The following is a 144,179-nucleotide window of genomic DNA, read 5'->3' as shown; positions in this document are numbered from 1 at the left end:
CTTGCAGCTCAGAGAAGCCACGTATTTAAAGTAAAAGGTCACCTAGGAGGCCCCAGTGATCCCATAATTCACTGTGGCACATCCTGAACCTTTATTTCCAGAGGCACAGCAGCAACTACAGGAGCAAAAACTTGGTTCACAAAGAAAAAAAAAAAAAATGGTAGGCTGACAGCCATCCAGTTAGGTGTAAAAATAATAAATGTACACTTCCATATTTGATAAAATAAAGGGCATATGGATTTTTAGTTTTATACTCTTGGAATGTGGATGTCAGAGAAATACTTGAGAGATGCAGTCTTGGCCTTGGGAGTCAGGAAGCTGGGTTGTAATCCCAACTCAACTACTGACAATGTGGCCGTACACAAATCACCCAGCCTCTCCAGGACTCCTGCTAATGGAGTCCATAGTACCAACTTTCCTGGCTGTTAGGAGGAGTGGAGAAGATTAATGTAAAAACAAGTTTTCAATACAGTAAGTGTTCAATGCGTAATGTTAATACCAATATTGCTCAATGGTGTCTTGACCACTGTTTGGCTAAACATCAATTTCAAGAACATTCCGTTTTTTAATAGAATGGTGTGTGGGTTGGAACTTTCATGGAGAGAAACTCCATACCGAATTTAAGGTTTATGATAACACAAATACAAAATCCATGTTTATGAAAAACTCATGCAGATCGCCTCTGTGAGGTCTTTCTGAGTCCCTGCGATAGTTGCCACAAGTTAGCTGTTTGTAGTCAGATGCTTTCAAAGTCCCCAGTGAGGCTCCAACAACCTTCAGGAGGTTCCCTAGGTTTCCACGGAGCCCTGAAATTCCTCACCTGTCCAAGAAAATAATTTTCCTTTGCCCCTCCCTTCTCCAGTCTTTCCGTGAAAATGTCCTCTTCATCGTCTCAAGATTGCCAAACCATCTCCTGTGCTTACTTTTCAGCCAAATCATAGCTTTGCTCCTTTTTCCCACCAAAACAGAAACTGGGAAAATGCAGTCTATTAAGAAAAGCTGATAGATAGTGGGTACTGGAGGCCTCAATGCTGGCAGTTGCGACGGGTTGCCTGTGTCTTTCATAAGTATTTAAGTTTTGAAATGAATTATGCAAATTCACATTCTCTCTGGCAGATAAAATTTTCAGGGGAAGCAAGGATGACAATGACAGTGCTGTTGCTGGAGAGCCAATACAGTTGAATCTTGTTAAAGTGAAGTTAGTTTATTCAACATGGCATGTAATTCAAAGAAGTGGTAATAATCCACCCCCCTTCTAGGCAAACCTGGTTAATTTTCATCCCATAATTTTTTTTTTTTTTTAGTCCTTCACTTCAAGTCAATCGAGTGGCACTCTGCTTTGGTAATGAGTAGAGTTAATGTACATCGGAATGGTGGAAAGAGTGTATTTATGCAATTAAAAAAAAAAAAACCCAAACCCATTGCTGTCAAGTCGATTCCGACTCGTAGCAACCCTATAGGACAGAGTAGAACTGTCCCATAGAGTTTCCAAGGAGCTCCTGATGGATTCAAACTGCCGACCTTTTGGTTAGCAGCTTCAGCTCTTAGCTACGAGGCCACCAGGGTTTCCAATTATGCATCTGGAACAATTTAATTCTGAGGTTATTTTACAAGCAAATTATTCAGACTGTGGCACTGGGTTTTTACCCGAACTCTTAACTGCCTGCACCAGGGGTTTGGGAAAGGCAGGAAGACTTGTGCATGTGGAGTACAGCTGGATGGAACCCTGCTGGGGAGGCCTGGGCCCCACTTCCTTTGCCTAACCTGCCCCAGCAGCCCACACATTACAGAGGTTCCTTCAGGGGCTCCACTTAGACAATTGCTCTTGAGGAAGAGTTTTGGGGAAGTCTCTTTCTACCTCTCATCTAAAGAGCTATTTCTAAAGAGAGAATGATGAAAATAAAAGCATGAAAGTCAAAGAGAAAAGTCATTTACCTCAGGTGAATGAGTCCAGAGTGGGAGACCTCGGGAGCGAGGAGCAGACTTCCACTTTTTACAATATGAATTTTTGGGGTGTCTGAATTATTTAAAATAATACAAGGAAGCAGATGAACATATGAGGTATGTGCTGACATGGAAAAATCTTCAAGTTATATTATTTTAAGCAAGTTGCACAAAAATAAATACAGCTTGATACCATTTATAAAATTAAAAAATTACAAACAAAACACAAACTCAAACTGTATTTCCATACATGTATATATGTACATATATGTAAAATATGTGTATATGTAAATGCATAGGAAGAGGCTTGTGAAACCCGTCAAACTGACAACAGTGCTGATTGCTTGTGAGGGGAGTGGGAAGTGGAAGAGGGAAGCAGAATATTACCTTAATCTGTATTGCTTAAGTCTATACAACAATCAAGTTTAATATATTATCCTTATAGTTAATTTAAAAATGAGTCAAATTTGAAAAATAAAGCATGTACTACTTTCAGTTGAGAAAAGTCTTTTTAACAGAAAGAAACCTCAACAAAGCAATCACAGGTAAAACTAAATAAATGAACAGAGAAAAAATTCTCAAGGGAATAATAATAGCTTTTGGATATGAGGGTCTTTTGTGTGCTCGGCATTTTAGAGTCAATATCATTTAATCCACATAACAGGCTTACGAAGCGGTTGCTGAATAAACCCGCTGCATTTGAGTCGATCCTGACACATAGCAACCCTACAAGACAGAGTAGAACTGCCCCATAGGCTTTCAAAGGAGTGCCTGTTGAACTTGAACTGCCAACCTTTTGGTTAGCAGCTGTAGCTTTTAACAACTGTGACTCCAGGGTTCCTGGTTACTAAATAGAAGGGGAAAATCAGGCTCAGAAGAGGGAAATAATTTGCCACAGGATCACACTGAGCTCCGTAGGCCTAAAATTCAAACCTAGGGCCACACTCTGGCTCTTTCCAGAATATCCTGTCACCTCATGTTAGGTTCTTCAAATCCCTGCTGGGACTGCTTTTCACAGTGCTTTGGAAAAACATTAACCAACAACCCAGTGCCATCGAAAAACATTAGAACTACTAAAATTAAGCATTATGTCCTCCCTTGTTTGGAGATGGAAACCCTGGTAGTGTAGTGGTTAAGTGCTACGGCTGCTAACCAAAGTGTCAGCAGTTCGAGTTCACCAGGCGATCCTTGGAAACTCTATGGGGCAGTTCTACTCTGTCATATAGGGTCGCTATGAGTCGGAATCGACTCGACGGCACTGGGTTCGGTTTTGGGGTTTTTGTCTGGAGGGAAAATAGTTGCGTATGTGCTGAATGAAATTAAGTCTAAGTGAAGAAAAATATTGAAAGAATGAAAAATAGCAAAAAGGTTTCAGGAATTTTCTCCATTTCCTTAGTTTCTGCATAAGATTTTGCAACAATGTCCTCTGTCTTAGGCATCCAGTGCTGCTATAACAGAAATGCCACAAGTATATGGCTTTAACAAGGAAAAATTTATTCTCATTGCCTGGGAGGTAGAAGTCCAAATTCATGGTGCCAGCTCCACAGGAAGGCTTTCTCTCTGTCTGCTCTGTGGAAAGGTCCTTGTCATCAGTCTTCCCTGGTCAAGAAGCTTCTCAGCACAGGGACCTCAGGTCCAAAGAATGGGCTATTCTCTTGGCTCTTGTTTCTTGGTGGTATGAGTTCCCCAAGTCTCTCTGTTCACTTCTGTCTTTTATACCTCAAAAGAGATTGGCTTAAGACACTATCATCTTGTAGATTGAGTCCTGCCACATCAATATAACTGCCTCTAATCCCACCTCATTAACATCATAGAGGTAGGATTTACAACACAGAGGAAAATCACATCAGATGACAAAATGTAGAGCAACCACACAATACTGGAATCACGGCCTAGCCGATTTGACACATATTTTGGGGGGACACAATACAATCCATGACATCCACCAAATCACCCTTGACCAAGGCACCAATTGATACTTGAGCAGCCGAAGCAAGCACAAACTTCCTTGTTTGGTTGTTTTTTAAAAATAATAAAACATTTGCCAATTCAACGATTTTTCATGAATAATTCAGTGACATTGATTATGTTCATCATGTTGTGCAACAATCATCACTGTCCTTTTCCAAAGAACTCTACCACCATTAACAGAAACTTGGGGCTCTCTAAGCAACAGCACCCATTTTACCCCTCCCTCCCACCTCTAGTAAACGCTAACAAGCTTTGGTCTCTATTGTTTGTCTTTTGTAGATATTTTATGTAACTGAGATGATACACTAGTTGCCCTTTTATGACTAACTTCACTCAGCATGATGTTTTCAAGGTCCTTCCATTTTGGGGCTTGTATCAGGACTTCCCCGCACCTATCTGTCAGTTTATGAAGAAGAACAGGGCATCAGGATTGGAGGAAGACTCATTAACAACCTGAATTTTGCAGATGACACAACCTGGCTCCCTGAATGTGAAGAAGACTTGAAGTACTTAATGATGACGATCAAGACCATCCTTCAGTACGGATTACACTTCAACTTAAAGAAAACAAAAGTCCTCACAACAGGACCAATAAGCAACATCATGATAAATGGAAAAAAGATTGAAGTTGTCAAGGATTTCATTTTACTTGGATCCACGATCAACACCCATGGAAGCATCAGTCAAGAAATCAAAAGATAGAGGTGGGACCAAAAGGACAGAGAAGTCAGATGCTTCTGGTGATCCCTCTCCCAACAAAGACCTGAAAAAAACAAGTGAAATGATTATGTATATGACAAGCTAGGGCCCTGAACAAAGGCAAGATTAGAAAGTGGACTGAACGGCAGGGAGAGGGAGAGTCAGTTCAGAAGCGGAGAGGAGTTGCCGGACCTGAATTGCTGGGAACACTCAGGAAGCATTCCTTGGAGCAGCTGGGAAAGGGCTGGTGGTAGCATCCCGGAGGCAGTTTCCCCAGGGAGAGACAGCGAGCTGCACAGCCTGCTCACATCTCCAGAACTGGAGAAGAATGGCGCTCTCAGCAAAAACTAAGTACTTGCTTTTATTTCACTGTGCCTCCAACCCTCAGGTGTGATTCAGTGGTTGTCGATTTCCCTAGGACTGAGATAGGCCCTGCTGTGTGTCCTGAGCCATTCTCCCGGCCTTGGAGAAGGAATAAACTCACAACTGGAGGAAAAGATAATCTGCCAGCTCCACTAAGCTGGGGAGCTCAGGACAGAAGTGGCTCCTGTCCAGGTATAAATGGTCTGTGGACTTTGAATATGTTTTACCCCTGCATGGACATGTGTGGGCCCTGTTGGCAGACTGCAACTGCTTCAGCTGTGCTGTGGAGAAGTGGGTGTTTGATGTTTGACATTGCTTTTTCCTATTAAACAGAGTCCTCACCTACCCACATGAGGGGCCTAAGAACTGATGGCTCCACCCATGTCACCTAGCCAATCCATTACAGGGGTCCAGTCCTTACAACCAAAAGCACTGAGTGCCCATGGTCGATCTGCAGAACCCGCCCACCTGTGTGCTTGAGGGAACAGGGATATCCTTTCCTCACAGACACTCAGGGGATGGTTGTCAGCCCCCTGCCTTGTTCAGAGCATGACCCCCTGCTGCAACCAGATACCTGTACCTACACCAATCATCCCTGCCCCTCTAAGACTGTAGGACAGAGCCTGTAACACACACTTGATGACCAAATACTTGGACACCTGAGCTGAATCTATACAAGAAAAGTGAATGGACTCCTAGGCTCATATACATGGTAACAACTCTAGCCATCTGGTGACAGGCCGTTAGAGCTTCAAAGGTGAAAATAATCAAGCTAGCTCACTCAAGCAGCCTATTTGGGCATATCAAAAGAAAACAAGTCAAGAGGCTAGGATACAGTAAGCAAATATAAAATAAACTAATACAATAATTGATAGATTATTGTATAAATTATTCGGAGACAATAGTCAATATCAAATCACATAAAGAAACAGACTGTGATCACTTCAACAAGCTCTCAAAACAAAGAATCAAGGGATCTTCTGTATGAAGGTGCATCCCTGTAATTACTGGATGCAGAATACAGGAGATTAATATACACAACTCTTCAAGACATCAGGAACGAGATCAGGAAGGAGGTCAGGCAATACGCAGAACAAGCCAAGGAACACACAGATAAAACAGTTGAAGAAATTAAAAAGGTTATTGAAGAATATAATGAAAAATTCAATAAGCTGCAAGAACCCACAGAGAGACAGCAATCAGAAATTCAGAAGATTACCAATAAAATTACAGAATTAGAAAACTCAGTAGAAAGTCAGAGGAGCAGAACTGAAAAAGTGAAAAGCAGGATTAGTGAGACTGAAGATAAAACACTTGGCACCAATATATTCAAAGAAAAATCAGATAAAAGAATTAAAAAAAATGAAGAAACTCTAAGAATCATGTGGGACTCTATCAAGAGAAATAACCTACAACTGATTGGAGTGCCAGAACAGGGAGGATAACGGAAAATACAGAGAAAATTGTTGAAGATTTATTGGCAGAAAACATCCCTGACGTGGTGAAAGATGAGAAGATATCTATCCAAAATACTCATCAAAATTCACACAAGGTAGATCTCAAAAGAAAGCCACCAAGATATATTATAATCAAACTTTCCAAAACCAAAGATAAAGAGAAAATTTTAAGAGCAGCTAGGGATAAACGAAAAGTCAACCATAAAGGAGAGTCAATAAGAGTAAGCTCGGACTACTTGGCAGAAACCATGCAGGCAAGAAGGCAATGGAATGACTTCTATAAAGCATTGAAGGAAAAAAATTGCCAGCCAAGAATCATATATCCAGCAAAACTCTTTCTCAAATATAAAAGTGAAATTAGAACATTTTCAGATAAACAGAAGTCAAGGAATTTGTAAAAACCAAATGAAAACTACAAGAAATACTAAAGGAAGTTCTCTGATTAGAAAATCAATAATATCAGCTATCAACCCAAGACTAGAACACAAGACAGAGCAACCAGATGTCAACTCAGACAGGGAAATCACAAAAATAAATCAAGATTAAAAAAAGCTCAAAACAGGGAAACAGCTATGTTATTATGTAAAAGAAGACAATATTAAAACAATAAAGAGGGACTAAGAAATGTAGTCATAGATATTTCATATGGAGAGGAAGTCAAGGTGATAAAAAGAAATAAAAGATAGGTTTAAACTTAGAAAAATAGGGGCAAATATTAAGGTAACCACAAAGGAGACTAACGATCCTACTCATCAAAATAAAATACAAGAGAAAAATAAAAACTCAGCAAAAACAAAATAAACAGTAGCGGAAAAGACAACATATAAAGATAAGCTCCTCAGCACAAAAAATTAAGTGGGAAAAAGAAACTGTCAACAGCACACAAAAAACAGCATCAAAATGACAGCACGAAACTCATACCTATCCATAATTACCCTGAATGTAAATGGACTAAATGCACCAATAAAGAGACAGAGAGTAGCAGAATGGATTAAAAAAACACAATCCGTCTATATGCTGCCTACAAGAGACACACCTTAGGCTTAGAGACACAAACTAAAACTCAAAGGATGGAAAAAAATATATCAAGCAAACAGCAATCAGAAAAGAGCAGATGTGGCATTATTAATTTCTGACAAGATAGACTTTAAAGTTAAATCCACCACAGATGATAAGGAAGGACACTATATAATGATTAAAGGGATAACACACTAGAAGTATACGACCATATTAAATATTTATGCACCCAGTGACAAGGCTGCAAGATACATAAAACAAACTCTATCAGCATTGAAAAGTGAGATAGACAGCTCCACAATAATAGTAGGAGACTTCAACACACCACTTTCGGTAAAGGACAGGACATCCAGAAAGAAGCTCAATAAAGACACGGAAGACCTAAATGCCACAATCAACCAACTTAACCTCATAGACATATACAGAACACTCCACCCAACGGCAACCAACTATACTTTCTTTTCTAATGCACATGGAACATTCTCTAGAATAGGCCACATATTAGGTCATAAAGCAAGCCTTAGCAGAATCCAAAACATTGAAATATTAGAAAGCATCTTCTCTGGCCATAAGGCCATAAAAGTGGAAATCAATAACAGGAAAAGCAGGGAAAAGAAATCAAACACTTGGAAACTGAACAATACCCTGCTCAAAAAAGACTGGATTATAGAAGGCATCAAGGATGGACTAAAGAAATTCAGAGAATCCAATGAGAATGAAAACACTTCCTATCAGAACCTTTGGGACACAGCTAAAGCAGAGCTCAGAGGTCAATTTATATCAATAAATGCACACATACAAAAAGAAGAAAGAGCCAAAATTAAATAATTATCCCTACAACTTGAAAAAATAGAAAGAGAGCAACAAAAGAAGCCCTGAGGCACCAGAAGAAATCAAATTATAAAAATTAGAGCAGAATTAAATGAAATAGAAAACAGAAAAACAATTAAAAGAATTAACAAGACCAAAAGCTGATTCTTTGAAAAAATTAACAAAATTGATAAACCATTGGCCAAACTGACAAAAGAAAAACAGGAGAAGAAGCAAATAACCCAAATAAGAAATGAGATGGGTGATATCACAATATACCCAAATGAAATTAAAATAATCATATCAGACTACTACGAAAAATTGTACTCTAACAAATTTGAAAACCTAGAAGAAATGGATGAATTCCTAGAAACACACTACCTACCTAAACTAACACAGACAAAGGTAGAACAACTAAATAGACCCATAACAAAAGAAGAGGTTGAAAAGGTAACTAAAAAATTCCCAAAAAAAAAAATCCCTGGTCCAGATGACTTCACTGGAGAGTTACATGAAACTTTCAGAGAAGAGTTAACACCACTACTACTAAAGGTATTTCAGAGCATAGAAAAGGATGGAATACTCCCAAACTCATTCTATGAAGCCAGCATATCCCTGATACCAAAACCAGGTAAAGACACCACAAAAAAAGAAAATTACAGACCTATATCCCTCTTCAATGTACATACAAAAATCCTCAACAAAATTCTAGCTGATAGAATTCAACAACATATCAAAAAAATAATTCACCATGACAAAGTGGGATTCATACCAGGTATGCAGGGATGGCTCAACATTAGAAAAACAATTAATGTAATCCATCACATAAATAAAACAAAAGATAAGAACCACATGATTTTATCAATTGATGCAGAAAAGGCATTTGACAAAGTCCAACAACCATTCATGATAAAAACTCTCAGCAAAATAGGACTAGAAGGAAAATTCCTCGACATAATAAAGAGCATTTATACAAAGCCAACAGCCAACATCATCCTAAGTGGAGAGTCTGAAACCTTTGAGAATGGGAACCAAACAAGGATGCCCTTTATCACCACTGTAATTCAGTATTGTCCTGGAGGTCCTAGCCAAAGCAATTAGGCTCGATAAAGAAACAGAGGGCATCCAGGTTGGTTAGGAAGAAGTAAAACTATCCCTATTTGCAGATGACATGATCTTATACACAGAAAATCCTAAAGAATCCTCAGGAAAACTACTGAAACTAATAGAGTGCAGCAGAGTATCAGGATACAAGATAAACACACAAAAATCAGCCGGATTCCTCTATACCAACAAAGGGAACATCGAAGAGGAAATTGCCAAATCAATACCATTTACAGTAGCCCCCAGGAAGATGAAATACTTAGGAATAAATCTTACCAGAGACATAAAAGACCTATAGAAAGAAAACTATAAGACACTACTGCAAGAATCCAAGAGACCTATGTGAATGGAAAAATTTACCTTGCTCGTGGATAGGAAGGCTTAACATTGTAAAAATGTCTATTCTACCAAAAGCGATCTATAGATACAACATATTTCTGATCCAAATTCCAACAACACTTTTTAATGAGATGGAAAAACAAATCACCAACTTCATATGGAAGGGAAAGAGGCCCCAGATAAGTAAAGCATTACTGAAAACGAAGAACAAAGTGGGAGACCTCACTCTACCTGATTTTAGAACCTATTATACTACCATGGTAGTCAAAACAGCCTGGTACTGGTACAACAACAGATACATAAACCGATGGAACAGAATTGAGAATACAGACATAAATCCACCCACATATGAGCAGCTGATATTTGACAAAGGCCCAAAGTGCATTAAATGTGGAAAAGACAGTCTCTTTAACAAATGGTGCTGGCATAACTGGATATCCATCTGCAAAAAAAAAGAAACAAGACCCATACCTCACACCATGCACAAAAATGAACTCAAAATGGATCAAAGGCAGAAATGTAAAATCTAAAACAAAAAAGTTTGTGGATGAAAAAATAGAGACAGTGCTAGGAGACCCAATACATGGCATGAAAAGTACACAAAACATTACTACCAACGCACAAACACCAGAAGAGAAACTAGATAACTGGGAGCTCCTAAAAATCAAACACCTATGCTCACCCAAAGACGTCACCAAAAGAGTAAAAAGACTACCTACAGACTGGGAAAAAGTTTTTAGCTATGACATTTCCGATCAACACCTGATCTCTAAAATCTGCATAATACTGCAAAAACTCAACTACAAATGACAACCCAATTAAAAAATGGGCAAAGGACATGAACATTCAGGTAGCTAACAGATACGTGAGGAAATGCTCACGATCATCAGACGTTAAAGAAATGCAAATCAAAACTACAATGAGATTTCATCTCACTCAAACAAGGCTAGCATGAATCCGAAAAACACAAAATAATAAATGTTGGAGAGGTTGTGGGGAGACTGGAACACTTATACACTGCTGATGGGAATGTAAAATGGCACAGCCACTTTGGAAACCAATTCGATGCTTCCATAAAAAGCTAGCAATAGAACTACCTATGATCCAGCAATCCCATTCCTTGGAATATATCATAGAGAAATAAGAGCCTTTACACGAACAGATATATGCATACCCATGTTCATTGAAGCACTGTTTATAATAGCAAAAAGATGGAAGCAACCAAGGTGCCCATCAATGGATGAATGGATAAATAAATTATGGTATATTCACACAATGGAATACTACACATTGATAAAGAACAATGACGAATCCGTGAAACATTTCATAACATGGAGAAACCTGGAAAGCATTCTGCTGAGTGAAATTAGTCAGTTGCAAAAGGACAAATATAGTTTGAGACCACTATTATAAGAACCCAAGAGATAGTTTAAATACATAAGAAAATACCCTTTGATGGTTACGAGAGTGGGGAGCTAGGAAGGGTGGGAGAGGGATATTCACTAATTAGATAGTAGAGAAGATCTATTTTAGGTGAACGGAAAGACAACACACAATACGGGAGAGGTCAGCACAACTGAACTAAACCAACAGCAAAGAAGTTTCCTGAATAAACCAAACGCTTAGAAGGCTAGCGTAGCAGGGGCAGAGGTTTGGGGACCGTGGTTTCAGGGGACATCTAGATCAACTGGCATAATAAAATCTATTAAGAAAACATTCTGCATCCCGCTTTGGAGAGTGGCGTCTGGCGTCTTAAATGCTAGCAAGCAGCCATCTAAGATGCATCAATTGGTCTCGACCCACCTGCATCAAAGGAGAATGAAGAACACCAAAGACACAAGGTAATTATGAGCCCAGGAGACAGAAAGGGCCACATGAACCACAGACTACATCAGCCTGAGACCAGAAGAACTAGATGGCGCCTGGCTACAACTGATGACTGCCCTGACAGGGAACACAAGAGAGAACCCATGAGGGAGCAGGACAGCAGTGAGATGCAGACCTCAAATTCTCATAAAAAGACCAGACTTAATGGTCTGACTGAGACTATAAGAGTCCCCGGAGGTCATGGTCCCCAGACCTTCTGTTAGCCCAAGACAGGAACCATTCCCAAAGCCAACTCTTCAGACAGGGTTTGGACTGGACTATAGGATAGAAAATGATACAGATGAGGAGTGAGCTTCTTGGATCAAGTAGACACATGAGACTATGGGGGCAGCTCCTGTCTGGAGGGATGATGAGATGGTAAAGGGGGACAGAAGCTGGCTGAATGGATGCAGAAATTGAGGGTGGAGAGGAGTGTGCTGTCTCATTAGGGGGAGAGCAACTAGGAGCATGTAGCAAGGTATATATAAATTTTTGTGTGAGAGACTAACTTGATTTGTAAGCTTTCACTTAAAGCACAATAAAAATTAAAAAAAATCAAAAGACACATTGCATTGGGCAAATAGGCTGCAAACGACCTCTTTAAAGTGCTGAAAAGCAAAGATGTCACCTTGAAGACTACGTTGTGCCTGACCGAAGCCATAGTATTTTCAGCTGCCTCATATGCCTGTGAAAGCTGGACAATGAATAAAGACCAATGAAGAACTGATGCCTTTGAATTGTGGCGTTGACAAAGAATAGTGAATATATCAGAATGCTCCTTAAAAGCAAGAATGGAAAGACTATGTCTCATTTAGTTTGGAAATGTTATCAGGAGGGATCAGTCCCTGGAGAAGGACATCATGCTTGCTAAAGTAGAGGGTCAGTGAAAAAGACGAAGACTTTCAACGAGATGAACTGACAACAGTGGCTGCAACGATGGACTCAAGCATAATAACGATTGTGAGGGTGGTGCAGGACTGGGCAGTGTATTGTTCTGTTGTACATAGGGTTGCTGTGAGCCAGACTGACTCAACGGCACCTAACGCCAGCAACAATCAGGACTTCATTTTTTTTTTTTATGGCTGAGTAATATTCCACAGTATGAATGTACAACTCTTGGGTTGTTTCTACATTTTGGCTATTGTGAATAATGCTGCATTGAACATTGGTGTATCTGTGTTCCTGCTTTCAATTCTTTGGGGTATATACCTAGGATTGGGATTGCTGGGTCATATGATAGTTCTATGTTTAACTTTTTGAGAAACAGCTAAAATGTTTTTTCCACAGCAGCTGCCATCATTTTGCACCAGACTTTACAGTGTGGGAATGGTTGTTGGAGAGGGCCTGTCTGGGAGGGAGAAGGGAGGCCTCCTTGCTTCCTTCTTTGGTGAGAGTCACCAGACCACCACAGAGACATCTCACTGGACGCCGTTCCCCTCACACCTTCCCCTACGCACTCTCCCACGTGCATTTTCTTCTTGTATGAATGTCTTCTCCCCTTTCCTGTTATAATCTGCCTCTTCTCTCCAAGGACACCCTCTGTGACCTCCTCCCAAATAACCGCCCTGGGGCCCACATTCCCACTGTTTTCTGTCCTCTTACTCTCCATCAAGAGAGGCTCCTCTTATTCATGTTTTTTGACTTTTAGTCTTATAGGTCATTTCCCAAACCCAGTGCCCTCGAGTCGATTCCGACTCATGGCGACCCTATAAGATGGAGTAGGACTGCCCCATTGAGTTTCCAAGGAGCGCCTGGTGGATTAGGGAAAATATTTTGGCAGTGGTCAAGGTGGTTTAGAGGACCCTGGAAGCTCAGTGGTAGAATTCTTGATTCCATGAGGGAGACCTGGTTTCAATTTCCAGCTGGTGCCCCTCATGTGCAGCCACTACCCATCTGTCAGTGGAGGCTTGAGCATTGCTATGATGCCAAACAGGATTCAGTGGAGCTTCCAGACTAAGACAGACTAGTAAGAAAGGCCTGGAAATCTACTTCTGAAAATCAGCCAATGAACATTCTATGGATTACAACTATCGGATCTGCAACTGATCATTGGGATGGTACAGAACCAGGAAATGTTTTGTTCCATTGTGCATGGGGTCACCATGAGTCAGGGGCACACTTGAAGACAGCTAACAGAAAGATGGTTTGGTCAGAAAGAGGCTACCTAATGTAAGGCCATTTCGTCTAGTGATCAACTGATCTAATGCACAGTTCAATCCTTTTTGGGAGTACATGTTATTGTATCCATTCCAGATCCTGTCTGGATCAAGATATACTCTAAAGCTACAATAATTAAAACAGCAAAGTATGGACGTGGGATAGACAAAGAGATCAATGGAATAGAAGAGAATCTGGAAATGTTAGGTGCCATTGAGTCAGTTCTGACTCATAACGACCCTATGTACAATAGAATGAAACATGGCGTGGTCTTGCACCATCCTCACAATTGTTGCTATGTCTGAGCCCATCATTGCAGCCTCTGTGTCAATCCATCTCTTTGAGGGTCTTCCTCCCTTTTGTTGACCTTCCACTTTACCAAGTGTGATGTCCTTCTTGAAGAATTGTTCCCTCCTGATAAAATGTCCAAGTACATGAAACGCTCCATCCTTGCTTCTCAAGAGCATTCTGGCTGTACTTCTTCCAAGATAGATTTGTTCGTTCTTCTGGAAGTCCATGGTATATTCAATATTCTTCACCAACACTGTAATTCAAAGGCATCAATTCTTCTTCGGTATCCTTATTCATTGCACAGTTACTGCATGTATATAAGGAGAATGAAAATACCATGGCTTGGGTCAGGCACACCTTAATGCTCACAGTGACATCTTTGCTTCTTAATGTTTTCAAGAGGTCTTTTGCAGCAGATTTGCCCAATGCAATGCATCGTTTGATTTCTTGACTGCTGGCAGTTGATTGTATATCCAAGTAAAGTGAAATCCTTGACAACTTCAGTCCTTTCTCTGTTTATTATGATGTTGTTTATTGGTTCAGTTATGAGGACTTTTGTTTCTGTTGAGGTCTAATCCACACTGAAGGCTGTGGTCTTTGATCTTCATCAATAAGTGTTTCAAGTTCCCTTCACTTTCCCCAAGCAAAGGTTGTGTGACCTGCATATCACACAGATTGTTAATGAGTCTTTCTCCAATCCTGATGCCACATTCTTCTTCATATAGTCCAGCTTCTCAGATTATTTGCTCAGCAGGCAGATTGAATAAGTATGGTGAAAGGATACAACCCTGATGCACACCTTTCCTGATTTTAAGCCACGCAGAATCCCCTCGTTTGGTTCGAAAGACTGCCTCTTGGTCTATGTATAGCTTCTTTATGAGCACAAATAAGTGTTTTGGAATTACCATTCTTTGCAATAATTTCCATAATTTGTTATGATCCACAGTCAGATGCCTTTTCATAGCCAATAAAACACAGGTAAACATCTTTCTGGTATTCTCCACTTTCATACAAGATCCTTCTGCTATAAGCAATGATATCCCTTGTTGCATGTCTTCTTCTGAATCCTGATTGAATTTCTAGTAGTTCCCTATCCATGTACTGCTGCAGCCGCTTTTGAAAGATCTTTGGCAAAATTTTACTTGCATGTGATATTAATGATGTTGTTGTTGTTAGGTGCCATCGAGTCGACTCTGACCCATAGCAACCCCATGCACAACAGAATGAAACACTGCCTGGTTCTGAGCCATCCTTACAATCGTTGTTATGTTTGAGCTCATTGTTGCAGCCACTGTGTCAATCCACCTTGTTGAGGGTCTTCCTCTTTTCCGCTGACCCTGTACTCTGCCAAGCATGATGTCCTTCTCCAGGGACTGATCCCGCCTCACAACATGTCCAAAGTATGTAAGACACAGTCTTGCCATCCTAGCTTTTCTAAGGAGCATTCTGGTTGTACTTCTTCTAAGATAGGTTTGTTCGTTTTTTTGGCAGTCCATGGTATATTCAATATTCTTCGCCAACATCACAATTCAAAGGCGTCAATTCTTCTTCGGTCTTCCTTATTCATTGTCCAGCTTTCACATACATATGATGTGATTGAAGATACCACGGCTTGAGTCAGGTGCACCTTAGTCTTCAAGGTGACATCTTTGTTCTTCAACACTTTGAAGAGGTCCTTTGCAGCAGAATTGCTCAATGCAATGCGTCTTTTGATTTCTCGACTGCTGCTTCCATGGGAGTTGATTGTGGATCCAAGTAAAATGAAATCCTTGGCAACTTCAATCTTTTCTCCATTTATCATGATGTTGCTCATTGGTCCAGTTGTGAGGATTTTTGTTTTCTTTATATTGAGGTGCAATCCATACTGAAGGCTGTGGCCTTTGATCTTCATTAGTAAGTGCTTCAAGTCCTCTTCACCTTCAGCAAGCAAGGTTGTGTCATCTGCATGATGCAGGTTGTTAACGAGTCTCCCTCCAATCCTAATGCCCCATTCTTCTTCATATAGTCCAGCTTTTTAGATTATTTGCTCAGCATACAGATTGAATAGGCATGGTGAAAGAAAACAACCCTGACACACACCTTTCCTGATTTTAGACCAATCAGTATCCCCTTGTTCTGTCCAAACAACTGCCTCTTGATCTATGTAAATGTTCCTCAAAAGCACAATTAAGTGTTCTGGAATTCCCATTCTTCGCAATGTTATCCATAATTTGTTATGCTCCACACAGTCGAATGCCTTTGCATAGTCAATAAAACACAGGTAAACATCCTTCTGGTATTCTTTGCTTTCAGCCAGGATCCATCTGACATCAGCAATGATATCCCTGGTTCCACGTCCTCTTCTGAAACCGGCCTGAACTTCTGGCAGTTCCCTGTCAATATACTGCTGTAGCCATTTTTGAATAATCTTCAGCAAAATTTTGCTTATGTGTGATATTAATGATATTGTTCTATAATTGCCACATTCGGTTGGATCACCTTTCTTGGGAATAAGCATAAATATGGATCTTCTCCAGTCAGTTGGCCAGGAAGCTGTCTTCCATATCTCTTGGCATAGATGAGTGAGCACCTCCAGCACTGCATCTGTTTGTTGAAATATCTCAATTGATATTCCATCAATTCCTGGGGCCTTGTTTTTCGCCAATGCCTTCAAAGCAGCTTGGACTTCTTCCTTCAGTACCATCGGTTCCTGATCGTATGCCACCTGTTGAAGTGGTTGAACATCGACTAATTCTTTTTGAAATAATGACTCTGTGTATTCCTTCCATCTTCTTTTGATGCTTCCTGCGTCGTTTAATATTTTCTCCATAGAATCCTTCACTATTGCAACTCGAGGCTTGAATTTTTTCTTCAGTTCTTTCAGCTTGAGAAACGCCGAGAGTGTTCTTTCCTTTTGGTTTTCCATCTCCAGCTCTTCGCACATGTCATTGTAATACTTTACTTTGTCTTCTCGAGACGCCCTTTGAAATCTTCAGTTCTTTTACTTCTTGAATTCTTCCTTTTCCTTTAGCTGCTTGACGTTCGAGAGCAAGTTTCAGAGTCTCCTCTGACATCCGTCTTGGTCTTTTCTTTCTTTCCTGTCTTTTCAATGACCTCTTGCTTTCTTCATGGATGGTGTCATTCCACAACTCATGTGGTCTTCGGTCACTAGTGTTCAATGCGTCAAATCTATTCTTTGGATGGTCTCTAAATTCAGGTGGGATGTACTCGAGGTCATATTTTGGCTCTCATGAACTTGCTCTGATTTTCTTCAGTTTCATCTTGAACTTGCATATGAGCAATTGATGGTCTGTTCCACAGTCGGGCCCTGGCCTTTTTCTGGCTGATGATATTGAGCTTTTCCATCGTCTCTTTCACAGATGTCATCAATTTGATTTCTGTGTGCTCTATCTGGCGAGGTCCATGTGTATAGTCGCCGTTTGTGTTGGTGAAAGAAGGTATTTGCAATGAAGAAGTTGTTGGTCTTGCAAAATTCTATCATTTGATCTCCAGCATTGTTTCTATCATGAAGGCCATATTTTCCAACTACTGATCCTTCTTCTTTGTTTCCAACTTTTGCATTCCAATCACCTGTAATTATCAATGCATCTTGATTGCATGTCTGATCAATTTCAGGCTGCAGCAGCTGATAAAAATCTATTTCTTCACATTTGGCCCTGGTGGTTGGTGCGTAAATTTGAATAATAGTCATATTAAGTGGTCTTCCTTGTAGGCATATGGATATTATCCTATCACTGACAGCGTTGTAATTCAGGATAGATGTTGAAATGTTCTTTTTGACGATGAATGTAACACCATTCCTCTTCAAGTTGTAATTCCCAACATAATAGACTATATGATTGTCTGATTCAAAATGGCCAATACCAGTCCATTTCAGCTCACTAATGCCTAGAATTTTGATGATTATGCATTCCATTTCATTTTTGATGATTTCCAATTTTCCTAGATTCATACTTTGTACATTCCAGGTTCCAATTATTAATGGATGTTTGCAGCTGTTTCTTCTCATTTTGAGTCATGCCACATCAGCAAATGAAGGTCCCGAAAGCTTTACTCCATCCACATCATTAAGGAAAACTCTACTTTGAGGAGGCAGTTCTTCCCAGTCATCTTTTGAGTGCCTTCCAACCCGGGGGGCTCATCTTCCAGCAGTATATCAATGTTCCGCTGCTATTCATAAGGTTTTCACTGGCTAACACTTTTCAGAAGTAGGCTGCCAGGTCCTTCTTCCGAGTCTTTTTTAGTCTGGAAGCTCAGCTGAAACCTGTCCTCCATGGGTGACCGTGCTGGTATCTGAATACTGGTGGCATAGCTTCTAGCATCACAGCAACATGCAAGCTCCCAGAGTACGACAAACTAACAGACACATGGGGGGTACTAATGATATTGTTCAATAATTTCTACATTCAGTTGGATCACCTTTCTTTGGAACAGGCATGAATATGGATCTCTTCCAGATGGTTGGCCAGGTGGCAGTCTTCCAAATTTCTTGGCATAGATGAGTGAGCAGTTCTAGTGTTGCATGTTTGTTGAAACATCTCAATTGATACTCTGTCACTTCCTGGAGCCATGTTTTTTGCCATTGTCTACAGTTCACCTTCGACTTCTTCCTTCAGTACCATCAGTTCTTGATAATATGCTATTCCCCAGAATGGTTGAACATTGACCAGTTTTTTTGGTTCAGTGCCTCTGTGTATTCTTTCCATCTTCTTTTGATACTTCTTGTATCATTCAACTCTTTGCCTACAGAATCTTTCTGTATTGCAACTCAAGGCTTGAATTTTTTCTTCAGATCTTTCGGCTTGAGAAATGCTGAGTGTGTTCTTCCCTTTTGGTTTTCTAACTCCAGGTCTTTGCACATTTCACAGTAACACTTTACTTTGTCTTCCCAAGCCACCCTTTGAAATCTTCTATTCAGTTCATTTACTTCATCATTTCCTCCTTTCACTTTAGCTACTCTATGTTCAAGAGCAAGTTTCAGAGTCTCTTCTGACATCCATTTTGGTCTTTTTTTTTCTTTCCTGTCTTTTTAATGACCTTTTGTTTTCGTCATGTATGATGTCTTGATGTCATCCCACAACTCATCTGGTCTTTGATTGTTAATGTCCTATGTGTCAAATCTATTCTTGAGATGGTCTCTAAATTCAGATGGGATATACTCAGGATCGTATTTTGGATCTCGTGGACTTTTTAAAATTTCCTTCAGCTTCTGCTTGAACTTCCATATGAGCAATTGATGGTCCTTGGCCTTGCTCTGACTAATGATATTGAGCTTCTCCATTGTCTCTTTCCACAGATGCAGGCAATTTGATTCCCATGTATTCCATCTGGCAATGTCCACATATTGTTGTTGTTTTTGTTAGGTGCCGTCGAGTCAGTTCCAACTCATAGCGACCCTATGCACAACAGAATGAAACACTGCCTGGTCCTGTGCCAGCCTTACAGTTGTTGTTATGCTTGAGCCTGCTGTTGCAGCCACTGTGTCAATCCACCTCATTGAGGGTCTTCCTCTTTTCCGCTGACCCTGTACTTTGCCAAGCATGATGTCCTTCTCCAGAGACTGATCTCTCCTGACAACATGTCCAAAGTATGTAAGACACAGTCTCGCCATCCTTGCTTCTAAGGAGCATTCTGGTTGTACTTCTTCCAAGACAGATTTATTCATTCTTCTGGCAGTCCATGGTATATTCAATATTCTTCGCCAACAATCAATTCAAAGCATCAATTCTTCTTTGGTCATTTATGTTGTTGAAAAAAGATATTTCCAATGAACACGTTGTTTGTCTTGCAAAATTCTATCATGCGATCTCTGGCATTGTTTCTATCATCAAGGCCATATTTTCCACCTACCAATCGTTCTTCTTTTTCCCAACTGTCGCATTCTAATCACCAGTAATTATCAATGCATCTTAAATGCATGTTTGATCAATTTCAGACTGGAGAAGTTGGTAAAAATCTTCAGTTTCTTCATTTTTAGCATTAGTGGTTGGTGCATAAATTTGAATAATAGTCGTATTAACTGGTATTCCTTGTAAAGGCAGATGGATATTATCCCATCATTGATAGGTTGTACTTTAGGATAGATCTTGAAAATGTTCTTTTTGACAATGAATGTGACTCCATTTCTCTTCAATTTATCATTCGCAGCATAATAGACCATATGATTATCTGATGCAGAATGACCAATACCAGTAAGCATTTCAGCTCACTAATGCCCAGGATATTGTATCTTCGGTCATTTCACTTCATTTTTGATGACTTCCAATTTTCCTATATTCGTACTTCGTACATTCCACGTTTTGATTATTAATGGATGTTTGCAGCTGTTTCTTCTCATTTTGAGCAGTGCTACATCAGCAAATGAAGGCCCTGAAAGCTTGACTGTATCCACGTCATTAAGGTCCGCTCTACTTGGGTTTTTTTTTTTTTTCTACTTTATGGAGGCAGCTTTCTCAGTCATATTTTGAGTGCCTTCCAAGTTGAAGGGCTCATCTTCCAGCACTATATCAGACAACGTTCTACTGGTATTCATAAAGGTTTCAGTAGCCAATGTTTTCAGAATTAGATAGCCAGGTCCTTCTTTCTAGTCTCTCTTAGTCTGAAGCTCAGCTGAAACCTGTTCCCCATGGGTGGTTCTGATGGTATTTGATATGCCAGTGGCAGAGCTTCCAGCATCACAGCAACACACAAGCCACCACACTGTGACAAACTGACATAAATAGATCCACATTTGTACGGGTAAGTGATTTTCAATTAAGATGCCAATGCAAGTCAATGGAAAAAGCAAAGTCTTATCCACAAATGTGGTAGTACAGCTGAATAGATTTATTAACAGTAATGATAACCTTGACCTCTACCTCACACCACACACAAAAAATTAATTTGAGATGGATCATAGACCTAAGCATTAAAGTAAAGATATGCAGATTTTAGAAGAAAGCATAAGAGAATATCTTTGCAAGCTTGTGTAGGCAAAGTTTTCTTGGACAAAACATAAAAGAAAAAAGATATATTGAAATTCACTATGATTAAAAACTTTTGCCCGTTAAAGTACAGTTAAGAAAATGAAAAGGCAAGCCCCAGACTGGGAGCAAATGTCAATAATACATAAATATATGACAAAATTGCATCTTGAGTGATACCTACAACTTCATCCAGTTGGAGCAATTGGAGCCTTTATTCTTTTTGGCCATCTGGAGGGCTGGTGGGGATCCCTGGTGGTGCAGTGGTTAAGAGCTCAGTTGCTAACCAAAAGATGGGCAGTTCAAATCCACCAGTCTCTTCTTGGATACCCCGTGGGGCAGCGCTACTCTGTCCTATATGGTCACTATGAGTTGGAATCAACTCAACAGCCGTTTGTTTGGTTTTTTTGGGGTTTTTTTTGCGGGGGGGCGTCTAGTGGAGATGTAATCTGTTAATGGGAATACCTCATCTTAGATCTAGGGTTGGAGAGGCATAGGAGACCCTGGAAACTAAGTCTGATCCCCTCTTAAGCAAGCAGCGAGCTGAAGGCTCTGACCTGTACTTCCTGGAGATTGGCTTAGGATAGGAGGCATCCAGGAAGAGGCTGGCCTATGATTTCAGGGCAGTATCATAGCTGGGAACCAAAGGGATAGATCCACGAACTACCAACATAAAAGAAATTTAGCAGAGTGGAGGAAAACAAGTTCAAGACAGAGCCACTGGGTTCTGGATAGCAGGCATTGCCCATGACCAGGAAGGGAGCTGCTTAGGGCACTGGGGGTGTAAGGACTCAGTGGCTCAGTATATACAAAGTTATAAAAAGAAAGGCTGAAGATCGTCTCTCCTCTATTCAATCATCATTTTTGGTAACGTTCACTGAAAGTATTTGGCCTATAACGATTTCAAGTCTTCCCTGATCCCTGGGACAGAGTTACAGGCCCCTTCTCTATGTACCTACAGCACTCTGTCCATGTGTTACACTGGCACTTATCGCACTGAATTGTCACTTCCTGTTTGCAGGTTAGCCTCCACCAGAGCATGAGTACCTCAAGGACGGGGACCCACCTACCCTCTTTATATCCCTGGCAACTACCAGTGCTGGCACACTTGATCACTCACTGATGTTTGATGAATATGTGGATGGGTGGATGAAATTGTAGCTGCTACTCAAGATGCAGAGTTATAAATGTAATGATTAATTCTTGGGGGTGGTAGATAGAGAGGTCTGTATTACAATGACTCAAAGAATCAGACTGTCACGTGGCCTACCTTGACAAACATTTAACACATCATTAGAACTGCAACAGATGGTTTCTTAAAGCCTGTCGAGGTCAAACATCTAACTTACCCAGGGAGGGTCTTGGGTACCACAGACAATGAGACTTTACACTAATTGATCTGGAAAGCATGAAAACAATGTTTTCCCTTTTTTCAGAATTGGAATTCCATTTTGTCCAGGTTCAAAGGAGAGACACCAAATATTCTTTGCTGAATTTTTTATTTAGACAAGTGTTAGCTGGCACCTTAGTATTAGTATTAACAACTACAAGGGGATATTTCTGCACAGCCTTTTTGAGTTATAATACTAAATTTTGCTTCTGTTTATTTTCAGGATTCCAAAGGCAATTGTAGGAAAGTGTAGCTTATATATTCTTCATATTTTATTTATTTTAGTTTTTTACATTTTTCAACTTGTTTTATGAGTCTAGCAAAACTTGTGAAAGATCTGGCAACAAAATAAAATTACAGACTGTAGAGGCCATAGAGGCAATAATTCTTACCAATTATTAGAAATTCAAGTCCAGAAATTTATAAAATAGGTAACATATCATGACCAAGTGGGGTTTATCCCAGGAACACAAGATTGGCTTAACATTCACAAATAAATGTAACTCTCTACATTAACAGGATATGGGGGGAAAAAACAGAATCGTCAATAGAGTGAGGGATATACGTGACAAAATTCAAAGTCATTCACATAAAAACTCTCCAAAAACTAGGAATAGAAAGAAACTTTCACATTTTGATAAAAAGGTATCCATAAAATACTTACAACTAGCATCATACTTAATAGTGATTCCCTTAAAACTGGAAACAAGACAAAAATGTCACTGTCTTAGTTTGGGTTCTCTGGAGAAGCAAAACCTGTGAAGCATATAAATATATGTAGAGAGATTTATATCAAGGAAATGGCTTACCCAGTTGTAGAGGCTGGAAAGTCCCAAGTCTGTTGGTCAGGCTGAAGGCTCCTCCTGACTCACATAGCTGCAGGGGCTGGCAAACCAAGATTGGCAGATCAGATAACAGGCCTCTGGCTCACAGGCTGCAGAGGCCGAGGAATCCCAAGATCAGCAGGTAAAATGTCAGGCTGTTGGCCCACAGGCTGCGGAGGCTGATGAATCTCAAGATCGGCAGGTAAGCTGCTAGCTCAGGTCCCAAGAACCAATGGTCAGATGAACAGGAGCCAGCTGCAGGATCCAGAGCTAACAAAGCCAGTGAGCTTGGCCAGGAAGTCCACCTATATTGGATGCAGGACATAACCCTAACAAAACTCCCTTCCAACTGATTGGCTGCTTATAAGAGATCTAATCATGAAGGGATTACATTATATCAGATCTTATAATGGAGGTAATTACATAATCACGTAGCTTCCAAACTGTATCATAACTGTCAAACCACTGAAAATCCTGGCTCAGCCAAGTTGACACACAACCTTAACTGTCACACTCACCTCTTTTTTTTCCAACCTTGTATTTATTTATTTATTTATTTTTAATGTGCATCAGGAGAAAGTTTACAGAGAAAATTAGTTTCCCACTTGATAGTTTGTACACAAAGTGTTCCATGACATTGGTTCCATTCCCCACAATGTACCTGCCCTCCCCTTATTTCCATCCTAGGTTCCCTGTTTCCTTTCCTCCTGAATTGCTACCCCTTCCTGCCTTCTCATCTTTGCTTTTGGGCAAATATTGACCTTTTGATCTAATATAATAGGTTGTTCTAAGGAACACATTCCTCCCTGGTGGTGGTGTTTATTTTATGGACCTGTCTATGGTTTGGCTTAAATGTGGTCTCCATTAATGGCTTCAGTTCCAGTTCAGAAGGGTGTCTTAGGGCCATAATCTTGGGGGTTCCATCAGTCTCTACCAGATCAGTAAGTCTGGTCTTTTTTGTGGATTTGATTTTATGTTCTCCAATTTTTCTCCCACTTTATGCAGGACCTTCTGCTGTGATCCCAGTGATTGGTAGTGGTAGCTGGGCACATCAGGTTCTTCTGGTCTCGGGGTCATGTAGGCTGTGCTTCATGTGGTTCAATAGTCCTCGGGATTAATTGCTCCCTGTGTCTTTGGTTTTCTTAATTCTCTTTCGCTCTGTATGATAAGAGACCAATAGTTGTATCTTAGATGGCTTCTCCCAAGCTATTAAAAGCTCAGGCGATACTCACCAAACTAGGATGCAGAACTTTGTCTTTATGTACTATGTTGTGACAATTGACATAGGTGTCACCTGAGTCTATGGTCCTTCGCCTTTGAGCCTAGGAATTTCATCCCATAAGGTATTTGGCTATGTCTAAGAAGTCATCCTGACTGTGGCCCTTGTGTGCTCTATTGTCTATACTGATATGTAAACATCACCTGTAGTTATATATATGTAGGAATATCCACCACCACACGTATATCTGCGAATGGGTATGTTCCCTCATACCCTCCCACACCTCTCGTCATCTCCACCTAGCTATGTATCCATTTGTAAATTAGTGTTTGTTAATACTATTGTTCCAGGATTGTCTATGCTATAGAAATTACCACTGTTGTCCTTTGTTCTGTGTTCCTTTCAGTGTCCTCCCATGTCTTGGTCATGTTTTGCCGACTTCCCCCATATTTTACATTGCTTTTCCCTTAACCAAAATTAACACGTGTCTTCTACCTATTTGGTAATTGTCTCTCCCCCGACTCCATTCCTGGTAACCTTCAAAGAGAAAAAAAATTTTTTTCCATGTGTAAACTTTTCCTTGTTTATTTGTAATAGTGGTCTCATACAATATTTGTCCTTTTGTGATTGACTTATTTCACTCAGCATAATGTCCTCCAAGTTCATCCATGTTATGAGATGTTTCACAGATTAGTCATCACTTTTTATTGCTGTGTAGTATTCCATTGTATGTATGTACCATAATTTCTTTATACGTTTATGTCTTGTTGGGCATGTCTTAGTTATCTAGTGCTGCTATGACAAAAATACCACAAGTGGATGGCTTTAACAAAGAGAAATCTATTCTGTCATAGTCTAGGAGGCTAGAAGTCCAAACTCCGTGTGCCAGCTCCAGGGGAAGGTCCTTGTCACCAATCTTCTCTGGTTGAGGCACTTCTCAGTGCAGGGACCAGGTCCAAAGGAGGCACTATTCTCCTGGCTTTTGTTTGTTGGTGGTATGAAGTCCCCCTGTCTTTCTGCTCACTACTCTTTTATATCTCCAAAGAGATTAACTTAAAACACAACCTAATCTTGTAGATTGAGTCCTGCCTCATTAACATAACTGTCTCTAATCCTGCCTCATTAACATCATAGAGGTAGGATTCACAACACATAGGAAAATCACATCAGATTACAAAATGGGGGGCAATGACACAATACTGGGAATCATGGCCTAGCCAAGTTGACACACATTTTTGGGGGACACAATTCAATCCATAACATGGCGCTTAGGTTGTTTCCACCTTTAGCTATTGTGAATAATGTTACCATGGGTGTGCACATGTCTATTGCTGCCACAGCTCTCATTTCTTTCGGGTGTATACCTAGGAATGGGATTGCTGGGTCTTATGGTATTTCTAGCTTTTTGAGGAAGCACCACACCATTTTCCATAGTGGTTTTACCATTTTACAATCCCACCAGCAGTGTACAAGAGTTCCAATCTCCCCACAACCTCTCAGGCATTTGTTTTCTAGTTTTTTTTTTTTTAATCAGTGCACTTGAAATCCATCAGCCACTCCTTGGAAACCCTATGGGGCAGTTCTCGTTTGTCCTATAGTGTTGCTATGAGTCGGGATTGACTCATCAGCCAAGGTTTGGTGTTGGTTTTAGTGGCTAATTATCATAAACATCTCTTCACATGATTGTTACCCGTACAAGTGTCTTCTTTGGTGAAGTGTCTGTTCATATACTTTGCCCATTTTATAATTGGGTTGTGTGTCTTTCTGTTGTTGAGGCTTCAAAGATTTCTATAGATTTCAGAGATTAGACCCTTGTTTGATATGTTGTAGCCAAAAATTTTGTCCCAGTCTGTATGCTCTCTTCTTACTCTTTTTGTGAAGTCAACACTGGCAGTGTAGGGGTTAAGAGCTACAGCTGCCAACCAAAAGTCAGCAGTTCTAATTGACCAGGTGCTTCTTGGGGCAATTCTACTCTGACCTATAGAGTCGGTATGAGTGGGAATCAACTTGACGGGCAATGGATTTGTTTCTTTTTTTGGTTTGATAAGTATAAATGTTTAATTTTTAGGAAGTCCCATTTATCCAGCTCATTTTCTGCTGTTTGTGCATTGTTAGTTATGTGTGGTATTCTATTTATACCATATATGAAACCCTGGTGGCATAGTGGTTAAGAGCTACAGCTGATAACCAAAAGGTCCGCAGTTCGAATCCACCAGGCATTGCTTGGAAACCCTATGGAGCAGTTCTATTCTGTCCTCTAGGGTCGCTATGAGTCCAAATCAACTCAGTGGCAATGGATTTGGTTTGGTTTTTTATAGTTGTCCCTATTTTTTCTTCCACGATCTATATCGTTTTAGATTTTCTATTTAGGTCTTTGATTCATTTTGAGTTGGTTTTTGTGTATAGTGTGAGGTATGGGTCCTGTTTCATTTTTTTACAGATGGACATCCAGTTTTTCTAGCACCATTTGTTAAAGAGACTGCTTTGTCCCCAATTAATGGACTTTGGGCCTTTGTTAAAGATCAGCTGCCCATAAGCAGATGGATTTTACATCTGGCTTTCAATTCTGTTCCATTGGTCTATGTGTCTGTCACTGTATCAGTACCAAGCTGTTTTGACTACCTTGGTTGTATAGTAGGTTCTTAGATCTGGTAGTGTGAAACCTCCTATTTTGTTCATCTTCTTCAATAATGCTTTACTTATCCAGGACCTTTTTCCTCTCCATATAAAGTTGGTGATTAGGTTTTCCATTTTGTTAAAGAATGCTCTTGTTATTTGGATCGGGATTGCATTATATCTGTAGATCACTGGGTAGAACTGAAATTTTCACAATGTTGAGTCTTCCTATCCGTGAGCATGGTATGTTTTTACATTTATCTAGGTCTCTTTTCATTTCTTGCAATAGTATTTCGTAGTTTTCTTTGTATAGGTCTTTTACATCCCTGGTTAGATTTATTCCTAAGTATTTCATCTTTTGATTGCCGGGGGCAGGTGAGGGGGGGAAGGCTATTGCAGATGGTATAGTTTCCTTGATTTCCTTTTCAAAGTTCTTTTTGTTGGTGTAAAGAAATCCAAATAATTTTTGTACGCTGAGCTTGTATCCTGCTACTTTGCTAAATCCTTCTATTAGTTTCAGTAGCTTCTTGTGAAATTGTTGGGGTTTTCTATGTATAGGATCATATCATCAGTGAATAGGGATAGTTTTACTTCTTCCTTACCAAAATGGACAACTTTTATTTCTTTTTCTTGCTTTATTGCTTTAGCAAGGACTTTTAGTGCAATGTTGAATAAGAGTGGTGATAAAGGGCATCCTGTCTAGTTCTCATTCTCAAGGGGAATGCTTTCGGCCTTTCTCCATTGAGAATAATGTTGGCTGTTGGTTTTGTATAAATGCCTTTGTAATGCAAAGAGTTTCCCTTCTATTCCTATTTTTCTGGAAGTTTTTTAAATCAGAAATGGGTGTTGGATTTTGTCAAATGCCTTTTCTGTGTTGATTGAGATGATCATGTGAATCTTTTGTTTTATTTATGTGGTGATTACACTGATGATTTTCTAATGTTGAACCAGCCTTGCATACCTGGTATGAACCCCACTTGGTCATGACATATCATTTTTTTTATATGCTGTTGAATTCTATTGGCTAGAAATTTTTTGACAGCTTTTGCATTTGTATTCATGAGGGATATTGGTATGTAATTTTCTTTTTTTTTTATGGCGTCTTTACCTGGCTTTGGTATCAGGGTTATGTTGGCTTCATAGAATGAATTCAGGAGGATTCCTTCCTTTTCTATGCTCTGAAATAGTTTGAGTAGTATTGGAGTGAGCTCTTCTATGAATGCTTTTTTGCTGTTATTGTTGGGAGTTTTTTTTTTTTTTTTAATTATTATTACCTCTTCAATTTCTTCTTTTCTTTCAAGTCTCTTTAGTTTTTCTACCTTTGTTTGTGTTAGATTAAGCAAGTAGTGTGTTTCTAGAAATTTGTCCATTTCCCCTAGGTTTTCAAATTGCTTGGAGTATAATTTTTCATAATATTCTGTTATGATCCTTTTTATATCAGTTCGTTCTGTTGTGATATCACCCTTCTCATTTCTTAGTTGGGTTATTTGCTTCCTTTCCTGTTTTTCTTTTGTCAATTTGGCTAATGGTTTGTTGATTTTGTTGATCCTTTCAAAGAACCAATTTCTGGTCTCGCTGATTCTGTCTTTTGTTTTTCTGTTCTCTATTTCATTTATTTCTGTTTTAATCTTTTTTTTTTTTTCTCTTCTGGTGACTGTGTGCTTCTTCTGGTGTTCTCTTTCTATTTGTTTGCATTATAGGGCTAATGTATTGATTTTGGCCCTTTCTTCTTTTTCATGTGTGCTTTTATTGCTATAATTTGACCTTTAAGTACTGCTTTTGCTGTGTCCCAAAACTTTTGCTAAGATGTGTTTTCATTCTCATTAGATTTCAGGAATTCTTTGATTCCATCTTTGATTTCTTCTATTACCCAATGGTTTTTAAGCAAGATATTATTTATTTTCCAAGTATTTGCTTTTTTCCCCCACCTTGCTTTCCCTGTTACTGATTTCTACTTCTATGGTGTTGTAATCAGAGAGGACACTTGGTATTATTTTGATGTTTCAGATTTTGTTAAGGCTTGGTTTGTAGCCTAAAATGTGGTCTATTCTGGAGAATGTTTCATGTGCACTGGAAAAGAACGTATACTTGGCTGCTGTTGAGTGGAACGTTCTATATATGTCTATGAGGTCAAGTTGGTTGATTGTAGCATTTAGACGTTCTGTATCTTTGTTGAGTTTCTCTCTAGAATTCTGCTCTCAGAAGTCTGTCTTTGGCAAGTTTGATTATGATATGTCTTGGTGAGTTTCTTTTAGGGTCTATCCTGTATGGGGTTCATTGAGCTTCTTGGGTGGATATCTTCTTGTCTTTCATGATATTAGGGATGTTTTCTGTACTTCACTGAAAGTGGTGTGTTGAAGTCTTCTACTATTATTGTAGAGCTGTCTATTTCTATTTTCAATGCCGTTAGGAGTTATTTTTATTTATTTTGGAGGCCTAGCATTGGGTCCGTACATATTTATTGTCGTTATGGCCTTCTGGCTGATAGGCACTTCATCATTATATAGTGTTCTTCCTTGTCTTTTGTGGTGGATTTTGCTTTCAAGTCTATTTTATCAGGGATTTATATTGCCACTCCTGCTATTTTTTTGTTAATTGTTTACTTGGTGTATTACTTCCATCCTTTGATTTTTAGTTTGTTTATGTTTTTGTGTCTAAGGTGTGTCTTTTGTAAACAGCATATTGATGGATCACATTTTTTAATCCATTCTGCAGCTCTCTGTCTCTTTACTGGTACATTTAATCCATTTACATGCAGTGTAATTATCAATAGATATGAGTTTACTGCTACCGTTTGGTTGTACTTCTTTTTGTAGTGTTGATAGTTTCTTCGTTCCACTCAATTTTCTGTGCTGAGTTCTTTTTGTTTGTGGATTTTCTTTTCATTTCTTTCATTATTGTTGATTTTGTGTTTACTAAGTCTTTATGTTTTTCTTCTTTTTTATTTTGATGGGTAGATTTGTTAACTTTCTTCATAGCTACTTTGAAATTTAGCTTTATCTTCCTAAGTTTAAAGTAGTCTTTTATTTCTCGGTATTCCCTTGACTTCCTCTCCATGTGAAAGTTCTATAAATATGTCATTTATTTCTTTTTTTGTTTTGACGTTGTCATCGTTTACATATTGACATATCTGGTTCCCTGTTTTCAGACTTTTAACTTTGTTTTATTTTTGAGAATTCTTTAGCTGTGTTGGTACCTGAGTGGTCTGTCCTGTGTCCTAATCACAGATTGCTGTCTAATGTTATTCATTCTCTATCCAAAGGACTCCCTTTACTATTTCATGTAAGTTTGTACGTTGAGCTTCATTTCTCTTAATTACTGTTTGTCTGGATATGTCCTAATTTTGCTGTCATATTTGAGAGACAATTTTTTTGGATATATAATTCTTAGCTGACAGTTTTTTGTTTGTTTGTTCTTTGTTTTTCAAAGTTTTATGTATATCATCCCATTGCCTTCTTGCCTGACAGTTTCTGCTGAATAATCAGAGGTTAGTCTTACTGGTTTCCCTTTGTAGGTGATTTTTTGCTTTTTCCCTAGCTGCTCTCAGAATTTCTTTCTTTGTCTTTGGCAAGTTTGATTATGATATGTCTTGGTGAGTTTCTTTTAGGGTCTATCCTGTATGGGGTTTGTTGAGCTTCTTGGATGGATATCTTCTCATCTTTCATGATATTAGGGATGTTTTCTGCCAGCAATTCTTCAACAATTCTCTCTGTGTTGTCCATCGTCTGACCCCACTCTCACCACCCCACCCCCCCCATTCTGGAACTCTGATCACAGACAAGCTTTTCCTCTTGATAGTCTCCCACTTAATTCTTAGGTTTTCTTAATTTTTCTTCATTCTTTTTTCTTAAACAAACTGGTGTCAAGAGACTTGTCTTCAATTTTGCTAACTCTGTCTGCCCTTGTTTCAATTTTGCTCCTATATCCTTTTATTGAGTTTTCTATTTCTGAAATTTTATTGTTAATCTTTTGGATTTCTAGTTGCTGTTTTTGTATGGTTTCTAGTTGTCTATTTATTTTGTTGTTTTGTTCTTGTATTGTTTTCCTGAATTTTTCTATTGCTTTGTCTGTGCTTTCCTTGGTTTTGTCTGTGTTTTTCTTGAACTCTTTCTTGATCTCTTAGAGGGCCTTACGTATTAGTCTTTGAATTCTTTGTCAGGTACTTCCATTGCTGTTTCTCCCTCCAGGAGGTTTTCTGGTTCTTTATTTCGATCACTTGCTGGTGCCATCTTGTTCTTCTTCTTTATGTGATTTCATATTTTCTATTGTCTCCAAGGCATCAAGAAGTTATTATATTTATTTATTTATTGTATATTTGTTGCTGCATCCTGAATTTTTGTTTTCTTTTGATATGTGTGAGTAGGTTGGGCCTGTGTGTTACTTTGGTCACTAGTCTGGCTGCTTTGAAGCTCTCACTTCCTGTCTCCAGGTGGATGGAGCAGTGACTAGGTGTGTGAGCTCGGGTCTCTTTTCACTGGTCTTGTGGGGCTGCTGAGGATGAAGGTGGTGTTTCTGTTGAGGTAGTGTATTTGTCCGGGTCACCTGGCTATGAGTGCAGGGGACATTCTCCCTGGTTGCTGGGTTCGGTGTTGTGTGTGCACTCTGTGAAATGTCAGGTGGTCGGGGACGAGGGTGCCCAGGTCGTCAGTCACTGGGTGGGTGGCGCAGAAACTTTCACTGATAGTCCTGGGCAGGAAGAGCTACATGTGGGTGCTTGGAGTAGACACAAGCTCTTTGTTGCAGGATGAAGGGCAATGAGGCAGGAGAAGTCACCTGTCCACGGGTGCCCAGTTGGAGGGTGTACTCCTGTCCATTAGAGCACTTTGTGGGAGAGTATGTGAAACCCAGTCCTCAGACCTGCAGTGCAGGTGGTCCTCTGGACCTTGGCACAGGTGACTGGCTCTGGCCATGAGTGCAGAGTCTCTCCTGCTTGGCTGCACCAGGTGATGGGAGTTTTGACTGGGAACGCTGCTTGGTTTGTCTCATTATGACCACACTGTGTAGACTCAGCTAGCAGGATACCCGCGTGGGTGACTGGAGGGGGCAGAAGGCAGTGCAAGACCATGTACTTCCAGTACAAAAGGGCTAGGTGAAGGAGCAGGTGCCTCCAGACCATGGGCTCCCAGCTTAGGTGGCTGGGCGGTGGTGAGAGCCACCAAACTGCACTTGAGAGCAGGGAGGGAGGGTGGGTGAGGAGGTTGGAGATACCCCTCAAACCCACATGCCTCCTGCATGAGTGGCTGGGGTACGCGCAGTGAGTGGGGTGTGTGTCCCTGATTTTTACAGAGCGGGAAGCACTCCTGCTTCACTCTGGTCATGAGTGTATAGTCACTCCTACTTGGCCATGCCAGCTGATGGGGATTGTGGCTGGGAATACTGCTTGCTTTATCTCAATAGGGCCACGTGCGCAGGCTCAGCTAGCAGGGCACCGGTATGGGTGACCAGAGGGGACAGAAGGCAGTGCAGGATCATGGGCCCCCAGTGCAAGTAGCTGAGCAAAGGGACAGTATCTCCAGACCATGGGTTCCTGGCTTAGGAGGCAGGGCAGTGGTGAGAGCTACTGGGCTATGATTGCAAGTGAGGAGGGGGCATGGACAAGAACAGTAGGAGCATCCCACAGGTCTGCATACCTCCGGCACAGGGAGCTGGGGTGGGTACGGCGAGTGGGGTGCATGCACTTAACTTTCAGAGTGGGAAACAGTCTGGTCTGACTTCGACTTGTGTGTAGAGTCGCTTTCTGTTTGACTGCACCAGATGATGGAAGTTCCAGCTGAGAATGCTGCTTACTTTGTCTCAATATGTTCACACTGTTCAGGTTCAGCTAGCAAGACATCAGCAATCCGTAATTCTCCATTACCTATGTTTTTGTATTGCCTCCCCTTCCCCTTGGTGCTCAGTCTGATTCTTCAGGCTTGTCTTTGATGCTTAGCGTTCCTAAGTTTTCATCTATATCCAATTCACTTGTTTTTTTCAGGTCTTTGTTGTAAGAGGGATGTTATGAAGCATCTGACTACTCTACCATCTTAGACTGCCTCCTGTTCTTCATATTTTAAATGCGATTCATTTGTTCAATAAATATGTATTGAGCACTTTCTGTATTCTGTTTTTCTAGGCACTGTGCTAGACCTTGGAGTTACAGCACAAAACAGGACCCAGCCCTTGCTCTCAACATGTTTATGGTCAAATGTGCAATTGTTGTTAAAGGTGTAGAATTCAGAGCTTTAGTCTACAACTTGGAGACCTGAGTAGAAACCTTCTCAGTGGCACCTTATGGAACTTTATTTCTGCTGGCTCCTAGCACTGTACTTGGTGTTGCCTAAGGTTTCACTCAGCATTTGTTGAATTGTTAAACTGGGTTCTATTCTTGACTTTTCAACTTGCTATTCTATCCATTGGCTCCTAGTGACCACTGGTCAACCCAACATTTTTAGACAGAGAAAGCATTGTGGATGCCCAGCAGGACCATCACAGCCTAAAAATAATAAATATCCTTATTTCAGTTCTAAGGCTTTCACTTTCCCCCCACATTTTAACATCTCTAAAATTGGGATGCATCTTACAATCAGTGGAGTCATATTTATATCAGGAGTATTTTTTCTTTCTTAGTATCATAAGGCAACTTACGACCGATGGTGTCTTAGATATGATACACTGTGTTAGCTTCCAACCCCATGCCAACTCTGACCTATTGACAGTGTCTACGTGGAGGATTGGATTAAGACTGCATCTGGGCCACAGGAGAAAGCACCCTGATTAATTAGCCAGGTAAGCCTTGAGCAATGAGATGGAAGGTGTGGCTCAGAGTTGTTATTCCCACCATCCCTTCCTTAGGCCTAGGAGGGCGAACTTTTGGTAGGAAGAAGGAAGGGCTCATCAGAATCAAATCCTCTCTTTCTTACACTCACACAAAAAATCAGCCAGGTGAGGCCTCTTTAGGAAGGAGGCAGCATTGTGCTTCAACAGATATTCAAAGTTCAGCACGATGGAACTCCAGAAAGGGAGTCACAGGGCTTGCTTTAAGAGGGAGTAAAGAGAGTAGGACCTGGAAACAGAAGCCCCAGCCGGAATAAGTAGTAGGAATTTTCCAAGAAAATGTCTTCTCTCTCAGGAACTAAACAACTAGGGTAAGAAGCTGAAGAAGGCTGTAATTTGGGAAAGGTAGGAACTCAAACAACTAATGCTCTTTGCGAGTAACTTAGCCTTTCAAACTCTTGGTTCCTTTTTATAAAACAGGGATAATAATAATACTACCTGACTCTTGCCTCTGGGCTTCTGTGAGGATTCCAGAGAGTGAATCTAAAAGTGCTTTGCAAACTCTAAGTCAGTATAAAAAAAAAAATTTTTTTTATACGCATGTGAAAATATGCATGTGAGATAGTGTTATTTAAGTAAACTATGGGTTTTAGAACTGAAGTGCCAAAATGAGCAGTCAACTTCCCATTTGCCAATCAGCGAAGGAAACTGGTCTTTTCACAAACACACATACATACACACACACCGGCCTGAGGAAAAAATTAGTGTAATCTCAGGCTGCCCCCAAGCTTGGCTCCCTGGGTTCTGTCCTAGGCCAGCCAGTGCCTGGAATTCCAGCATTAGTCACGGCTTCCTGTGGAGGCTTCCATAAATGATAGAAAGGTCACCTGGGAGAGATTTACCACTGAGCTATAAATACATGAGCTGAGCTGTATTTATCTTATTAACCTTGGGATCAGAGGCATATGGGTCAGAAGAGGCTCTTGCTGAGCCAGGGTCAAGCATGATGGAACAGGGTCCTTGGCTGTGGACAGTTGAAGGCACTAGGCTTAACCACCTGCCTGTTGCCTGACCTTCTCTGAGTACAGGTGATCCTAACCGGGCTTTAGGTTACTTTCATAACGCCAAGAAAAAATGTCAGGTCACACCAATTATATGTACTTCCCCTCAAGCTGTCAAATACTCTGTTCAGTGATTCTTTCTCTTGATTAAAAAAGTTAATAAATCCCAAAATGTGCCCAGCACTGCACATGAGTCATTTCCTTCACTCACCTGAAGTCAGCCGAGTGAGGCCTTTTTAGGTAAGAGGCAACATTGTGCTTTAGCAGGTCTTCCAGGCTCAGCTTGATGGAATCCCAGAAAGGGAGCTGAAGGGGATCACTCCCCAGGCTGTGTTCTGGTTTAGGATCCAAGGAGGGTAAAGGGGGTAGGAACCTCTTGAGACTTTAGCCTGTAACATAACTCACCTCGGCAGGAATTGGAGAGGGGAACAGCAGAAGATGAAGCAGCATCTCTGTCTTCAGAACCCCTAGTCTAATGCAGGTACCACAGGAGCAGGGAAAGGATCATAGTTTTAGGTGTTAGAAGACCTGGGCAGAGCTTCTCAAGAACAGAGGGGCATCTTAGGTATTTTGTATTTCCAGTAACAAGCCCAGTGCCCAGTCACTGCCTTGGATTCACCAGGTGAATATGCATAAAAGAATCTGAAGCTCTAAGGCCACCTGGAAACTTATGGAAGGACCAATTTCCCCAAAGTTCTCCCTCCTGTGCCTCACACAGTTCAGATGTCCATATGTGGCTATCTTGTTTTGAAATGCAAGTGCCTCCATTGTCAGGCTAATTATTGTTCTGCTGGTCCTAAAGAATGGGTCATAGGGATTGATTTGGAGCCTGGGAGGGCCACCCTAGGGTTGGGGTCCATGAAGGGGACATTGACGGGATGGTGAGCCTCGGTCAAATAGAAACCTGGTTACCTGAAAATTTGACTCGGGCTCTCTCTGAAGCTTAGGTACAGTTTGGACTTCGGTCGTGTTTCTGAGAAAAATACGTGGAAAGCAAATATATGTTTACCAGGTCATGTTATCCTTGATGATACTCTTGGGCCTGGTAGCTGTCCTTGTCCAGGTCTCAGCACCTTGGACAGCAGTCCAGCAGCAGGGGGGCCCGTCTCTGCTACCTGGTGGACTGAAGAGTTGAGGAGAGCCGGCTTAGGACACACCCAACCTGCAAGCAGCGGAAGGGTCCTAGGTGGCCTCTCCAGGAGGGCTGGACCAGTGCACATTTACTGATTCAGTAGCCTCAATGTTTCTGAATCAGCTTTGATCCTCTTTCCTGAATGTTGGAAATTCTGCTTTTGTCCTTCTTCAGGGAAGGGAACCAAACCTGTTGCCTTCCAGTTGACTTTAACTCCTGGCGACCCCACATGTGCCAGGGTAGAACTGTGTTCCACAGAGTTTTCGTTGGCTAGTTTTTCCGAAGTGCTCTATGGAAGAATCCTGATCAAAAGGGGAAAAATGAGGAGAAAAGTTCCAAATTCTCATGGAATCCAAATTTTCTGGAACAGAGGTTACATGAACCCCCAAAACTATTGCCTTAAGATAATCTTTAAACCTTGAACCAAAATATCCCCTGAAGTCTTTTTGAAACCAAACAATAGTTTAACTTAACTAGTACAGAATGTCTGCTTTGAGAATTGTGCTCTTTTAAGAGATATTTTTATATGGGTGGGTTGGGTATATGGGATCAAAGTGCCAAGAGCAGCTAGAAAGATTAGATAGGAACCTTATGGGGCAGTTCATGGAGAGGGACAACTCAGAAAACCCAAATCCATTGCCGTCGAGTCGATTCCGACTCATAGCAACCCTATAGGACAGAGTAGAACTGCCCCATAGAGTTTCCAAGGAGCGCCTGGTGGATTCGAGCTGCCGACCATTTGGTTAGCAAAAGGACCTCGAATATAATCAGTGTCACTGAAATGTACATGTAGAAACTTAAATTGGTGTGTTTTTCACTGTGTCTATTCTCAACAACAAAAATAAAATAAAATATTAAAAAAAAGAAGAAGAAGAAAGAAAGAAAACCCAAGGAGCACAGCTCTACTCTGACACACATAGGGTCTCCATGAGTCAGAATCCACTTGATGACAACTGGTTTGGTCTTGACAGGGCTTTGTTACAGGTACTTAGGTTGATGATGAAAAAGGAAAACAAGAACAGGAAAGTGTGTGTGGGGGGGTGCGGGGTAGTTAATGGTAGTCAAGTCCAGGAAAAAACATGTTTTGTGGTCTGAGGTTTATCAAGAAAACGGGTATTTTAGGCCCAACTTGCAAGTCTTAACATTGTTGTTGTTAGTTGCTGTTTGTCATAGATCAAATTATGTACCCCCAAAAATGTGTTTATCAACTTGGTTAGGCTATGATTCCCAGTATTGTGTGGTTGTCCTCCATTTTGTGATTGTAATTTTATGTTGAGGGGATTAGGGTGGGATTGTAACACTATCCTTACTCAGGTCACCTCCCTGATCCAAGGTAAAGGGAGTTTCCCTGGGGCGTGGCCCGCACCACCTTTTGTCTCTCAAGAGATAAAAGGAAAGGGAAGCAAGCAAAGAGTTGGGGACCTCATACCACCAAGAAAGCAGCACCAGGAGCAGAGCGCATCCTTTGGACCCAGGGTCTCTGCGCCTGAGAAGCTCCTAGGCCTATTTGTATGAGAGTCATATTTTTAACATTTTGAAAAGTGTACTTTGACTGTCCTTACACAATACCTGGCTGATAACAATCACTCAACAAATATTTGCTATGTTGTTGTTGTCCTGGGCCTTCAAGTCAATTCTGACTCATAGAGGCCCTAAATCACAGATTAGTACTGCCCATTAGGGATTCCTAGGTTTCGATCTTTACGAAAGCAGATTGCCTGGTCTTTTCTCCCTTGGAGCCGCTGGTGGGTTCGAACTGCCAGCCTCTTGGTTAGCAGCCGAGCGGTTAACCGTTGAATCACCTATAGTATTTGTAATTCCAGTGGACTAGGAAAGCGGTGGCACGTTCCTCAATGAAATGAATCTCACTCTTTCTGTTTTCTATCTTAAAGGAAATCCTTGTATTATTACTGAAGATAAGAATGGTGACCTATGTACCACAATTTGCATAGGTTCCCTGCCCCGCACCCCATTATACCAAAACATTTCCCTGTACCTATTTGTAATCTGTTTTCTATAATAGTTTTGCCTTTTCTGGATTGCCATGTAACTAGGATCGTACAGTCTGAGTCTGGCTTTTTTCCAGTTTGTTCTCGTTCGAACCCCTGCTGAGAATTTGTGTTTCCACCCCAGATATACTGAATCAGAATCTACATTTTAACAAGATTCCCAGGTGCTTCTTAAAGAGATTCTTTGTTAGAAATGCAAACTCTCAGCAGAAAACTTAGAAGTGCAAGTTTTCAGCAGGGGTTCAAACCCAAAGAACCAGTTCAAAGCCCTGCTTTTTTCACTTAGCATAATGAACTGGAGTTCACTCAAATTGTTGCATGTATCAACAGTTCATTCCTTTTTTATTGCTTAGTACCCGTTGCCACTGAGTAGATTCCGACTCATAGCGACTCCACAGGACAGAACAGAACTGCCCCATGGGGTTTCCAAGGCTGTAATCTTACATAAGCAGACTGACACATCTTTCTTCTGTAGAACTGCTGGTGGGTTCAGACTGCTGACCTTTCAGTTGGTAGCCAAGCGCTTAACCACTGTGCCACCAGGGCTCATTATTGCTTAGCAGTTATTCCATGGTATGGCTGTAACATAATTTGTTTAATCCTCCTACAGTTGAGGGACGTTTGGATAGTCTCTACATTTTTGCCATCATGAATAAAGCTACTACAAACATTTTCATATAGGCTTTCTTGAGAACATAGTCTCCATTTCATTTGGGAAAAATATCTAGAACTGAAATTGCTAGGTCATATGATAAATGTATGCCCACTCTTACAAGAAACTGTCCAGATGTTTTTCAGAGTGTACATACCATTTTCATTCCGATCAGAAATGTTTGAGAATTCCAGTTGCTCTGCATCCTTTCAGCACTTGATATTGTCAGTTGTTTTTGTTTTTGCCTTTCTAATAAGTGTGTGTGTGTCTGTATGTGGTGATATCTCTTATGGTGTTATTTATTTATTTTTTTAACATTTTATTGAGTTTTAGGTAAAAGTTTACGTAGCAAATCAGGTTCCCATTTAACAATTTTTGTACAAATCATTCCATGACATTGGTTACAATTTTGCAACTGTCAGCATTTTCATTATTTCCATTCTGTTTGTTCTGTTTCCATTATTCAGTGCAGCACAGTGAATTACTCTATATGGCTCTTCTAGCCATAAAAAACAGTCTTTGTAATTCCCACACAATGATTGGGTGGGACTATGCACGTAAGATGCTCGTGGGCCACCAAGGAGATTGGACAGCTTACTACTAATGCAAATAAGGTGCATGGCATCCTTGTGGGGGGCAGGGACCATGCAAATAAGGTATACAGAACCCTAACGAGGGGATTGTTCAGTTTTGCCATACCACTAGTCTTAAAACAAAGCCAATCCCCGAGCAGAGAGGGCACCTCACTACCACCAAGGAAGAAGAGGCAGAAGTGGAGCACATCCTTTGGATCCTGGGTCCCTGTGCTAAGAAACTCCTAGACTTAGGAACCAGAGCTATAACACTGGAGACAGAAGCAGAGGCAGAGAAACAGTGGTAGTAGAACCAATGGTCCAATCTGCAATTGATCGTGGAGATAGTGCAGGACCAGGCAGTCTTTCATTTCATTGTGCTTGGGGTCACCACGACTCGGGAGCTGACTCAACACCAGCTAACAACTGTCTACTTATACCCTTCCCCCCAGGCCTCTGTTGGTTGGTGGGGATTAGAGCAGTATTTTCTACATAGTGTTGGGGGCTTTATTCTATCCCTTACACACACACACACACACACACAAACAGTTGCTGTTGAGCCCAACTCATGGAGACTCCATTTAGTGAACAGCTCTCCAATCCTATCTTCCAAGGCGCCTCTGGGTTTGTTCAAACTGCCAGCCTTTCTGTTAGTAGTCCGCCCTTGACAGCTTGCACCACCCAGGGACTCCAGGCAAGGACATTTTTGAGGGGTTACTAATAGTTCCTTCCTCTACCCCTTACTGACTCCTCCCCGTGTGGGAATAAGGGATTGATTTGAGGGGTGAGACTGAAGAGGGCAGGGGTGCTGAGTGGGCATTGCTGAGTGCGCCTGCAGGGCAATCTCTGGATTTCTGTGACGCCCTGTCCCAGGGCACACACATTCTCCCCTCCTCCAGGCAGTGAGCACTACGGAACCGTGGGTGACAGCCCCAGGGCAAGGAGCCTGTGGTTACCCAACCTCTCTTCAGGCTCACATGCCTATTTCAGCCTTGAGTCCAAGTTTCATCCTCCAGCCTAAATTTCTTACTAGTGAAGTCCCTAATTCCTGCGACTTTTTCCCAGTGGTTCAGAATTCTGAGCCCAGAGGGGGGTAATTCATTAGCACCTACAAACCCTAAGCGTTGCGCCCCTTTGGCAGCCCCCTATTTCACGGGGTGCAAAAGCCTAGTTAATTACCTGCAGCGGAGAAGAAAATGTAAGAAACTTCATGGAAATGCATTGAAACTAGGGCTCAGATTCCTGTGGCGAAATTCTTTAGGGTAAACCACTGGCTCCCCCCGGGGAGAAAAGCCGCCTGTCTGGCAGCTCCGGGAGTGTGGGTGGAGGCGCAGAGCAGACAGAGCCCGTCTGGACAGCCCATTAGTCCTACTTGGAAGCTAATGGCTGTCTTGGTCCTCAAGTTTCAGGATGCAGCAGACATGGGATGACGAGGTTTCACGTCAATTGCCTGGCAGCTAATGTGTGACCAGCAGCTGCGGCAGCGTCGCTGGGGAAACCTGCCGCAAAGCCATCTCTGCTTGTGTCGAGCCTTGGCCCTCACCGCCACAAGCCTGGCACTTACATCATTTCTATAATGGACCCGTGATAACCCCTTTTTGATCTTCTGATATTCATGCAACCCTTTTCTGCACGGGCTCAGCAGAGCTCGCTTCCCCTGAGAATCAGAGACATACATGGGAAGAGGTGATGGGAAAGGAATGCTACGGAGGCTGTAGAAAAAGACGTCCCAGTTTCCCTGGGGCTGGTGCCAGACACCATATTTTGCCTGCTTGATATTATGAGATGATCCTTATTTGGATGCCCCTTCTGCCCATTTTCCTGATGAGGAAACTGAGGGGTAGAGAGATGAAGGAACTTGCTCAAGGTCACACAGGCAAAGGGCAGGGGCAGGTTTCCAAATCAAGTCAATCTTTTAGCTGTTTCCCCTGAGAGACCTCAGAAAGACCAGACTGCCACTCCAAGCCCTGCCGGACCACAAATCAAAGCCCCCCTGGGCATGACACCTCCATGCCAGGCTTCTAGGATCTGAGACACCTTTTCTCCAGTGTGTATTTTAATGGCTCTCACCTAGACATCATTTGTTTTTATCACCGTGCTGTCTAGCGAGTTTATATTTTTATCTGCTCAGAGAGGTTACATATTTTCTTTGTGGTTCCTGCTGAAAGGTTTTCCTGGAATCCAATGCTTACTATCTCTCTGTCCACATCCCCAGGCGATTTGGTGGAGTACAATTTCTCAGGGTGTAATCCTAGGGCTCTGGGAAACATATGAGGCTCCTCGTCCTGACTTCGCCCTCCCCCTCCGGCCACACTTCCTGGGCCATCTTCTTCCTAAGGTGTGGCCGTGAGAGTGGGGTGACATAGAGGTGACTCTTCCAACCCAGACAATGTGCAGTGAACGAGCATGAGCGTGGAGCTTGGGCAGACAGGCGTAGGTGCGAAACCTCTGTCAATTGTTTACAATGTGATCCTGGGCCTCCTTTATCTCTCTGTGTCTTCATTTCCTTACCTGTGAAATGGAGGCAAGATGACTACCTGGAACAGGTGATTGCTCCAAACATGCAAAGGTGCTAACACATAGTTGGTTTTCATTTACTCTGTTTAAAGTAATGAGGAAATAGATAAGATGATTTACAAGGTGATTTAATTACCTAGACATTGATATTTATTATCAGCTGGTCCCATACTATCACAGTAATCCCATATGCTATATTGTTGTTGTTAGGTGTCGTTGAGTTGGTTCTGACTCATAGCTACCCTATGTACAACAGAATGAAACACTCCCTGGTCCTGCACTATTCCTATTTTACAGATGAGGAAACTGAGGCTCAAGGAAGTTAAATAATGTAGCCAAATTTTTACATTGAGACGTGTGAACTTTGGAAATTCCTTCAAAGGGGTATTTTTAAAAAGTGTTTCACATTTATTTAGAAGTAACTGAGTTCTCAGTGAGCTATATACATTGCTGCACAATAAAGCGGTTCAAATTTAGTGCCTCAAAACAAAACCAATTATACTGATCGCCATCCTGCAGTTTGGGCAGGAGTCAGAGGTGACAGCTTGTTGCTGCTCCGCACAGTGTCAGCTGAGCAGCCTACCTGGGGCTGTGTGGTATGGTCCAAGATGGCTCCTCACCTGAGTCAGCACGGAGCTCAGCCAGGGCGGTTGCCAAGGACCACAGCTCCTCTCCAGTGAGACTCTCCCTGGGCCTTCTCTGGTGCCTCCGTAGCAAGGTGCTGGATTTCAGGAACGTCCCAAAGGGATGGGCAGGGGATGCAAGGCTTTTCTTTTTTTTAGGGAAGGAAGGTTATTTATTTTTGTCGTTTTATTGAGGCAAATTTATATCACGGAACGTTTGCCAATTCAACATTTTTACTTGTACAATTCAGAGATGTCCATTAAGTCCATCATGTTGTGAAGCTGTCACCAGTATCTTGCTCCAAATTATTCCATCACCATTAATAGAAACTCAGTGCCCTCTAAGTAATGACTGCCCCTTTCTCCCTCCCTCCCCCAAGTGATAATCCACCAATAAACTCTGGTCACTACATGTTCGCCTATTTCATAGAAGTGAGACTATACAGTGTTTGTCCTTTCGTGACTGACTTCACTCAACATGATGTTTTCAGGGTTCATCCATGTAGTAGAATGTATCGGGACTTCGTTTCTCTTTATGGCTGAGTGATATTCCACTGTGTGGATATACCACATTGTGTTTATCCATTCATCTCCTGATGGACATTTAGGTTGTTTATGCCTTTTTGTTTTTGTGAAGAGTGTTACAGTGAATATTGATGTACAAGTTTCTGTTTGTGTTCCTGCTTTCAATTCTTTTGTGTATATACCTAGGATTTGGATTGCTGGGTTATATGGTAGTTCTATTGGAGTCCCTGGGTGGTGTAAATGGTTAAGCACTTGGCTGCTAACCGAAGGGTTGATGGTTTGAGTTTACCCACAGGTGCCTTGGAAGAGAGTCCTGGTGACCTACTTCTGAGATATCAGCCATCAAAAACCCTGTGAAGAACAGCTCTACTCTGACACACATGGAGTCGCCATGAGTTGGAATTGACTTTACAGCAACTGGTTTTTGGTATGTTGCTGTTGTCAGGTGCCATTGAGTTGATTCTGACTCATGGCAATCCTATGCACAACAGAATGAAACATGGCCCGGTCCTGAGCCATCTTCACAATTGTTGCTCTGCTTGAGCCCATTGTTGCAGTCACTATGTCAATCCATCTCGTTGAGGGTCCTCCTCTTTTTCATTGACCCTCTATTTTACTAAGCATGATGTCCTTCTCCAGTGACTGATCCCTCCTGATAACGTGTCCAAAGTATGTGAGACGTAGTCTGGCCATCCTTGCTTCTAAGGAGCATTCTCGTTGTACTTCTTCCAAGACAGATTTATTTGTTCTTTTGGTATATTCAGTATTCTTCACCAACACCATAATTCAAAGGCATCAATTCTTCTTCAGTCTTCTTTATTTATTGTCCAGCTTTCGCATGCATATGAGGCAATTGAAAACACCATGGCTTGGTTCAGGCTCACCTTAGTCCTCAAGGTGACATCTTTGCCTTTCAACACTTTAAAGAGGCCTTTTGCAGCCGATTTGCCCAATGCAAAGTGTCTTTTGATTTCTTGATTGCTGCTTCCATGAGTGTTAATTGTAACACATTGGGGTCGCCATGAGTCTGAATTGATTTGATGGCAACCAACAAGAACAACAACCCTACAAGGTCAAAGAGTAAAGGGGCTAGGAAGGATTTAGTCGAGTCAGAAATCAGACGTAGTGGGGGCTTACAGGAACAATCAACAATATCCATTTCTTCCTCTCCCAACTTTAGAACCAATAGAGAGATGGTTCCACGGACTGGTCAGATACTGATAAAAATCTTTAGCTTCATTACTTATAAAAGCTGGATTAGAAGATTTACCTTTAGTGCTTGCTCATACTTTGTCTCTGAATTTGAACAACTCTCCAGATCAGCTGCCATATGTGCCCTCAGCTTTATCACAGGTGAGTGACCTGAAGGCATGTGTCCAGTAGGGAGGTGGAACCAAGCCCGTGCAGTATCCACTCCTGGGCTCAGTGACTGCCAAGCCATTTCAGCTAACAGAGGATGAGGAGTAAGGCTTGGGGAGAGGTGTGAGGTCCTGAGTCCACAGAAACAGACATAGAAAACTGAGTGGGTGAGAGGGGAATACATATTTCTCCTTAATGAGACTGACCCCTTCAGAGAAAATAAGATCTATTTTTTAATTACTTTTTTTCCCCTAGTTTCAAATATGCCAGGCACTGCATATTTGGAAGCACAGAAAAGTGCACATATGTCCTCATGTGTGCACACACACATACACAACCCCTTAAAATCGACCTTTATAATTTCTACCCAGATGCACAGCTTACATCTTTTATATGAATAAGTACACATGATGCTTTTTTTTTTTTTGTCAATCCTACAGTTGTGCATGCAACTTTTTAAGTAATAGACTTTATTTTTAGAACGGTGTCTTTGGCTGGGTTCTCTAGAGAAGCTAAACCAGAGTAGTGTATAAATATGTATAGAGAGATATTTATGTCAAGGAAATGGCTCACACGGTTGTACAGGCTGCAAAGTCCAAAGTCTGTGGGTCGGGCTGGAGGCTTCTCTTGACTAATATAGCTGGAGGGGCTGGCGAATCCAAGGTGAGAAGGTCAGACAGCAGGCATCTGGCTCACAGGCTGTGGAGGCTGACAAATCCCAAGATCAGCAGGAAACACAGCAGGTAAGCTGCTAGCTCAAGTTCCAAGACTCAGAGGTCAGATGAAGAGGAGCCCAATGCAGGATCCAGAGCGAGCAAAAGCCCAAGGGTCTTGCCTAGAAAGTCCACATATATTGGATGCAGGCTACACCCCCAAGGAAACTCCCTTTGTACCGATTGGTTACTCACAGCAGATCCTATCATGGAGGTGATCACAGTATATCAGATCTCATCATGGAAGTGGTTACATCATTATAAGTCAGACAAACTACTTCATAACTGCCACACCACTGAAAACACAGCCCAGCAAATTTGACACAACCTTAATCATCACAAACCACTTTAGGTTTACAGAAAAATTATGCAAAAAATACAGAGTTCCCATGTACTTCTCTTTCCCTGCACAGTTTCTCCTATTATTAGCATCTTGCAGTGGTGTGGCCCAATTGTTACAACTGATGAACCAATATTGATACATTATTATAACTAAGTCCATAGTTTACATTAGGATTCACTCTTTGTGCTGTATACTTATATATATATAAAAAATACTTATATAGGTTTTGACAAATGCATGGTATGTGTCCACCATTACTGTATGATACAGAGGAGTTTCGCTGTGCTCCATCTGTTCATCTCACCCCCCCGGCCCTGACTCCCTGGCAACCACTGATCTTTTTATTCTCTACAGTTTTACCTTTTCCAGAATGTCATATAGTTGGAATTACACAATATGTAGCTTTTCCAAAAGACTGGCCAACTGAATGGAAGAGATCCATATCTGTGCCCCTTCTAAATAAAGGTGATCCAACAGAATGTGGAAATTATTGAGCGATAGCATTAATACCACACACAAGTAAAATTTTGAAGATAATTAAAAAATGGTTGCAGAAGTGCATCAAGAGGGAACTTCCAGAAATTCCTGCCAAATTCAGAAAAGGACATAGAATGAGGGATATCATTGTTAATGAGACAAATCTTGGCTGAAAGCAGAGAATACCAGAAAGATGTTTACCTGTGTTTTATTTACTATGCAAAGGCATTCGACTGTGTGGATCATATGAATTATGGATAACATTGCAAAGAATGGGAATTCCAGAACACCTAATTGTATTCATGAAGAACTTGTACATAGATCAAGAGGCAGTTGTTCAAATAGAACAAGGGGATACTGCCTAGTTTAAAGTCAGGAAAGGTGTGTATCACAGTTTTATATCCTTATTCAATCTGCAAGCTAAGCAAATAATTCGAGAAGCTGAACTGTATGAAGAATGTGGCATCAGAATTGCAGGAAGACTTATTAACAATCTGTGACATGCAGATGGCACAACCTTGCTTGCTGAAAGCAAAGAGGATTTGAAGCACTTAATGATGAAGATCAAAGACCACAGCCTTTAGCACGGATTACGCCTCAACATAAAGAAAACAAAAGTCCTCGCAGCTGGACGAAGAAACAACATCAGGATAAACGGAGAGAGACTGAAGTTGTCAAGGATTTCATTTTACTTGGATCCAAAATCAACACTCGTGGAAGCAGTAGTCATGAAATCAAAAGATGCATTGCATTGGGCAAATTGGCAGCAAAAGACCTCTTTAAAGTGTTGAAAGGCAAAGATGTCACCTTGAGGACTAAGGTGCTCCTGACCCAAGCCATGGTATGTTCAATCGCCTCACATGCATGTAAAAGCTGGACAATGAATAAGCAAGACTGAAGAAGAATTGATGCTTTTGAATTACGGTGTTGGCAAAGAACATTGAACATAGCACGGACTGCCAGAAGAACGAACAAATCTGTCTTTATAGAAGTACAGCCAGAATCCTCCTTAGAAGTAAGGATGTTAAGACTTTGTCTCATGTTCTTTGGGCATGTTATCAGGAGGGACAAGTCCCTGGAGAAGGACATCATGTTTGGGAAAGTAGAGGGTCAATAAAAGAGAGGAAGACTCTCCACCAGTTGGACTGATACTGTGGCTGCAACGATAGGCTCAACGATTGTGAGGATGGCACAGTGTTTCATTCTGTTGTACATAGAGTCACTGTGAGTCAGAACCAACTCGACAGCACCTAACAACAACAACTTTTCCAGACTGGCTTCTTTCACTTAGCAATATGCATTTAAGTCTCCTCCATTCTTTTTCATACTCTTGTAAATAGGGAAAGTTTAATCAGTAAGCACAGCACGCACATGGGTGAAATGGTGCACTACAGATTAGTATGTGTCTTAATTATCTAGTGCTGCTGTAACAGAAACACCACAAGTGGATGGCTTTAACAAAGAGAAATTTATTTTCTCACAGTCTAGTAGGCCAGAAGTCCAAATACAGGGCATCAGCTCCAGGGGAAGGCTTTCTCTCTCTGTCGGCTCTAGAGGAAGGTCCTTGTTATCACTCTTCCCCTGTACTAGTTGCTTCTCTGTGCAGGAACCCCCAGTCCAAAGGACTCCCTCTGCTCCCAGAGCTGCTTTCTTGGGAATATGAGGTCCCCCACTTTCTGCTCACTTCCTTTTTCTTTTATTTCTTGTAATATAAAAGGTGGTCCAGGCCACACCATAGGGAAACTCCCTTTACATTGGATTGAGGATGTGACCTGAGCGAGGGTGTTACATCCCACCCTAATCCTCTTCAACGTAATTCAATCTTGCCTTATTAACCACAGGCAGAGATCAGGATTTACAACATATAGGAAAATTACATCGATCAGAAATTGGAGGATGACCACACAATACTAGGAATAATGGCCTAACCAAGTTGACACATAATTTGGGGGGACATAGTTCAATCTATGACAGTATGTAAACACAATTGGTGAAACCCATGTGAAATGGTACACCACAGAGTAGTAAGAAAACACAATTAATCCCCTGCATACTTTGCTTATTGGGTAACTCATACCTGCTTGCAAGTAACAAATATCCTTTACCAAGCTGGCAAGCTGTGTCTTGTAACTCTGAACGCTTGGCCAGCCGAGGACTGTTCATTCCAGGGCTTCCTACTGGCTCGTTCCCTGCTGCTGCGAAGTTACATTTGCAACACAGATGTACTGAAACAGAATCCGCATTTTAGCAAAATCCCCAAGGTATCTTGTTGAAATGTAGGTTCTGCTTCCCTCTTGGGGATTTTGTAAAAACATAGGCTCTGTACTAGGAAGATCCCTAATTCATGGCATAAACAGTATACAAAACATTATTAACAACGCACAAACACAGAAGAGAAACTAGATAACTGGGAGCTCCTAAAAATCAAACTCTTATGCTCATCAAAAGATGACCTAAAGACTGGGGAAAAAAATTTGGCTACGACGAATCCGATCGCTGTCTAATCTCTAAAATCTATAAGATACTGCAAAACCTCAACAACAAAAAGACAAATAACTCAATTAAAAAATGGGCAAAGGATATGAATACGCACTTCTAAAGATGACATTCAGGCAGCGAACAAATCCATGAGGAAACGTCCACAATCATTAGCCATAAGAGAAATGCAAATCAAAACTACAGTGAGATTCCATCTCACCCCAACAAAAAAAAAAACTTTTTTTTTTTTTTTCCGCAACAGGCTGGCATTAATCCAAAAAACACAAAATAATAAATGTTGGAGAGATTGTGGAGAGACTGGAACACTTATGCATTGCTGGTGGGAATGTAAAATGGCACAACAACTTTGGAAATTGATTTGGCTCTTCCTTAAAAAGCTAGAAATAGAACTACTATATGCTCCAGCAATCCCACTCCTTGGAATATATCCTAGAGTAATAAGAGCCTTTACACGAGCAGATATATGCACACCCATGTTCACTGCAGCACAGTTCACAATAGCTAAAAGATGAAAACAACCTAGGTGCCCATCAAAGAATGAATGGTAAACAAATTCTGGTATATTCACATAATAGAATACGACACAACAGTAAAGAACAACGATGAATCTGAGAAACACTGCATTACATGGATGAATCTGGAAGGCATTATGCTGAGTGAAATTAGTCAGTCCCAAAAGGACAAATATTGTACGAGACCACTATTATAAGAACTCAAGAAAAGGTTTAAACACAGAAGAAAACATTTCTTTGATGGTTACGATGGAGGGGAGATAGGGAGAGGGGTATTCATTAGCTAGATAGTAGATAAGAATTACCTTAGGTGAAGGGAGGGACAACACACAATACAGGGGAAGTCACCACAACTGGACTAAACCAAAAGCTAAGAAGTTTCCTGAACACAACCAAACACTTCGAGGGACAGAGTAGCAGGGGCAGGGGTCTGGGACCATGGTTTCGGGGGGCATCTAGGTCAATAGGTATAACAAAGTTTCTTAAGAAAATGTTCTGCATCCCACTTTGGTGAGTGGCATCTGGGGTCTTAAAAGCTAGCAAGTGGCCATCTAAGGTGCATCAATTGTTCCCAACCCGTCTGGAGCAAAAGAGAATGAAGAACACCAAAGACACAAGGTAATTATGAGCTCGAGAGACAGAAAGGGCCACATAAACCAGAGACTTCATCAGCCTGAGACCAGAAGAGCTAGATGGTGCCTGGCTACCATCAATGATCACCGTAACAGGGAACACAACAGAGAATCCCTGATGGAGCTGGAGAAAAGTGTGGTGCAGAACTCAAATTCACGTAAAAAGACCAGACTTAATGGTCTGACTGAGACTAGAGGAACCCCAGAAGACAAGAGCCCCCAGGCTCCCTGTTAACCCAGAACTAAAACCATTCCCAAAGCCAACTCTTCAGACAAAGGTTAGACTGGACCATAAGACAAAAAATGATACTTGTGAAGAGTGGGCTCCTTAGCTCAAGTAGATACATGAGACCAAACAGGTAGCTCCTGTCTGGGGGTGAAATGAGAAGGCGGAAAGGGACAGGAGCTGGTTGAATGGACACAGGAAATACAGGGTGGAACGGAGTATGCTGTCATATCACAGGGAGAGCAACTAGGGTCACATAACAATGTGGGTATAAATTTTTGTATGAGAAATTAACTTGAGCAGTAAGCTTTCACTTAAAGCACAATAAAAAAGTGTAGACTCTGATTCAGTGTATCTGGGGTAGAAACGCAAATTCTTAGCAGGGTTTCAAACTGTAATAAACTGGTTCGAAGCCCTGGTTCACTCCCCGGCCCTTTCTTGTTTTACTCTCTAACTACTAATCAAATATCTAGAATGGGAATGTAATACAGCATTGCATTTACCCAGTTAGGTGTAGATGTTGAGTTTGTATTTGGGAGATCTAGAAATGAGGCAAAAAGAGTTACGGCGCAGGGGTTATTAAGACTCGGCTGCTAACCGAAAAGCAGTTCAAACCCATCAGCCACTCCAAGGGAGAAAGATGTGACAGTCTGCTTCTGTAAAGATTACAGCCTTGGAAACCCTGCGAGGCAGTTCCACTCTGTCCTATAGGGTTACTACAAGTTGGAATCGATTCAATGGCACTCAACAACAGCACAAAGTCATGTGGGGTCTGTGGGTGGTGCAAACGCTTAATACACTTGGCTGCTAACTGAAAGGTTAGAGGTTTGAGTCCACCCAGAGGTACCTAGGAAGAAAGGCCTGGTGATCTGCTTCCTAAAGATCAGTCATTGAAAACCCCATGGGGCATAGTTCTACCCTGACACACATGGGGTCAGAATTAACTTGAAGGCAACTGGTTCGTTTTTGTTTTGGTCATTGTCTTAGTCATCTAGTACTGCTATATATGATAGAAATACCACAAATGGATGGCTTTAACAAAGACAAATTTATTTTCTCACAGTAAAAACCCAAACCCATTGCTGTCGAGTCGATTCCGAATCACAGCGACACTATAGGAAAGAGAACTGCCCAATAGAATTTCCACAGAGCCTCTGGCGGATTCAAACTGCCAACCTCTTGGTTAGCAGCCATAGCACTTAACCACTACGCCACGAGGGTTTCCAATTAAGGTAGGCTAAAAGTCCAAATTCAGGGTGTCGGCTCCAGGGGAAGGTTTTCTCTCTCTCTCGGCCTTCTCATCAATCTTCCCCCAGACTAGGAGCTTCTCTGAACAGGGGCCTGGGTCCAAAAGACATGCTCTGCTCCTAGCACTGCCTTCTTGGTGGAATGAGGTCCCCTGTCTCTCTGCTCCCTTTTCTTTTATATCTCATGAGATTGCCTCAAGACACAGTCCAATCTTGTAGGCTGAGTCCTTTCTCTCTAACACATCTGCTGCCTGTCCGCCCTCGTTAACATCATAAAGGCAGGATTTACAACATGTAGGAAAATCACGCAACACCAGGAATCATGGCCCAGCCCAATTGAAACACTTTTTGGGAGGACATAATTCAATCCATGACAGTCATGTAGCTGGAGGTCAGCAATGAAACTCAAACCCTAATCCTCCAAGCCAATCCTAGGTTCTTCGAAGCAGGCTTGTCTCTAAAGTCAACAAGTTCTAGAGTGTCACCTGAAATCACTGACAATAGTTTTTACATTTAGAAAGGAATATATCTAGCTGTAACCTGAATCCTAAACTTTACCCACCCATGGATGAAAAAGAAATCATATGTGATGACACCACTCGTGCCTATAGCACCTTTGTGCAAATTAGCCAAAGATGCCCCTTTCTCCAGGTTCACACAGCTCTGCTCTGGGCACCCTGCCTGGCAAGCAAAGTGTAGCTCTATTTCAGCCCTACTGACCCGTTGCCTAAGCCCTGGTGGTGCCACGGTTAAGAACTACAGCTGCTGACCAAAAAACTAGCAGTTCAAATCTACCAGCCCTTCCTTGGAAGCCCCATGGGGCAGTTCTACTCTGTGCCATAGGGTCTCTATGAGTGGAAATCGACTCAACGGCAAAGGGTTTGGTTTGGTTTTTGGGCCCCTTGCCAGATGCCTGTGTGCAGGGCAGGGCTGACCCAGGCATACACATCAGCCTGGTGACATTTACACGAATAATCTAATTTTGCCAACATGTTGGCTATGATCTTCTTCCACAGTACCAGGCGCTCCCTCTGAGGGACGCTGATGTCTTTCCAGAGAGTATCTCACCTGTATTCAAGCGCCTGCATATTCCTGCCTCCCAGCTGCCTTGAGTAAACCCAACTCTGCTGGCATCATCTCTTTTAGATAACACACTGCAAATATTTAAAAATGAAATAATTTACCATCTGGGATTTTTTTTTAATAACTCAATTAAAAAATAGGCAGAAACTTTGAATAAGCATTTCACCAAAGAAGGTACACAACCAGTTAATAAATATATGAAAAGATGTTCAACATCATGAGTCATTAGAGAAATGCAAATTAAAACCACAATAAGATAGCATTTCACATCCACTAGAATGGCTATAATCAAAAAGACAGACAATACAAATATTGGCCAGGATGTGGAGAAATAGGAACCCTTGTATATTGCTGGTAGGAATGTAAAATGGTGCAGCTGCTTTGGAAAACAGTTTGGCAGCGTCTTAAAAAGTTAAACAAATTTACCATGTTGTTGTTAGCTGCTATTTCATCCTTAGGTATCTGCCCAAGAGAAATGAAAACACATGTCCACACAAAAACTTGCAGGAAAATGTTCATAGCAGCATTATTCATAATAGCCAAGATGCAGAAATAACTCACATGCCCATCAACTCATAAATGGATAAACAAAATGTGGTATACCATATGGTGGAATACTAGTCAACCATGAAAAGACTGAAGTACTGATACATGCTACGACATGGACCAATTTACCTCAAAAACATTATGCTAATGAAAGAAGTCAAGCACAAAAGACCACATACTGTATGATTGCATTTGTATGAGATATCCAGAGAAAGCAAATACGTGGAGAAAGTAGATCATTGATGGCCTGGAGCTAAGGGTAGAAACTGGATTGACCGCAAATGGTCATGAGGATATTTTTTTGGACCACGGAAATCTTCTAAAACTGAATTGTGGTGATAGTTACACAACTCAGTCAACCTACTAGTAATCACTGAATTATATACTTAAAATGGGTGAATTTTATAATATCTAAATTATACCTCAATAAAGTTAATTAGAAGAAGGAAGAGGGAGGAGTAGGGGGAGGCAAGAGGAAGAGAAAAAAAAAGAAAGAAAGTATGGTGGGCAGCAGAATAAATGAAACAAAATAAACCAGATTGGCCATGTGTTGATAAACCTGATAATGGATACATTGTGGTTTATTATTCTCTTCTCTCAACTTTGATGTTATGCTTAACATTTTCCATAATAAAAAGCTAAACACACACATGCACACCATTTAGGGCCAGATGTAGGACATTAACCAACCCATCTTACTGCTCTCTCTAAAGGCTGTGCACCAACCTCCTTCTTACTCACCCCCCATCCCCCTAATACACACACAGAAACATGCAAATTAATGCATATCTATGCAAAACACTCTGGGGTCTACTGGCTCCATCTGTCCTCCTTTCCTTGAACTCAGCAGAAGTCAATTTACTTTGAAGCTTAATCTTCAGGGCCGCTCATCTACTGGCCTTCCAGACTCTGGAGGGGCCCTAGCAGGGTGCTCATATGGGAATATGCTTTCGTAAAACTAGGACTAGTGTCTCTTTTCCTGTTGACTTCTGTTGCATTTCTCCTCACAATGGGAGGCATTGGAGTGCTCTTATTTTGGAGATCCAGCCAAAGGGAAGTTTAGTCTATGATATATCTCACTCAAGTTTAGTGGAATATATTTAGGTGGTTAGAGGTGGTGTAAACAGCTTCCAGAAGGACGAACAAGTCTGTCCTGGAAGAAGTGCAACCGGAATGCTCCTTAGAACGAGGATGGCGAGACTACGTCTTACATACCGTGGACATGTTATGAGGAGCCATCAGTCCCTGGGGAAGGACACCATGCTTGGTAAAGTAAATGGTCAGTGAAAAAGAGGAAGACCCTCAATGAGATGGGTTGACACAGTGGCTGCAACAATGGGCTCAAGTGTAATGATTGTGAGGATGGTGCAGGACGAGGCAGTGTTTTGTTCTGTTGTACATGGGGTCACTGTGAGTAGGAACTGACTCGAAAGCACCTAACAACAACAACTAACCAAAAGGTTGGTGGTTTAGGCCCACCCAGCAGTACCCTGGAAGAAAACCCTGGTGATCTGCTTCCATGAAAGATTACAGCCAAGAAAATCTACAGAGCCGTTCTACTATGTAACACATGGGGTCACCACGAGTTGGAATTGACTCAAAGCCAATGGGTTTGGTTTTAGCGTTTAGGTGTTTTGCTGGCACTTCCACACATGGTTAAATTTGTTGGCTGTTCTCCTGTAGGAGCAGTTTGGTGACGTAAAGGCCCAGGTTCACAGGTGCTACAGCAACAGGAGTGAATCCTATGAGCCCAGCAGTAGACATCTGTGGATAGAGGAGGGGAAACAAGGCTTAGATGTAGGAAGCCAGGAGCTCCCTTGTTGAGATTTGTACAAAAGATTGTGGATGTGAATGAATTCATGTTAATAGTGGAGGAACAGTTTGGAAAAGGAGGGTGAGAACTGTGCAACTTGAAGAATGTAATCAATGTCGCTGAATTGTACATGTAGAAATTGTTGAATGTTCTGCTGTGTATGTTCTCAACAACAGCAAAAGAATAAAATAAATTTTAAAAAATAAAGTGAGGTGGTTGCTTCCTTGAGAAAGATGTGACCAGTATCCTTTGATAAAATTTCAAGGGCCAAATAAATGCTTTCTAAGAGATTGAAAAAAGAACATTGATGCAAATAGCTGTGTCTGTGTAGACACACCACAAAGAGCAGTTTGTCAAGTTGCATGTTTTATGGTTCCCAGAGTCTGCGGGCATTTTATCATGATGCTGCTAATAAGCTAGTTGTGAAATTGACAGAATCAGCCATGCTACAGAAAGGACTTATGTTTCTGTCTTCTCTATAGAAAATATTACAAAAGTAAACTATAGAGTTGTATTTGTCAGAGTTCTCCAGAAAAACAGACCATACATACAGTTCCAAACAGGGTCATGGGTGCATATGTTACGGATTGAATTGTACCCCCCCAAAATATATGCCAAAGTCCTAATATGTTATGGATTGAACTGTGTCCCCCCAAAATATATGTTGAAGTCCTAACCACTGTACCTGTGACCCTGTTTGGAAATAAGGGTTTTATTTGATTATATTAATGAGGATCTATGGAGCAAGGTGGATCCCAAACCCAATCACTCCTGAGTGGTGTCTTATAGAAAGAGATGAATAAACACAGTGGTATTCACAGGAGGAGACCATGTGAGAAATCATCTATAAGCCACGGGACACCAAGGAATGCCTGGGGCTACCAACATGGAGAGACCCTCCCCTAGAGCCAGTGCCCTGATTTGGACTTCTAGGCTCCAAATCTGTAAGACAGTAAGTTTCTGATCTTTAAACCACCCACTTGTGGTATTTTTTTGTTATGGTAGTACTAGCAAACTAAGACTATATACATATATACACACACGTATCTTTTTTTTTTTTGGAACTGACTCACATGATTGTGGGAACTGGCAAGTCCAAAATCTGTAAGTCAGGTAGACTAGAGAGTCCAGTAGGATGTCTTTGTCGCAGTCTTGAGGCAAAATCCTTCTTCTTTACGAAATCTAAGTCATTGCTCTTAAAGGTCTTCAACTGATTGAATGAGGCCCATCCATATTAACTCGATTAATCTCTTTTACTTAGAGTCAACTGATTGTAAATGTTAATCACGTTTACAAAATACTTTCATAGCTACATCTAGACTAGTGTTTGACCAAACAAGTATATACCATAGCCTAGCCAAGTTGACACATAAAATTGTGAGATTATAAAGTCTTTTTCTTCTTAGAGAATACATATGGCACCAGCAACAGAATGTTGCTAGAAATGTAGACATTAACATGCTTCTGGTGAGGCCTTAAAAGAAAATGATAAACATGTGATTGCACAATGGAGGAAGGGTGATGATTTTATGCAGTGGCAAAGAACTTGTCTGAATTATGTTCAAATGTTTGGTGGAAGGTAGAACTGATAAGTAATGAACTTGGTTGATGAGATTTCTAAGCAAGGTCTTAAAGGGGCCCCATGGTTTCTCCTTGCTGCTTATAGTTAAATGCAAGGGGAAAGAGATGGAAGAAGAGAAATGCCAAGCCACCGGAAGATCACCCAGAAGCAGAAGCTCAAAGAGACAAGGATCGTCCTCCAGAGCCAACAGAGAGAGAAAGCCTTCTCCTAGAGCCAGTGTCCTGAATTTGACTTCTACCCTCCTAAACTGTGAGAAAATAAATTTCTCTTTGTTAAAGCCACCCACTTGTGGTATTTCTGTTATAGCAGCACTAGATAACGAAGAAAAAAAAAAAAAAGATAACCAAGACAGGTAGTTAATTCATAGAAATGGTATATTATTTTTCTAGATTTTGTGATATTGTGGAATTTTTCAAATTTGTAGATTGCTGTGTTGTTTTATTATAAATATTCACTTTTCTACCTAACTTTGTATTCATATGCTTGTATTCTTTTTCTTAAAAAGCTACTCCCACAAATTTAATAAGCTTTAGGCCCCCAAATACTGCATCCACTCCTTGGGTTCCAGTTAGAACCACCCTTTATAAAACAGCCCTTTCCCAGTTTCACATTCCTGAGGCTCTCCCAAAAAACCTGCTGGCAATACCAATTAATCAGCATTTAAGACATACTATCTTATGGTCCACTACCTGTCTGTCAGTTTGTAATACTATTCTGGTTTTTACGTTGTTATGATGCTGGAAGCTACACCACGAGTATTTCAAATACCAGTAGGGTCACACACAGTGGTGTCAAAAATAAACTCAGAACACCATTAACAGATTGCTCTGCAGGTGTAAGGAGCACTTGTGGTGAAGCCATTAAGAGCTTGGCTGCTTACCAAAAGGTCAGCAGCTGGAATCCACTAGCCACTCCTTGGAAACTTTGTGGGGCAGTTCTACTCTGTCCTGTAGGGTCACTATGAGCTGGAATTGACTCGATGGCAATGGGTTTGGTTTTTGGGTTTATGCAGGTTTAACAGGCAATTTTAAAGTTGGGCATCACATCATTATCAAGTAAATCAGTGCTCCAATTAAATAGATTTTCAAGGTACTTATATGTAATTTCATCAGGAACATTGAACAAAAAATTATGATTGGTTGACAATTATGTCAGAATACATGAATCTTGTAAGACAGCAGTATGTTTTCAAACACTATAAAGAACAGAAAAATAGAAACCTTGCTAAGACAATCACAAGATCAGTAAGCCATGAACATAAGACCTCTGCAGTCTTGGAAACAGGACATCTTCATTACTCTTCCATTGTTTTCTGAAAGAATAAATTTCAAGTGTTTCAGTGAGCCTGATCACCTAAATATGACGGTAAGTCAAAAAGTATTGGTATTGGGGTTCCAGTTCATACATGCACAGGTTTATTCCAAACAAAACATGTTTAAACATGTCTCTGTGATCAGTGGATGGCTGCAGAAAAGTTCTCTCAGTAATACACAAACTCGTTAGGGTGCCTTCAAAAAAAAAAGAATACTTTTTGTGCCATGGGAAAAACATGATTTTGAGGTCAGGGCTAATATCAAATTTTTAACAAAACCGAAGCGGACATCTTCCCAAATCACTGAAGCTTTGCACCAAGTTTATTGGAATGCTGCCCCCCATAAAACAAAAGATTTTAGATGGATCAAGCATTTTAAGGAAGGCCAGGAAGACCTCAAACATAGAGCCAAGAGAGGGAAGATCACTCAGAAGGTTATGGAGACAGTTTTTTGAATTCCAAAGGTGTAATCTTGATTAATCTTGATAGATTTTCTCAAAGGACACAGGATGATTCTGGGCTTATTATGAAGAAGTTATAAGAAGAGTGAAAACTGCATTAGTGAGAAAAAGGCCAGGAAAGTTGCATTGACGAATTTTTTCCATCATGACAATGCACCTGCTCATTCTTTGAGGGTAGCAAGTGCTGTCCTATGAGAATTTCATTGGGAAACCTTACCCCATTCATTCTACAGCCCTGATCTTGCCCCTTCAGACTTCGGTTTATTCCCCAAACTCAAAGAACATTTAAAAACAACGTGATTTGAGTCCCTTGAGGGTGCCAAAACTGCCGTTTTGACATGGTGTGAATCAAGGAGCGTAGCATTCTTTGAGGAAGGGTTAGAGAGATGCAAACACTGCCTTCAGAAGTGTATAGACCTAGAAGGAGGACATGTTGAGAAACAATAGCTTCACATTTTGATATTTTTGTTTAATAAAGCTTTCTATATGTTATAGCAATACTTTTTGACTTACCCTTGTACAATTATGTGAAACTAGACAAGCTGCTTCTAAAAGTTACAGTTTAAGGCCTAACTATAAAATTATCTATATATGATTATACAACACATAGGTTTCTAATATTTAATACGATGACCTTTAGTGTCATAGGCAAGAGAACTCTGTTTTCATAAAGCAAAACTTATCATTTTATTTCACAGTGGACAGTTTCAATGGAGCTTGCAGATGAAGACAGACTAGGAAGAAAGGGCAATCTACTTCCAAAAATTAGCCAATGAAAACCTTATGGATCACAAGAGAACGCTGTCCAACTTGCTTGCTTTGAACATGTCATCAGAAGCGATCAGTGGCTGGAGAACATCGTGTTTGGTGAAGTAGCGGGCCATACAGCATGAGGAAGACCCTCGGTGAGATGGATATTGACACAACAGCCTTAGTGGTAGACTTGAACATCCCAGTGATCATGAGGATGATGCAGAACCGAGACTATTTTGTTCTGTTGTACATAAGGTTGCCATGAGTCAGAGTCGACTAACATATCACTTTTATTTACATATTATGTTTCTATCTACCTAGTAGACTGCATACTCCATGAAGGTACCCACTGGTTCAGTCATCCACACATTAAAGAAACTTGCCCTTAGTCCTTCAAGTCTTATACTTCCTGGTATTCTCAGGTAGGCTCAGACTTCCAGAGTCCAAGGTCACTTGTTGCCTAGGAGATACCTGCTATTGATAATGATAACAATGACACCCATCCTACCCATCAAAGAAAGGCTCCCCAAGAATTCACTCCCGATGTCTCAAACTCTGCTCTGGGGCTTTGATCCAGGCCGGGGGTGATTATCTCTCCTTTCCCATGCCTGCTGGGATGTTCTAAAGATCAGGGAAATTCGTCTAGAAAATTGTTGAAATCAAGAAGCTGTTGCTAGGGAAATGTGAGTCAGAGTCAGAAATTGTTTCTTCACTTGAAATTTTCTATCCCTCCCAAAGAGCAGTTCTTCTGGCACAGAAAAACCCACAGGAAGTGTTGTTTCTCTAGTCTTTCAGTCTTTGGGAGTCAGTGGTCTGTGTAACTTCTCTGCCCGGGGTGTGCTCAGAGAGAGTGGGAGCCCTCTAGGACACAGCCTGAACCGAGGAAGCCTTTGGAGGCAGTTCTGTGCCTCAGCAGGGCAGTCAGATGTGTCTTGTAAGCAGCCCACGTACAGATACAACAGAGGGGCCTCTCCAGCCATCATGGAACACTACCCCACTGCACAGGAAATTGGAGATACAGGCCTGTCAAAAAAGAACCCAGTAACAATGTCCAAGACTTGTTTAGTGAAAAATCAGTTTACATAGTGTGCTACAATTTATATGTGTGTTTTTTTGAGGGACAGAGTGAGAACAGAATTCACTGTCACCCACCGTTGGACACGTAAGTAACTAAACACCAGTTGCCTGTGTGGCAATCAGGAGAAACTGGGTGGGTGGGGGACAGGGTGGGTGATTGTCTTAGTTACCTAGTGCTACTGTAAGAAATATCACAAAGGTATTTGCTGTTGTTGTTAGGCTCCGTCAAGTCAGTTCCGACTCATAGTGACCCTATGCACAACAGGACGAAACACTGTCCCATCCTGAGCCATCCTTAAAATTATTGTTATACTTGAGCTCATTGTTGCAGCCACTGTGTCAATCCACCTCGTTGAGGGTCTTCCTCTTTTCCGTTGACCCTGTACTCTGCCAAGCATGATGTCCTTCTCCAGGGACTGATCCCTTCTGACAACATGTCCAAAGTATGTAAGATGCAGACTCACCATCCTTGCCTCTAAGGAGCCTTCTGGCTGTACTTCTTCTAAGACAGATTTGTTCATTCTTTTCGCAGTCCATGGTATATTCATATTCGGCACCAACATCACAATTCAAAGGCATCAATTCTTCTTCGGTCTTCCTTATTCACTGTCCAGCTTTCACATGCATATGATGTAATTGAAAATACCATGGCTTGGGTCAGATGCACCTTAGTCTTCAGGGTGACATCTTTGCTCTTCACAACTTTGAAGAGGTCCTTTGCAGCAGATTTACCCAATGCAATGCGTCTTTGGATTTCTTGACTGCTGCTTCCATGGCTGTTGATTGTGGATCCAAGTAAAATGAAATCCTTGACAACTTCAATCTTCAACAGTGTCAGTGATAGGGTAATATCCATATGCCTACAAGGAAGACCAAAGGCATTTAAAGGACAGAAATTGATTTTCTCACAGTTCAGGAGGCTGGAAGTCTGAATTCAGGGCACTGCCTCTCTCTCTCTCTGTCAGCTCTGGGGGAAGATTCTTGTTTCTTTCAGCTTCTGTAACTGTTACCAGTTGCCAATCTGACACAAAGGGTCGTTGTCTTTTCCTGGGTAAGAATACACGTGAAAGACAAACTTTATCTTCAGCACGCTTTATTTTGCTTGAGTCAAGCAAAAGGAGTCAGCGGGGATCTTAGCCTCTCCAAAAGACTAACTTGAAAAGGGAAGCAAGATTAGGTCTTATATGGGGTCGGTGGAGACAATAATGAATATTTAGTGGGCTTCTTTCAAGGGCCGGGTACTTCTCAGAATGGTGGTGTATATTAATTAGGTTGCACACGCATCTGGAATCTAAGATGGAAGCTGCTGATATTCAAGATGGAGTCCTTTCAGCAGCCCTTGGCATCACTTATCATGGGATATAGCGCACGCTATATCGCCATCTTCGGAGAGCTAAGGAAGGTCAAACAGCAGTCACACTCTGCTCCTCTGGGCATACAGAGCCTGCTAAAGGAGGAGGGGACTAGAAAGACGCTAAGAAGGAGATAGTAATTCATGGGCTGCCCCAGTCCTATCTCATGTTGACAGAGTGGGTTCCTGTTTACCCAATTTCTAAATGATAATCTTTTACAAACTCTTTTGTTCGGCCACCAGCACAGTTAACCCTGTCTGTCTCATAGCCTCAGGCTTTCCTCAGTTCCTGGGCAACCTTCACGTGGCATCTATCTTCCCCATCTGTGCTTGCTCATCTCTGTGTCTATGCCAGTCGTAGAACTCAGGAGAGATTAGGTTTAGGACGCACCGATATGGCCTCGTTAACATAACATAGAAAATCCTGTTTCCAAATGACAGTACACTCCCAGGTATAGGGGTTAGGATTTATGACACATATTTTGGAAGGACACAATTCAATCCATAATAGAGGTTTTTCGCTCCCCGCCTTTTTCTATGTTTTATTTCTGAACTTGGAAGCTGAATTGAGGAGGCAGCTTCAATACTTTGATGTAACATTTAAATAGGGCCACAGCTTCTTCGTTACCCCAGAAAAGCAGTTCCTGTTCCTAGAAGCCCAGAGAAGCAGTGCAGCCTACAGACAGGAGTGACTAGAGAATTTGCGGGTCAGTTAATTAGCACAAAATGTCCCGTGCCTGGACAGAGGAAGACTACAGGGGGCCCAGTGGAGCTCTCCTGCAACCCGACTGCCCACCCACTTCCTGTGGGACACAGAAAAGCAGCAAGCCCTAAGGCCACCATCTTTGTGTAAATGCTGATTTCATTTTTTAAGTCCTCAGCTTTTTTTTTTCTTCAGCTGTCAAACTTCTTATACAAGTCCACTCCGGAGTATTCCTTTCCTCTCCCTTCCTCAGGAATTAGTCCCTCATTAAGCAACCTGGCCACCCTCACTCTTGCCTGCTTGCCAAGCCTGTTTCATTAATTGCTTTTCCCACACCAGTTTCTAGCCCACATCCAAGGTAGCTAGGTCAAGATATCTGCTCTTGGGTGGCAAATATACTCCTGGCCCCTTCCTCCAATCCTGACCCAGCCCCCAACTGAAGGAGAATAGTGGGCCCTGCAGCTCATGGGGGCTGCCCTTCCCTGTCCTTGTTCACCCAGGTATTCGACATGTCTGTCCACTCAACTTGGGTCTGTCTGGTCCTTCCACTGATGTCAAAGCCTTCCTTCTAGAATCTTCTTTCTACTCCCTTTGCTCAAGGGTGAAATCCTCAGGTTTCTAATCTAGTCTTCTTTTTTTCTTATTAATTGTGGTGAAATATATATAACATAAAATTTGCCATTTTAACCATTTTAAGTATACAGTTCGGTGGCATTAATTGTGTTCACGTTGTACAAACTTCACCACTATTTATTTCCAAAACTTGTTCATTGATCCAAACAGAAACTCTGTGAGGACAAGTGTTTCTTATCTATTGCCCTGTGCAAAGCAGCTGGTGATTTTTTTTTTTTAATTTTATTGTGTTTTACGTGGAAATTTACAGCACAAATTAGTTTCTCATTCAAAAATTTATGCACAAATTATTATGTGACATTGGTTGCAATCCCCACGTGTCAGGATTCTCCCTCGTTCCCTTTCCACTCCAAGTTCTCTGTATTTGTCCATTTGTCCAGTTTTCCTGTCCCTTCCTGCCTTCTCGTCTTTGCTTTTGGGCAGCTGTTGCCCACTTGGTCTCGTATACTTGAACTAAGAAGCACATTCCTCACGTGTGTTATTGTTTTATAGGCCTGTCTAATCTTTGGCTGAAAGGTGGACTTCAGGAGTGGCTTCAGCTCTGAGTTAGCAGAATGTCCAGGGGGCTGTAGTCTCAGGGGTACCTCCAGTCTGTCAGACCAGCAAGTCTGGTCTTTTTCTGTGAATTTGAATTTTGTTCTACTTTTTTCTCCTGCTCTGTCCGAAACCCTCTATTGTGATCCCTGTCAGAGTGGTCGGTAGTGGTAGCAGGGCACCATCTAGTTCTTCTGGGCTCAGGCTGGTGGACGCTGTGGTTCATGTGGTCCGTCAGTCCTTTGGACTAATATTTTCCTTGTGTCTTTGGTTTTCTTCATTCTCATTTGCCCCGAACATGATGGGACCAATAGATTTATCTTAGATGGCTACTCGTAAGCTTTTAAGACCCCAGATGCTACTCAGCAGCTGGCGATTTTAGAAAATCTGAGAAAAATAATTGGTCCCCTTCTATTTAATGGTCTCTGAGGAGCCCAGAAGCCTGAAATATTGTCCCTCATTCTATAAATTGATGAAAGTTAGCTCTCCTCCTCATCACGGCACAGACACCATCACTTTAAAAAGCGATCCCATTGTTGGGCGGGCAGCGGACAGAAGGCAGCTCTGTCGCCAGTTGTAGTTCCCAGCGCTCGGGTAAGCCTTTGGCGCCACCAGCTGGCAAGAATGAGAAAGGGCCTGGCATAGAACAGCTAAAACACCCTTCCCAAACGAACTCTGCCCTCCAGTCAATTCCGACTCACGGCGACGTTACAGGACAGAGTAAAATGCTATGAGTCGGAATCCACTCGACGGCATTGGGTTTTTTGGGTAGAACTGCCCCACAAAGCTTCCAAGGAGCACATGGTGGACTTGAACTGACAACCTTTACCACTACACCACCAGGGTTTCCAACTTACTTTTAGTGGATTCCAACTCATGGAGGAGACCCCATGTGCGTCAGAGTAGAATTGTGCTCCATAGGGTTTTCAGTGGCTGATTTTTAAGAAGCGGTTGCCAGGGCTTTCTTTCAAGGTGCCACTGGGTGGGCTCAAATCTCCAAATTTTCGGTTAGCAGCCAAGTGCCTTAACCACTGGCACCACCCAGGAACTCCCTGGAATGACTGCTTACGCTAGGAAGTTCATGGGGGTTCTTGGCTTGGGATCTTTGTTTCCAGCCGTAATTTCCATACAGGGCACAGCCGTGTGAAGAAATCTGCCCGTGGACAGGGAGGGAGGTGGTTGCCAGTTGCTAAGTATCCCAGGACTTTGGCAGTCTCCAGAAGTGAACAGACACTTTCAGACATTCTCACTCTCCTGCAGCCTCAGCCTCGTTTGGGGTGTCTGCATTCTTGCCTGACCTTCTCCACTCCTACCTCACTCCTAGCCTGAGCTTTCTGACTCCCAAGAAGAAGAAGAAAAAAAATTACTGCCAAAGCCCAAGTTCCAACCTCCTGACATCTGATCAAAACTCTTTCGCCTTAATCCTGCGTATTTCTTTTTAAATTCTCCCCATAGCAACTCCCTGAATAACATTTCCATTTAGAGCCAGTCCTCTTGATCAAGAGTTAAGTCCCTTCCACAGAGAGGAGGAAACCCCTTGTTATACAGGCCGGTGGGTTGGACAGTCGGAGGACTACCATTTATATCTCGGCCACATTCTCCCAGGGCACAGCCCTCTTTCAGCCTTCAGCCTGGAGACAGAGGCCTGGGCTCCTCCCCCCATACCTTCTTTTCATGATAGAAGATCTACTCATGGTCCTTCTCGCTCCAAATCCTCCTGCAAGGACCCTGGAGATCATCTGGTCCTACCCCATCTTGTAAAGTGAGAAAACAGAACCCCCAGAAATCTTACTAAGGTTACATATTGTTTTGTGATATTAGTTGCCAACTCTGCAATGTGTCAAAACTCTCCCCTTCTCAACCTTGTGTTCCCCATTTCCATTCATCCAGGTTTCCTGTCCCCTCCTGCCATCTTATCCGTGTCCCTGGGCTGGTGTGCCCATTTAGTCTCATATACGTGGTTGAACTATGAGTTTGTTTTATAGGCCTGGGTAATCTTTAGCTGAAGGGTGAACCTCAGGAGTGACTTCAGTACTGAGTTAAAAGAGTGTCCATGGGCCATACTCTTAGGGTTTCTCCAGTCTCCGTCAGACCAGTAAGTCTGGTCTTGGTGAGTTTGAATTTTGTTCTGCATTTTTCTCCAGCTCTGTCCAGGACCCTCTATTGTGATCCCCATCAGAGCAGATGTGGTGATAGCCAGGCACCATCTGGTTGTGCTGGACTCTGTCTGGTGGAGGCTGTGGTAGTTGTGGTCCATTAGTCTTTTGGACTAATCTTTCCTTTGTGTCTTTGGTTTTCTTCATTCTTCCTTGCTCCAGACAGGGTGTGACCAGTAAACATATCTCAGATGGTGGCCTCTCACAGGCTTAAGACCCCAGGTGCTATTCACCAAAGTAAGATGTAGAACTATGTTATGCCAGTTGAACTAGATGTCTCCCAAGACCATGGTCCCCAGCCCTCAGCCCAGCAACTCAACCCCTATGGGAGTTTGGATATATCTAAGAAGCTTCTATGACTTTGCCTTGGTCAAGTTGTGCTGGCTTCCCCAGTATTCACAATATCCATTTTTGTTGGCCCCACCCAGTGGCCGCTTCCTTCTCCCACCCCCACATCCCACACAGAAGTGTCCTCTTCCCCAGCTGAAGTTCTCACAGGACACCGTCCTTTCCTGCTGGTGCCAGTGTCTCTCCATGCGCCATCCATGGGCATCCTGAGGCCAGCCGGGTCTTATTCACCTCAATCCTCCAGAGCACATACCACCAGCACACACATTGTATACGTTCTTTAAATGTTCATTGAATATCAACTACTGATAAGAAAACCAGAAACAGTTAACAGGGAAATTTCCAAGTGTGTCCTGTGTGCCCTTGTGCAGTTTCCAGGCCATTATATTTCAGGGAAAAGTCTAGCAATCTACTTCCAAAAATCAGCCACTGAAAACCCTAGAGAGCACAGTTCTACTCCGATACACATGGGGTCACCCTGAGTGGGAAGCAACTCACTGTTTTGTTTTTTAATGATACAACGGAGTCTATACTTTCTGCCTGGACTCCAGCAGGGCATGGGGATAAGAGCAAAGCCCTGTGGTCTGAAATGCCTGAACTCACTCTTGGCCCTTCCACTCAGAACAGGGGTTAGTAAATGTTTTCTGTAAAGGGCCAAATCCAAATCAAACCCATGGGCGTTGAGTCCATTCCAACTCACAGTGACTCCATAGGACTGAGTAGAACCACCCATAGGGTTTCCAAGGCTGAGATCTTTGCGGAAGCAGACAGCCACAGCTTTCTCATGGCTGGTGGGTTTGAACCTCTGATGTTTTGGTTAGCAGCCCAGTGCTTAACCACTACACCACCAGGGCTCCTTTGTAAAGGTCCAGATGGTAAATATTTTGATTATGCAAGCCACAAGGTCTCTGTCCCCATGACTCCACTTACTGCCATTGTTGTGTAAAAGCAGATAGGGACAATACATAAATGAATGGACTTGGCTCTGTGCCAATAAAACTTGCTACAAACAGGCAGTGGGTCAGACTTGGCCTAGAGGTCTACTATAGTTTTAGTAATCCCTGGCTCAGAAGGTGAGGGAGCCTGGCTATGCTGCTGAAATTCCATATCTCAGCTTGTGTATTTAAAAAGGTGCATGAAAATAGTGCTGATTCACATGGCCTATGTGGGGGTTGTGAAAAGTAAATTGAATAGAATATTAAAACCTAGCATCAGACCTGGAGCATATTGCTTGCTTAATGAACGGTAATTAGTATTACAATTTTTTAATAAAAAACAGCAAAAGAGACTTTCTAATGTTTCTTAGTACCTCATTCTCATTCCACAATTTTTTTTTTTAATCTGGGTTTAGAAAAGCCAACTGGAATTGCCAGAACAGAATTTAAGGCACCTGGATCTGTTAAACCCAGTGGCAGCGCTGGCCTCTGGCCTGGCTGGACACAGGGATTTTTCACATGCTGTTCCCTCTGCCTGGAATGTTTTCCTCCCCCACTTCCTCCACCTGCAACTGCTTCAGTTCCTTCCCAGCCTTCAGGTTTCAGGGTACTTCTTTAGGGAAGTCTTCCTGGCCTAGGAAAGCTCTTCCTAATACAAGCTTTTTTTTTTTTTTATTATTTTGGCAAAATGTAAATAACATAAAACTTCCTGTTTGAACAGTTTCTAAGTGTACAACTCGGTGGCATTATTTCCATTCACAATTTACCATTATTTCCCAAATTTTATCATTGCCCCAAACAGAAACTGTGCCCCTTAAGCAAACAGTTCCCCCATTATCCCCTCACCCTGGTAACCCCTAACTACTTTGTTTCTATGCACTTGCCTATTCTAGATATTTCATGTCAGTCAATCACAGAATATTTGTCCTTCTGTGTCTGGTTATTTCACTCAACGTGTTTTCAGAGTTCACCTCTGTTGTCGCATGTATTAGAACTTCATTTTTTAAAAAATCTTCATAGTGCTTTAAGTGAAAGTTTACAAAGCAAGTCAGTCTGCCACACAAAAACTTATATACACCTTGCTACATACTCCCAATTCCTCTCCCCCTAATGAGACAGCCTGCTCCCTCCCTCCACTCTTTTTGTGTCCATTTCGCCAGCTTCTAACCCCCTCCACCCTCTCATCTCCCCTCCAGGCAGGAGATGCCAACAAAGTCTCAAGTGTCCACCTGATCCAAGAAGTTCACTCCTCACCAGCATCCCTCTCCAACCCACTGTCCAGTCCTATCCCTGTCTGAAGAGTTGGCTTTGGGAATGGTTCCTGTCCTGGGCTAACAGAAGGTCTGGGGGCCATGACTACCGGGGTCCTTCCAGTCTCACTCAGACCACTAAGCCTGGTCTTTTTACGAGAATTTGGGGTCTGCATCTCACTGCTCTCCTGCTCCCTCAGGAGTTCTCTGTTGTGTTCCATGTCAGGGGAGACATCAGTTATAGCTGGGCACCATCTAGTTCTTCTGGTCTCAGGGTGATGTAGTCTCTGGTTCATGTGGCCCCTTCTGTCTCTTGGGCTTGTAATTACCTTGTGTCCTTGGTGTTCTCCATTCTCCTTTGATTCTCATTTCTCTTTTTTGGCTGAATAAGTTTCCCGTGTGTGGATATCCCACATTTTATGGTATACCATCTCTGGATAGACACTTTGGGTTGCTTCCACCTTTGGGCTATTTCCAAGTGCAAACTTTTAAAATACTCTTTGTTGTATTCCTCACAGTTGCACTTATTATATTTGAGTAACACCTTTCAAGAGATTTTGATGTACATATGAATCACCTGGTGTTCTTCTTAAAACACAGATTCTGATTCAGCAGGACTGGAGTGGGCCTCAGAATTTCTCACACAGGACTCCCAGTCCAGGCCAATGTAGGGGCTGCTGGTCAGCATAGCATGCTTTGAGTATCAGGGTTTAGCTTGCTTGGGCCTCTTATTCCTTTCTCCTTTCTTGCTTAAATTTCTGTTTATTACTTTTGCAGAAAGACTTGTCTGTTTCCTTTCAACCCCTCATCCTCAGTCCCCTATGCTTCCCCTCCTGAGTCAGTCTCCTTCCCTATCCTTCCATCTCCAGTACTACCACCACCATTGGGCTGGCTTATCAGGGGTCTATCCAAGAGAAGCTCCTCCTGAGGAACTCTAGAGTCACCTACTACAATATTCTCCTCTTTTTTCATCTGATTCCTTCAGGCAGAGGACAAGCTTTACTGTAGGAATTTTAGGGGGCCGATAAGTAACACTGCTTCCCCCCCCTTCCAATTTTGGGGATAGATTATAGATACAAGTGAAAGAGAGAGACAAAGTCAAAAAAAAAAAAAAAAGTCAGTTTTATTGTTAAAGCTGACTGGGGAACATGGCTGGGATCTGCGGCCAAATGTTTGCTAATCTGCCCTCTCTTAGAGTAACTTATTTGTCTTAGTCATCTAGTGCAGCTATAACAGAAACGCCACAAGTGGATGGCTTTAGCAAAGAGAAATTTATTCTCTCAGTCCAGTAGGCTAGAAATCTAAATTCAGGGCACCAGCTCTAGGGGAAGGTTTTCTCGCTCTGTTGGGTCTGGATGAAGGTCCTTGTCATCAATCTTCCCTTGGTCTGGGAGCATCTCAGAGCAGGAGCCTCAGGTCCAAAGGACGTGCTGCTCCCAGTACTGCTTTCTTGCTGTTGTGAGGTTCCCAACTCTCTGCTCCTTTCCTTTTCTCTTGTAAGATAAAAGGTGGTGCCACATCCCAGGGAAACTTCCTTTACCCAGGATCAGGGATGTGACCTTAGTAAGGTTGTTAAAATCCTACCCTAATCCTCTTTAACATAACATAAAATTACAACCACTAAATGGAGGAAAACCACACAATACTGATCATCATGGCCTAACCAAGTTGACAGATACTTTTGGGGGACACAATTCAATCCATGACATTATTCTTCACAGCTGCAGAGGAAGAGCCTGCTGCCCCCCATCACTCACCCCCCATCACCCACACATGGACCACCTAAGGATGAGTCAGTCCAGAGGGAGGGTGGCTGCACCACCTGTGCTCAGCCCCTTTTGCAGTTTTACCGTTAGGAGGTCACTCCTGCCACAGGGAGGCGGGGGTGAGGGCAGGGCCTGGGGACATGAGGCCCTGCATGGAGCCCCAGCACTCAGGAGTTTTTGGGCAATAAGATAGAAGCTTCTTTTCTCCAACTTGGACAGCAAACTGAATCTGGAAACCTCAGACCTCAAATCGCCCTTTTCTCGCTGTGGGCCTCCAAGAAAGTCAAGAGAGCCTCAGGCAGGGGAGAAACGGAAGCTACAGCCTGTGGGCACTTTGAACACAAGGCTGAAGGATACTCCGGCTGGCTCTTTTACTTCTGTGACTCTGGAGGGGAAGTTTTGATGGGGTTTGGGAGATGAGCATGGCCTTCAAAGGGGCATTTAGGGAAGGCCATCATGGGGTGTGGGGGAGGGCTGTGCTCTAGCAGCCCCAAAGGAAGACAAGGCCAGTTGAAAAGAAAAGGCATCATCCCCCTGGGCTCTCTTTCCTCCATGTCTTTCCCTCTCTCTATCTGCAATTCCTACCAATTAGTAAAACCAGTGGGTGTTTTCATTTTCTTTCTCCTGGCCAAACACAAAATAAGCTGAGAGTAGTTATCAATAGCAAGTAGTAATCACATGGTCCACTCCTAGCCCATTATCAAATAGGGGCAGTATTTTTGAGACAGCAGTTATCAAATGGGAGAGGCTATCGTATTGCATCTTAATCATCAAATAGTTGATGAATACTTACCTTGTGCTAGAAGCTGCAGAGCATACAGAAACAGACACATCACCCCCTGGCCCCAAGGAGCGTATGGCAGGGCTAATGAAACAAGAGTAAAAGAACAAATGCCAAACCAGTTGCCTTCGTCGATTCCAACTCAGAGCGATGCCAAGTATGTCAGAATAGGACTGTGGTCCGTAAGGTTTTTAACGGCTGTGATCATCTGGAAGTAGATCACCAGGCCTTTCTTACGAGGTGCCCCTGGGTGAACTGTGGTCAGTAGCTGAGCACATTGACAGTTTGCACTACCCAGGGACTCCGTAAAAATAAGATACCAATTGACTGGTACTTATAATTTACAAGGCATATAAGAGAATAACCTTAAGGATCTTTTCCCTTTTTAGAATTATTTTGATTTTCAGATTTTAAATTAACATACTTCCCTGCTTTACCTTGAGGTACTATGGGATGGAATATTAGAAACAGAGGTAGAAACTAGGGTTTGCTTCCATGACTGACCTCACAGCTTCTGAAATGGTTAAACATCACAGCAGCAACGGGAAGCAGGTAAAAACCATGAGGGGAACAGTTACTGGAGCAAGAAATCTAACACCAGCTCCTGTGAAAAAGCAATAGGGCCACCAGTGAAATGCAGCAGCGGCTTCCTGAGGCTCAGCTCTGCCTCCAGGTCAGAGGGGTCCACTCAGCACAGCAGCTCCTCCACAAAGGCCAAGGGCTGCAGTCAAACACCTCCACTGTTGTGGGGTGATGAGGTGGAGTGGAACGGATAAGCATTGGAGCAAGATGCTGAAGACTGGGAAAGGAACCAGACCTACCAGAAAAATAAATGCCTGTGAAAACACAGAGAAGGAAGAGCTTAATACTAATTTGGAGGACTGGGCAAGGCTCCTTTCAAGAAAATGACTTTGACTTGGGTCTGAAAGGAGCAGGCAGAGAAGCAGAGAAGAGAGGTGTGCAGGAAATGGAAGCCATTCCAAAGGGCCAGGGGCCAGCAGAAAAGGCATGGAGGTGCTAGAGAACAGAGTGTGCCCAAGGAAGGACATTTGAGACTGGAATTCTAGTACTTTTCATTTTTAGCTAGTTTTCTATTGAATGATATTGGTTCCACCAGATAGGATATCTAATAAACTGTGGGATCCTCAACAACTATATTCTTCTTACATTTCCCCATTTGTAGTTTGAGACCATATGTTATTATTTGACTCCTAATACCTAAAGTAATACCTAAAGTAATATAATCAAAGTGTTTTTATTGTAAATAAATAAATAAGGGAATAGAAAAAAAAAAAAAAAAAAACCTCCACCTCCACTGGCTCTCCCCCGGATAGCTGCCTCCTCCTTGCTCTCACATCTTGTCTCCTCCAGGTAGCCTTCTGCATGCTAGATGGAAATTAGAAATCTGACCAGCCACTCCCCTGTTAAATAATAGCCTTCCGAGGCTACACACTGCCTAGTAAATACAACCCCAGCCCCTCCTCCTGGCTTACAGATTTCCCTGAGACTCCCATGACAGACACCATGCTCCAGCAACCTTGGAGCACTCAGTGTTCCCCGCACCCTCAGCAGCTGTTCCTCCCTTCCTTTGCTGGGGCCAGGTGGGCCCTCCCCTGACCTTTGCCTGGCTTGCTCCTAGTCATCATGAAGGTACAGTTTTGAAGTCCTCCCTGAACCCCTTTCCAGTGGCCAGGTGCTAAGCCAGGTAGGTCTGCTAGACCTACCACACTATAATGACCAGTTTGTGAGACTGGTTCCCTTTTGACATAGGGAGCTTCCTAAGGATAGTGACTACATCTTGTCTTACCATTTTTTAGAATTGTCAGCACCTAGCAGAGTTGCCCACTTAAAATTTGTGGGGGAAAATAAAATTCCTTAAAGCAGGAAAGAGCGAGCTTCGAGGCAGTGTTTGCAGTGGTTCAGAGCATGGGTGGGATTTAAAATCTGGTTTTGTTTACTATGTATATGGGTGACCTCCAGCAAGGTTTTCTAATATCCTGAACAAAACCAGCAGGGTCAAGCCTATCTCATAGGGCTGTTGTTAGCTGCTGCCAGGTCAGCCCCTGATTCACAGTGACCCCATGCACAGTGGAACTCAACACTGTTGGTCCTGTGCCATCCCCATGATCAGTTGTGGATCAGGCTGTTGTGATCCATAGGGTTTTCAATGGTTAATTTTCAGAAGTAGACTGCCAGGCCTTTCTTCCTAGTCTTAGTCTGAATGCTCCACTGAAACCTGTTCAGCATCATAGCAACACACAAGCCTCCACTGGTAGACAGGTGGTGGCTTCCCACGAGGTGCCCTGGCCAGGAATCAAACCTAGGTCTCCTCCGTGGAAGACATGAATTCTACCACTGAACCACCAATGTTCCCCTCAGAGAGTTGTAGGGAAAAGTAAATGAAACCAGGCAAATGAGGCATCCAACTCAGCTCACCCAAGGTTAGCTACTTCCTAGTCACCACTGCACACGCCCCCATCCCCAAATATTACCCCCACACATAGCTTGTGACCATAAGCAAATTCTGTTCACCCAAGAGAATGTGTTTAATTATCAGAATAAAGATAAAGATCAGGTCTTGATATAACAAAGCTCTGGCCCCGTGTCGGAAGTGCCAAGGGCTCCCCGTCATCTTACTTCTTTGGGCGGCAGTGTTTCTGGATCTCCTCGGCAAGCCCCAGGCAGTGCAGGATACGCTTCTTCTCTGCAGCCAGCTCTTTCTCAGAGAACTGGCCCAAGAGTTTTTTGACAAATATATTTTGATCTTTCAGGAAAATGTTCTTATTGACTCCTACATTGGGCACATTCTCCAGGGACCCAGATTTGAAATGGAAGCTCAGGTATCTGTTGCGCTTTAGGCCAGGCCCTTTCTCCTCAGTCCATGTCAGTGGGCTGCAAGGACAGAGAAATCAGATGTTAGTGGTCACACAGGAGCAAGCACAGAGGGACACTGGCGGGCCCCTGCCCACTACAGCAGGTGCCCACTTCCTGCCTGTCCTCCCTGCGGCTGGCGGTCAATGTGGTCTCACGGCATCCTAACCTCCACCAGCCTTGGAAAGTTCTCATCGGTCACGGGTGACCGTGTTTCTACTTTTGCCATCAACCTCTCCTTTATTTAATTATGCCATCAAACAGGAGACGTCACCCAATGATTTTGCACGAACACCAGTTTTTATTCAGGAGCTTTACTCTGAGTCTCATGAATAGCTCTCAGGGATCGAGATATGGGTAAGGCAGTCCACAAACCACCTGGAAGTGTTTCCTCGGGGATATGCATTTTCACGGAAGAGAGTTCTCAGCTTTCATCAGCTTCTCAATGAAGTCTATGACCCCAAACACATCACAGAAAATACTAGCCTTCCACTGCTGGTTAACAAACTACCTCCAATTCCACTTCAAACTTCTTCCCCAGGCTCATGTCAGTACTCACAGACATCTAAAATCCAACCAGGACACACTTCACTTTTCTAAACCTTCTTCTTTCTCTGGGTTAGTCTTTTCTCTCTTCATATCAGACAAAAATCCACTCTTGTCGAGTTCATTCAGACTCATAGTGACCCTACAGGACAGTGTAAAACTGTCCCATAGGGTTTCCAAGGAGCGGCTGTTGGATTCAAACTGCCCACCTTTTGGTTAACAGCCCAGCTCTTAACCACTGTGCCACTAGGGCTCCTTAGCAGACGAAGGCCCTGCTATCTGCTTAATGGAAAACAGAGAAACCCTCTTCCAAATACACTTTGACCTAGAGAGAGAACCTTCATTGGCTCATATGACCGGAAAAGAATATAAAATCTGCTTTTTTAGAGTCTAAAAACAAGACAGCATTGATTTAAGGACTTTTTAAATTAGAAAAAAAAAATCTATAATTTTCCCACCTAAATACAAGTATTTTCAGTTTGAGAAAATCCTTTGAAATATCTGCTGATACATATATATGGCATGTAAGTTTTACGTAATTGTAAATTATAAAGTATAATTTTTACTGTGCTTCCTTTGTGGGTTTTACTTTAAATATTTTTATGCTCCTATAAATATCGTTATTGTAATTATATTTGTCTGCGTATCATGTACAGTTGGTTATGTAATTTGTTTAACCTCTCATTATTGCCAAATATTCAAAGCTCTTTCCAATTTTTTAGTTAATGTAACTTGCATTCAACATTTTCAGAGGCTAATACAATGCGTGTGTGTGTGTGTGTGTTTCCCCACCTTCTTCTTCTTAGAACAAAGTCCCAGGAGAGATGTGACTTGGGGTTGGCCTCTGGATGCTCCCTTTTTACTTCCCCATCCCTTTACTTCTCCCGCAGCAATGAGCCAGGATCAAGGGCACGGCATTTTGTTGGACAGCGGTGCCAAGAAAGGCGTTAAACACTAAGCATGCAAAAGGGCCGCGGGCCTTCCTGCTTCTCCTGGGCACCAGCTCTGGGGCTTCCTCTCTCCCTTCCGCTTGGCTGTAGGTCAGCCTGGTGTGGGCAGGTTAGACCAGCGCTGCTAAGGAATGAACAGAAAACTGCCTTTGTCCTCTTTTGGTTTTGGGCTTGTCATTTTTGCCTCTAGGGTGGTGAGCCATAATACAGCTTAATATTTTGGTGTGGGGTTGCAGGGAAAGGGCCCAAGGCCCTCATGCTGTTTCTGGTGTTGTGGGAAGCTCAGGTCTGCCTCCAGCTTGGGTAACGAGGGCCTCCCCTGGGCTAGTCCAGCTTACCATGGCCTACACTGGAGGGGTCCATGACATACCTGTATGTGCAGGAAGATGGCAGGAGAGACGCTGACAGAGTAACCTGCTGGTCCCTTTTATGGCTATTTCTAAAAACGTGAAAGGTCTGTTTCCTAATCATGGATTTAAGTGAGGATATCAAAAAAAAATTTTTTTTTTTTTATCAGCTGTCAGCACTTTCCTGCCAAGTGGCTGGAGTAAAGCTGAGGGGACCTGGGCCACAGGTGGATGTTCCCCATTTGGATTTGGGCAGCACATGGCTGCAGACACCGGGACCAACAAGCCTGACAGCTTCACAGACGCTCCTTCTGCGGGTATTCCCATGACAACTGCCTTTGGCAAATATTAGCATTCAAAGCAAATCAATCTTACCAACCTGGGCACTGACTACCTGCAAAAGTAGAAGAGGAGCTGCTTCTCACAGCCCAGTGTCAGTATCTGCCTGAGGTGGAAGTGCCCAACAGTGGCTTTGGCACCACTCCCGCCAGCTGGACTCCATGGGAGAGTAAACACCTGTGCTGCTTTATATACTGGGTAGCCATGTAAGAGTTGGGTGGAAGAAAGGGTCCTAATGCTTATTTTAAAAAAATCTTGAGTCTAGGGTCTTAAAAGCTTGTGAGTGGTCATCTAAGATAATCCACCGGTCTCATACCACATGGAACAAGGGAGAATGAAGAAAACCAAACACACAGGGAAAGACTAGTTCAAAGGACTAATGGACCACGACTACCACAGTCTCTACCACACTGACTCCAGCACAACTAGACAGTACCCAGTTACCACTACCGACTGCTCTGACAGGGATCACAATAGAGGGTCCTGGACAGAGCTGGAGAAAAATGTAGAACAAAATTCAAACTCACAAAAAAACAAAAGATCAGACTTACTGGTCTGATGGAGACTGGAGAAACCCTGAGAGTACAGTCCCTTGACACCCTTTAAACTCAGTACTGAAGTCACTCCTGAGGTACATCCTTCAGCCAAAGACGAGACAGACCCATAAAACAAAATAAGACTAAATGTGCACGCCAGCCCAAGGGCAAGGGCAAAAAGGCAGGAGGGGATAGGAAAGCTGGTAATATGGAACCCAAGGTCGAGAAGGGGAGAGTGCTGACATGGGGTTGGCAACCAAAGACACAAAATATATGTATTAACTGTTTAGTGAGAAACTAATTTGCTTTGTAAACCTTCATCTAAAGTACAAAGAAAAAATTTTTTAAAAGCTTGAAAACGTCTGGTAAAATGGAAAGAACATGGGTTTGAGAGTCAGTTTCCTGGCTAACTCTGGGATGTGGGGCTAATATCTACCCCACTGATGTGTGAGGACTGTGACAAGGTACAGACAGGGTCTGGTGTGTTTTCCGTGATACTCCCTTCCCACTGCTGGGGAGAAGGCGTGGCAGCTTGGGGTTTGGAGACAGGCTGCCTGAGTTTGAATTCTACATCACCATTCATTAGCTCTGTGTCCTTGGGCAAGTTTCTTAACCTTTCTGAGCCTCAGTTTCCTAGGTGATAATACAATATTTCAGACAGCTAGTGTAAAGATTAAACAAGTAAATCCTTGTAAAAGGCCTAGGCCTTGTGCTGGCATGTAGCCAGCACTCAAATATTAGCTAATCTTAGCACTTGCATAGGTAGCTCAGTGGTAGAATTCTCACCTTCCATGCAGGACAGCTGGGTTCGATTCCCAGCCAAGCACGTTGTGAAAAGCTTCCACTCATCTGTCAGTGGAGGCTTACATGGTGCTATGATGCTGAACAGGTTTCAGTGGAACTGTCAGACTAAAACAGACTAGGAAGAAAGGCCCGATGACCTACTTCTGAAAATCAGCCAATGAAAACCCTATGGATCACAATGGGCTGATCTGCAACTGACCATAAGGATGGCAAGGGATCGAGCAGCGTTTCCGTCTGTCGTGCATGGGGTCACCACGAGTAGGGGGCCAACTCAACAGCAGCTAACCAACAACCGCCCTTGTTATCACAGGGATCCGTCCTGTGACGATCACTGTCTTGTTAGTCCTTTCATTGGTAACCTTTCAAGATCACAAACCCCCACCCCATGCCCCTGCCATGTTCTCCTCCACTCCACCATGTTGCCTGAAGGTAACTATAATGTAAGGAGCCACGTCCCCAGTGACTCCTAGTGTGTCATGACAAGCTTTGGAAAAGTGTCTACTTTCAGCTGAAAGAGAATCCAGCCTGCAGACTGAGATAAGCTTTGGGAGACAGAGGTGAGGCCCGTAAACCCCAAAGCATTCTCCCAAGGTACAGTCTGAACTCAGGGCTATGTCCATAGTACAAGACAGCTTTTCTTTTTCCCACACAGTGTATGTCAGCCCAGCAAGGATCGGCCTGCTCTGAAGAACTGTGGTTCAGCAAATTTTCTATCCTGGATGTCACTGAAATGATTCATGTGTACTTAATGCTAGCCCATAAATCAGAAATCCATATTCAGGTCAGGAAACAGCAGTTAAATTAGTAAAAGTAAGGCATCCAACCCATCCACTGCAATTTTTTGGTTTGATTCAAATGTGAGAAAATAAAAATTACAAACTCTACCAAAAAGCTGCTCTAACTACACCTAAAATAGTAAATGAATTCCCTTGGATAGCTTTTTGTTTTTAAATCAAAATGCAGCCACTCACACGTTCTGGAATGTGATGGCAAAGACTAACTTTCATGCAACTGTGTCCTGACACTGGACACAGTTCACTGTGTCCTTTTGATGCTGGATAGAAACAGACTTGAGGTATTCCAACTATTCTGACCCACCTAATGAAGTTTCTCGTGTCTTTCCATATAGCATAGAGGCTTAGGATTTGAGGGAATGTAAAAACGTCAATTAAGAGGTTCCCTAAACCTTCCTCTCTTCATCAGTAAAAGTAAATATTAATAACAAGCATACAGTATGTTGTGGTGGTGTTGAGAGATTAAAAAGGCATTTTGTGAAGTGGAAAATGCTGTGTGAGCTGAAGATGTTGGTATGGTATCTGCCATCTCTCCCGCCCTCATCCCATGCATGCCTCTCCTGTGTAACTCCTCCCTCCACACCGCACATTGTGTTCCCTGAAACACTAGAAAAATGCTCTGAAGCCCTCATGAACATGCTTTTCTTAAAAAAAAAAAAAAAAAAAGACTTGGTATAAGAAATCACCACTTGTCTGTCAGTCTGTCATACTGTGGTGGCTTGTGTATTGCTGTGATGCTGGAAGCTATACCACTGGTATTTCAAATACCAGCAAGGTCACCCATGGTGGACAGGTTTCAGCAGAGCTTCCAGACTAAGATAGGGCTGGCAATCAATTTGCAAAAACTAGCCAACAAAAATCCTACGGATTACAACAGAATATTGTCTGACACAGTACTGGAAAGGAACAATGGACTGAAGCCTGACAATGATCATGAAGATGGAGCAGGACCCAGCAATGTTTTATCCTGTCACACATGGGGTCGTCGTGAGTCAGAGCCAACTCAACGGCAACTAACATCAACAACGAGAAGTAAATGTTACAACATTTTGGGAACAGTGCAACCGTGCCACGTGATAATAAAGCTGCTAAACAAAACTTTAAATTCTGGTCACAGGGAGAGATGAATATTTGGACAGATGGAACAAGTAAGCAAAGCAAAACGTTAATGGCAGAATCCAGGTGGTAAGTATACAAGTATTCACTGAAAAAACTCATTCAACTTCACTCAATACCTGAAAATTTTCATAATAAAACACTTGAAAACTTCACGTCATAGAGATAACTCGATTTCTACTACTAAATTTGATTATTAATGACTTGCGCGTTTTCAGCAACCTGCTCGAATTCTGTAAGCCTCTATTTACTTACTGGCCAATGGGATCCTGTCTGTCGAACTGACCTTCCAGGCTGCGCAAGTGAAGTATCAGCAACTGGCCCGTCCGCAGAGGCAGAGGGCACTCTGGGAGGTGGGCTGTGGGTCCATCCCCCCTCTGGATTCCTCGTCGTGAACCGTCAGTCCTTAGGTCTCCTCCCCTCACAGTCTCTTGTGACTCACCGTTTGTTCTCAGTCTCCAAGCACACAGTCATCTTCATGTACTGGTCTTCCTTTCGCTCTTCCAAAGTGGCAGACACAAGAGAAAGCTCCCCAAAGAGGGAGACCAGCCAGGTCAGCCGAGAGATGCCACTGAACGCTGGGAAACCAAACCGCTCTTCTTCCAAAGGGCCAGCTGTGGAGAATCGCAAACACGTTGGGAATGGGAAATGACAGAATACGTTGGGAACGGGAAATGAGAGGTGACCGGGCAGTGAGCAGAAGTGGCTAGGTGATCAGGAAGTGTGACCCTGCCTTACAGGTGTGTGTGCAAGACTAATAACACTGAAAAAAATTGTGTGGCTAATTTAACCTCTTTCATAAAAGCCTCTCCCCTTTTTCTTGTTTGTTAAATTCCATTTTATTAGTAAAGTTATATTAAAATTTTTTACTAGAAATAGCAGTCAATCTAGGCAAGTAGGGTTAAAAAAAATGCTTCAGGCTCATGATATATACGCATAGGTATATACCTATAGCAGTTACTATGTGATGCGAATGGTTAACCACTAGGTTAGAACCCACCCAGAGGCATCTCATTTTTACAGGCCTGGCAATCTTCTTCTGAAAGGTCACAGCCATGAAAACCCTACAAAGCACAATACCATGCTGCACCCATGGGGTTACTGTAAGCTGAAACAGACTCAAAAGCAACTGACTTTTGGTTGATATGTATCTATACATATGTATACTATCTATACGTGCATAGAAATACGTACATATGTATACACACATATACGTATTCTGTTATTGATTTAAAGTAGTCTTGTTCAAGAGGCAGGAAGAGTATTTTATCCCCTCAAGGCAGTATTCTTATAAATACCATATAACTGTCACGTAAATGGCAATAAAGTGAAGGCACCCTGATAGCGGTAACAGCTATTTACACCAAGAAAAGTGACAGAGCTAGTCCCCAACTTAACGACACATTCAAGTTACAACAAACGGCACTTTACAACCATCCCTTCTTTTTTTTTTTTAAACATCTTATCACTAGCACATCTTCCTGGGTGGAAGTTTATGGAAAAATGCATGCAGGAGATACGGAAAAAACTGCTGAGTTATGTGAACATGCTCCAAGCATTTCATCAAGGTAATATAAGGAATGAGATTGGCAGAAAAATCATCCAAATGGCAAGGACGCTGAATTTAGAACCTCGTATCACCAATGCGGACGGGCTCATAGGTCAGGAAGAAGAGTTGATAGATCAGGACTCAATGGATCCTGAAGAACAAAGAAATGCTGAAAAAGACAGAAGCACTGAGGAAGAGGAAGGAGAGAAGTTGTCAAAAAAAAATTTATAGTGAAAGGATTAGCTGGAGTTTTTTCTAAACTAAACCAGGGGCTTCAGTTGCTTGCAAACACAGACCCAAATGTTGACTGCTTTGCTGATAAAGTCAATAGGCAGATTCCGGAAGCAGTGAAATGTTACTGGGAAATATCTGAAGAAAAAAGAAAAGGACCACACAGACAAACGTAATTTTCTAACACCATCCCCATTCCCAGGTATAATACAGAATCCAGAGCCTTCCACAAGTGGAATTATTACTGCAACTGACAAAATACCAGCATTGTCCAACTCTTCATCACCAGAGTAAATTTTTATGATTTGTGTGTTTTTTTTTAATGTATGCATTAAAATATATCTAAGTTTATATGTAATGTTGCCAACACTCAAAGACAAATAAAGATTGGATTTATAAAGATACTGATAATAAAAGGCAGCAATAATGAAAACTAAAAAAAAAAATGAAGACACAACACGGTCTAAAATCACTAGGCCCTAAAAATCAAATGCACAAATGAAAGAAAGATCTCACTAGGCTGGTTTCCTGTCTGCTCTAGTTCTTTGGACAGAATACTGATCAGCCACTAGAAGTCTGAGCTACGTCATCACAGAGTGAGCTCGGATCTGGCTCTGCCACACAACTGCTATGTGAACTTGGTGAAGCTACTAGCCTCTCTAAGATTCAGTGTCTCTATCTGTATAATGGGGCTAATACATACCCGCTTTATAGGTTTGTTTTATCATGTTCACATACTTAGCACAGTTCCTGGTACAGGGTAATGGCTATTATTATTTGTTGCTGTAACTCACATTACATCCTCATTTTAAAGGATGAAGATGGCTTTTGAAAGGATTCAATGAGGTTCCACTGTATTTTCTGCAAACTCATGAATACATGAGCGGTTTTACCACTCACCAATGTCAGGCCACATCAAGCCTCCTTTCTGTAATGAAAGCCCTCAGGAAAGGTAGCCCAAATACCCAAGTGTAGCCAGATAAGGCTGCAGGGATAGAGTCCTCCCAAAGGTGACCTCAAAAGGAGGAGGCACCAGGACGCCTTATTTCCCATGGCTAATGGAGCTGCTCAGGCAATGGCCAATACCAAGTCAACAGCCAAAAATGTCTCGATCAAACAGTGAGGCTGCAGCTGAGGTTCCTGTCACTTGCTGGTGGGGGAGAGAGGGTCCGATATTTATTTGTTCCTCAATAAGAAGTATACAAATATTTTCTTCTTCCAGGACCCGTCTCCCAGTCGTTTTTAAAAAGAGAGGGCTCATGTACCATCTCCTGTGGAGAGAGATCTCCAACTTGTTAAGATTTCATGAGGGAAAATTCTACCTAATAGATTGGGACAGAAGCATAGACACGCTTTTAATTTCTAACACACTTTTCACCTGAGGCCGACTAAGGAATGAAATCTCATCCGGAGGAAGAATAAAACTAGCTATTTTTATTGTCCACTGAAGTATGGGAAAATTAAATTAAACTGGCCCCGAGTCAGAGAGTCTCTAACAGAAAGGAATCCAGACTCACATCTCAGGAAGCTGGGACAAAACCCAACAGACCTTCCGGCCTCTCCACAAGGATGACCTGCGGCCCCGCTCAAACTGACCTGTGAAGAGGAGAGATCCTTTCAAGAGGTCTTTCCCCACCACTTCTTTTTTCAGGAATGCAAACTCCTCCATCAAGAGTTCAACATGCTCCTCATGCAGAATTTTTCCTGTCGTGACAAACAGGAAGTAAGACAGGTGGTTATTCAGGGACCCAAACAGAAACCTGTGCGTCAATGTTCACTGTAGCATTATTCACAACAGCCGGAAGGTAGAAACAACCCAAGTGTCTATCAGCAGATAAACAGAAAAACAAAATGTGGAACCTAATAGAATGGAGTATTACTCAGCCAGAAAGAGGGGTGAAGTCGTGGTGCACGCCACGACATCGATGAAACTTGACAACACTATGCTGAGTGAGGTAAGTCAGACACAAAGGGACAAATAGCGTGTGAACTCATCTGAAATGTGTAGAGAAGGCAAATGCAGAGAGACAAAAGTTTATTAGCAGTTACTCAGGGCTTGGTGAGGGGGCAGGTGGAGTTAGTGCGGAAGGGGCACTGAGTTTCTATTTGGGGTGATGAAAAACTTTTAGAAATGGGTAGTGGTGAAGGCAGCGAAACACGGTGAACGTAATTAATGTCCCTGAATTGTAAACTTAAAAACGGTTAAAATAGGACAGTTTTTGTTATATACATTTTACTAAAAAAAAGAAAGAAAGACAAAAGGCAGTCGTCTTGACTTGTTGATAGTGGTGCATCCTAGAGACTTCCTCCAGAAGGACACAGAGCGGTCTGAACCAGCCTGGGTACAGGGAAAGGACATCACCACACCCCTGGAAGCCCCGGCAGTGGTGGAGCCAGTTCTAAGCTTCCAACAGAAATGAAAACCTGACAAAGCAACAAGGCATCCATTGTCCCTAAAGGCAAGGGGATCTCAGGGACATGTCTGAGAGCCAGCCAGGTGTTAGCTTCTGTTCTGGACAGAAGGGGGCAGTGCAGCACAAAAATGTAGAACACGGATAGAAGAGGGACCTTCAAGAGGAAAGGAGGATGTTAAAATTAGACTCTTCATTTCAAAGTGCAGGAAGAACCAGAGGATTTTTTTTTTTTTTAACGATCCAGGTTGGAGGGAGGATAAAGCCTTAATATTCACAACTAAAACTTTGGATTCTAAGAAAAAGTTAAAATTTTTTGCTTTTGTGATTTTTTTCCCCATCTAGTCCAGAAACCTCACAAAATACCACAACTATTTTGTGATTAAGAGAACATTAAGGGCACAGTTCTATATGCTGACTGGAATGGTAGTTACATGGGTGTCTACTTAGTCAAAATTCACTAAACGCTGCACTTAAAATCCCTGCATTTTATTGTATGTAAGTTATAGCTCAATTTAAAAGAGACAAGGTCATTCAATATGTTATTCAGGTGAATAACATGTACCAGAATCATTACTCAAGTTTCTTCAAGGGCCTTTGTGTGGATCTACTCAGAGCTGCTTTTGCAGAGGAAAAGAAATGTTCCTTAGAAATTCTCATGCCATCAGATTCTAGCTTTAGAACTAGTTCAATCACTGATGCAAGTGCTAGAAAAAGTTTGCACCACTTCTTGTTTTAAATGTGTCAAAGATGGCAAGCTATCCCCTCAGATTGGGATGAAGGGTGGGGCTGGAGAACCGTGTTTCCTAATTCTGAGAAAGCAGAAGCAAAGAGCAGGCCCCGTGCTGTTAACGTGATTCCTTTCATTTCTGTCTCTTAATTTTATGAAAAGGGAAATAGGATTTTCTGTTCCATTTGTGATATTTAAAATGCAGAAAGTACTAGCCAACCACATGACACCCAACGCTGAGTCTGATTTCTATGGCACCCTAAGTACAAATGTTGAAACAGTTATGGTTCTTAGGAAATTCTTATATGAAGTTGTGGCCTCTGTCTCTATGATCTGCCCCTTACCAACTGGAGCAGCGTATGGGTTTTCTCTTCCTGAGAGCTTTTGGAATTCCTGGGTAGTGCAAATGGTTAACATGCTCGGCTGCTACCCTTAAAGGATGGTGACTCCAGTCCACCTAGAGGTGCCTTGGAAGAAAGGCCTCGCAACCTGCTTCCAATCATTGAAAACCCTGGGGAGCGCAGTTCTACTCTGACACAGACGTGGTTGTCATGAGTCAGAGCTGAGTCGATGGCAACTGATTTTACTGAAGGGCTTTTAACATACCTGAAGGCAGCTATCAGGTCTTCCATTAGTCTTTCCTTCTTTACATTAAATATTTCAACTTCTCTGGGTATGCACAGTCACTATTAGACTGCCAGACCCCTGTCCTATTTGTCCAATTGATCTATAACCTTGGCCATTCAAAATAATGTAACATTTTTTTAAGTATGCAGAGTTGAATAAGATGGACTCTAAATTCCCTTTCAACAGGTGTGTTAATAGTGCTGACTGTGAAGGTCTGTGAAAGTTTGACGGGGTGAACTCAAGGACGAGGGTTATCTTTTTGTATCCCTAGTACTGAGCACAGTCTCACAGGGTAATAACCATCACATCAAAGCTGCTAATCAACATGTCTAAAATGGGTTATGAATCCCCTTCCCAGAAAACAAAAGTCACTGCATGGTTAAGGGCTTCCTTGTTTTTTTAATCCATTCATGATCACCCAGATTATGCGTAAGGGACTCGTACCAAGGCTTCAACGTAACAAGCATCTGGTTGAGATAGTGTTTGTCTGGCTTCTTCATTGTAAAGTGACTCTTTTCCCATTTTCCATTCTGTACTCTTTAGAAGTAAGTTACTATGCACGGGACATTGTCTTTTTGAAGAAACTTAGCCTGATGCCTTGTATAATGTCCCCCAGTATAATTTGCTTGGTGTCATCTGTTTCTCAAGCCCTGCATTTCCTGTGAACTGGACTTGTGCTCTAAACCTCCACTGTACTCAGGTAAATAATTTACAAGAATACTCCACGGGTGATGCTGTGTACTTACTACAGCACTGCACCAGAAGGCTGGTGATGCCAGGCTGACCCATGCTGGCCATCATTTGGTTAGCATGGCGACCAGCAGAGCTCACCACTGTCAAAGGACATATTCCCTCCGCAACTAGGACACCATCTGTGGGGCACACTTCGGCATCCTGTACTTCCTCCACGGGCATCTGTACCACGAGAAATGATACTCAAGCCTCTTTCACTTTTGCATTCGTTCACTCATCTTTTCGTTCAACAACCATCTACTGAAGGACTACTAGGTTCCAGGTACTGTTCAGCTGCTAGAACTATAGAGGGGAAAGATGGTCCTTGTTCTCCAGGCGCACAGCCCAGTGCTGGAGAAAGACACGGAAGAGTTTCACTACAGTGTGATTAGTCTATGTCAGTGATACGCACAAGGTGCTGTGTTCGGTGATTTTCATTACAATTGTTCCCATACTTCGTTCATACATTAAAGATTTTCAATAGCACATGTTGAAACAAAGAGAGTCTGTGATTCAAACTTCGTTTAACCAGCGCCTCCGATCCCTACACATTCTAGTTCATTCTGTTGCCTCCCTAGAGGGGCTGGCCAGTTATTGTAAGGTGTGAAGACCTCAGGAGAGAGGGGGCTTAGTGGAACAAGGGAGTACTTCAGAGCCTGACAGACAAAATACCTAACACCAAGGATTTCTAGGAGATTAAAAGAAAAAAAGACTTATATGATGCACTTAGTGGAGTTCCCAAGCTCCTGTGATATAGTGAACATTTAGTAAATGATTATTCCTGTTGAGAAACTACAAAGTACATATGAAAGACAATCAGTTACTCTGATTTGGGTATTTTCTATTAACAATGTAAATATCACATAAATATAACCAAAATAATATCAAGACATTAGCACAGGGGGAAGCTAATTCACATGTTTCATCAGAGTAAAAAAACCTAAGTTTCTAAATTCCCACCCACTCTTCTACCTGGCACTCCCCACCCAGCCCCCATGTGTGCCCTCAGTATGTGGTAGGAAAGGATGGGAAGGGGCTATGCAGCCCCACAGACCCAGTACAGCCCCAGAGGTCCAGTGTAGCCAGGGCAACGTATCTGAAATGCGGGTTAAGTTTTAAAGCAACAAGACAGTACCAGAGAAACCCTAGAGACAGAAGAGGTCTACGCTGCAGACAGACAGAACATACGTCACCTTTCTGCTCAGCCAGCTCCCAGAGTTCCTGAGCTGCTGCCCGAGACAGCGTCATGGGGTATTCCACAAGGACATGTTTGCCAGCATTCAGGAACTGCCTTTGGAAAAAGAGATAAATACAGGAAAAGTACACTTGAAATAAGCTTCACTAAAAGGCCTGGCATGACAGAAAACAGAATGTCATAAATGCCCGAGTATATAAAAGTCTGCTCACTACACCCCTTTGTGTGCCAATGTGTCATGAAGAAATGGCGGACAGGATCAGTGACAAAGAATATGAAGGAAGTAAAAAAAAATTTTTTTTTTATCTTGCATTATTTTTATTTGCAACAGAAACAACAGAAAATAGAAGTATTTCTATTCTTTATTATTCCTGTGAGAGAATGACTTTCTGGCTATATACTAATTTGAACATTCATTTATTCAACTATTTACCAGTTACTAGTTACCACTTAAGGAGCCCTGGTGGCACAGTGGTTAAGCGGCTAGCTGAAAGGTCAGCGGTTCGAACCCATCAGCTGCTAAATGGGCGAAAGATGTGGCATGAAAATTTACAGCCTTGGAAACCCTATGGGGCAGTTCCATTATAGGGTCACTATGAGTTGGAATTGACTTGATGGCAACAGGTTTGGTTTGGTTTTGTTTTAGTTGCCTGTTATTCTGGAGGAGAAATAAAGATTCATTAACAGGTAAATTACAATACCACATGATAGCTATAAATAAAGACCCACGGCAGCTGGCCTGCCCTCAAGGAATCTGAAAGTATTTCATTAAGGACATCTGAACTGGGTCTTGAAGTATGAGTATTGAGTTTTCCAGGTGTAACAGAATGAAGGGTATTTTACTTTGAGTAGCATGTGTAGGAGGAAGGGTATTTTAGGAGGCTTTGACCACTTGGGAGATGGTGTAAATATCAGCATGGCTGGAGTGTGAGCTCCAGGGAGTGGGAGAATTGAGATTGTAAAAGTAGGTGGGAGCCTGACTGTGAAGGACCTAGTATGCCGTGCTCTGTAGTTTGGATTTTATGCTATAGATAACAAGTACCCAATACCATTCAGTCATCTCTGACTCATAGCAATCCCATGTGTGCCAGAGCAGAATTGTGCTCCACAGGATTTTCTTTCTTTTTTTATTTGAACCTATTAACATTTTTATTGGATTTAAGAATTGCAAGAGGCATCTTTTTTTTTAATTCTTATACTATACAAATGTACATAAAACTTAGTTGACTTTAGATACCGACTCCCTCCCCCATACTCATCCCCACAGCCACAATTTAAAACAGTGTGTAGTAGAGGCATGAGTTTCAGCTATGTGCTCAGCTTCTGACAGAGTTTTATGCATTTTAAAAATATCAATTCAATATTCAATTTGGTTGGTTTATTTTATTCATTTTTTAAGTGAACCACAGTTTGGCTGATTTTTCGGAAGTAGATCATCAAGTCTTTCTTCTGAGGCACCTTCAGGTAGACTCAAACCTTCAACCTAGTGTGTTAACCATTTGTACCACCCCAGAACCCCATTCTATAGTTTACAGGGTATGACCACTTACAAGCCCAGAAGTTATGGGATCACTTTTGTTTTTAAAGGAAAAAAAGTCTAGTGCTGAGAAAGTTAAGGGGCTCCGAGCAAGGTTTATGTCTGCCCTGGAGCTGGACTAATAAAGAGGGCAGGGCGGCTAAGGTTAAGTTTGGGAACCTAGAAGGAAAGCTGACATCCAGGGAAGTGGCTGGTACCGCTCTACTGGCTGCCCCGTGCAGCCTGGGGCTGCTCCTCCCAGCCCCGTTCCACCACAGCTCAAAGGACTCTTGGCTTTACTTTCACTGCTTCCCTTCTCCCCTGCTCCACATGCAATGTCATTTCCCCTCACTGATTCCCACCACTACTTCCTCATTAACTCATCTTGTGGCAAAACAACTTCACATTAAGGGAACTCTCAGAGATATTTCCCAATATCGAAAATGCAGACGATAACATGTTGGAAGTGGTTTACACTTAGAAAGGCACGTGACCATTTGCCAAGATGCAAGAAAGACGTATTTAACCGTGCCCTAAGTTACATAAGAAGGAAGCACTGTTCAAACTACTGTTGGTGTTTTGTAAAGAAATACAAATACTTCAATTCTTAATGCTTGTGCTGCTTCAAATTACAGTGTACTACCAAATAAATATTAGAGGGCAGTGGTCATTCAGTAGGAGTCCTGGTGGCGCAGTGGTTAGGAGCTTTGTCTGCTAAGCAAAAGGTCAGCGGTTCAAACCCACCAGCCGCTCTGCAGGAAAGATGCAGCAGGCTGCTTCTGTAAAGATTTCAGCCTTGGAAGCCCTATGGGGCAGTCCTACTCTGTCCTATAGGATCGCTATGAGTCAGGATCGACTCAACTGCAATGGATTTGGTTTGGTTTTAGTGATTCAGTGGGAGAATGCTCACCTTCCATGTAGTAAACCCAGATTCAATTTCCAGCCAACGCACCTCACATGCAGCCACCACCCATCTGTCAGTGGAGGCTTGGGTGTTGCTGTAATGCTGAACGGGTTTATGCAGAGCTTCCAGACTAAGAAAGACTAGGAAGAAAGACCTGGTGACCTACTTCTGAAAATCAGCAATAGAAAACCCTATGGACAACGGTCCGATCCCATTGTGCATGCGGGTGCCATGAGTCAGCTAATAACGCAACAACAAAAAAACATAGTTTGACTATTTTCTGCATTTCCCATACATTTATAACTGACAGTAGGAGTGTTTAATGTTTTGTCAGAAATTCTGAAAGCTCACGGACCCACCGTATTTTTCCCTACTGACTGAGGCTGCTGCGGGAAGTTTCAGTTTGAACAACAGTTCTATAGTCCTACACTAGTATGAGCCCTGGTGGTACAGTGGTTAAGAGCTCAGGTGCTAAACAGAAGGTGGGCAGTTTGAATCCACCAGCTGCTCCTCGGAAACCCTTGTCAAATTGCCTTGATGGCAGCGGGTTTGGTTTTTGGCTTGGCTTAGCACTACTATGTAAAGCAAGACCCGCCTGTATTGAAACACACCTGATGTAGCCCTCGTGGCTGGCACTTTCGCTGCAGATATAGGCCACCTCAACCTCTTGGCTGGAAAGAGCATCTTCCAGAGAAATCTGCTGGACTTCATCAATGCTCCCGAGCTCTCGTCTGTTTGAGAGTAACAGAGGAACTGAATTCAAAAGCAGGCAGAAGATTGGCTTAGAATAAATGACACTGTCCTTCTCCGCTCTGCCCAACGATGTCCTGAAGATCAACTTTTGGAAATAAAAAATATTAATCTCTTCCCTCCCACATTCAGGGTATTTTCCAAGGTGCTGTGAGAAAAACGGACTCAGGATGAAGTCAGGAAAGCAGGCACCACATACTGATACTACCACTAACAGGCTGTACGACGTGGTAGCTCTGGAAGTCTTTGAGTTCCTTCATTTATAAAACAAAAAGGACAGATCTCTTTATCGTATGAGAAGCATTCACGACAGTTGCTTCCAGCTTCAGGTACCTGACCAGACATTATAATTACCAAACCTAACCCAAATCCAACACAGGAACACCTTAAGTGTGCAAACCACTGTGCTGCTTCAAGAGCCTCCATACATCATGGCCAGGAGGAGAGTGCAGCTGCCTCCTCTCACAGCTGAGCTGACCATGTCCAGCGAGGCGGCAGCTGCCACACGCTGATCAGGAACACAGGCAGGACCAGAGCCCCAGGCCTTTGACTCAGTAATTACAGAGTGAGGAGCAGCTGCTGCAGGAGAACCCAGAGCCCTGAGAGATGGCCGTCACTTCAGCGTATGGGCAGCCAGCAGGAGGCTCCTGGCCAGCCCAGAGCTCCGGCCTCACAGAGGGTATCATCAGGGGTGCTGGAGAGTACGTGCAAGTGTGGAGGAAGAGGGGGAGCAGCGAGGGAGGATGCCCCTCCTCGGCCTGCAGGCAAGCCCCACCTATCACCTTTCCCAGCTCCAGGGAGGCAGGAACGGAGACCCTCAGCTGCGGAGGGATATTATGCTAGGTTTGCTTCCTACGGAGCTGCTTGATTTGACCAAACTTATTGTCTTTCTACTGTGTGCTAGGCATTGTAGGGGCTATCATGGTGAAGGAATTCAAATCTTAACCTTCCAACAATCTGATGGTCTGGGAGAGGGAGTAACACACACACACACAAAACTAACATGAGAAATGTGCTGGGTGGTAGGCATGGCAGTTCAGAGAAGGCAAGGGACACATTTAGTTTAGCAAAGGCTCCAAGGGTGGGGGACGGGGTAGGAAATTGACAAGTAGTGAGGAGGGGAACAGTGTAAGGAACGGCAGGGGTGGGTGCAGAGAAGCTGGGATGCGAGCTGGCCTTCTAGCCCTTTCCTCCCCCATGATCTGGGTAGTCTGGGGGTCCCCACTGCATTGCTCTTGGCAGTCAGCTGGTAGAGGGCTGGTGCCTATGGGAAAGGAGAGACCCCTCCAGCCTTGAGCCCAGCACTGCACTCCATCCCAGCTTTCAGCTGGCACCACAGGGGTTAGTGCTGGCTAATAATGACTGCTCTCCCACTTGCCACAGTCCCTGTGAGTGCAACCCCCTAGGAATCTTACGTTGAAGGAGAGACTGGCAGAGGCTGAGCCCAGCACTTCTGGCCTCCCTGATGCTCCAACCCACCTCCACTCTTTTGATACAGGCAAACTGGAACAAAGTGGTCTCATGAATTAAAACATGAAAAAACTTCTGCACGGGCCATCACAGTAGTTACTTATGCTTTGGGTAAGTGTGTGTTTAATGTCTCTTAAGCAGCAGCAGAAGTCCTGGTTAAGTGCTTGGTTGCTAACCGAAAGGTGGGTGGTTTGAACCCACCAGCTACTCTTTGGGAAAAAGATGTGGCAGCCTGCTTTCGTAAAGATTACAGCCTTGGAAACCCTACGGGCAGTTCGATTCTGTCCTGTAGGGCTGCTATGAGTCGGAACTGACTTCGCAGCAACACGTTTGGTTTTGAGGAGCCCTGGTGGCATAATGGTTAAGTGCTCGGCTGCTAACCAAAAGGTCAGTGGCTGGAATCTACCAATCGTTCTGTGGGATAAAGATGCAGCAGTCTGCTTTTGTAAAGACTACAGCCTTGCAGACCCTGTGGGGCAGATGTACTCTGACCTACAAGATTGCTATGCATTGGAACCGACTTGACAGCAACAGTTTTTTAAAGCAACAGAATATGGAGACACTCCCAGCTCACTTGGTTACCACCTCATCTCCAAGCCCAGCAGAGTATGAACATAAAAAAAAAAACAGAAACCAAACCTGTTGCCATCAAGTTGATTCCAACTCACAGCAACCCTATAGGACAGAGTAGAGCTGCCCCACAGGGTTTCCAAGGAGCAGCTGGTGGATTCAAACAGCTGACCTTTTGGTCAGCAGCCGAGCTCTTAACCATTACACACCAGGGTTCCTGTCTGAACATAGAGCACAGTTAATACCGATAACTATGTTGCAGAGGCAAGTTTAGAGAATGGATGTGTGCATGTGCGTTTGTGTGTGCGCACACGTGCAGGAGTGGAGAGTGGGACAAGGAAGAAGAAACAAGGTTCTGTTTTGATTCCAGTCATAGGAAGTGAATCCTTGAAAAAAAAAAGCAGAGCTTAAAATTCTCAGTGGGAAGAGAACACAGGTGTTTAAAAGATGGGCTTTTAAACTTTCCACTGTAGACCTGAGGCAAGTTACTTAACCTCTCTGTGGCTCAGTTTTCTTACCTGCAAAGAGACGATGAGCCTAGAATGATGCACCTGCATAGGGATGCTGTTACAATGACTGATGTAACATGCAGTCACAAGCCTCATTTCAGATCAATTCACCCAGCATTCGTTGTGTGAGGCCCTGTGCTCATCTTCCCCACCTCTGCCTTCGCAGACCCCCAGGTGGACCCTACATACCCCAACCACCAGCCCGGCAGTCGTCAGTCCCAGACCCACCCACACTTGAGGTCCTGTGGGGGTGACCCTAAACAGTGCTCTGGAATGAGGCTGGACCTGCCTGCCCTCCCCTGGGCCTGGGGGATCCCTGTGTCCCACTAGGCTTCCCATGAATCACGTGGCACAAAGCAAGTCGACCCACCTGGACACGAAGCCAATCAGGTTCAGGTACGCCGAGGAAGCATGTGGGTCCCGCAAGTCCCTTATCCGCACAGAGCCGGCTCTGCCAACGCCAACCACCACCACGCCAAACTTCCTCTCGGGCTGAAACACAGGGGGTTAAGGAAGGGTCTGAGAACCGGCCAGGCTGCAAAACAAAGACACGTGTGCAGGGGCAGCCAGGAGTGTGACAGGCAAGGAAAGGAGCCAGCCCAGGACACATGAGAAGCCTGCCTTCTTCCTGGGCCACAAGACACTCCACAAAGCAGGGGGCTCAGAGAGGAGTCGGCTCTACCCAAAAACAGTTCTGAATGGGCTTCACCCACAAGCACTCAGGGAAAAGGTTCCCCGCGTAGATTTCTCCACTTCTACCACGTCTCTCTAACAATAGGGAAGCTTTTCTCTTTAAGCCAGACCACCAGGGGTCTCTGGGCCCCTCCTCCAATGAATGTGTGAACCCAGTCCAGCTGGGTGTCCTTCCAGGTCCACAAGCGCCCTGTGAGAAGCTCACAAACAAGGACAAGTGGGCAAACCATGAGCTGTCACCTTACTCGCTCCAGATCCCCACAGTTTAGGCCCTCACTAGGGCTTTTTAACACTACTGTGGTTCCTGGGTGGTACCAATGGTTAACGTGCTCAACTGCTGATTGAAAGACTGGTGGTCTGAGTCTACCGGGATGCACAGCAGAAGAAAGTCCTGGCAATCTACTTCCAAAAAATCAGCCACTGAAAACCCTACAGAACACAGTTGTATTCTGATACATGTCGGGTCGCCATGAGTCTAAGTTGACTTGATGGCAACTGGTTTTTTTGGTGGTGCCTTAATTATTTAAGTATGCTGCCATAGGTTGTATGCAAATAGTATTACAGTGAATAATCAAGGTGACCTTTTAAACAACTCAGTATATTCCAAGTTGACAAAATGATGTCTACACATCCCTTAAACCAGTTCTTCTTGCACGTCACTGAGCGTGGACACGGATGTCACCTCAGCCTTGCCCTTTTCCTTCCCCTCTGATATCCAGTTGTCACGGGTTTATTTGTGCTTACTTACTGACCACGGCGCACAATTTCACTTGTTTTCATGCGTACCTTGCTTACTGGTAAATCTGCCCTGATCGTGTTGTACAACCATCACGAGTACCCACTGCCAATTTTTCCATTACCATAACAGAAACCCAAGTCTTCCTAAACAATAATTCACCCATATTTATGTACAATTCTGTATGCTTTGATCAATACTTACAGGTCTTGCTTTTTATTCAACCCAAGAACCTCTGCCTTTTAGATGAGGTGTTTAGACCATTTACATTGTAATTGTTTGATGTGGTTGGACTGAAATGTACCATCTTGCTATTTTTCTATTTGTTGTATCTGTTCTTTTCCCTCTTTTTCTGCTTTCTTTGGACTAATAGAGTATTTCACATGATTCCATTTTATCTCATCTGTTGGTTATTCGCCGTACCATTTTCTTCTAGTGGTTACTTTAGGACTTACAGTATACATGTTTTACTCAGCACTGTCCACCTTAAAGTAATATTATACCATACTCACATATAATATAAGAACCTTACAACAGTTTACTTCATTTCACCTCCCCAGACTCTGTGTTGTTGTTACACACCTTATGTCTACCTTGGCTATACACCCCACAAGGTACTAGTTAGGGTTCAGTTTGGGGGTAGGGGGCAGGGAAAGACCATTCTATGTATTCTAAGTATCAAGAGTTTTAATGTAGGGAATTAGAGAGCCATATAACCACAGCACCACCTCCTGTTTGTCAGTTAGTCGTACTGTGGTGGCTTGCGTGTTGCTGGGATGCTGGAAGCTATGCCATCAATACGTCAAATACCAGCAGGGTCCCCCATGGTGGGTAGGTTTCAGTGGAGCTTCCAGACTAAAACAGACCAGGAAGAAAAGCCTGAATATCTAGTTCCAAAACTTAACCAATGAAAGCCCTGTGGATCACGACAGAAAATTGTCTAATATAGTGCTGGAAGATGAGCCCCTCAGCTGGATGACACTCAAAATACACAGTTGCCACAACAATGGACTCGAGCACATCAATGATCGTGAAGATGGCGCATGACCAAGCAGCCATTCATTCTGTTGTGCATGGTGTCACCAGGAGTCAGAGCCAATGGGATGGCAACTAACAACAACCTAACCATTGCAACCACTGGAAAGCTAAGGCCAGGTAACCCATCACCAATCTCCCTGCAGGACTGAGGTGAGTGATCCTCAGGAGCTTCATGGAAGCCAAGGCACCTGGAGAGCGTCTGTGCCTCTCTAAGGCTGTAGCTCGGGCTGTTCACCGCACACCTGCCTTGGCTCACACATCTCACTGCACCTGTCCTCGAGGAATGATGGTCTCTCAAGTCTCCTGGAGCTCCTCTAACTGGCTGACTTCATACAGAAAGGTTTTCTGGGGAATGTAGTTTAGGCTAGTCTTCTGTGAGGTGGGAGAGACTGCATGCAAAAGTGGTGACCCTGGTGTCCAATGGCCATGAGGCAATTTAGCCAAATCAGTTCCTTTTGGGTGAGAAGTCTAGTTTTGTTTTTGTTTTCGTTTTCCAACAATCTTGTGTACCAAAAATTAATAAGATATTCTCTGGAAAAATCTGTATAGCCAAAAGATATATCCCTAGCCAAATACTTAAGTCTGCTTCCATTTTACCAAGAAAAGGAGACAAGTAATCTCCTTATTCAGTTAAATATTTACGACATTCCAGAAATTACAGAATTACTGCATCCCAGATAACAACAACCAGTAACATAACCTTCTTTCAGCTTCAAAAGGGCCACAAGGTTAAGAAACAGCCCCGATATCTGTAAATAAACCAGAGTTTTTACTTTCTAGCTGACAATACACACAAACTTGGCTCGTATAGTGCGTCGGGGTCAATTATGAAGCCCTTCAGGGTTTGGTTCAGAAACTGTTCTAAATCAAATCCTGAAGTTACTGTCCCCTTGCAAAATTGATACACATGAACAAGATCTGAGTGGAAACATTGATACTAGAGCAGTTCAGTTCCTCTTGGGGACAGAACAACGTATTTTTGAGGAAAAATCAGCTCCCGGACCACTCTGCGAGCCCCAGGGCCTCTTCATGGTGTATTCTGAAAGAAAAATGCAAATCAAAGTGATGGTTCAACTGTTTTGTTACCAGTTACCAGCTGCCCTCAAGTCAGCTCTGACTTGTGGCAACCCCAAGTATGTCAGAGTAGAACTGTGCTCAATAGCGTTTTCAATGTCTGATCTTTCAGAATTAGACCACCAGGCCTTACTTCCACGGTGCCTCTGGGTGAACGCGAACCTCCTGCCTTTTGATTAGCAGCCAGGCACATTAACTGTTTGTACCACCCAGGGATTCCTGAACTGCTGTGTAGCTGTTGGTAATTTGGGGATGGGGCCAGCAGGAGTCAGAGGAAAGAAGAAGAAAGATGAGAAAATTAATTCAGGACCAATTCACAGTCACAGAGCAAGCTGCTCCTTCCAACCTCTTCAGACTCAGAAGCTGGTGTTTGGAGCTCCAGACCTAAAAATGGAGCTCACAGAAAACTAGGATTAAGAGAACAGGCTCTCCCAACTTAGAAAAGCAATTTTTTTGAGATGAAGAGGGTAGAAGGAAGCATAATCACTGCAGAAGAAATTTGGGATGTGAAGCACGAGGGTAGGTACCACAGTACCACTCTGGGGGGAGGGAAAGGGACTCAAAGGAGAATCAGGAATAGGAAGATAGTGTTTTCATCCCTCCGTCTGCAAGGATCGGAAAGTCTGACAACACACTGGTTGGGCAGTGTGTGAGAAAGCAGGCATGTTCACTAGAGCAAGAGACAGTTGGCAAAGCTTTTCTGGAGAAAATCTTGGAAATATTTACCACAATTTAAACTGCAAATACTCATCTTTGCTCCAGTAAATCCATTTCTAAAAATGTATCCTACAGAGCTATACAAATGAAATGACCCTAAGTTCATTGCTGCCTTGGAAATGTCATGAGTAGCAGGCTGGTTAAATAACTATAGTATACCTATGAAACAGAACATTACACAGATATAAAAAGGAATGAAAAAGGCAGACAGAAGAATTAACGCGTTTGAACTGTGGCACTGGGGAAGAATATTGAATATACCACGGACTGCTAGAAGAATGAACAGATCAGTCTCAGAAGAAATACAACCAGAACGTTCCTTAGAAGTGAGGATGGCAAAACTTCATCTCACTTACTTTGGACACATCATCAGGGAAGACCAATTGCCGGAAAATGACGATGTGTTTGGTAAAGCAGAGGGCCAGTAAAAATGAGGGAAACCCTCAATGAGATGGACTGACATAACAGCTGTAACAATGGGCTCAAACATAACAACATCATGAAGATGGAGCAGGGCTGGACAACGTGTCATTCTGTCATGCATAAAGTTGCCATGACTTGGAGCGGACTCCATGACAACTAACAACAAATGAAAAAGAACGAGGAAGTTCTTTATGTGTTGATTAAAAAAAAAAAAAAATTTGCATGTGTATTTATAGAATCTTCCTCTAGAAGGATATTCAAGAAACTGGGAATGGTGGATACCTGTGAGAGTGAGACAAAGAAGAGAAGAAAGCAGACTGCCCACTGCAAATCATTTTTAAAATTCTTTAAAATTTCATCATGTGAATGTTAAGCCTCCAACAAGGCTTCCACTGCTCGGACATGGTTTCCCCTCCCTCCACACCTTGCAGCCCGACAAGCCGTGGCTCCTAACTGCGGTTTGGCCCAACCACGCCAAGGCCCTAATCGCGCTTGGAATTTGGCACCAGGATCCTGCACATTAGCAAGCCAGGATTTGGCGCATGCACAAGACCTAAAGAGCTGTGTCAACCTGACCCTGGACCTGAGCGTGGCTGGAGAGGAAGGTATCTTCCAGCACACCACGGTGCCTGAGCCCATTTGCAAAGCGAAGGTCCCTTCCTTTGTAACATGACTCAGCGCCCGGATCTCCAAATTTGGCCATGGGAGGGCTCCGGGTTTTGGATTCTGGACGCCAATGCCTGCCCCCTGGGGACTCGAGGATATAAAAGCTCCCAGCTCCCCTGGGGCGGGAGCTTGTGGTCCCTCAGCCCTGAGGCCCCACGTTGTTCCTTGTTTGCACAAACAATAAATTCCCACTTTGTTTCCTTGCTACTAGTGGTATGGCGTCCATCTTATTTCAACTGGCTAAGAGGACAGGACAAGAAATGTCCAGGTTACGAATGTATTAGTTACCCAAATTGTAAATGAACACTCAAATGTAAACATCAAAGGGATGCTCAGCTTCTACAGCCTCTGGTTCGCTCCCATCTCCCTTCCTGGGGCTCCCATTACAGTGCTCCCTGTCTTCTGCTGCCCCTGCCCCCGGGGACCATCTGGACCTGACCACACAGTGGCACAAATCACCATCTGGACCTGACCACACAGTGTCACAAATCACCCCCATTCCTCACACCTCTGGGCTGCAGCTGCTGCCTCCACTCACCTTCCCTGCCCAGCTGGAATCCTGTTTTCACTCCCACGCCTCTCTGCTTCATCAGCAGACATCTCAAACTTTCTCATGGCCACATTCCAGGGCTTTTCCTCAGCCACATTCTCCTGGGCCTCAGCCATATACGACACTTAATTGGACCTGCTTTAAAATTCAGAGCCCCTGGGTGGTACAGGGCTTGGCTGCTAAGCAAACATTTGGAGGTCTGAGTCTACCCAGTGATACCGCAGAAGGAAGGCCTGGTGATCTACTTCTCAAAAACCAGCCCTTGAAAACCCAATGGAGAACAGTTCTACTCTGACATACACTGAGTTGGAGCTGACTCCATGGCAACTGGTTAACTGCTCTACAAAATTCACCCCGTCCTTGTCTTCTCTCACCTCAAACTACATACAAGGTGTTGTGTTCTTTTCACCACCCCACCGCTTTCCTTCTTCATCCTGCCCCTCAGATGTGGGTTTTTGCCAATGCTCAATCTTTTTCTCTGACCCATATTTCATAGGGTTAGTGGTGGAGGGAGGCCTCATTCTTAAATTTTCCATGATCACCTCTATGCTGAGGACTCCAACACCCTGAGCTCCGGGCCATTCCTCCTCCAAGATGCAGTCCCAAGAGAAAATGCAGACAAGGCATTTCCACCTGCTGTCTCACCTGACCTGGACCTGCCTGCTCAAGGCTAAACTCCATCACCACCCACCTGACTGCTATGCTCCAAACTTCTAGACAAGGCCCAGAGGCTTCAGGAATCCTTGCAGCCATCCAGATGAAATGCTCGACACCCTGGGAGTCACTCATGTATTAGAAAAATGTCCTCTGAGTGTGAAGGGCTGATTGTGGCTGCCAGGATCTTCACATCCCTCCCCCTCAGCCAGTCTCTGAGTCACGGCACATTCTCCCTCACATTTCCTCTCATGTGACCTCCTTCCTCTATACTGTCACTGACCCACCCAAGCTCTGGACTGCACAAGATTACGAAGCATGCTTTGAATCTCCCTCTCATTAATGCAGCTGGTATTCAGTGAGGATATATTATGTATAAGGCGTCACGCCAGATGCTGTGGGGATGCTAAGATAAGCGAGGCCCACAGGTATCTAGACATGAAGTCAGAGGGTGGAAGGTGACACAGGAAGAGAGAAATAAACGGTGATCTGAAGAGGGAGGGTTTGAGAGGGCTCTGAGAAAACTTTTCATGCAGCAGAAATGACATCGGAACTAAATGGACAGTGTTAGGGGAATACAGACAGACAAAGGCATTTATGGGGTCAGAAAGATCAGGGCTAAACCCCCCTTCTGACTTTTAATGCCCTGTGACTTCAAGTCATTTACTTAACACTCATTTTGGTCATCTGTGAAACAGAGGCTATAATAGTACCTTTCTCAAAGACGCTCTGCTAGAACGATGGATATCATGGGGCTCTAGACAGCAGCTTAGCTGTATGTAATATCTTAAAAACACAGTGGTGAGGGGAGCCCTCATGGCACAGTGGTTAAGAGCTATGGCTGCTACCCAAAAGGTCGGCAGTTCGAATCTACCAGCTGCTCCTTGGAAATCCCATGGTGCAGTTCTACTCTGGGTTTTTTTGTTGTTGTTTCAATGAAAAGAGTAAGAAATATATAACGGCAACACAGTACAATTAAGTAAATTAAAATTCTATGCACACAGTGGGGGCAAGGGGTCAGGGCAGGGAGGATGTGGCTACAGAGGCGGCAAGAGGGGTGTTTTGGGGTGACATTGTTCATCCTGACTGGAGTGGTCGCTACATGAATCTATGCATATCTTGTAACTCATAGAGCTGAACACCCTCTCCTCCAAAAAGTCCATCTTAATGTATGTAAATTTAAAAATATTTTGCACACACAATAAAACCAGTTACGTGTATTTTCAGGAACAACAAGAAACAAACACTAAGATAAACATTTAGTAAATTTTAAAAGATGGAGATTAAATATATGTGTGTGTATGTATATACATATGTAAATGTGTTTTTATATATGCATATATGTGTACATACATGCATATATACACATTCATGTATATGCACACACACATATATATACACAAACACACACATATATACTTATGTATGAGACGGGCCTTGTGCAGACCAACAAAAACACTGTGTCATGAACTGAGGGGTATGATGAACTCAACTGTCTGCACCTGAAAACACCCTCCAGATAAAGGAGAGAGAGAATGACCTTGAGGATGGAAAGATTAAGGAGAGCATAAGGAAAGAATGAGGTAAGAAGTGAGGAAGTGATAAGGGGCAGAAGGTAATGTGAAAAACAGGCAGATGTGAAAGATACTGTGGAGTCGGTATGTCACTCATCAGTAAATTCCTTGAGTACAAGAAATCCTGTATCTATATTTTTTGCCACTATATCCATAAAGCCAAGTCTAGAATCTGGTACAGTGTGGGTGTCACATAAATATTTGTGAATGTGTAAATCAATGAAGTGACAGCATTTACAGTACAGGGTGTGAGAAAGGAGGAGTGAGGGGACGCTGGGCCTTCTAGACCAGGCGAGTGGATGCTGCAGTGCCATTCCCTGAGGGGGCCTGTAAGGAGAAGCAGGAGACCAAAGGTGAGCCCGGCTTAGGTTAGATTGAGTCTGGGAAGCCTGTGGAACGTCGCCACGGATGCGTGGATCTGGAGATGAGAAGGAAGACCTGACTGAGTAGGTCCATCTGGGACACTCTTAAACATCCAACTAATAATAAAAGCCCTGAGAAGAGATGAGCTCAACAGCAGAGTGTGTACGGTGAGAAGGACCCTGGGGAACGCAGGGTTTTAAGGAGCGCGGAGAGGAGAATGCTAGGAAAGTCATCTGAGAAGTGACCAGAGAGAGGTAGAAAACTGAGGTGTCACAGGGATACCTCAAGAAGGGAGTACTCAAGAGTACTAAATGCTTCAAGGAAAGAGTTTACACCAAATCAGGCAATAGTGAGGTCACTGGTAACCAACGCCTGAGACATTTTCTTGGAGAAGAGAACAAAAGTCAGACCACAGCGGGATGAGGCATGAAAGGCCAGTGAGAAGGTGGTTACAGACACTGAATGACATGTGTTCAAGGAAGAAGAGAAGGGGAAACAGATAGGCAGGGCCGCAGGTTCTAGGAGTGTTTTTTAAACGTTTATAGGTTGAGAGGAGAAAGCCAACAGTGAAGGAGAGGTTGAAATTCTAGGACAGAACAGATATCTAAGGATTCATGGAACTGTTACTGAATCAGCTTCTATAAGCCTAATATTAATACAAAGTTTCTATTGTTGCTTCAGAATGTAAACCACCATGAAAATTAGAGAGAACCACAGGGCCTTCAGATAAGAAGATCAGAGGTAAAAGGAAATAGGTAACAGAAGTGAGCTCCAGGGAGTGGAGGGCTGGCGAGGATAATGCAGTTAGAGAGAAGGCTTCTGACTGCTGACCGTTTTGTAGCTCTTCAATTTTGTGCTGTGTTTTTTAAAAATAAGTTTTGACAAATTTAGATCACTGGTGACCCTGACAAGACTAATTTCAGTATAATGACAGGAAAAGAAGCCAGACTGCAGCCATTTGAGAACAACTCCTGTTGTCAGTTGTGTCAAGTCAGCTCCAACTCATGGCAACTCATGTACAACAGAACGAAATGCTTCCCAGTCCTGCACCATCTTCATGATCATTGGTATGCCTGAGTCCACTGTTGCAGCCACTGTGTATTCGGAGTGCCCTCCAACCTAGGGGACTTATCTTCTAGCACTATAATGGACAATATTCTGTGGTGATCCATAAGTTTTCATTGGCTAATTTTCAGAAGTAGATCACCAGGCTGTTTTAGTCTGGAAGTGTCATTTCTGTCCACCATGGGTGATCCTGCTGGTATCTGAAATGCTGGTGGCATAGCTTCCAGCATCACAGAAACACTAGCCACCACAGCACAACAAACTGACAGATGGCTGGTGATGAGAATGGCTAGGAGGGAGAAAATGGGAGAAATTAAATGCAGCCATCTCTTTTAAGAAGCCTACCTCTGAAAGGGAGGAGAAAGATAATAGTAGCTTGACAAGACATAATGTAAAACGGAGTACTGTTTTGTTCTGAAGAAGGTAAAAACTAAAGTATTTTAAAATATTGATGAAAAACATACTAGAAATGAGATTAAAAATGCAACTGGTAAAAGACATAATTAATGAGGCAGAGCAAGGCCTAACAAGGCAGGAGAGATTGCACTCCAGAGTGCCTCCCCAACATCCACTCCCCCTGCCTGTTTCTATACCCAGCCCAGGTGCCTCAGGGGAAGCTGCTCCTGGGGTGGCCTGATTAGTCGAGACCAGTCAGCAAAATCCCTGCTCCTTTGCTACAGTGTAGCCCTGGAGGTGCAGTGGTTAAGAACTTGGCTACTAACCAAAAGGTCGGCAGTTTGAATCCACCAGCAGCTCCTTGGAAACCCTATGGGCAGTTCTACTCTGCCCTACAAGTCTGCTATGAGTCGGAATCAACTCGACTGCAATGGGTTTGTTTGTTTGTCTGCTTGTGTGCCACAGGAGTCAGTCCATGAACGGGCATGTGACCCAATTCTGGCCAATAAGATGAACTTAGGCATTTGGTGGGGCTTCAAGAAATGAAGTCCCCACTCTTACGTAAGAGCTGTTGGAAGCCTCTTTCTTCTGCTGAATTTGAGTGAGAAAGTGGGAGCCCGATGGCTGCTGGTATTTACCTGAAAACCACGAGGGGATCCACCCCTAGGATGCAGCCAATATGCCGATGGAGTGCAGAGAGACAATGCGATCCTGGGTCCTTGACGTGATCACCGAGCCCCTCAGTCAGCCTTGAAGCCCACCCTCCGCCTGGGCTTCCAGGATAAAAGCCACATTGAGTTGGAGTACCTGCTGCCCAGAGTACTCACAATGGCCAACATCTCTTCTGCTGTGACAGGAGGAGCCAGACAAGTGAGAGAAAGGAATTGAGGGAGACTAGGTCTGTGGCTTCTAATGTTCCTCCACAAAGTAAAAGGTGATCTAGATGTGGAGGGAGACGAGTGGAGTACAGAGCTTAGAGACAGTGACGATGACTTAAATCCCTGTTGAGGGTAAGAAGAAACTGGGCTGTCTGGGCCTCTGTGGGGGCCTGATGGATGGAGCTGAGAGCCCAGATGAGGGTTTGAGACCTGTACCAGCTGCAGCCAGCATGAAGCCGTGCCTCTCACCCAAGCCCACCGCCCCGTGGGGACAGCCTCTAGATTTGCCATGGTGGCTCAACAGGGAGAGTAGAAATGGAGCTGAGGCCATAAACAAAAAGATGGTTGACGAGCAGGACCCCAGGAGATAGGATAGACTTGGAAGGATGTGAAAACGGGGAGGGACTGATGGATCAGGAAAAAACAAAGGGACCAAGAGGCTTGACTTAGATCAAAGAAGAGCTGGAGTGGAAGTGAGAGATGCTAAGGAGACAACACAGAGACAGGTACTCGTACCAGAGCTAACTGTCTCCAGGATAACACAAGGCAAGGCTCCTGGCCCAGAACCTCCACCTCAGCCCACGAGTGTTGTTTCAGGATTAGCTGTAGTGGTAAGTTCTAATCTAACTGAAGCTGGAAGCCCACAGATAAGAGCTCAGAGGGGACTAATTCTTCCCATATCACCCAGGGCCATGCATCCAGCAGCAGGCTGGAGGGAAAATGTTTTCAGGTTTGGGCCGATGTTTCTGCGAGCTCTGTGGAAGAAAGGACACCTTGTGCAGGGAAAACAAGAGGCCCTGCAAGGAAAGTATTCCTTAAACAGATCCTCATAGAGAACTCACCTCCACGTTCATCTCGGCCTCTTCCTTCAGGGGCTGTGAAGACAAAAGCAGAGGTTCAGGACCTTGGGGACACCACCCCAACTCCAGGCAGATGCCCCCGTCTGCCATCTCACTTTCTCCCCTACAACTCCCTGTCCCGCCTGCGCCCCCATCTCCCCCAGGGCACCTGGGCCAATGCCTGGCTCTGGGGCTGGTAGTGGCTGACTTCCCTGGGACTTCAGCCGTTTCTTTAGAGAAGGTCATTTCCCACCACCCTGGTCCATCTACACCAAACAGTAGCTGTAAAAGTGATGCCTCTATGTACTCAGAAGAACCATGCACTTTCCAAAGTTGATCCATAGAGAGGATACAGCTTTGTATCTGACTTTCTTTTACAGGAACAAGCAAGGTAGTAAGAAATACACAAGAGGGCAGTGGTGGTTCCGTGGTAGAACTCTCGCCTTCCACGTAGGAGACCTCGGTTTGATTTCCAGCCAATGCACCTCACATAAAGCCACTACCTGCCTGTCGGGGAGGCCTGTGTGTTGCTCTGATGCTGAAAAGGTTTCAGCAGAGCTTCCAAACTCGGAAAGAAAGGTCTGGCGATCTACTGCCAAGAGTCAAGCAATGAAAACTCTGCGGATCACAATGTTCTGATACACAACCGACCATGGACACGGCCAGGACCAGGCAGTGTTCTGATTTGTCTGCATGGGGCCAACTCAATGGCAGTTAGCAACAGCCAGAAACATACACCTCCTTTTTTCCCTCCTAGCTGAGTTTCCAGAGGGCTTTCAATTTATTGTTAGAATATTTTACTGTGCTCTGGACCCTGGGCATGCAGAAGGAAGGGGGGAGAACAAGTCAGCAGGAGTCTGAGGGAGTGAAAGAAGATGGGGAGGTGCGAAGGGAGAAAATGAGGAGGCAGTAAGGCACAACTGGTTCCCAACTTAATGTACTCCTGGGATACTTGTTCGAAATTCCAATTTCTGGGTTCCACCCCCCGAGATTCTGATTCAGGAGGCCTGGAGAGGAGGCTAAGAATCTGCATATTCAACAGACCTCCAAGGGATTCTGTGCAGATGGTCAGAAACCCATACTTGGAAAAATACTGGAATCGAGAGTAGAGCAAAGAGGATCATGAGAATGAACCCTCCCATTCATTTCTCGGCACTGCTAGAGCTGCCAATGTATTTTATCTAAGTCCTGGCCAGGCAAGAGGTGGGCGAGAGGACAAGCAGACAGAACTGCAGTGCTTCGCCTGGGCGAAGTCCAGCAAATGACTGCTCTGAACTCATGAGGAAGAAGGAGGGAGCCCTGACTCTGAGAACCAAAGCTGTGGTAGCCTTGGTTTCTGGTCCCAGCCCTGCATGTCACCACCTTCTATTTCAAAATACAGGAAAAAAAGATGATAGCCACAAAAAACAGTAAAATATCCAGTTGCCATCGCATCAACTCATGGCAACACAACGTGTGTCAGAGTAGAACTGTGCTCCACATGGTTTCCAATGGCTGCTTTTTCAGAAGTAGACTGCTAAGCCTTTCTTCCCAGGTGCCTCCGGGTAGACTCAAATCACCAACCTTTCCGTTAGCAACCAAGCACTTAACTATTTGCACTGCACCACCAGGCCTCAGTAAAATAACAGCACCCATTTAAAAAAAAACAAAAAACAAAAAACTTTGACTCTTGGCACCTCAAGAACACCTGCAACGATCTTCTGAGCCGTGAAGAAAACATTTTCAGTAGTTTCCCACCTCCTCTCTGCTTCCTGCTTTAAGAATATGTCTCATGACCCAGTCTGGCCTACCAGATCGACAAAGAACAAAAGGTTTGACACAGGTGTTGGTGCAAGCATGAAGAGGAATATGCTTTCTGACACTACTAAAACCCTGAAAAAACCCTGTGCTGTCGAGTCGATTCCGACTGGGGGCTTATAAGTGGGGATCATCTCTAAAGCAGGCAATCCAGCAATATCTGTTAAAATTACAAATGCATACATCCTCTGACCTAGCAATTCCACTGCTTCCTGATTCTGTCCTCCTGCCCTTCCCCTCCTCCCCAGCAAAGACGAGTCCTCAGGCAATGTGTCCCCAAACCATATTCAGGTGAAATCATTAAACTGCCAAGTTTTTTGTCTTCTGAAAAAGTAAAAATTATTATTAAAAAAAAAAAAAAGGCTAACAGATTGCTTTCCCCTTCTAAAGAGAAATTACAGGAAAGTCTTCCTATAAGCAGTCTATAAAATATTACTTATGAACTTAATGCTCTCCCACAGACCTGGGGAAATGAAAGCAAAAGAAAACAAAAACAGATTTGTAGACATGTACATGCCTGAAAAAGAACCCCACCTAGAAATCCTACCACTGAGAGGTCTACCACGAGGATAAACCTGATCAGTGCCCCAAGTATTTCCTTACATGTGTTGGGCATTGTTGTTTATAAAGAGCATTCACATGGGTTAGCCTAGTTGAGGCTCACAGAGCTTTCAGGCCCACTAGATCCCTTTCATGCTTTTCTCCCTCAGTTTTCGATGCTGTAATGGGTCGCTCTAAGTCTGAATCGACTTGATGGCAAGGAGCTTGGTTTTTTTGTTTGTTTATAAGAGGTAGGCAACCCCAGACCAAGTGCCATCTGTCTCCACCTTTAAACACCTTCCAGCCCATCACACAACTAACTTTTCTCCCCACCATCTTGCCAAGACCAGTTAAAGTTTGGAGAGAATCTAGGAAGACTTTTATTCTAAATTTTAATATATTCTAAAAGGTCTTAGACTTAATCATATAACAAGATTTAGTCGTATTTTTTTTTTTTTTAGAGAGTTTTGTTATTAAACGATCAAAGACTAAAAGGCACAATGGTTAAGAGCTACAGCTGCTAACCAAAAGGACCGCAGTTTCAATCTACCAGCCACTCCTTAGAACCCTATGGGGCAGTTTTACTCTGTTCCACAGGGTCGCTATGACTCAGGACTGACTGGACAGCAACAGGCTTGGTTTGGTTTTCAGTATAATGGTTACGAAAGTGTTCCCAGAACAATTTTTCTTTCAGATTTTTAACTTTCTTTTTACCTTTTTTTTTTGCATTTCTAGTTTTTAAATCAGTCTAAATTATATATTTGTGGACGTGGAATGCGGGATATGATTACGGATGTTAGACTGACCTTGGCTGAAAGCAAATACCAGAAAGATGTTTACCTGTGTTTTACTGACTATGCAAAGGCATTCCACTGTGTGAATCATAACAAATTATGGACAACACTGCAAAGAATGGAAATTCCACAACACTTAATTGTGCTCATGTGGAACCTGTATACAGGCCAAGAGGCAGTCATTCGAACAGAATGAGGGGTACTGTGGGGTTTAAAATCAGGAAAGGGTGCATCAGGGTTGTATCCTTTCACCATATTTATTCAATCTGTGTACACAGCAAATAATCCCCAAAACCAGACAATATGAAGAAGAATGGGGCATCAGGATTGGAGGAAGACTCATTAACAACCTGCAATATGCAGATGACACAACTGTCCCTGCTGAAAGTGACGAAGACTTGAAATACCAACGAAGATCAAAGGCTACAGCCTTCAGCGTGGATCACATTTCAACGTAAAGAAAACGAAAAGTCCTCACAACTGAACCAGTAAGCAACATCATGACAAACAGAGAAAATATCAAAGTTGTCAAGGATTTTGTTTTACTTGGATCCAAATCAGAAAAGGTGTGCATCAGCGTTGTATGCTTTCAGCATACTCATCCGATTTCTATGCTCAGCAAATAATCCGAGAAGCTGGACTGTATGAAGAACACAGCATCAGGACTGGAGGAAGACTCATTAATAGCCTGCGATATGCAGATGACACAACCTTGCTTACTGAAAGTGAAGAGGACTTGAAACACTTACCGATGAGAATCAAAGACTACAACCTCAATATACAGCCTCACAACCAGACCAATAGGAAACATCGTGGTAAACAGAGAAAAGACTGAAGTTGTCAAGGATTTCATTTTACTTGGATCCACAATCAACAACCGTGGAAGAAGCAGTCAAGAAATCAAAAGATGTACTGCATTGGGAAATCTGTTGTAAAAGACTTCTTTAAAGTGTTAAAGAGCGAAGATGCCACTTTGAAGACTAAGGTGTGCCTGACCCAAGCCATGGTGTTTTCATGTGCATGCAAAAGCTGGGGAATGAATAAGGAAGACCAAAGAAGAATTGATCCACTGAATTATGGTGTTAGCAAAGAATACGGAATATACCATGGACTGCCAGAAGAATGAACAAATCTGTTTTGGAAAAAGTACAGCCAGAAGGCTCCTTAGAAGTGAGGATGGTGAGACTTCATCTCATGAACTTTGGACATGTTATCATGAAGGACTAATGCCTGGAGAAAGACATCATGCTTGGTAGAAAGTCAGTGAAAAAGGGCAAGACCCTCAACAAGATGGACTGACACAGTGGCTGCAACAACGGGCTCAAACATAGCAAGGACTGTGAGGAAGACGCAGGATCAGGCATTCATTCTGTTGTATGCAGGGTCGCTATGTGTTGGAACCAACTTGATGGCACCTAACAACAAACTGTATTTTGGTATATAGCATGAGACGAGATCTAACTTTAGTCTTCTCAAATAGTTAATAAGTTGTTTCCACATCATTTACTGAATATTTCATCCCCCCAGGGGTCCATAAAAAATAAAAACCAAATCTGTTGCTGCCAAGCCCATTCCAACTCATAGCGACCCTACGGGACAGAGTAGAACTGCCCCATAGAGTTTCCAAGGCTGAAATCTTTACAGAAGCAGACTGCCACATCTTTACCCTGCCGAGCGGCTGGTGGGTTTAAAACCGCCAACCTTTTGTTTAGCAGTTGAGCATTTAACCATTGCACCACCAGTGAGTGAGTCCATACTTAAATTAAATTCTTCTGAATATACTGGAAACCCTGATGGCGTAGTGGCTAAGTGCTACAGCTGCCAACCAAAGGATCGGCAGTTCGAATCTGCCAGGAGCTCTTACCGGTTTTTTGGTTTTGGTCTGAATATATTTATTCCTTTTCTCATTTTCTCGTCTGTGTTATCAATCTCTATCCCCATGCCTATAACACATTGTTTATATTGCAGCTTTACAGTAAAATCATAGAAGCCTTTATTAATAAAAAATATCAAAATGTGACGCTATCGTTTCTTGACATATCCTCCATCTAGCTCTACATGCTTTTGAAAGTGGGATTTTTATCTCTCTAACCCTTCCCCAAAGAATCCTGCACTCTTCGATTTATACCACATCAAAATGGCAGTTTTGGCATCCTTTAGGGACTCAAATTGTGTTCCTTTTAAATGTCCTTTGAGTTTTGGGAATAAAAAGAAGTCTGAAGTGGCAACATCAGGGCTGTAGGGTGGATGGGGTAAGATTTCCCAACAAAATTCTCTAGCACAGCCCTTCCTACCCTCGAAGAATGAGCAGGTGCGTTGTCATGATAGAAAAAAAATTCCTTGGCACAACCTTCCTGGTCTTTTTCTCACCAATGCGGTTTTCAATTTTCAGAAAACTTCTTCACAATAGCCCCTGTGATCATTCTGTGCTCTTCGAAAAAAAACTATCAAGAGTACCCCTTTGGAATCTCAAAAAACACAGGTGCCGTAACCTTCTGAGCGGTCTTCCCTCTCTTGGCTTGTCTTTGCAGTCTTCCCGACCTTCCTTAAAATGCTTGATCCATCTAAAAACTGTTTTATGAGGGGCAATATCTGAGGCTGGGTTCTCTAGAGAAGCAAGACTAGTAAAGCATATAAATATATTCAGAAAGAGGTTTATATCAAGTAAACAGCTCACACAACTGTAGAGGCTGGTATGTCCCCAGTCCATGGATCAGAATAGAGGCTCCTTGGATTCATGTACCTGCAGGGGCTGGCAAACCCAAGATCAGAAGGTCGGAGAGCAGGGCTCTTGCTCACAGGCTGTGAAGATCAACGAATCCCTAGACAGGCAGGCAAGCTGAGAGCTCAAGTCCCAAGAACGGGAGGTCAGACGAACAGATGGTAGCCACAGGATCCAGAGCGAGCAAAAAACTAGAACACCTGCTTAGATTCAGATGCAGGTCATGCCCTCAAGGTAACTCCCTTTCAACTGACTGGCTGGCTACTCACAACAGATCCTATCATGGGAGTGATCACATATAAACACTGAGAATCATGGCCCAGCCAAGTCAACCCACAATCTTAACCATCACAGGCAGCATTCCCATAAACTTGGTGTAAAGCTTCAACGATTTGGGAAGGTATCCTTCAAATTTGTTAAAAATGTGCTATCAGCCCTGACCTCAAAATTGTTATTTTCCATGGCACAGAAAGTGTCCCTTTTTTTGAAGGCACCCTAAGGAGATTAAGACAAGTGTATTAATGGGAGAACTTGTCTGCAGCCATCCACTGCTCACAGAGACATGTTTAAACACGTTTTGTTTGGAATAAACCCATGCATGTACTAACTGAAATCCTAGTACCAATACTTTTTGACTTACCCTCGTATGTTTCTCCTATGAGTCAGAATCGACTTGAAGGCACTGGGTCTGGGTTAGTTCAAATTCTCTCATTAATCTTTTTTCAGGATTCTCTTATCTATTATTGCTTGCTTAGGCCTGCAGACTAGTTTTTGCAATATCGTTGTTAAGTTAAAAAAAATTCTACTGGGACTTTGCAAGTGCATCAAATTTATAAACTAAATTAGGGTGAATTCATAAGCCTTCCCGTTCAGAAATATGCTGTGCCTCTACAGGACCAAACACTTTTTTAAAAAATAAATAAATCTTGACTCAGTTCCTGAGTTATTGCGTAATGACAAACGACACTGGTGGTTCACTAGAAAGTTAAAAGAAAAAAACGGCAATATCTTTGCATAAATAATCTGCTGGAAGCGATTTAAAGCAGGTTTCTCCTTCTGCCACACCTACTGCCCCAGGTCTGCTACACACTATTGGATTTGAGCCTTTATTTGCTTTGACCCCAAAACACAATGTGCTCAGGCACACAAAGACTAGCTGTCCCTCTGGGCATTAACAAGCCTGCCTGTGGCTCAAGAGACCAGAATTCTAGAGCTGGCGCGGACATCCACCGTGTAATCCAGGCCAGGGCACAAGGTCTCGTGTCTTGGTTTCTGCACCTTTAAATAGAAGAAAGGGGTGGATAAACTTACAGGATCCCCAAGCTCTTTCAGTTCTGACATGCTGTGATTCTAACCCACTTTACTTTTTTGTTCCCTTTTGGTTTAACTTTCTTGCTATTTGGCTTGGTTAACTGAATGTTCTTAGCTTCTCCTCTGGTTCTCTTGGGAACAGGCGGCACAAGTGACCTAGGGCAAGGTTCACGTTTTCCAAGCCAGTGCAGCTGATGCTACGTAGGCCCCAGGCACAAAACTGCTGAACAGGTCAAGCTTCTCATTGGCAATCTCCAGGAACAAAAGCCACTCTCTTCCCCTGTCTTCCTAATACCTCCCAACTGCCCCATGTGACGACAGGTCCTTTCTCTTCTTCCTCATCGCCATATCAAAACCTGCTACCTTTTACTGAAAGTGATCTTGGTATATGGGAGAAAAATAAGATAATGTGGGTCAAGTTAAACTACAGTATAAACAACTAGTATATCTAAACCTGGAAGAGTATATCCACGTTTTAAAAAAGCGCTAATTAACTCAAATAATTGTAGGACAATGGGCAACTCAATTTCAAAACCGGGCTGGGAGCGGGACACTGGTTTCCCGTGCCTGTTCTTAGGTGCTGATCCTCAAAAGGTTTGGGCATAACCTTGGTCGTCCCTATTTATTTCTGAAATCTCATTCTTTCTGGCCAAGGGCTACAGGAAACCATGCAATGCTGGAACAGGTGAATATAGTACGGCTTAAAGTGGATTTTTTTTTTTTTTTTTAAAGTGGGAAGCTAAAGCAATCCAAGCAAAATATCTGTGGGTCTAACTGTTGTTTTTAACATTTAAAAGCCCAATAATTGTGCGTTTAAAGCTCCACAGGAAGATTTCTTTCTTTCCGTAACAGATCAGTCAAGATTTTTTACAAGCAAGACTTCACAATGTGTTACTTGTGTCCTCGCTATTAATTACGTAAATCATTTTGTTCTCTACTCTGAGTGAATTGTATTCTTTCACTGTTTTGTTTTCCTGTGTGACTTTTTAAAGAGGCTGCAAATTGCCAAATATCAGGTGAGAACCTGGACCACGAATGCCCTTTGAAACTCAGAGGTTTCATACTATAGGTTCTGTGACAGAAAAAGGGAAACAGTTAAGCTACAAATCATTTCGTACAGGTGTAAGGTATATATAAAATGCCCAACTATTTACTCAAGCACCAATAAATATTTGTTTTAGAACACCAAAAAGCACAAGTGAGTTGGAAGATGAAGGACTAAGAAAACTTAAAGAAACCCAGCATTAACTAAAAAACAGGGAGTTGACATTACTGCAACAAAACCAGGGCTAGAGGTCAAACGCAGCAGTGGTCTACATTTTGTATGTGCTTATATTAAAAAAAAGATTTTTTTTTAATGGATCTCTTTTTATCCCACAGAATCCCTTAAGAAGTAGTACCCCCAAACCCTCATTCTGCAGAGGCACAAAGATGTCAGATTACTTGCTGACAGTGGTTCTCCATCCTCCTCTCTGGAGCCCCCAAGTCATGCTCCTCCCTTTCTGCCCATCCCTTCACCCTGCAGCTCCCACGTGGGTTTGGCCAATGGAGGAGGGGTGGGAGGAAGAGAGATGCTGGGGTATTTATTCCTGAAGTGCCTGGCAGTGGCTGCATTCTGGTATGGCCACAGCAGCCCTGGAGGGCAGCCCCTCTTCCAGAGCACCAGCTCTTGCCAAGCTCTGGTAACACAGCTCTCTCTTCTGGCCCTTCAGACTGAGGCGCAGTGAGGGCTTCTCACTGTTTCTCCTCCCTAAATGTCTCACCACCACCTGCTGGTTCTCCAATCCTGCCCACTCTTCTGTACCAGTAACCAGTTGTCATCGAGTTGACTAATGGCAACCCCATGTGTGTCACAGTAGAACTGTGCTCCACCAAGTTTTCAATGGCTGATTTTTTGGAAGTAAATCACCAAGCCTTTCATCCAAGGTACCTGTGGGTAGACTTGCACGTCCAACTTTTTGGTTAGCAGCCCAGTGTGTTACCATTTGCATCACCCAAGGATTCCACAAGCCCAAACCAAATCCATTGTTATCAACTCGATTCTAGCTCACAGCAACCTTATAGGACAGAGTGCAACTGCCCTACAGGGTTTCCAAGAAGTAACTGGTGGATTTGAACTACTGACCTTTTGGTTAGCAGCCACCAGGGCTCCCGCACTCTTCTATACTCCCTTTAAAAAATTCCTTTCATTTTTGTGCTTTTTCCTATCAGGATCCTGAGATGCACTCGCCCACCAAAATCTCAGGCTAAATTAGTGGTACAGCCAGGTCTAAACAATAGCTTATGTGATGCCTCTCTTTCCATCTGTCTCCCTCATGCAAATCTGAAACTCTTTAGAGCATGTCAGCAATAACTGAGTGATTTTATTAATCCAGTGGTTCTCTTTCTGATGTCACAACTGGGGCGGGGGGGGAAGAGTATGCTACTATCATCCAGTGAGTAGAGACCAGGGATGCTGCTAAATGTACTATAATGTACAGCATAGCCCCCACAACAAAGTACAGGCCCAAATGTCGACAGAGTAAACTACAGCTGTGACCCTCCTCCTCTTACTGTCATGCTGAAAGGTTCTCTCAGATACCTACAATCATTGTTCCAAAGCCAGGCCACTGGCAGAGTATGGGGAAGGGTTAGGGAGAAGGTGACCTTCTCAGATGGTAGCAGGTACTGGCCTGAGAGGCTGGATGGAAAGGCTAATAGCAACCCCAGTTCCCAGAGTGGATTTCCCTCCCAATGGGGGGGAGCCAGGTACTTTGGAAAATACAATGACTACCCGGGAATATAGTCTGGAAATTCATGCATCAAAATATTAACAGTAATTATGTCTCTGAGTGGTAAAACTTTTAATGATTTAGTTTCTTTCTGCTTATCTATATACTTAAAATTTTGTTTTCTATAAAGTCTGGTTAACACATATAAATATTCAAAACTCTAAAAAATTATAAATTATGCCATATTACTGGCTCCATTTCTTCCAGCTTCAAATGTCCAAGTCCTCAGCTGAATAGGTTTTCACACCACAATATATCAGGGTGTCCTAATAATAAAGCACAGAAATTTGTCTTCATATAATTGAATATCAAGAAAGGCTCTGCCTCCTTCAAGGCCATTAATATTTGGGAATGAATGAATGAAGTCACTCAGTATGTTTTACTTTTAAATTACAAGAACTATGTAACTGAGCAAGTTTTAGTTTCTGAAGACATTGAGGCTTGACCACAAAAACAATACAGACCTGCATGGTCTTATAAGGTAGCCACTAAACACACGTGGCTATTTAAATTGAAATTAATTAAAATAAAATAAAAGCCCAGATCCTTAGTTGCAGCAGCCACATTTCAAGTGTCCAACAGCCACATGTGGCTAGTGAGTACTCTTATGGACAGCACAAATAAAGAATGGTTTCATCTCTACTGGACAGTGCTTTTATTCCTCTTTCCCCTGGACTTATTTCCTATTCTTACATTTTCTCTACTCCCGATCTCTGGTTATATTTATTTTATACATATTTGTTACTATTTTTTGTGATTTTGTTGTAAACGACCTTAATTCCTTTGTGGAACAATGCAAGGTATCAGTACTTTTGAAATCTCTGTATAGATATAATCTTGTTGCTGGGAGCTCAGCATTCAGGTTTTTAACTGTACGGCAGAGCCAGCATCGAATGTGGTCCTTTGTTCGTAACTCAAAGAAACACGTTAAGCAACGCATCCCCCCTGCCACAGAGATATCATCTTCAGACATTTTTTTGCACGAATGAACAGCATCCAACAGCCTATTAACAGAGTCATACACCATTACCAAGCAGCATTTATTCCAGGAATGCAGATAAGGTTCAGCATAAGAAATTCAATAAACGTAACACACAACAGAACAAAGTAAAAGAACCGCATGATCATCTCTGTGGATGCAGAAAAAGCATTTGATAAAACCCAACACCTTTCTTGATGAAAACCCTAAGCAAGATTGGAACAGAAGGGAAATGGCTCAATATGATTCAGGGCATAGATGATAAGCCAATAGCCAACATTATACTTCATGGAGAAAAACTGAGAGCTTTCCCCTTGAAATCAGGTACAAGACAAGGGTGCCCACTCTTACTACTTCTACTTAATATTATATTAGAAATCCTAGCCAGAGCAGTAAGACAAGAAATAAAATGTATCCAGATTGGAAAAGAAGAAATGAAATTTTATCTCTATTCATTTTTTTTTTTTTTAAGGATGGTATGATCCTATATGAAGAAAACCCCCAAGAGTCCACAGGAAAACTTCTAGAGCTAATAGGGGAATTTAACAAAGTTGCAGGGAACAATGTCAACAAACAATAATTAGTTGGGTTTCGATACACCAGCAATGAGAAATCTGAAAGGGAAATGAGGGAAACGATTCCATTTTCAATAGCATCTAAGAGAATAAAATATCTAGGAATAAATCTAAGCAGGGATGTGAAAGACTTGTACAATGAAAACTATAAAACACTGCTGAAAGAGACTAAAGAAGACAAATAAAATGGAAAGATGTTCCATGTTCATGGATTAGAAGACATGAAATTGTTAAGATGTCAATATTACCCAAAGCGATCTATAGAGTCAATGCAATCCCAATCAAAATTTCCAACAGCCTTCTTGACAGAAATGGGAAAACTAATTCTCAACTTTATAGGAAATGGCAAGAGCCCTCAAACAGTTAAAGCTATGTTGAAAGAGAAGAACAAAGGAAGAGGACTCACACTTCCTGACTTTAAAACATATTATTCCTGACTTTAAAATATACTATAGAGCTACAGTAATCAAAACAGCCTGGTACTAGTGTAACAACAGACACACAGACCAGTAGAATAGAATTTAAAGTTCAGAAATAAAAACACACAACTATGATAAACTGATTTTCGATAGGATGTTAAGTCTGTTTAATGGGAAAGAGAGTCTCTTTAATAAGTGGTGTTGGGAAAATAGGATTTCCACAGACAGAAAAATGAAACAGGATCCACTCCTCACACCACACACAAGAACAAATTCAAAATGGACTGAAGACCTAAATGTGCAAACTAAAACCATAAAATTCTTAGAAGAAAATACATGGGCACTGCTGTGACACCTAGCTTTTAACAATGAATTATCTATAATAACAAAAGCACAAACAGTAAAAGATAAATAAATAAATGGAACCTAACAAAAATTTAAAACTTTTGTTAATCAAAAGACTTTACCAAAAAAGTAAAAAGACAAGCTACTAATTGAGAGAATATCTTTGGAAACCACATAGCCAATAAGAATCTAATAACCAAAACATACATAAAACCTGAACAACTTAACAACAAAAAAACAAATAACCCAACCCATAAAAAGGGCAAAGGACTTAAAGACATTTTACTAAAGAAAACACTAAAATGGACACTAAGCACATGAAAAGATGCTCAGTGTCAATTAGCCATCAGAGAGATGCAAATCAAAATCACAATATCATTTCACTTCCACTAAGACGCCCTGGTGGAGCAAGTAGTTAAGCGTTTGGCTGCTAACCAAAAGGCTGGCACTTTGAATCCACCAGCCACTCCTTGGAAACGCTATGGGGCAGTTCTACTCTGTCCTATAGGGTCGTTATGAGTTGGAATTGACTTGATGGCAATGGGTTTGGTTTGTTTTTTGTGTTTAGGATGAATAAGACTAAAAAAAAAAAAAACAGAAAATAACAAATGTTAGTGATGATGTGGGGAAATTGGAACCCTTATCCATTCCTGGTGGGAAGGCAAAATGGTACAGCCACTGTGGAAAACAGTGTGGTGGTTCCTTAAACAACTAAAATAGAAATACCGTATGACCCAGCAATTCCACTCCTACGTATATACCCAAAAGACTTGAATGCAGAGAATTGAAAAGAGACTTGTACACCAACGTTCGTTGCAGCACTATTCACAACAGCCAAAAGGTAGAAACAACCTAACGACTGTCAACAGATAAATGAACAAACAAAATGTGACACATATATTCAACGTAATATTACTCAGCCAGTAGAAGAAACAAAGTCTCGATACATGCTACGTTAAGGACTGAGGTTGAAAATACTATGATGAATGAAATAAGTCAATCACAAAAGGGCATACTGTACAACTTTACTTACATAAAAAGACAAAACCCAACCCACTACTGTCAAGTCGATTCGACTCTTGGTGACCCTATAGGACAGAGCAGAATTGCTCCAGAGAGTTTCCAAGGAGCGCCTGGTGGATCTGAACTGCTGACCTTTTGGTCAGCAGCCGTAGCACTTAATCACTACGCCACCAGAGTTTCCATAAAAAGATAAGAAAAGACAAATACACAGAATCAAAAGTTTATTAGCAGTTATCAGGGGCGAGAGGGAGGGGGAAGGCGGGATTATTGCTTACGGAGTACTGAATTTTGGTTTACAGTGCCGGAAAAAAATCACATTAAGGGTAGGGCTGCACAGTCAATGTAGCCCTGGTGGCACAGTGGTTAAGAGCTCGGCTGCTCCAAAAGATGAGCAGTTCGAGTCCACCAGCCACTCCTTGGAAACCCTATCAGGCAGTTGTAGTTTGTCCTATAAGGTCGCTACAAGTCAGAATCAACTTGACGACAATAGGTTTTTCTTTCTTTTTTTGCACAGTTGATTATTGTAAGTGTTGTCAATAAGTTGTACACTTGTAAAACAAACTGACAAAAGCTGTGTCATACATATTTCGCCACATTACAAAAAAAAAAAGAATAGGTACTAAGGCTGCTTATGCACCACCAAATACCTCATGGGACTTGGTTCCTTGTTTGGAGGTTCTGGGTCATGATTTCATGGGATCTGCCAGTTAATTGGTCTAGTAACATGTTTAACGCTTCTGTTCTACTTCCCAGTTCACTGCATAGTGTCTGGGGTCTTAAAAGCTTAGAAGTAGCAACCAAGGCATGACAATTGATCTCCATTCACCTGGAGCAACAGAGGAAGAAGCAGTGTCAGGAAGAGGAGGAGGGAATGGAATGTATGGCTAATTGCCTTCATGAACAGCTGCCTTCTTTGATATTAGACCAGAAGACCTAGATGGTGCCCGGCTACCACTACTGAACATTTTGATCCAAGATTCTATAGAAGAACGCTCATCAAAAGGGGAGGAATGCAGAACTAGATGTCAAATTCTCATGAACTCTAGACTTTCTGGAGCCATAGAGGCTGGGTGAATCCCTGAAACTACTGCCCTGAGATAACCTTTACACCTTATACCAAAAATATCTCCTGAACTCTTCTGAAAACCAAACAATAGTTTAACTAGTAAAAATGTCTGCCATGAGCATTATGCTCTTTTAAGAACTATCCACATGGGATCAAATTGACAATAGCAACTCGAAAGATTAGATAAGAACCTTAGGGAAAAGGGAGTTTATGTTAATGGAGAATGAATAACTCAGAAAAGGGAGGTGAGAATAGTTGCACAATTCAAAGAATGTAATCAATGTCACTGAATTGTATGTGTAGAAACTGTTGAACTGATGAATGTTTTGCTGTGTATATTCTCAACAAGTAAAATTTAAAAGAAAGACCACACAGCTAATAATTAGCAGAACCAAAAGAAAAAGAAAAACTATATACTGTACATTAATGAAAAGCTTCCAAGCTGGTATCACTGTTATCTGATTAAAACTTAATTTGAAGGGACAATAAGATTAATAATAAAGTTTCTCTTACCTTTTAAATTCCATGGTACATGGCTAAATATCAGCTTGTTTCAAAAGTCTTAAATATACCTGTGCAAGAGTCCCAAAATTCTAGGTGCTGGGCATAGGAAAGGCTTCTGCCCAAGGGGTAGGCTGAGCCCCATTTTGTTATTTACTGCTCAGTGTAGACTGCTCTCAAAAATTATATCGGTTTTGTACCAGGAATTACTTGCTCAAACTAAATGTTAACCAATCAAATGTGAAGAACAATCTATTTAAGAACATTTATGGTTTTTCCAGTAACTGCTTAATATATTCATGATTTTTCATGCAACTGCTTCACATACAGCCAATCAGAAGATTCCACTGTTAGTCCCTTGTATGCATATATCTAAACCACTCACTGGCCTTCCCGTCGGAGTTTTTGGTTTCACTTTGTGAAACGGGATGTGTCCCTGGTTCGAACTGTGCTTTTCCTTCAATAAATCTCTTTACTTTTATTTTGACAGAGTGAGAGTTGTTATTCTTTGACATACCATCTGTCACTACTGATGCATACGATCATGTAATCCAAGTCCCTGAAATACTAGGGAGGGTGAGGGAATGGACACATGCATGCACACTATTTCCTAGGGACAGAACAGATATGCTCCAATGTCTTAAAAGTACCATAGTGTCATAGACTGAATTCTGTACCCCCACAAAATGTGTGTATTCATTTGGCTGGGCCATGATTCCTGGTATTATGTGATTTTCCTACGCGTTGTAAATCCTACCTCTATGATGTTAATGAGGGAGGACTGGCAGCAGTTGTGTTAGTGAGGCAGGACTCAACCGACAAGATCAGATTGTGTCTTGAGGCAATTTCTTGAGATATAAAAGAAAGAAGTGAGCAGAGAGACAGGGGGACCTCATACCACCAAGAAAGCAGCACCAGAAGCAGAGAACATCCTTGGACCCAGGGTCCCTGTGCCTGAGAAGTTCCTCAACCAGGGAACATTGAGGACAAGGACCTTCCTCCAGAGCTGACAGCAGAAAAGCCTTCCCCTGAAGCTGACACCCTGAATTCGGACTTTTAGCCTACTTTACTTTGAGGAAATAAACTTCGCTTTGTTAAAGCCATCCAACTGCGGTATTTCTGTTACAGCGGCACTAGATAACCAAGACACAGAGTGAGCAGGAGGTGTTCTGGCTAGACCACAGAAGCTTTCTCCCTGATGCCACACATTCAGGAGTTCCCAGAGAAACCAGAAGGGCCAGTGCGGCTACTATGCAGAGTGAGGCATGTTCCCCTCGGTGTCCATCAAAGTGAAAAAATATCTCTGTGAAATTATAGAATCAGGCTTCTTGCCTTAGGCCAGGCTTAGATACTATCTATTTAGGCAATATCTTAAGAAAGTTGTTAACAGCACAAGTGTCCTTACCTGTGAGGTGGAGGAAGAGAGCTAAGACAAAACCTTTGAACTGTCTTCTGTTTTCTTCTGAAAAAAAGTGTTGGTTCCAAAATCAGTGGGTGTACATTTAAAAAGAGAGGAAAAAAAGAAGAAATTAAAATCCTGAGGCCCAAACAATCTTCTCCATTTCCAGGCAAAACAAAGGTAAACAGACATATTCAGGGACATGTGCATGCCCACCCTTCAGATGACTGATTATCTCATTATACACAGATACTAATTAACCTTTAATGTCCTGCTGCTTTACAGTTCGGTGAGTAGCTGACCGTAAGAAAAATGTCTGTCAACAGAAATAGAAATGTTTGCAACAAGTTAGCAAAAATTAAAAAAAAAAAAATTGTACCATGTCTTGGTCAAGAACGGTACAACATGTACTTTCATATAATTCTAGAAGCGGGTACCACAAAGGCCCTTTTCTCACATCATTGGCCCAGCCTTCAGACATTCCACAGTGACCCTGCTAAATGACCTCTTCTGCATCAAGCTGGGACTTTCCTAGAACTAGAGAAGCAAACACTCCCAGCTCCAGAATGGTGGGACTCCCCACGAGTTCAAAGTTCTGGGGCAGTGCTGCCTCTAACTTCGTAGATTGTGCAATTTGAGTATTTTACCACTTTACCCTTCTTTTATAGAAATGATTGGGAGAGATAAGAAGTGTAGATCTCAAAAACTAAATACAATTAGAACAAAGATGGATATTAACAGATGTGCCCCAAAGTGGCAAATCTGCCTTTAATCAGATCCTAATTGGATAATTGGATGGCATGGAATAGAAAGGAAAAAAAAAAAAAAAAAGAACATACATGAAATAATGGGAAAATATTGAAGATTATTCCTAGAAGTTGAAGTATAATTGGAGCATGTGTCATATTTTTTAGCTTTCTGGCTATAGAACCTCCCTTAATAACTTTTACATGTACTGTTTAACTTCAGTTCTTGTTTTTCTGGAACGTATCACCTAAGGAAAACTGTTTTTGTTGTGTGCCCTTGAGTCAATTCCAACTCACAGCCACCCTACACAACAAAGCAGAACCACCCCACAGGGTTTCCAAGGCTGTAAATCTTTACCGAAGTAGACTGCCACATCTTTCTCCTCCAGAGTGGCTCGTGGGTTGGAACCACTGATCTTCGGTTAGCAGTGGAGATCTTTAAGCACTGTACTACCAGGGCTCTTTGCAAGAAGAGTAGGGGTCTCCATATTCATCAACACGACTTTTGGGAAAAAATTACTATTATATATCACTAGCCTTGATCTCAACAATTTCACTTCTTGGAATTAATACTATGGAAATTTCGTTCATTATGGAAAAGATATTTCAGCACATAATGGACTGCTCTGTAAACGATGATGACAGCTAACTTTTATTGAATCCTTACCATGCTGAAAGCCCTGTTCAAAGCTAATCTTCACAATCATCCTACCAGATTAAGTAGTAGTATTATTCCCATTTTACAGATAGAAAACTGAGGCCCTAAGTAAGGCTGTGTGGGGCCCTGGTGGTGCAGTGGTTAAGCGTTTGGCTGCTAACCAAAAGGTCAGCAGTTTGAATCCAACAGCCGCTCCCTGGAAACCCTACGGGGCAGTTCCCACTCTGTCCTATAAGGTCACTATGATTCAGAATTGACTCGACGGCAACGGGGGAAGTAAGGTTAGGCAATGTGCCCAAGACCACATAGCTAGTATACGATGAAAAATTCATCATATAATATTAAATGAAAAATATCATTTAAAAATATTTGAAAAATATCCAAAATAGTATATACTGTATGATGTCACAAATTTTACTATTTAAAGAAGATATAAACTATTAGCCACATTTTCAGCACTTTATATATGCAGTGCACTTCACAGAACGTTAACTCATGTAATTCTCACAACGTCTATGAAATACGTAAAATTTTCTATTTTTCAAAGAGGAAAGTGAAGCTAAGAGAGGTTAAGTCACTTGCTCGGGTGGACCTGAATTCGACACCAGCACGTTCCCAGATTGCCAGGGCCGAGCTCTCAGCCTCCACGTCCCAGACGCCTGGATTAAACCCCTCGCTCGCCCAGGTCGCCTAAACTATGCTGAATGCACACAACAGCCCAGTTATGTAAGAAACACAAATCTACATAAAGACTGAAACCATAAAAAAAAATTTTTTTAATTAAGTACATATTTAATTTTATAAAACGTACGTCTGTCTTTTCTTACATGAGAAAGCCCCCGCTGGGCCGGGCACGCCGCGGTCCTCGGCCCGCGGAGCCTGCAGACCGCGCCCACCGCGCACCAGGCCGGCCGCGCAGGCAGCGCTAGGTCGGCGGGCCAGGGCCACACTTCCCCGCAGCATCTGTTTTTAGGCTCCGGACTGAGGGCTTTATGCAGGCAGCGCGCGAGACCCCGCTTCCCAGCGCCCTCCTTACCTGATCCGGGGCGCCGAGCTCGAGCTCTCGGAGCAGCCTCGGGGCCCAGCAGCGGAGGCCGGGTCTGCGGGCGGGGGCGGAAGCCGGCTCTGATTGGCCGCCTCGCTCGCGGGGCGGTGCCAGGGATAGGGGCGCGCAGGCCCGAGCAAGCTGAGGAGGGGTCGTGGCCGCGCGCTGGGCCTGGGGAGTCGGAGCCTCTCAACCAGTGCCCAGCGCTCGGCTTTGGGGCGGGCTGGGGCGGGCTGGGGCGGGCCGTGCACGAGAGGAAGGGAGGGACCCCCGGCGGCGCGCCGCGGCTGGTAGTGGTCCCGGGCCCCTCGCGGGGTGCCCTATCCCGGAGTAGGAGGAAGCATGCGCGGGCAAGAGGGGTTCCCCCCGGGTCAGCAAGTCCCGAGCTGCGGTGGTGCCCGGACCCTTCGCTGTAGCCGTGCACCCTGCTCCGGGGCTAGAGTGCAAGGGGCATCGCAAGCGAACGGGAAAAGTGGCTCTTGGGCCCCGGGCCGTGCCCTGTGCCCGGCTCTGGGAGGGGATGGGCGGTGGCAGCTCCCTGACCGGAAGGATGAGGGCCTCTGGGGTCCTAGACTCGCGAGCCTGCGGAGGTCCCGAGCCCCTCGCCTTGTGCTCTGTGCCCTTCGGGCTGCCCTGGGGGAGGGTGTACGCAGGCTAGAAGGGAGGGGTCCCTGGCGGTGCGGCGCGGCCTGCTGAGGTCCCATGCCGCTAGCAGTGCTCCCGGTGCTCTACTTCGGGGTCGGTAGGGGCGGGAGTAGCGGGGGGCCCTGTTTGTGCGCTGCGGCCTCCAGATGGCCGGCCTCCTCACTGGGTGCTTTCTCCCGGGTGGAGGCGTCGCAGCCCTCTCATCAGCCCTTCTTCGTCCCCACCATGGCACCAGCAGGGTTTCTTTGGGGTTAGTGGCCCTAGCCCGCCTGTTCAGGCGGTGAAGCTTATTTTTGCCATTTGTGTAAATGTGAGTAGTTGGCCATTGTCAGCCATTTCCTGCTCTTGGGTAGGTAGGAGGTGAACTCTTTCCCAGGGAACAGATCTTTTACCCAGCTGGAGGTGGGTCACGGGAGGGTTGGTGGGGGCCTGTAAGAGAGCAGCCTGGCAGTGCGGGTTCTGGTATGCTGGGGCAAGGAGAGACCCGTTAGGCTGAAGGCCAGAGATACACTGTCAGGCCTAGTTTCCCAGTCTTCTTGGAACACCGTGTTCACTGCAGTCGTCAAACCAGCATTGATTTTAAAGGCAGGGTTCTAATTGGTGAAATTGACTGGCATTTCCCCCAACAAAAGTAAATCTCGTTTTTAATTCCCAGAACCTGAGAAGCCTGCTTGACTAAGTGAGGTTTTGTTAGGCGCAGAGAGAAGACTAAAAAACCCACTGCCATTGAGTGGATTCCAACTTACAGCGACCCTATAGGACAGAGTAGAACTGCCCCATAGAGTTTCCAAGGAGTGCCTGGTGGATTCGAACTGCCGACCTCTTGGTTAGCAGCCATAGGGCTTAACCACTAGCCACCAGGGTTTCCACAGAGAGAGAAGGCAAGTCTTTTTACCATGGCTTTCAATTTTTATCCCTAGCACAGACCTGTCTCCTGAATTCCATGCTCCTCTATTCAGCAGCCTACTTGACATCTTGCTTGGATATCTAAAATTCATCTCTTATCTTAACATGTCCAAACCTGGGTTCCTGATCTTTCTCCTAAAATTTGCTTCTCCCACAGGCTTCACCTCTCAATGGCCACTCCATCCTTCCAGTTGTTCAGGCCAAAAAAATGTGAGAACCTTGGTGTCCTCCTTGACTTGTACCTCTCTCACATCCCACATCTATTTGTCAGGAGACTGTCAGCTCTACCTCCTAGGTATTCGGAGTCTGGCCTTTAAAAAATGAAAGTTAGATCATGTCACTCCTCTACTCAGAACCTTCCAGTGGCTTCCCATGTAACTCAGAGTAAAGGCTAAAGTCCTTACTGTGGGGTACAAGGCCCACAGGATCTGCAACCTCGTCTCCTACCATTTTCCCTTTGGCTCACTCTGACCTTCTTGCTCTTCCTTGAACAAGGCAGGTAGGCTTCTGCCACAGGGCCTTTGCACTGGCTGGACCCTCTCTCTAGAATGCATGGCTAATTATCGCACTTTGTTATCTTTGCTCAAATGCCATCTCAATGAGAACTACCCTGACCACCCTATTTAAAATTGCCACCTGCCCTCCTCCTGGTCTTTCTTAGCTTGCACTATTTCTTTCCATAACAATGATCACCTTCTAATATACTCTGTGATTTATTTATCATGCTTATTGTTTATTATCTGTCTCTTCCATCTACCCACCCCTACCCTGCCTAGGATCCATAGGGCAGGAATAATTGCCTTTTGGGTCTGTTTTGTTTACAGATACAGAACGGGCTATAAATATTTGTTGAATGAATGTGGAAGCAAATTTATCAATGAATGCCACAAGTAACACAGTTTTAGTAGCTCAGGGTACTGCTGCTAGAAGCCAGTCCCATAGATGCCCCAAAGGACTGGAATGCCCAGCAGGTTGCTCAGTTGGACAAGACCATAGTCAGTATTATGTCCCCCCAAAATTGTGTATAGTTGGGCCGGGCCATGATTCCTGATATTGTGTGATTTTCCTATATTGTAAATGCTGCCTCTATGATAATAGTGAGGGAGGTTAGGCAGCAGTTGTGTTAGTGAGGCAGGACTCAACCTATAAACTGGATTATGCCCTGAGGCACTCTGTTCAGATATAAAAGAAAGAAGTGAGCAGAGAGACAGGGAGACCTCATACCACCAAGAAAGCAGTGTTGGCAGCAGAGTGCGTCCTTTGGACCTGGGGTCCTGTGTGGAGAAGCTCCTAGTCCAGGGGAAGATTGATGAGAAGGCTGACAGAGAAAGTCTTCCTGTGGAGGTGACACCCTGAATTTGGACTTTTAGCCTACTTTACTGTGAAGAAATAAATTTATCTTCGTCAAATCCATCCACTTGTGATGTTTCTGTTGTAACAACACTAGATGACTAAGACGGTCAGGCTAGAAGAGGGGCTACTGTCCCATAGGGTCCAACTTCCCTTTATAGCCCTTGAGGCTCAGGGAGATGTGCTGGCAGCGTCTGTTTGGTTTAGCAATGGTTGTGCTAACATCAGCTGTACTCGCGAGTGCCAGACAGGAAAGAACAAATAAAATGACAGAAAGGAAATCAATGCAGTTGGTTGGAAGTGGGATGGTGATTCAGGTTGTCCCAGGTGTCCCTGGTGCATACAGTAGCATATATTGCCTACCAATTCCTTAGGCAATTGCAGGACAGAAATAGTGGGGCTGGGGAGGTTGGGGATGCTACCCTGAGTTTATCAGAGCCCTTTGAGTTCCAGTGAAAGAAGCCCTACTCTAACTGATGTATGCAGAAAAAGATTATTAGCTAATATACTTGAAAAATCTAAGGACTGAAATAGCTTCAGATTTTGTTCTTTGTTAGCTGCCCCCCAGTCAGCCCCCAACTTATGGGGACACAACGGAATGAAACAGAAATAGCACCCATGACAGACTGCGCTTGAGGTGTCTCCTGTATGGAAGGCAAGAATTCTACCACAGAACCACCGCTGCCCCCCAGCTTGGGTTTAGTTGCGTGGAGTCCCAGGGTAGTGCAAATGGTTAATGTGCTCAACTTCTAACTGAGAGGTTGTGGGTTCAAGTCCACCCAGAGGCACCTCTAAAGAAAGGCCTGGTTATCTGCTTCCGAAAAATTAGTCACAGTAAACCCCGTGAAGTACGCTTCTACTCCGACACACCTGGGGTCACCATGAGTTGCAGCCGACTCCACAGCAACTGTATTTTTACTGTAGTTGTTTTTTCAAGTACCCCCCAGACACTGCTATCATGAGCCTGTCTGCCCCCCTCTCCGGCTCTGCGTCTGACTCTTTCCTCTGTGTCTACTTCACTCTCAGGCAGGCCTCACATAATGGCAACTGCAGTCACTTAGAAGTTCCAGGCACCCTTCTGCCAGCTTGGCAACCTTGGAAGAAAGATTGTGGAATTACCACCGATTAGCTGATCTGGGTCATGATAACCTGATCTGGAACCAGTAACTGTCTACCAGAGGGATGCCGTGTTTTCACAGGCAAGGTCTGGGTCACAAGTCCACCTTAGGTCAGAGTGTGAGAATACTGTTCCTGCCGTGGTATGTTTGAATGTTGTTATGGGTTGAATTGTGTCACCCTCCAAAACGGGTGTAAATCCTAACCTCTGTGCCTGTGGTTATAGTCCCAAGTGGGAATGGGTTGTCCTTGTTATGTTAATGAGGCAGGATTAGTGTAGGGTGTGTTTTGTTAATCTCTTTTGAGATAAAAAGGACATTAAACATGCAAACTAAAGAAGCAGAGATGGGGCAAGAAAGAAGCCAAGCCACATGAAGATTGCTCAGGAGCAGAAGCTCAGAAGAGACAAGGGCCTTTCTCTAGAGCTGGCAGAGAGAGAAGGCCTGTCCCTAGAGCTGGCACTCTGAATTTGGACTTCTGAGAAAGGACTAGGCTGGAGCAGGGCGGATTGGAGCCCCCGCCCCCTGCCCAGCACATAGGCTGGGGGGTTGGGGAGGGGGGAGGTGAACAGGGCAGAGAGAGGAATAAACAATCAGGTGCAACCACAACCCAACTCCTAGAGAGTAGAACAGAATACACAGGCCCTGTGGGGCAAAATGTGGAACAAACTGAAATGTTGCAAATAAACTTTAACATGTAGATCTTGCAGGACTCCACAGTTGCAGAGTGTGTGAAAAAGAAGTAAAAGTGACCACTGTTTTTCTTTCCCGTTCGTGCTTGCTGAAGGGGCCCATGTGACAAGGGGAACCAGTGCACCTGCCTCACATCCTGTAATGAGTTATGTCAAGGGGGACCAGAGGACTTCCATCTTGAAGAAATCCTGCATGTGCACCTGTATTTGCATAACCCAACCCGTCCTCAGAAATCTTCGCCCTCCCCTCCACCCCAGAACCTCATGAATAAACATCCAGACCTCTCCTTGTTGAAACCCTTACATATTTGGCTCTTAGGCAAATGAGAAAGACAGCCTCTCTGAAGGTTCTAACCCTTACTGTCTCCTTTTGCTAGCTGTTGGCAAAATAAATTTGCTTGTGTGACTCCAGGTTGCCTCAATAGTCTTATTGGGCGGCGTGAATCCAGTTGGGTTCAACCAAGGAAAGGGCCCTCGGTAACACTTCTAGCCTCCTAAATTGTGAGAAGACAAATTTCTGTTTGTTAAAGCCATCCACTTGTGGCATTTCTGTTATAGTAGCACTAGATAACTAAGACAAATGTATTGGTTGATTTACCTTAATCCTTATGAAGTCTGATACTTTGTTCAGATTCTACTCCTTTTCTGAGCAATCACTGTCCATTGTACAAAGAAGTAATTCTCTCCAGTCTGAAGGTCTTTTTTGCAGGCAGCCTCTCAAATGGCCCCTAGTGTCCCCACCTCCTGGTATTCATATCCTATCCCCTCCCAGTGAGTGTAGGCTGGATTTGGTGACTCACTTGTAAGGATGGCAGAAGAGATAGGATGTCACTTCTGAAATTAGAGGATAAATTAAACAATGTGACTTTCTCTCTTGGGGGCTGTCTCTTCCTCTCAGTTCCCTTGTTTGAAAGCAAGCTATGGACAGAGCCACACAGCAATGGATTGATAAATTTGGCCAATAGCCCTATGAGTTAGCTTGGACTTGGATCCACCTCCAGTGAAGCCTTGAGGTGGCTGTAGGCCTGGCTGATACCTTGACTGCAGCCTCGCAAGAGACCCTAAGCCAGAACCACCCAGATAAGCTGCAATCACATCCCTGACCCACAGAAACCGAGATGATAAATGTGTGTGGTTTTCAGCCACTGAGTTTTGGGTAATGTGTTATGTGGTTTTGAAAACCCTGTAGTATGCAGCTGTTTAGCAGAGAAACTGCAGAGCTGATGGGAAAGGTTAGGGGTACAGTGTCAGGCTGCCTTAGACCACAAGTAACAGAAAACCACTGCTCAAACAATAGGGAGGTGGGTTAGGATCTGGCTCCATATCTCCGTCATTCTCTTTGCTTCTCCACCCCACACCATGTATAACAGGATGTTAAAGGTTAAATTTTGATTGAGACAATGGGACACAATAGATGTGAAATTTTAGGGTCAGATCTTCATGTGCAGAATTTTCCCAGGAAACTATCCTGAGAAGCTGTGCACCCCATGCCACTCAGCCACAACAAGGATATAAAAAGGGACCAAAAAGCCAACAAGCACCTGAAAAGATGTTTGACATCATAAGCCACCAGGGAAATGCAAATCAAAACCACACTGAGATTCTACTTCACACTCACTAGGATGGCTTTAATAAAAAATAAAACTAAAAAATGGAAAATAACAGCTCTCAGGATGCGGAGAAATTGGAACAATTGTACACTGACGGTGGGTGTCATGGATGGAATTGTGTCCCCCAAAAATATGTGTCAGCTTGTCTGGACCATGATTCTCAGTGGTTTGGCAATTATGTAATGATATAATCATCCCTCATGATGTGATCTGATGCAATCAGCCAATCAGTTGTAAGGGGATTAGGGTGGGATGCAACACCCTTACTCAGGTCACAGCCCTGACCCGATGTAATGGGAGTTTCCCTGGGGTCCTGGGGTGTGACCTACATCACCTTTTATCTCACAAGAGATAAAAGGAGAGAAAATCGAGCAGAGAGAGAAGTAGAAAAGTGTGTCCTTTCAACCCTGGTTTCATGCACTGAACCTCCCAGACCTAGGGGACAATTGATGACAAGAAACATAGAGATTTCCAAGGAAAGCTGGGCCCACAGATGTTGAAATGAGTCAAGGACCTTCCCCTAGAGCTGGAACCCTGAATTCGGACTTCTAGCCTCCTAAACCATAAGAGAATAAATTTCTGTTTGTTAAAGCCATACACTTGTGGTATTTCCGTTATAGCAGCACTAGAAAATTAAGACAGTGGGGTTGTAAAATAGTGTAGCCACTGCGGAAAATAGTTTGGCAGTTCCTCAAAAAGTTAAACATGCAACTACCATAAATCCTGTTGCCATCAAGTCAATCCAACTCATAGTGTCCCTATAGGACAGAGCAGAAGTGCTCCATGGAGTTTTCAAGGAGCACCTGGTGCATTCAAACTGCTGACCTTTTGGTTAGCAGCCACAGCACCTAACCGCTATGCTGCCAGGGTTTCCGGAACTACCATATTACTCAGAAATTCCACTCCTAATTATATTCAAACAAAAACTTGTACACGAATGTTCATAGCAGCACTATCCACAGAAGCCAAAAGGTGGAAACAATCCAAATGTCCATCAGTGGATAAAGAATTATGGCATATCCATACAATGGAATATTATTCAGCTATAAAAAGGAGTGAAACACTGACACGTGCTACAATGTGGATGAACATTGAAAATATACTAAATGTAACAAGCCAGACACAAAAAGTCACCTATTGTATACATTAATATGAAGTATTGAGAATAATTGAATCCACAGAGAACAGAAATCAGAGTAGCAGTTACCAGGCGCTGGAGGGAGGGGGAAATGGAGAGGGACTATTTAATCTCTTCTGAGGATGACAAAAACATTTTGTAACTAGATAGGTGGGACCAAGATGGTAGAATAGTCAGATGCTTCCTGTGGTCCCTCTTACAACAGACAGGAAAAAACAAGTGAATTGATTATATATGACAATCTAGGAGTCCTGAACATCAAAGATAAAATTGAAGCGTTGGACTGAGTGGCAGGGGAAGGGAGAGACGGTTCAGAAGTAGTGAGGATTTGCCAGACCTGACCTGGCTGGCACCCTACAGGCTGGATTGGCCAACACGCATGGGCTAAGGCAAGCAATAGTGCTCAGGGTGCATTTTCCACACCGGAAGAAACTGAGTGGTGGAGAGTCTGCACAAGCCTGCAAAACCAGGGAAAGCAACACTAGATCTGTGAAAGTTAAGTCCAATCGTCTAACCTACTGTGCAGGATCAAAAAAACCCTTCTTCCTTCTGGGAATTACCTCTGTCCCATTTACCTATCCACTTCCTGCTCTGCTCTAGTCCTAGGGTGGCTTCAGTGATTGCCATGCCCCCTGGGATGGAAATGGGTCCCATCACATGCCATGAGCTGTTCTGCTGGCTTTGGAGAGGGAACAAATTAACAAATAAAAATACAGAAAAAAGTAATCAGCCAGCTCTCCTAAGTTGGGACCTCAAGGCAGGCTCAGCCCTTTGCCTAGGTACAGGCATAAGGGGTCCACAGGCTTTGAATGCCTTTTATCCCTGCCTAGACCTATGTGAGCCCATTTCAACAGTATAGGCCCTCATTAGCATAGTACAACAGGGAATATACCTGAAGCCTATTTTCAGCTGCAAGAGCTAAGGGGGAGTGGCAGATTCCTGACATTTGATACCACCCTGCCCATTAAGCAGGATCCTTACCTACCTATACCAGGGGCCGAAGGACTGGTGGCTCCACCCACACCACCTAGCCACCTACAACAGGGGTGTGAGAGCAAGTGGTGCATCCTAATCCTTACAGCCAACAGCGCTGGGTGCCCAAAGTCTAGCTGCAAAACCCACCCACCTATGAGCTCTAGGGAACAGGGACATGCCTTCTACCTAGGCACTCAGGGAGAGCTGTTAGCCCCCTAACTTGCTCAGCATATGACCGCCTACTGTAGCCAGATAACTGTGCTTACTCCAATCATCCCTATATAGCCCCGATGTCTAGGACTGTAGATGAGATCTTGCACCACACACTCAGTGACCAATGACTTGGACACCTGAGCTGAATCCACACAAGAAAAGTAAACAGACTCCTGGGCTCACACACCTAGTAGCAGTTCTAACCACCTGGTGACAGGGCACGACAGCTTCAAAGACAACAATAATCAAGGTAGCTCACACGATCTGCCAATTTGGCGTATCAAAACAAAACAAAACAAGAAGCTAGGATATAGTAAAAAAAAAAGCAAACATAAAATAAATATAGTAACTTATTGATGGCTCAGAGACAACAGTCAATAGCAAATCACATAAAGCGGTAGACCATGATGGCTTCAGCAAGGAAACAAGGACCAAGAAACCTCCTGGAGGAAGATAAGGTCCTGGAATTACCGGAGGTAGAGTTCAAAAGATTAATGTACAGAACTCCTCAAGAGATCAGGAAAAAATGCAGAACAAACCAAGGAACACACAAAGCAACAGAGGAACTTAAAAAGGTTATACAAGAGTTTAAAGACAAATTTAACAGGCTGCAAGAATCCATAGAGAGACAGCAAATAGAAATCCAAAAGATTAACAATAAAATTTCAGAATTAGTGAAGTCAATAAAAAGTCAAAGGAGCAGAACTGAGGCAATGGAAGTCAGAATTTGTGAAAAACAAGAGGGTATCTATCCAAAAAGCTCATTGAACCCCACATAGGGTAGACCCCCCAAAAAATCACCAAGACATATTATAATCAAACTTGCCAAAACCAAAGATAAAGAGAGAATTTTGAGAGTGGCTAGGGATAAACAAAAAGTCATTTACAAAGAAGAGTCAATTAGACTAAGCTCTGACTACTCAGCAGAAACCACACAGGCAAGAAGGCGATGGGATGACATATGTAAAGCCTTGAAGGACAAAAACTGCCAATCAAAAATTATGTATCCAGAAAAACTGCCTCTCAAATACGACGGCAAAATTAGGGCATTTCCAGATAAACAGAAGTTAAAGGAACACCAAAACTGCAAGCAATTCTAAAGTCCTCCAGTTAGAAAATCAATAACATCAGATAAAAAGCCAAGACTAGAACACAGGGTAGAACAACCAGATATCAACCAAGATAGGGAAGTCACACACACACAAAAAAAATCAAAGCTAAAACACGGAAAATAGGGAAACAGAGACATGACTATGTAAAAGATGACAACATTAAAAGAAAAAAGAAGGACTAATTGTATAATCACAGAGCTTTCATATGGACAGGAAGTCACGTGATAAAAAAAAGATTGGTTTAAACTTATAAAAATAGAGGTAAATATTGAGGTAACCACAAAGGAAATTAGCAATTCTACATATCAAAATAAAAAAGAAGGAAAACATAGATTCAGCAAAAACAAAATCAATAAAAACGATTGAAAGAAAATAAAGAAAAATGACAGCACAGAAAATTAAGGGGAACAAAGAAACTATAAAAATACATCAAAATGACAGCACTAAACTGATACCTATCAATAATCACACTGAATGTAAATGGACTAAATGCACCAATAAAGAGACAGAGAGTGGCAGAATGGATAAAAAAAACACAATCCGTCTATATTCTGCCTACAAGAAACACACCTTAGACTCAAAGACACAAACAAACTAAAATTCAAAGGATGGAAAAATACATATCAAGCAAGCAACTATCAAAAAAGAGCAGGAATGGCAATGTAAATCTCTGACAAAATAGACTTTAAAGCAAAAGCCACCACAAGGAATAAGGACGGACACTATATAATGATTAAAGGGTCATAAGGACATAACCATAAACATAACCATAATAAATGTTTATGCACCCAATGGCAGGCTCCAAAATACATAAAACAAACTCTAACGGCATTGAAAAAAGAAATAGACAGCTCCACAATAATAGTAGGAGACTTCAACACACCACTTTCGGTGAAGGACAGAACATCCAGAAAGAAGCTCAATAAAGACACGGAAGATCTAAATGCCACAATTAACCAACTTGATCTCATAGACATATACAGAACAGTCCACCCAACGGCAGCCAAGCATACTTTCTTTTCTAGTGCATATGGGACATTCTCTAGAACAGACCACATATTAGGCCACAAAGCAAGCCTTGACAGAATCCAAAACATTAAAAATATTACAAAGCATCTTTTCTGACCATAAACCCATGAAAGTAGAAATGAATAACAGAAAAAGCAAGGAAAAAAAATTAAATACATGGAAACTGAACAACATCTTGCTCAAAAACTACTGGGTTATTGAAGAAATCAAGGATGGAATAAGGAAATTTGCAGAATCAAACGAGAATGAAAACACATCCTACCAGAACCTTTAAGACACAGCAAAAGCACTGCTCAGAGATCAATCTATAACAATAAATACACACATCCAAAAAGATGAAAGGGCCAAAATCAAAACATTAACCCTACAACTCGAACAAATAGAAAGAAAGCAGCAAAAGGAGCACACACGCACCAAAAGAAAGGAAATAATAAAAATTAGAGTAGAAATAAATGAAAAAGAGAAGAGAAAAACAACTGAAAGAGTTAACAAGACCATAAGCTGGTTCTTTGAAAAGATCCACAAAATCAATAAACCATTGGCCGAACTGACAAAAGAAAAACAGGAGAGGAAGCAAATAACCTAAATAAGAAATGAGATGGGTGATATCACAACAGGCCAAACTGAAATTAAAAGAATCATAACAGAATACTATGAAAAACTGTACTCCACCAAATTTGAAAACCAAGAGGAAGTGGACAAATTTCTAGAAACACACTACCTACCTAAAGTAACACAAACCGAGGTAGAAAACTAAATAAACCTATAGCAAAAGAAGAGATTGAAGAGGTAATTAAAAAACTCCCAACGACAACCAAAAAGCCCTGGCCCTGACGGCTTCACTGGAGAATTCTACCAAACTTTCAGAAAAGAGTTGACACCACTACTACTAAAGGTATTTCAGAGCATAGAAAAGGATGGAATACTCCCCAATTCATTCTGTGAAGCCAACATAACACTGATACAAAAACGAGGTAAAGACATAACAACAACAAAAAAGGAAAATTACAGACCAATATTCCTCATGAACTTAGAGGCAAAAATCCTCAATAAAATTCAAGCCAATAGAATTTAACAACATATCAAAAAACAATTCACCATGACCAAGTGGGATTCATGCCAGGTATGCAGGGATGGTTCAACATTAGAAAAACAATCAATGTAATCCATCAGATAAATTAAACAAAAGAACCACAGGATCTTATTAATTGATGAAGAAAAGGCATTTGACAAAGTCCAACACCCATTCATGATAAAAATCTCTCAGCAAAATAGGAACAGAAGGGAAATTCCTCAACATAATAAAGGGCATTTATACAAAGCCAACATCATCCTAAACGGGGAGAATCTGAAAGCATTCCCCTTGAGAACGGGAACCAGACAAGGATGCCCTTTATCACCACTCTTATTCAACACTGTGCTGGAGGTCCTAGCCAGAGCAATAAGGCAATAAAAAGAAATAAAGGTCATTCAAATTGGTAAGGAAGAAGTAAAAGTATCCCTATTTGCAGGCAATATGATTTTATACACAGAAAACCCCCAAAGAATCCACAAGAAAACCACTGTAACTAACAGGACATTTCAGCAAAGTATCAGGATATAAGATAAACATACAAAAATCAGTTGGATTTCTCTACACTAACAAAGAGAATTTCAAAGGGAAATCACCAAACCAGTACCATTTACAACAGCCCCAAGAAGACAAAATACTTAGGGATAAATCTAATCAGAGAAGTAAAAGACCTATACAAAGAAAACTACAAGACACTACTGCAAGACACCAAAAGAGCCCTACATAAGTGGAAAAACATACCTTGGTCATGGACAGGAAGACTCAACATTGTGGAAGCGTCAATTCTACCCAAAGCAATCTACAGATACAAAGCAATCCTGATCCAAATTCCAATGACTTTTTTTTAGCAAGCTAGAGAAACAAATTACCAACTTCATATGGGATGGGAAAAGGTCCGAGATAAGTACAGCATTACTGAAAAAGAAGAACAAAGTGGGAGGCCTCACACTACCTGCCACAGTAGTCAAAACAGCCTGGTACTGGTACAACGACGGATACGTAGACTAATGGAGCAGAATTGAGAATCCAGACATAAATTCACCTATGAGCAGCTGATATTTGACAAAGGCCCAAAGTTCATTAAATGGGGAAGAGACAATCTCTTTTACAAATGGTGTTGGCATAACTGGATATCCATCTGCAAATAAATGAAACAAGACCCATACCTCACACTGTATATAAAAGCTAAATCAAAATGGATCAAAGAGCTAAATATAAAATCTAAAACAATAAAGATCATGGGAGAAAAAATAGGGACAATGCTAGTAGTCCTAATACATGGCATAAACAGAATACAAAACATAAATAACAATACACGAATACCAGAAGGGAAAGTAGATAACTGGGAGCTCCTAAAAATCAAACACTTATGCTCATGAAAAGACTTCACCAAAAGAGTAAAAAGACAGCCTACAGACTGGGAAAATATTTTTGGCTGCAACATATCCGATCAGGGCCTAATCTTTAAAACCTACAAGATACTGCAAAACCTCAACAACAAAAACACAAATAACCCAATTAAAAAATGGGCAAAGGATATGAACAGCCACTTCACTAAAGACATTCAGACAGCTAACAGATACCTGAGGAAATGCTCATGATCATTAGCCATTAGAGAAATGCAAATCAAAACTACGATAAAATACCATCTCACCCAAACAAGGCTAGCATTAATCAAAAAAAAAAAAAACAACCAAACCCGTTACCGTTGAGTCAATTCTGACTCATACCGACACTATAGGACAGAGTAGAACTGCCCCACAGAGTTTCCAAGGAGCGCGTGGTGGATTTGAACTACCAACCTTTTGGTTAGCAGCTGTAGCACTTTACCACTATGCCACCAGGGTTTCCTCACATTAATCCAAAAAACACAAAATAATAAATGTTGGAGAGGTTGTGGAGAGACTGGGAACACTTATACACTGTTGGTTGTTGTTGTTAGGTGCCATCGAGTTGGTTCCGACTCATAGCGACCCCATGCATAACAGAACAAAACACTGCCCCGTCCTGAGCCATCCTTACAATCGTTGTTACGCTTGAGCTCATTATTGCAGCCACTGTGTCAATCCACCTTGTTGAGGGTCTTCCTCTTTTCCGCTGAACCTGTACTCTGTCAAGCATGATGTCCTTCTCCAGGGACTGATCCCTCCTGACAACATGTCCAAGGTATGTAAGATGCAGTCTCGCCGCCGTCCTTGCTTCTAAGGAGCATTCTGGTCGTACTTCTTCTAAGACACCATTTGTTCGTTCTTTTGGCAGTCCACAGTATATTCAATATTCCTCGCCAACACCACAATTCAGAGGCGTCAATTCTTCTTCGGTCTTCCTTATTCATTGTCCAGCTTTCACATGCATATGATGTGATTGAAAATACCATGGCTTGGGTCAGGCACACCTTTGTCTTCAAGGTGAAATCTTTGCTCTTCAACACTTTCAAGAGGTCCTTTGCAGCAGATTTACCCAATGCAATGCGTCTTTGGATTTCTTGACTGCTGCTTCCATGGCTGTTGATTGTGGATCCAAGGAAAATGAAATCCTTGACAACTTCAATCTTTTCTCCGTTTATCATGATGTTGCTCATTGGTCCAGTTGTGAGGATTTTTGTTGACGTGTAATCCATACTGAAGGCTGTGGTCTTTGATCTTCATTACTAAGTGCTTCAAGTCCTCTTCACTTTTAACAAGCAAGGTTGTGTGATCTGCATAATGCAGGTTGTTAATGAGTCTTTCTGCAATCCTGCTGCCCCATTCTTCTTCATATAGTCCAGCTTGGATTATTTGTTCAGCATACAGATTGAATAGGTATGGTGAAAGAATACAACCCTGATGCACACCTTTCTTGACTTTAAACCAATCAGTATTCCCTTGTTCTGTCCAAACAACTGTCTCTTGATCTATGTAAAGGTTCCTCACGAGCATAATTAAGTGTTCTGGAATTCCCATTCTTCGCAATGTTATCCATAATTTGTTACGATCCACACAGTCGAATGCCTTTGCATCATCAATAAAACACAGATAAACATCCTTCTGGTACTATCTGCTTTCAGCCAGGATCCATCTGACATCAGCAATGACATCCCCGGTTCCACGTCCTCTTCTGAAACCGGCCTGAATTTCAGGCAGTTCCCTGTTGATATACTGCTGTAGCCATTTTTGAATGATCTTCAGCAAAATTTTGCTTGCGTGTGATATTAATGATATTGTTCTGTAATTTCCACATTCGGTTGGATCACCTTTCTTGGGAATAGGCATAAATATGGATCTCTTCCAGTCAGTTGGCCAGGAAGCTGTCTTCCATATTTCGTGGCATAGACGAGTGAGCACCTCCAGCGATGCATCTGTTTGTCAAAACATCTCAATTGATATTCCATCAATTCCTGGAGCCTTGTTTTTCGCCAGTGCCTTCAGAGCAGCTTGGACTTCTTCCTCCAGTACCATCGGTTCCTGATCATATGCCACCTCTTGAAATGGTTGAACATCGACTTATTCTTTTTGTTATAATGACTCTGTGTATTCCTTCCATCTTCTTTTGATGCTTCTTGCATCTTTTAATATTTCCCCTCATGGAATCCTTCACTATTGCAACTGGAGGCTTGAATTTTTTCTTCAGTTCTTTCAGCTTGACAATCGCTAAACATGTTCTTCCCTTTCGGTTTTCCATCTCCAGCTCTTTGCACATGTCATTATCATACTTAACTTTGTCTTCTCTAGATGCCCTTTGAAATCTTCTGTCCAGTTCTTTTACTTCATCAATTCTTCCCTTTGCTTTAGCTGCTTGACATTTGAGAGCAAACTTTAGAGCCTCCTCTGACATCCGTCTTGGTCTTTTCTTTCTTTCCTGTCTTTTCAATAACTTCTTGCTTTCTTCATATATGATGTCCTTGATGTCATTCCACAACTCATCTGGTCTTTGGTCACTAGTGTTGGTGAGAACGTAAAATGGTACAACCACTTTGGAAATCAATTTGGCAGTTCCTTAGAAAGCTAGAAATAGAAGCATCATATGTTCCAGCAAACCCACTCCTTGGAATATATCCTAGTAAAACAAGAGCCCTCACACGAATAGACATATGCACACCCATGTTCATTGCAGCACTGTTCACAAAAACAAAAAGATGGGAACAACCTAGGTGCCCATCAGCAGAGGAATAGATAAACAAATTATGGCATATACATACAATTGAATGCTATGCAATGATGAAGAACAATGAGGAATCCTTGAAACATCTCACACCATGGATGAGTCTGGAAGGCATGCTGAGTGAAATTAGTTAGTCACAAAAGAACAAATATTGTATGATACCACTATTATAAGAACTCAAGAAAAAGTTTAAACACAGAAGAAAACATTCTTTGATGGTTATGATGGTGGGTAGTGAGGGAGAGGAGAATTCACTAACTAGATAGTAAACGATAGTCACCTTAGGTGAAGGGAAGGACAGCACACAATACAGGGGAAGTCAGCACCACTAAACCAAAAGCTAAGAAGTTTCCTGAACACAACCAAACACTTTGAGGGACAGGGTTGCAGGGGCAAGAGTTTGGGGACCATGGTTTTGGGAGACATCTAGGTCAACAGGTATAATAAAATTTATCAAGAAAATGTTTTGCATCCTACCTTGGTGAGTGGCATCTGGGGTCTTAAAAGTTTGCAAGCAGCCATCTAAGATGCATCAATTGGCTCCAACCCATCTGGAGCAAAGAATGAAGACTTAAATAAATGGAAAGATGTTCCATGTTCATGGATTGTGAGACTTAATGTTGTTATAATGTCAATACTACCGAAATCGATTTATAGAATCAATGCAATCCCAATCAAAATTCCAACAGCCATTTAACAGAAATAGAAAAGCCAACCCTTAGCTTTATATGGAATGGCAAATAGACATAATTTTACTTCTTCTTTTCCAATCTGGATCTTTTTATTACTTTTCCTTGTCTTATTGCTCTGGCAAGGATTTCTAATACAATTTTGAATAGAACTGGTGAGAGCAGACACCCTTGTCTTGTACCCGATTTCAAGGGGAAAGCTCAGTCTTTCTCTAGTAAGTATAATGTTGACTGTGGATTTTCCTTTATGCCCTGACTCATAATTGAGGCATTTCCTTTCTATTCCAATCTTCTGTAGGGTTTTCATCAAGAAAGGTGTTGGATTTCATCAAATGCTTTTTCTGCATCTATAGAGATGATCATGTGGTTCTTTTCCTTTGCTCTGTTGATGTGGTGAATTATATTGATTTTCTTATGTTGAACCATTCCTGCATCCCTAGAATAAATCCCCTCTGGTCATGATATATGACTCTTTCAACACGCTATTGAATTCTGTTTGCTACTACTTTTTTTTTTGGAGGATTTTTGTATCTATATTCATAAGAGACGTTCTTTTTAGGTACCATCAAATCAGTTCCGACTCATAGTGACCCTACGTACGACAGAACAAAACACCACCTCGTCCTGCACCGTGGTTACAATTGTTGTTAATCTTGAGCCCATTGTTGCAGCCACTGTGTCAGTTCGTCTCATTGAGGGTCTTCTTCTCTTTCACTGACTCTCTACTTTACCAAGCATGATGTTCTTCTCCATGACTTGTCCCTCCTGATAGCATGTCCCAGGTACATGAGATGAAGTCTAGCCATCCATTCTTCTAAGGAACATTTTGGATGTTCTTCTTACAAGACAGAATTGTTGGTTCTTCCGGCAGTCAATGGCATAGTCAATATTCTTCACCAACACCACAACTCAAAGGCATTTATCCTTCTTTGGTCTTCCTTATTCATTGTCCAGCTTTTGCATGCACATGAGGTGATTAAAAACACCATGGCCTGGGTTAGGCATACCTTAGTCCTCAAGGTGACATCTTTACTTTTTAACATATGTTTGGGTATTTTCCAAGTTTCTTTTTGTTACTGATGCCTAGCTTTACTCCATTGTGTTCAGGGAAAATATATGTTTTCAATCCTTTTTAAATGTATCAACACTTGCTTTCTGACCTAACATGTGGCCTATCCTGAGAGAATGATACATGTGAACTGGAGTACAATGTATATTGTGCGTTTTTGGGTGGAGTGTTCTATATATGTCTGGTAAGCCCAGTTGGTTTATAGTGTCATTCAGGTCCTCTGTTTCCTTGTTGATCTTCTTTCTAGATGTTCTGTCCAATATTGATAATGGTATATTGAAGTCTCCATCTATTATTGCAGTACTATCTATTCTCCAATTCTATAAGTGTTTGCTTTATATATTTAGGTGCCCCAGTTTTGGGTGAATATATGATTTTTAAATCTTCTTGATTAATTGACCATTTTATCACTATATAATCTCCATCTTTATCTCATCTGATAGATTTTGTCTTAAAGTCTACTTTGTCTGTTATTAAGATTGCCACCCCAGCTCTCTTTTAGTTATTATTTGCATGGAATATTTTTTCCATCCTTTCACTTTCAACCTATTTGTGTCCTTGGGCTTAAGGTGCGTGTGTCTTTTAAACAGCGTATAGTTGGATCTTGATTTTTTTGTCCATTCTACCAAAGTGCCTTTTCATTGGAGCATTTAGTCCATTTACATTCACTCCAATTACTAATAAGTGACTCATACTGCTTGCTTTTGTGCTTTGTTGGCTTATTGTAGTGGGCCTTTTTCGCTCCCTTCTCCTTTCCTTTTGTGTATTTTTAAAATATTTTTCTTAATGGTCACCATGAATATTACATTAAAGAGCTTGTACTTATAACACTCTAGGGTAAGTTGGTACCAACTTAACTGCAGTAACATACAAGAATTCTATATCTGTATCATTCCTCTCCTGCCTTTTGTTGTTGTTATCACTAATTACATGTTTGTATTTCACGTGCACTGTAATTTTATCCTTGCCTTTTATGTATTTGTTGTTAAAAAGAACATGAAGAACAAAACATTTAGTATAATCAAGCATGAATGCCTTATTACGAGCCCTTATACTTGTCCATGCATTTTCCTTTATTGGGGATCTTTCTTTTCATGTATAGATTTGAATTACTTTCTAGTGTCTTTTTCTTATTTTCTACAGAACTCTCATTAGTATTTTTTTGTAGGGTCGGTCTGAGGGATATGAAATCTCTCAGCTTCTGTTTGCCTGGGAATGTTTTAATTTCACTCATTCTTGAAGGATAGTTTCACTGGGTATACTGTTCTTGTTGTCATTGTTAGGTGCCATCAAGACAGTTCCAACTCATAACAACCCTATGTACGACAGAATGAAACATTGCCCAGTCCTGCACCGTACTTAGAACCATTGTTATGCTTGAGCCCATTTTTTGCAGCCACTGTGCCAATGCATCTTGTAGAGGGTCTTCCTCTTTTTTGCTGACCCTCTACTTTGCTGCCCTTCTCCAGGGATTTGTCCCTCCTGATAACATGTCCAAAGTTTGTGAGCCAATGTCTCATCATCCTTTTAAGGAGCATGCTGGCTGTACTGCTTCCAAAACAGATCTGTTCGTTCTTCTGATAGTCCACAGTATATTTAATATTCTTTGTTAACCCCACATTCAAAGGCATCAATTCTCCTTCAGTCTTCCTCACTCATTGTCCAGTTTTGCATGCACCATGGCTTCGGTTAGGCACACTTTAGTCCTCAAAGTGACATCTTTATTTTTTAACACTTCAAAGATGTCTTTTGCAGCAGATTTGCCCAATGCAATGTATCATTTGATCTCCTGACTGTTGCTTTCATGGGTGTTGATTGTGGATCCAAGTAAAATGAAATCCTTGACAACTTCAATCCTTTCTCCATTTATCATGATGTTGCTCATTGGCCCAGTTGTGAGGGTTTTTGTTTTCTTTATGTTGAGGTGTAATCCATACTGAAGGCTGTAATCTTTGATCTTCATCAGTAAGTGCTTCAAGTCCTCTTCACTTTTAGCAAGCAAGGTTGTGTCATCTGCATATCGCAGGTTGTTAATAAGTCTCCAGTTCTGAAGCCGTTTTTCTTCATATAGTCCAGATTCTTCAATTATTTGCTCAGCATACAGATTGAACAAATATTGACAAAGGCTACAACCCTGATGCACACCTTCCCTGACTTTAAACTCAGAGTAGCCCCTCATCTGTTCAAAGGACTGCCTCTTGGTCTATGTACAAGTTCCTCATGAGCACAAATAAGTGTTAAGGAATTCCCATTTTTTACAATGTTATTCAGAATTCGTTATGATCCACACAGTCAAATGCCTTCATACAGTCAAGAAAACACAGGTAAATATCTTTCTGGTATTCTCTGCTTTCAGCCAAGATCCACCCGACATCAGCAACGATATCCATCATTCCACATCACCCTTGAATCCTGTTTGAACTTCTGGCAGTTCCCAGTCAATGTACTGCTGCAACCGCTTATGAAAGGTCTTGAGCAAAATTTTACTTGTGTGTGATATTAATGATATTGTTCAATAATTTTTGCATTCTGTTGGATCTCCTATCTTTGGAATTTGCAAAATATGGATCTCTTCCTGTTGGTAGGCCAGGTAGCTGTCTTCCAAATTTCTTGGCATAGATGAGTGAGCAGTTCCAGCGCTGCTCCCATTTGTTGAAACATCTTAATTGGTATTTCGTTTATTCCTTGTCTTGGTCATCTAGTGCTGCTATAACAGAAATACCACAAGTGGGTGGCTTTAACAAAGAGAAGTTTAGTTCTTCACAGTAAAGTAGGCTAAAAGTCCAAATTCAGGGTGCCGGCTCCAGGGGAAACTTTTCTCTCTCTGTTGGCCTTCTTATCAGTCTTCCCCTGGACTAGGAGCTTCTCTGAACAGGGACCCCAGGTCCAAAGGACACGTTCTGCTCCCGGAACTGCTTTCTTGGTGGTACAAGGTCCACAACTCTGCTTGCTTCTCTTGACTTTTTTTTTTTTTTTATCTCTTGTAAGATAAAAGGTGGTGCAGGCCACACCCCAGGGAAACTCCCTTTACATTTGATCAGGGATGTGACCTTAGAAAGGGTTTTACTATCCCAGGCTAATCCTCTTTAACATGAAATTACAATCACTAAAGGAGGACAACCACACTATACTGGGACTCATGGCCCAGCCAAACTGATACACATGTCTTTGGGGGAACATAATTCAATCCATGACATTCCTGGAGCATACAGTGCAGCTTGGACTTCTTCCTTTGGTACCATCTGTTCTTGATCATATGCTACCTTCTGAAATGGCCAGTTCTTTTTGGTACAGTGACTGCGTATTCCTTCTATCTTCTTTTGTTGCTTCCTGAGTCTTCTAATATTTTCCCTGTGGAATCCTTCAATATTGCAACTTGAGGCTTGAATTTTTTCTTCAGATCTTTCAGCTTGAGAAATGCTGAGTGTGTTCTTCCCTTTTGGTTTTCTAACTCCAGGTCTTTGCACATGTCGTTATAATACTTTACTTTGTCCTCTTGATTCATCCTTTGAAATCTTCTGTTCAGCTCTTTGGCTTCATTGTTTCTTCTCTTCGCCTTAGCCACTCTATGCTCAAGGGCATGTTTCAGTCTCTTCTGACGTTGATTTTGTGTTTTTTTTTTTTTCTTTCCTGTCTTTTTAACGACCTCTTGCTTTCTTCATGTATGATTGTCCTCAGTGTCATTCCATAACTCTTCTGGTCTTATTCATTAGTATTCAAAGTGTCAAATCTCTTCTTGAGATGATTCCTAAATTCAGGTGGGATATACTCAAGGTCAGACTTTGGCTCTGGTGGACTTGTTCTAATTTTCTTCAGCTTCAGCCTGGACTTGCATATAAGCAATTTATGGTCTGTTCCAAAGTCAGCTTCTGGCCTTGTTCTGACTGATGATATTGAACTTTTCCATTGTCTTTTTCCACAGATGTAGTCGATATGATTCCTGTGCATTCCACCTGGCGAGATCCATGTGTACAGTCGCTGTTTGTGTTGTTGAAAAAGGTATTTGCAATGAAGAAGTCACTGGTCTTGATAAATTCTGCCACTTGATCTCCAGTGTTGTTTCTATCACCAAGGCCATATTTTCCAACTTTGTTCCTTCTTCGTTTCCAACTTTCGAATTCCAGTCACCAGGAATTTTCAATGTATCTTAATTGCATATTTGATCAATTTCGGACTGCAGAAATTGTTAAAAATCTTCAATTTCTTCATCACTGACCTTAATGGTTGGTGCATAAATTTGAATAATAGCTGTATTAACTGGTCTTCCTTTTAAGTGTATCGATATTATCCTAACACTGATCATGTTGTACTTTAATATAGATCTTGAAATGTTCTTTTTGATGATGAATGCAATGCCATTCCTCTTCAATTAATCATTCCTGGCATAGTAAATCATATGATTACATGATTCAAAATGGCCAAAACCAGTCCATGTCAGCTCACTAATGCCTAGGATACTGATGTTTATGCATTACAATTCATTTTTGAGGATTTCCAGTTGTCCTAGATTCATACTTCGCACATTCCATGTTATTATCAATAGATGTTTGCGGCTGTTTTTTCTCATTTCGAGTCATCCCACATCAGCAAGTGAATGTCCCAAAA

The 144,179-nt window shown here is 42.6% G+C and overlaps 1 protein-coding gene across 6 annotated transcripts; it reads right to left on the bottom strand.

Annotated features, from left to right (window-relative positions):
* Positions 1-56,895: 56,895 nt before the first annotated feature.
* On the bottom strand, positions 56,896-121,869 carry BLVRA (biliverdin reductase A). 6 transcript variants are annotated; one of them, XR_010322782.1, is made up of 9 exons: positions 113,253-113,276; positions 103,132-103,164; positions 91,833-91,954; positions 88,775-88,894; positions 85,742-85,839; positions 81,645-81,752; positions 78,711-78,882; positions 59,973-72,857; positions 56,896-57,217 (listed from the first exon to the last, which is right to left on the bottom strand). XR_010322782.1 is itself a non-coding variant. In XM_010587152.3 (9 exons), exons 3-9 carry the CDS (start codon positions 103,141-103,143, stop codon positions 72,599-72,601), a joined length of 891 nt encoding a protein of 296 aa, XP_010585454.1. In that variant the 5' UTR covers positions 103,144-103,164; positions 119,377-119,433; positions 121,811-121,869; the 3' UTR covers positions 56,896-72,598. The 6 variants fall into 6 exon arrangements, 3 of the variants coding, with proteins under 3 accessions (XP_010585454.1, XP_010585455.1, XP_064146274.1); XR_010322783.1 differs by having other exon boundaries at positions 56,896-68,911; positions 69,978-72,857; XR_010322784.1 differs by having other exon boundaries at positions 56,896-60,368; positions 69,978-72,857.
* Positions 121,870-144,179: the final 22,310 nt, after the last annotated feature.

Source organism: Loxodonta africana, chromosome 8 (genome assembly GCF_030014295.1).
Source record: "Loxodonta africana isolate mLoxAfr1 chromosome 8, mLoxAfr1.hap2, whole genome shotgun sequence".
Classification (NCBI taxonomy): domain Eukaryota; kingdom Metazoa; phylum Chordata; class Mammalia; order Proboscidea; family Elephantidae; genus Loxodonta; species Loxodonta africana.
The sequence above is the reverse complement of the archived record's forward strand: the minus strand, read 5'-3'. Positions and strand labels throughout refer to the sequence as shown.

Excerpts from the sequence above, each read along its gene's own strand:
- BLVRA (XM_064290204.1), bottom strand. Across the intron at positions 88,895-91,832 it reads CTGATTGGCTTCGTGTCCAG|ACGAGAGCTCGGGAGCATTG; the intron begins GTGGGTCGACTT and ends ACTCTCAAACAG. Across the intron at positions 85,840-88,774 it reads AGCCACGAGGGCTACATCAG|GCAGTTCCTGAATGCTGGCA; the intron begins GTGTGTTTCAAT and ends CTTTTTCCAAAG.